This window comes from Heptranchias perlo, chromosome 7, assembly GCF_035084215.1.
Source record: "Heptranchias perlo isolate sHepPer1 chromosome 7, sHepPer1.hap1, whole genome shotgun sequence".
NCBI classification, from domain to species: Eukaryota; Metazoa; Chordata; class Chondrichthyes; order Hexanchiformes; family Hexanchidae; genus Heptranchias; species Heptranchias perlo.
In genome coordinates this window covers 20,056,189-20,200,367 of record NC_090331.1, presented here as the reverse complement: position 1 = coordinate 20,200,367, position 144,179 = coordinate 20,056,189, and the positions used below count along the sequence as shown (strand labels likewise).

At 43.3% G+C, this 144,179-nt stretch overlaps 2 protein-coding genes across 3 annotated transcripts in view; one reads left to right on the top strand and one right to left on the bottom strand.

The window, feature by feature from the left end:
• Positions 1-34,609, bottom strand: part of nmi (N-myc (and STAT) interactor) — a 38,148-nt gene extending 3,539 nt beyond the window's left edge. Inside the window, exons 1-9 of the mRNA XM_067987158.1 lie at positions 34,421-34,609; positions 33,489-33,549; positions 27,885-27,974; positions 15,823-15,981; positions 14,256-14,372; positions 11,251-11,425; positions 9,243-9,349; positions 8,805-8,991; positions 5,860-5,969 (exon numbers count right to left, since the gene is read on the bottom strand). Coding sequence (XP_067843259.1) covers positions 5,860-5,969; positions 8,805-8,991; positions 9,243-9,349; positions 11,251-11,425; positions 14,256-14,372; positions 15,823-15,981; positions 27,885-27,974; positions 33,489-33,545 — 1,002 coding nt within the window. The 5' untranslated portion in view covers positions 33,546-33,549; positions 34,421-34,609. The remainder of the gene's footprint in view (positions 1-5,859; positions 5,970-8,804; positions 8,992-9,242; positions 9,350-11,250; positions 11,426-14,255; positions 14,373-15,822; positions 15,982-27,884; positions 27,975-33,488; positions 33,550-34,420) is intronic.
• Positions 34,610-51,796: 17,187 nt separating this feature from the next.
• LOC137323553 (protein mono-ADP-ribosyltransferase PARP14-like) lies at positions 51,797-143,452 on the top strand. 2 transcript variants are annotated; one of them, XM_067987157.1, is made up of 25 exons: positions 51,797-52,110; positions 68,726-68,934; positions 71,551-71,605; positions 72,436-72,609; positions 81,277-81,525; positions 81,724-81,960; positions 87,028-88,556; positions 91,509-91,560; positions 93,787-93,891; positions 95,982-96,044; positions 98,645-98,821; positions 98,932-99,116; positions 100,826-100,874; positions 101,491-101,625; positions 103,840-103,902; positions 105,886-106,062; positions 106,793-106,959; positions 112,189-112,312; positions 116,644-116,706; positions 117,599-117,775; positions 121,616-121,795; positions 123,899-124,501; positions 132,228-132,373; positions 137,128-137,302; positions 141,376-143,452. In XM_067987157.1, the coding sequence occupies exons 1-25, from the start codon at positions 51,942-51,944 to the stop codon at positions 141,675-141,677; spliced, it is 5,565 nt and encodes a 1,854-aa protein (XP_067843258.1). In that variant the 5' UTR covers positions 51,797-51,941; the 3' UTR covers positions 141,678-143,452. The 2 variants fall into 2 exon arrangements, with proteins under 2 accessions (XP_067843258.1, XP_067843256.1); XM_067987155.1 differs by having other exon boundaries at positions 71,548-71,605.
• The last annotated feature ends 727 nt before the right edge of the window (positions 143,453-144,179 follow it).

Here is a 144,179-nt window from a genome sequence, read left to right as displayed (position 1 = left end):
TAGTTCAGATGGATAGGAATGTTATGCCATGAATGAAATATCACGTTATACCACTGTCTGAGGCTGAATCACACTGTTCGCAACCTTGGCGTTCTATTTGACTCTGCGCTGAACTTCCGACCCCACATCCTCTCCATCACCAACACCACCTACTTCCACCTCCGTAACATCGCCCGTCTCTGCCGCTGCCTCAGCTCATCTGCTGCTGAAAACCATGTCCATGCCTTTGTTACCTCTAGAGTTGACTATTCCAATGCTCTCCTGACCAACCTCTACCATGCACCCTCTGTAAACATGAGCTCATCCAAAACCCTGCTGCCCATATCCTAACTCGCACCAAGTCACGTTCACCCATCACCCCTGTGCTCGCTGACCTTCATTGGCTCCCGGTCCGGCAATGCCTCAATTTTAAAATTCTCATCTTTGTTTTCATATCCCTCCATGGCCTCGCCCCTCCCTATCTCTGTAACCTCCTCCAGCCCTACAATCCTCCGAGATCACTGCGTTCCTCCATTTCTGGCCTCTTGCGCATCCCCGATTTTCATCGCTCCATCATTGGCGGCTGTACCTTCAGCTGCCTAGGCCCCAAGCTCTGGAATCCCCTCCCTAAATCTCTCTGCCTTTCTCCCCCTTTAAGATGCTCCTTAAAACCTACCTCTGTGACCAGTCACCTGTCCTAATATTTCCTTATGTGGCTCAGTGTCAAATTTTGTTTGATAATGCTCCTGTGATGCACCTTGGAACGTTTTACTACATTAAAGGCGCTATATAAATGCATTGTTGTTGTTGTTGTTGTCTCGAGGCATGGATTAGTGACTATTGCAAGTTAATATTTATTTTAAAAGTTCACTTTCTTCAACCAAGTCTGGCATATCTGTCTATCGCTTTCACATTCCAAAAACCATCCAAACAAATTGATAGCATAGTTAATTGTTAAACTCAATCTCAAAAAACTCATACCTAAATTTAAACCTCTGTTTTATTTTAATTGATTTAAGGAATATAGTAAGATAAGACACTGTCCTTTTCACCTTTAGCTCAAATTTAGCAAAGACTGATAGGATAAAAATGTCTTTCTCTTGGTTGTGAGAGTCTTGAAGAGTTCTGAGTCTCAACTCTAATGTGTATAATTGGTTAACCCTACTGAGTTGTGATGAGACCAATGTGGAATACAAATGGAAAGTTTTTAAGAACAAGATAAAAAATGTAGAAGACAAATATGTACCCAAAGTCAAAAGAAGAGAATGTGGTAAGTAAAAGCTAAGGTGGCTGGTCATGTACAAAGACAAATAAGATGTAAACAAAAATGTTTCCACTATCTTAAGGCATCTGATACTCAACTAAAAGATTTAAGAAACATAGAAAGTAGGAGCAGGAGTAGGCCATTCGGCCCTTCGAGCCTGCTCCGCCATTCAATATGATCATAGCTGATCCTCTATCTCAATAACATATACCCGCTCTCTCCCCATACCCCTTGATGCCTTTTGTGTCTAGAAATCTATCTAGCTCCTTCTTAAATATATTTAGTGACTTGGCCTCCACAGCCTTCTGTGGTAGAGAATTCCACTGGTTCACCACCCTCTGAGTGAAGAAATTTCTCCTCATCTCAGTCCTAAATGTCCTACCTCGTATCCTGAGACTGTGACCCCTCGTTCTGGACCCCCCAGCCAGAGGAAACATCCTCCCTGTGTCCAGTCTGTCTAGCCCTGTCAGAATTTTATATGTTTCAATGAGATCCCCTCTCATTCTTCTAAACTCGAGTGAATACAGGCCGTGTTGACCCAATCTCTCCTCATACAACAGTCCTGCCATCCCAGGAATCAGTCTGGAGAACCTTCGCTGCACTCCCTCTATGGCAAGTATATCCTTTCTTAGGTAAGGAGACCAAAACTGCACACAATACTCTAGCTGTGGTCTCACCAAGGCCCTGTATAACTGCAGTAAGACATCCTTGCTCCTGTACTCAAATCCTCTTGCAATGAAGGCCAACATACCATTTGACTTCCTAACTGCTTGCTGCACCTGCATGTTTGCTTTCAGTGTCTGGTGTACAAGGACACCCAGGTCCCTTTATACATCAACATTTCCCAATCTATCACCATTTAAATAATACTCTGCCTTTCTGTTTTTCCTTCCGAAGTGGATAACTTCACATTTATCCACATTATACTGCATCTGCCATGTATTTGCCCACTCACTCAACTTATCTAAATCGCCTTGAAACCTGTTTGCATCCACCTCACAACTCACGATCCCACCTAGTTTTGTGCCGTCAGCTAACTTGGAAATATTACATTTGGTTCGCTCATCCAAATCATTGATATATATTGTGAATAGCTGGGGCCCAAGCACTGATCCCTGCAGTACCCCACTAGTCACTGCCTGCCACCCCAAAAAAGACCCATTTATTCCTACTCTCTGTTTCCTGTCTGTTAACTAATTTTCAATCCATGCCAGTATATTACCCCCAATCCCATGTGCTTTAATTTTGCACACTAACCTCTTATGTGGGACTTTATCAAAGGCCTTCTGAAAATCCAAATAAACCACATCTACTGGTTCTCCCTTATCTATTCTACCAGTTACATCCTCAAAAAACTCCAGTAGGTTTGTCAAACATGATTTCCCTTTCATAAATCCATGTTGACTTTGTCTAATCCGTTGATATTTTCTAAGTGTCCTGTTATCACATCCTTTATAATAGACTCTAGCATTTTCCCTACTACTGATGTTAGGCTAACCGGTCGGTAGTTCCCTGTTTTCTCTCTCCCTCCTTCTTTGAAATAATGGGGTTATATTTGCCACCCTCCGATCTGCAGGATCTGTTCCGTAATCTATAGAACTTTGGAAGATGACAACTAATGCATCCACTATTTCCATGGCTACCTCTTTTAGTACTCTGGGATGCAGATTATCAGGCCCTGGGGATTTATCGGCTTTCAGTCCCATTAATTTCTCCAGCACTATTTCTCTACTAATACTAATTTCCTTTAATTCCTCCTTCTCATTAGTCCCTTGGTTCCATAGCATTTCTGGGAAGTTATTTGTGTCCTCTTCCGTGAAGACAGAACCAAAGTATTTGTTTAATTGCTCTGCCATTTCCTTGTTCCCCATTATAAATTCTCCTGTTTCTGACTGTAAGGGACTTACATTTGTCTTCACTGATCTTTTTCCTTTTACATACTTTAGAAGCTTTTACAGTCCACTTTTATGTTCCTTGCAAGTTTACTCTCATACTCTATTTTTCCCCTCTTAATCAATCTCTTGTTCCTTTTTTGCTGAATTCTAAACTGATCCCAATCCTCAGGCTTGCTACTTTTTCTGGTAACTTTATATGATTCCTCTTTGGATCTAATACTATCCTTAATTTCTTTTGTACAAGAACAAAGAACAGCTAAAGAAAACAAAGGCTGCTATTAGATCAGCTAAAAGGTTAATGGAAAAGAGGACTGTAGACAATTGTGGAAGTAATGGGAAAAGCTTTTTCAGTTGTGTAAAGAGTCAGAGGACTGTCAAAGACTGTACTGGGCCATTGAAGGATGCTCAAGGACAGGTTATGAAGGACTCACTGGGTATGGCAGAAATATTAAATGAGTACTTTGCATCAGTCTTCACTCTTGAAGATGATGCTCAACTGTTACAATTTAATGATGTTAGTAATAAAATTAGTAATATTAACATAGATGAACATATTGATTCAGATAGAATTAGGAATCAAAAAATAGATGGAGCAGCCGGGCCCCGATGATATCCACCCAAGGATCCGCAAGGAGATGGGACACGTGCTGTGCAAGCCCCTTGCCCGTATTTTTAATAGCTCACTGCATTCTGGGACAGTTCCCGTAGAGTAGAAGGAGGCTAATGTAGTCCCCATCATTAAAAAAGGAGACAAGACGGACCCGGGTAACTATAGGTCCATTAGTTTGACATCAGTAATAGGAAAGATGCTTGAAGGAATCATTAAGGATGTAATATATAATTACATGGATAGAGGGGGATATACTGGGAATGTCATGTCTAACAAATATGATTATATTTTTTGAAGAAGTCACCAAGATCGTGGATGAGGGAAACCCAGTAGACATTTTCTACTTAGACTTCTAAAAAGCTTTCAACAAGGTACTGCACAAGAGGCTGCTCTACAAGATCAATGCCTCCAGTATTAGTAGTAATATATTGAGCTGGATTGAGAACTGGCTGGAAGGATATAGGCAGAAAATAGTTAGAGATGGATCTGGATCTGTTTGAAGACTGGTCACCAGTGGTGTCCCGCAGGGATCGGTATTGGGACCGTTGCTCTTTACTATTTTTATTAGTGATCTAGATGTAGGTGTTGGGGGCACGATCTGTAAATTTGCAGATGAGACCAAGATCTGTGCGAGTGTCAGGACTGTGCTCGACTGCTTCAGACGGATCTTGATGTGTTGGTGGACTGGGCTCGCGACTGGCAAACGATGTTTAATTTGGAGAAGTGCAGTGTTGTGCATGTGGGCAGGACAAATGCTCAACGTACATACACCCTTCAGGTTAAAGCATTAAAGCAGGTAGAGAAAAAGATCTGGCCGTTCTAGTGCATAGGTCTCTAAAGGTGCAATGCCATGAAGCGATAGCTAGAGCAAATAGTGTATTGGGTGCATTTATGGAACAATTGACTATAAGACAAAGCAAACTATTTTGTCCTTGTGCAAAACCTTGGTCAGGTCTCATTTGGAATATGTGTCCAGTTTTGGTCTCCTCACATGGTGGGTGATATTGAGGCTTTGGAAATAGGAGTGCCACTAGATTAATTCCCAGCTTAAAACATCTTAGTTATCAAGAAAGGCTGAAAGAACTAGGAGGTGGTTCTTTTCCAGAGAATAGTGGACCTCTGGAACGAGCTGCAGGCTCATGCAGTGGACGCCAATTTGCTGAATTCCTTCAAGCGAGAGCTGGACCTGTTTCTGGCAGGGGCGGAGATCACCTCATACAAAAGGCAGGTAATGTAACGCATAGAATTATCAGGGCCAGAGTGGTCTCCTGGACTAGTTTTGATCACCAAAAGGGTCTGAGAGGAAATTCCCAGATTTTGTTCTCCCAAATTGGCCAGAGTTTTTGTCTGGTTTTTCGCCTCTCCCATGAGATCACATGTCATGGGGTGGGGAGTGTATATATTGTGATACACAAGGTAGCACGAATGTGTGGGACAGGCTGGATGGACTAGAGAGTCTTTTCCTGTCTGTCATTGTTCGTAAATACATGAATGAAATAGAAGAAATTTGAATTGATGTGGCACAATTTTGAATATCAACCAATCAGCTGTAAGAATTAGCCCATGCCAAGTGCGACTCAGTAAATGTGACTCTTGTGACAGGAAGTCCATCTAGATGTACCATTATTATTATGAAAGTAGATATATTTTTACCTTCCCCTAAATTCATCTGCACTGACAATTTAGCCAGAATATGTGCTCAATTTCACCAACACACCTGACAGACCCATATTCAAGCATCCCAGCATCCTTTTTTGAGCTTTTTTTTGGTCATAAACCAAATTTGGCTTTAGATCTCAGATTTAGATTACCTGTATCTGGAGCATGGGCTTGGGAGGGGCAAATTTAAACCAAAATGCACATCTCCTATGCTTGACTATTTGCATTATTGGGTAACTATCAGTTTAGAAATAAAGAATATTTATTTCGGGAGAATGGACCTTTTGAGTCAAGGGACGCAGGTTAAGCAAAGTTTTAGTTTCAACCAAGTGTTCTGCCAAGGACTGCAGTTTAAGTAGAAGCCATTCAATTAAAATCACACCATCCATTACAATGAATGCAACCTTTGTGCAAGCTCTTCATTAAAATGACATTATATGCACCATGCTCACCTGAAACTTCTCCAATGAATAATCCATTACAGGCTCAACTGCCACCCAACAGGATGTATTCTCAGTTATGATTATGTGGTATTTCTTCTGTTCTGCAACACGCTGAGCAACTGAAAGGTAAATCCAGGTTATGAGGAATTCATCATCTTCAACATATAACGTAATAGCAGTGTGGCCAGAACCACACACCGGTTCTTGGCACACTGGCAGCTTAGAGATTTACTACTGCTCCTACACAATGAAATAGCCAATATTCACTTCCATCCCACTTCCAATAGGCAACAAATCAATATGGATGAAAGAAAATCCCCCCAAAATTTGAAAGTGGTAGTGAATGTATGAAATAAACTGCCTGAGGAGGCAGGAAAGGGTAAATTCAAGAGGAACTGGATAGAAATTTGGCAATGAAAGAGATTGAGGAATATGAGTTCGAATAGTGTGCAGTATTTCTCAAACTTTGGGCCAGCTAGGTCGACTGTAATGGTCACATCCAGTCATGCACATTCCTATGTTCCTAACTTAAACTTGCTTCACCACCAGTTCAACAATAAAGTCAAATCTGGCTCTGCTCCAAGTGCCCTTCAAATTATTGCGGAAAGAAAGAAAAATTGCAAATGTTGAAAATCTGATATAAAAACTGAAAATGCTGGAAACACACTGCAGTCTCATCACCAATTTGATAAAGATTGGTGTATTTCCAGCATTTTCTGTTTTTACCTATGAAAATATCTCACCCTGAATTTAACTTATTTGTTACTTCTCTATCACAGCGCTGCATGAATGTTGAGTGCTTTGTGTCTTATTTTACCATTATACTAAATCGCAGTTAGTCGCCAACCGCACTTATAGGCTGGATTTTATGAAGAAGGAAGGTAATTCTAACGAAAGGTAATCTATCTGAAATGTTGGGGGTGATTTTAACCCCCAGGAACGGGTGGGTTGGGGGCGGGTGGGAGTTGAAAATAGTTGTTTTTTGGGTCGCGACCACAAGCCGGCTTTATTTCCGGGTTTAACTTGGGCGTGTAAAAGGTCAGGCTTCCCACTGGGATTGCAAAGACCGAAAATTTTGCAGTTGCCACCCAAGAAAACAACTATTTTCAACTCCCACCTGCCCCCAACCCAACCGCTCTTGGGGTTTAAAATCATCCCCGTTAACTCTATTTCTCTCTCCACAGCTGCTGCCTGACCTGCTAAGCGTTTCTAGGATTTTCTGTTTTTATTTGAGATTTCCAGCATCCGCAGTATTTTGCTTTTGTTTTATGAAGAAGGGCCTGGTAAGAATTGAAAAAAGACTATATACTTTTCTAACTTTGTCTTTGAGGGGGAAAATAACAGAAGATAACAAATGAGGCCACATCTGGAAAACTGTTTAACTTTAGTCTCCCTGTTTTACAAACGGATATTAAGTTATTGGAGGAAGTGCAAAGTAATAGATTAATTCTAGAACTAAGGGGACAAAGTTAAAGTGTGATAAATACATAGAACAAACTTGTAGCAAGGGTGATGAAACGAAAAACTATGACAGGGTTCAAAAGGAACTTTGTAAGTTCTTGTCAGCAAATAGGGCTATTAGATTTAGAAATGCATCAAGGTAATTTTGTGATGGGTTGGTTAGATGGACCAAAAGTCTACTCCTACTGGAGACTGTTACTGTATTACTAATGCAGCATGAGCAAAGCTTGTGGTAGCAGGACACTATTTTCAATATCTTTCCCTTACTGCCACTGTTGTTATGCTGAGGGCAATTTTAACACTGTCCTGTGACTCCCTGTCCCCAGTCTCAAATGCTGCCAAAAATATTGTCAGGCTACCAAAGGACAGGAGAGGGGGAAGGACAGAATTCCTGTGATCTTCCTTCGGTGCTTAATAAATAAAATGAGAAATGCAGTTTAGTTATCACTTATCTGTTCAATTAACATTAGTGTTGGGAAGCCTGTGATCAGAAGCTTCAAGTGATTTCTGAGGAACAGCTCACAGTCAGCTGATTCAGTATGCCTTGCCGTTATATTTGACCCTGAGCTGAGCTTGCGACCCCATATCCTCTCCATCACCAAAACCACCTACTTCCACCTTCGTAACAATCACCCATCTCCACCCTTGCCTAAGCTTAGCTACTGCTGAAACTCTCATCCATGCCTTTGTTACTTCTAGACTCGACTATTTCAATGTTCTCCTGGCCGGCCTCCCACCTTGCACTCTCTTGACTTGAGTTTATCTACTCTGCTGTCTGTATCCTAACTCACACCAAGTTCACCCATCACCCGTGTGCTCACTGATCTACATTGGCTCCTTGTCTGGCAACACCTCGATTTTAAAATTCTCATCCTTATTTTCAAATCCCTCCATGGCCTCACCCCTCCCTATCTCTGTAACCTTCTCCAGCCGTACGACCATCTAAGATCTCTGTGCTCCTCCAATTCTGACCTCTTGCCCATCCCCCATTTTTTTTGCTCCACCATTGGCACCCGTGCTTTCAGCTTCCTAAGCTCTAAGCTCTGGAATTCCCTCCCTAAACCTCTCCACCACTGTACCTCTCTTTTCTGATTTAAGACGCTACTTAAAACCTACCTCTTTGACCAAGCTTTTGGTCACCTGTCCTGCTATCTCCTTGTGTGGCTTGGTGTCAAATTTTGTTTGATAAACGCTATGAAGCGCCTTGGGACGTTTTGCTACGTTAAAGACGCTATATAAATACACATTGTTGTTACTGTTTCTGCCCTGCCATTTAAATGGGGTGGATTCAAATCACTGGCAGCCTTTCAAATATTGGGAAACTTTCACAGCAAGTAATTCTACACTAGAAATGTGCACTACATCTCTCTTTGTCCCTCCCTATTTGTATTCCTAATAACTGTAAATTGTGCTGCTTTATAATGTAACAATTTGGGGCCCTCCCTCTTGTGTATGACTGCCAGCAATGGTGAAAGTGAAAATATTTCACTTACCTCCTTTCTCAACAAATGTGACATCGGCAGTTCCATTAATACTATCATAATTAATCTTCTCAACCTCCCCTCCGCCCAAACTAGGCTTTGAAAAGCTTATTTCCAACTTATCTCTCATCTGTTCTTCTGGAAGATCATCTGGAATTTGGGAAACCTTGACCATCTTCCTGGAGACGTCAATATGTATCTGAAAGAGTTAATAGAAATATTCCAAATTAAATTGTGAGATGGGGTTGGAGGGATAAAGTAGCTATCCTTATTCTTTGGGCACATGACAAATCAACGTGAGTGTGTCAGAATTAATTCATTTAGTTCATTATATCTTATGTACAGACTGCAAAGATGAAGTTAAAAAATGTTACACAAAAACCCTTACTGCCCCAGATCTTTCATTACAATACATTCAGCAATGTTCTGACATTGATTCCATGCATTTACCTCAAACAGTCTTGCTATATCCAGTTTGACAGGGTAAATCTTCACATCTAGTTTCCCAGGATCCAGGTTTACCTGATATTTGGATGTTTTTAGAATCTTATCAGCAACTTCAAGAAAAAGATAAAAAATAAAGGGAGTTAAATGAGAAGATGTCAGTTGAGCAGTCAAGAGGTGAGGACTGAGTAGAGAGGTAGACCAGCATTGGGAGGTGGAATCACAGGCTGAGATTTTCCTTCTCAGCGCTCCTGTCACACACTGGAAGCAAATGTCAAGAAATTCCACACCTGCAGCCTGCGATTTTCTTAACACTAAAATTAAAAACTGGAAATGATGTGCTAATCGACATGTACCAGGAGTTTCCGCTTCATTCGTCTCGAAGTGTGGAGGCTGTTACTCCCAGTGACGTGATGTACCAGCTTCCTGAAAGGCACAGATGGCACCCCCCACCGCCATGGGTAGGAGGGAGATGGCAGGAGGTAGTGGAATTTCCTGCCTGTGTGGGGTCGTAGGTGCCGAAGATGCACCTGCAGTGGCACGGGCACCTGCCAGCCGCAATGCTAATCAAGTGCCTTCTCCCTGACCCTACTGACTCTGACAAGGTCAGCGTTGGAAGGCAACCAACGGGCAGAATCTTGATGTAACTGCTGGGACCACGTCGCCCAAGCCATTTTGGAGCTTATGTATTTATATAAAAAACAGAGCTTGAAAACTGGTCAAGAAAAGGGGAAAGCTCAGAAAGCAAAGCCACATATAGAAAATAATTTCAAAAGAAATTAACCTTAAGGATACCAAAAAACCAGGGACCACTGATCTCAGCAACTGTACTGGGATCATGCCCACCAAGAACCTTTACCGCTGACCCTAGGGAACATATTGGGGCCAAGGGAAGGTTTCCTAATTTGGATACCATTAGTGGGTGCCCATGACATTAGAGGCACATCTAGAACATAAGAACATAAGAAATAGGAGCAGGAGTAGGCCAATCGGCCCCTCGAGCCTGCTCCGCCATTCAATAAGATCATGGCTGATCTGATCCTAACCTCAAATCTAAATTCATGTCCAATTTCCTGCTCGCTCCCCGTAACCCCTAATTCCCTTTACTTCTAGGAAACTGTCTATTTCTGTTTTCTAGTATGTCCTCCCACTAAAGAGGCCAAAAAGAATGGCAGGAGATCACTGGGTTGTGGGAGTGTTGCCCCTTCTCCCTCCCCCCCCCCCCCACCCCCGCCCCACAAAGAATGCTGTTGTGTATCCTCACGCTCCTTTATGGGGGAGGAAGCGTTTTAAATATATTTTTAAAACCTGCCACGATCCCACCCTGGACCCACCAGGTGGTCCCACAATTGACTGGTGAGTGGGGCTGTTAGTTTCCACCAACCATACGCTGGCTCCCTTTGAAGGTCCTAGGCATGGTAACTTGCAACATAGCCACTCCCCTTCAATGAGGGCCATGTTTGGGGCATGCAGAGACTCTGCCCCCAACTGGCTATCTCGTGTGCTTCCATGCAAAGTCGAAGCCTGGCACATCAAGGCCTAGTTTCTATCCGTTCCAGAGGACTTCCGTCAAAGTTACGACTGTAATATGCCAGATCGGCCGTGGATTTTAAGGGACAAGGTGTCAAATAATAATTTGGGAATCAACATAGAAAGATTTTCTTCAGTCCGAGTGGGGAAAGAGAGTTGCTGCATTTTAAACAGGAATCTGTATGTTTTTAATATTTTGTTTTGTTTTAAATCATCTTCAAAGAACAAGGAGCCAGAAATTATGCATATTGTGACTGTGCAGGCATAAAAATTATCAATAAGCAACAAGAAAAAGCAACATGGAAAGGCAAGCATATGTATGAAGATGCAGCAACCTCATTTTAAAATATATCTGCATTTCTCCTGAAAATAAAATGGTCATCATGCTCTTTTAGAATGCGGTTGCTATTTTGCTAGAAATAGGGACAGTACTGCTGTGGACTTCCAGAATTTTCTATTTTAATCTTAAAGATAGCTGTATTACCTTGTTCGTCTTCAAAGGTAATTAAGGCCTGTCCGTTCTGAAGGAGCAGTGTAACTTTAGGAAGGATGGTATAGCAGCACTTTATGTTCAGGAACTCTATGCCCTCTTCATCTGTTGGCACACTTTCTTCAGACTTGGTAAACTTAACATTCTTCTCAGGTAACACTGCCTTAATCTGTACACAACAAACACTAGCTTGAAAAGTTTAACAAAAACTAGTTTCTCCAGCACTTCCAAGTTCAAACTGTTTTGTATATATTAAAAGACAGTAATATTGAGATCCACAGCTTGAGATACGAGGGTAAAAATTGGAATTTGTTGCACCCGTTTTACAGGCTTTAAATGAGCGCAATGAATCACAATTTTGGGGACCAACATCCTGCACCCCAAGGACACCTGAAAGATATCCGACCCGAAATTGGTTCGGGCCATTTAGCTGGCAGCCACCCAAAACAGGCATCTGGCCCCTTGCATATGCTAATGAGGGACCTACGCCTGCTATAGGGCCCTCCAGGAAAACTGGGCTGCCCTGATTGGAGCCGGTGTCGGGTATACTCCACTCAGATTTTCCAGGTGTGGATGTGGTCCAGCAAGGGCTACCACAAAAAATGTAAGTACATTTGTTTATAAACTCACGTGGAGCAGGAGTGCTCCCTCAGCTCCACAGCACTCCTAACGGCCACTGACGGCCGATATTGGCACCTGTCCCCCCCCCTCCCCCACCCCCCGGCATTTAACTGTGTGTCACTGTCGGCGAGGCAAACGGCCCGAAATTTAGAGATGGACAAGCTGCCTGTGGAGGTGAAACAGGTGCCGGCAGCTCACCCAAATTATTGACATGAGGCCCGAGGCCCAATTTCGGGCTGGCCTCGGGCCTACGAGTTGGGGCCTGTGCAGCGCCGATTCTGGCCCGAAAACAGGCCCAGAAGGATTTTTACCCCATGGCCTACCAAACACAAGTTAAATCAAGAGACAATTTTCCCAGTACGCCCTGGCGATGGGGAACCTTACCCCTCGACAGAGCAAATCGGAAACTTATGGGCAGCGCAACCACGATTTTTCGATATGTGTTGCTGGCAGCCAAGGCTGTTCACCACCAGCATGTGTTGGAAAATCCCCTCCCCACCGAGGATGTCACTTTTTAAAAAGTGATTAGCAGCAATATCAAAGTTTGACTCCACAAGAACTTTGGGCAGAAGTAGTCACCACTACTCACTATTATCATACCATAACATCAAACATTTTATATTTTTTGAATATTTAATTCTCATGTAATACCAATGTAAGTCTAGAGGATCCCACACAAAGATACAAATGAAACATTTGCCATAAATTGTTGAGTATTATGTACCCTGTTTATAATTCTCACCCCTTTCTCCCACTTTGGGTTTGAACTTATAGGAAAAATGTTAATATTTCAGATACATTTTAGTATCAGTTTCTAACGTGCATAAAAATACATTCTAAATTCCTTAAGTTCAAGGCTGCACACAACAACTTTGTGATGGTTTGTTGGGCTTCCACACAAAAGGTGCCATAACTGATAAAAGTACCATATTCCAGGTTCCAAAATTTTTAGAGCTGGAGAGAGCGGAAAGCCCTATTTCCACATGGGATGGGGCAGGATTTGGGGCAATGGGATTATACCCTGTTTACAGTGGCCCTTTAGATTTCATTGGGGGGTGTGAGCAGATCTTCTGTCTGCCCCCCTCCCCCTGCCATGTCAAGTTGGGGGAGTTCCAGAAAATTCCACTCTTTACTCCACCTGTAGGCCTCAGCGTAAGTCACATCAGTTGACAGCTGAGACCTGACGTGATTCCCACTGGAGCCTGTAAAAAGTATCCAACCCTTTACTAGGGAAGGGTAATTGATCCCGGAGGATCAATTTCCTCCCCAATGCGGCCCACTAGATCCACCGGGGGCAGAAGAGGTGAAGAATAGGAGTTTCTTTTGGACCTCCCCAGGGCTCCTCTTTGTTGTTGGACTGGCATGGCACCGTTTCGACATTCCAGTTGGCGGTTTGGGATGGGCACTGCCGATGTGCCATTATAGGTGTGATGTGCACGCCCCAGCCATGCAAATGATGGCATTCTTGGGATTTGGGATGGGTTCTCCGGCTTCGGGATAGAACAGGTGGGGATTCTGCCCTGCCGAACTTGCGCTGATGGAGCAAACCCGCTAGAAGTTTGGAGCCATAGACAAGTTTGTTGCATAAATCTGCCTGAAGAATTGGTGACCCCCTTACTTCAGCTTTGATTCTGTAACCTTCCTTGTTTTGTCCAGAGACTTCTACAATTCTGGACTCTTTCTCGCATCCTTCCTATGATACTTTTAGAACCATAACTGGTTACTTGTTATGGTTAGTGAGCTACGAATTCACCTCTGAACTAATAAGATGTAAAGAGGTCCACTGCCCGGTTTGCCCAGCAAATTTATCCTTAGGTCCCAGTTTTGAATCCCTGTCTGTACTAAGTTAGCTGATCTTAGTCAGAGCATTGATAAGAGGCAATGCAGTTGACCTCAATATTCCAGGATTAGGTTTGGGGAACTCCTGGTCACTATCCAGTGATCACTGCTGGTAGAATGTATGTGTGTGGATGTCAGACGAGGACAGATTCAAGCTTGCCTGTTATATCGAATACTCCGCAACACTCATTATTAACAGTCACAAATGAATGATGGACGTTGGAGTGAGGGAACAGAGGAGGGAGAAGAAGATTGGGCAAAAATAAAGAAGTGACAGAGATTTCCTCATAATGAAAGGTCCTTCTTTCACGCCCGTTCATTAACATTTACAATGGTAGGAAAAGATTTCCAACAGGGATAAGTAGGCAGCTCCTAGAAACTAGAGTAACCATAATCCCATCATTCTCAGACCACAGAGGTTTTGGACAGTCAGATGGGTAACTACGAGGTGTATTTAGATCTACTGAAAAAAATAGGATTTATTCAACAGCAAGGATGCTATTTTCCTTTCCCCTAATGACACAAGTGGTAACAGTTACCTTAAACTTAGTCTGCAGTTGGTCACAGTGAAATCGTTTATTTTGGAGCTCATTTTCAAGTTCAAGCAATTGCCTTTTTAGTGTTGAACCTTTATTCTGCTCATCAATGAGCTTCTCCTATTAAAAAAAGAAAAAATATTTTGAAGAATTATTATATATGAATTGCAGGTAAATCTCTTTTCAAGTGGCTCAACAAAATAGTGATATATAGACTCAACGTTCCCAATAAAAAGTTCCCAGCATTGCTAACAATTGATCTCCTGTAAATATGAGTGAAAACCAGTGCGGTTCTTTGTCTTTACCACAGACGTGTATTGGACCAGCCAAAATGTATACCCAACAAGCTGCAGTAGTTAAGTTTGACAAGTTCAAATGAATTCTATGTTCATCACATTAAATTTCCAGGAAGGTTCAATAAAATTTGACGAAAATGTTGAAGAAAGGTTAATTATAGCATCCACTCGATATTTTTGTGTGGTGTAGTCGCTGGACCCTGAAAGAACCACAAAAGCAGAGGCTGGATCCTTTTCATTTTTCATCAGCTGGGTGCCCGACACACGTGGAAAGCCATGACCATGTTCAAGAGCCTCCAAAGCAATTTACTGAACCAGGCTGGCTGGTCACTCAGCAACAGCTTCCTGGAGTGATTATGGACCTGCCTGGCTTAGCTATTGGATTACAGTCTAACACAGAGGATTGACTTGATTCCTAACTTCCACTGCCATCTGTCACCTCATAGCTACCTTGATTCCAAACGGATACCATCTATCTCTCTCTCCCATCCCTGCCCCTACCAGCACTGTCCTTGATTTTCCTGCCCTGGCTCCAGCAGGGAAGGCGACCAACCGTCCCGTTCCCATCCCACCGCATGTAAATGATGGTGGTGTGGTGGGGCCAGAATCTACCCAATTTGCCTGCTTTTTGCTGCTACTGCTGCCAACCCCAGGGACTGGCAAGCGATGGAAAGCAGGAGAACCAGCAGAAGGCCAGCTGAACATCCTTTCGGAAGGTTAAGGCACAGTAATGGCCACCTTTACCCCGCTTCTGGCCCCAACCACTCACCCAATGAAAGGCTTTGGCCCACTCCAAGGCCTAAAAGAAAAATTATTAGCAAATCTTCAGGGTGCTTCTGCTCCCCTTAAACCTTGTACCTCCTCTTCTGATACCACAGCAGGTGATACTGCACTGATAAATTTTGCAGCCTGGCTGCTGTAGACTCCCTCTTGGTGGTGGAGATCCTGTTAGGACCCTGCTCTGCATAACCAATGACTCACAGCCCAGGAAAATGGTCTGGGGTCACGGTGGGGTCAGATAGAAGGTTGAAGTCCCACCCTGAACTTTCTCTGGCAGCTAGCCCGCCCCAGAAGAAAATTCAGGTCTTGATGTGTGCATACGCTCTTTTTATGCAGATATTAAACCTGTTTAAACAGGTTATCGCCTAAAAATAGCACACATAGGACTTTGGTATGAGTGGTTAAGCATTCATATGTGAAATTCGTCCATCAGGCTGTCTAGCCTTAAGGTTGTATCTGAAAAAATGAAGTTCCATTCAAAAATTACTTCTTACCTTGAAGGATTGTTCTGTCTTTTGAAATTTGATCTGGAGCCTTTCATGTTCAGTATTCAGCTTGGAAAGGTGATTAGCAATTTGCTTCTTGCTCTCATCCGCATCCAGTTTTTCACAAAGTAGATCTGACTTTTCCTTTTCTATCTTGTCTATTTTCCTCTATTCAAAAAGACAAGACATGATAGTAACTTCTGAAACACCTCCTAAATCTATGACAATTTTTTTTTAAAGTATATATGAAAACCCATTTTTCTGAACTTCCAAGACTAATTATCCACTGAATGGCTGAAACTACATTTTGTACTCAATTTTTTTTTGCTGACATTAACAGGAGAAAATTTCACCCCACTAATGTAGCCTGGGTGAAGTGAGTGCACGATTATCATCACCGGGACTACTGCTCAGAGGAACAATGACCACATTTTACAGATGAAGAGGGGTGTCCAGGAGGCACCAATGCAATGGGATGCATCTGTTGACCATAAAGAGAAAACAACCTGGCAAACAAGTAGGCCGGGTTCCACTGAGGACAAAGTGGTCAATGTTTGCAGAGGTAGATCTGCTTTTGTCTGAACAATTTCTTGCAATAACTTCTAGGAATTCTTCCTAATAACATTGGAGTTGAGTATGTGAAATATATCACCCTTTGCTCTACAGTATTTCCATCACTCTGCTGCAACTCCTATGGGTTTCATATGTATAGTATAATCACTTAACTTGCCCCTCCCTCAGTGTAATAATGCAAATGGCGTTATTGCCACCTATATCCCTACAGTTAGTTTTCCTCTTGAGCCCTTCCCCTGTGTTTTCTCTATCCATGCTATGGACTCAAAAGATATGATGGTCATGTGAAAGAGGGATATTTGTCAGTGCGTGGATGCTTGAAGGGAACTGGACCCCTAGTTCAGGTAGAGGTCTGGAAATCCTTTTCTGGTCAAGTAAGAAAGCACCTCACTTGGAAGTATGTGCAGCTGTTTCTGTCCTTTGGGTCATATTTCATCCCCAGTTGTTGGTTGGGGCGTATCATGTCTCCTCGATTCATTAGGTGGAAAGCTCAGTGAGCCTTGATCCTTCTACTTGCAGAAGTCTCCACTTTCAACCTCAAGCAGAGTATCAGCATTTCAGAGGGAGAAGGCGACTGAAGTCCCAGGCCAGAATTCTGATGTGTTTGTATAGGTTGTAGGATGTAAAGATACTCTTATAGAAAAGTCTGAGTGGAGTATTTTTGTATTGTACAAAGTCCCACCACCATTATTATTCATATATACAAAAAACTGTTTTTGACATTTTTTTAATAAAGTTACATTTTTACCATGTAGGACTACTAAATCAGGTCTTCGCCTTGTTAGGCTGCTCTTTGACGTTACTGGTAGAAAGAATCATATAGAGGGTCCACTGAGATCAATTAGACTGGGGATTAGGACTGGCTTGAGAACATATATGGAGTGATTTGACCTTGGAAAATCAGACAGCCCAGACAGTAACGTGTTTTCCAGGATTTGATAGCTCTGGATTAACTCTCAGGCTGGGTCCGAAATAGTGGCTTACATTGTTTTTAAACTAGCTGCTCAAGGATGCTGTTCTAGTGACATCAGGGAATGGCCCAACAGCAGAAGTACATGGAAGATAAAAATTTATTATAAAGGTTACACAGATGGAACACACCTCATGGTTCAGATGGCTAAGAAATCAGTCAAACACTGGTTTGACTGGTACTATATCCATATTTCCATTCCCACCACTGCAAATAATGCACAGTTAACTGTTTTAGTTTAGCGAGTATTAAAACCCAGCTGGGGAATTTAAATTCAATTAGTTAAATTAAATCTGGAATTACAATACTAGTATCAGTAATGGTGGCCATGAAACTACCGGATTGTCGTAAAAACCCATCTGGTACACTGTTGTCCTTTAGGGAAGAAAACCTGCCGTCCTCACCCGGTCGGGCCTATATGTGACTCCAGACCCACAGCAATGTGGTTGATTCTTAACTGCCCTCTGAAAAGGCCTAGCAAGCCACTCAGTTGTACAATCTCGCTAAAAAAAGTCATAATAAGAACAAAACCGGACAGACAACCCGGCATCGAAACACTAGGCACCGGACACGACAAAGGCAAACCAAGCCCAGTCGACCCTGCAAAGTCCTCCTCACTAACATCTGGGGACTTGTGCCAAAATTGGGAGAGCTGTCCCACAGATGAGTCAAGCAACAGCCTGACATAGCCATACTCACAGAATCATACCTTTCAGCCAACGTCCCAGACTCTTCCATCACCATCCCCGGGTATGTCCTGTCCCACCGGCAGGACAGACCGACCAGAGGTGGCGGTACAGTGATATACAGTCAGGAGGGAGTGGCCCTGGGTGTCCTCAACATTGACTCTGGACCCCATGAAATCTCATGGCATCAGGTCAAACATGGACAAGGAAACCTCCTGCTGATTACCACCTACTGCCCTCCTTCAGTTGATGAATCAGTCCTCCTCCATGTTGAGCACCACTTGGAGGAAGCACTAAAGGTAGCAATGGCACAGAATGTACTCTGGGTGGGGGACTTCAATGTCAGTCACCAAGAGTGGCTCAGTAGCACCACTACTGACCGAGCTGGCCGAGTCCTGAAGGACATAGCTGCCAGACTGGGCCTGCGGTGAGAATCCCTACGTGGTCAGTTTTCAGTAAAATATTAAAATGTCTACGTGGCAAAGAAGCAGAATGCAAAATGGTTAGAAAGGGTTAATTAGTTAGTAACTGAGATTGGTACAGGTGGCCTGGCCTCCTGCTGGGCCATATGTTTGCGTAGTCAGCAGGTTTGCATGGTCTTAGCAATGTAGAGTCTTTGATGTGATTCAAGGACTGGTCTGAATGTCTCCATGTTTATGGCAGATCAATATAGGTAACGAGCTTAGCCAAAGTTGAAAGACATTCCAGGTTGGGAGATAAGGAACAGGGAAGAACATTCCAAGTTGGAAGGTGAGGAAGTATCCCCTTTGATGTCTAACAGCAACATGATCAGCACATGGACGATCTATGATTGGCCGGAAATAATGTAACCCTGCATGGCAACCTATGCCCGGCTTATGATTGGTGTTGACCCTCGTTAAGTATGTTCCAACCCTATTGATTTGTATAAAAACGTGTGGATTTCTGTATGTTTTTGTTCTTGCTCTGCCAGCATAGAGGGACTCTATCAGGAGTCCAAATCAATGCTGCAGACTAAGAACCCTGCTATTAAAGTTGTGATGAACTTTAAAATGTACTCGACTTCAGTTTTTACTGAACCAGACTGAGGGGAAAGAATGCGGATCGTCATTTGGTGGCCCGTACGGGGATCTTAACGGTCGTTCACCGAGAGTTCGCGGAGTAAGAGGCGGATTGTCTCAGACACGGTGGAAGGAAATGGCGCCCCGATGTAAGTAGTCTTAATTTACTACGTCGGTTTCCCTCCAATCCGTCAGTCTGACGACGAATCGTCCAATCGCTAACACTCGTGTGGCGTCCTTACAAGATTCAGGTCAGTCTGGCGAATACACAGAAATAGCAGGAAGAGGTCAGTGGTCGAATATCACTGAGGGAATAACTTGTAAGCGGTAGGTCAGTGGTTAATAGCACTGAGGGTAGTCAGGGTTTAAGTTCCTGGTGATTGGATATAAACAGGAACTATTGATAAAACTTAGATGCCGCCAAAAAGGCTCAGGAATTAATTTGGAAAAATAACAGAGGTACCACAGCCAAAGAACTAATTGCTTTATGGAGACAGTACTGTAAAAAAAAATATGGATAGAATTAAGTGACTAGACAAATGTTTAAAAGACAGAGACCCGAAAAAGAAAGGTTTTGTTGTTTAAGTGTACTGTCCCTTTAAAAAGCCTGTCTTGATCAGTGTTTTTTTTGTCGGTGTTGTGGGCCACACCCCCTTCTTACTGTGTCTTACGTGTTTTCTTCCTTTGTGTAATGTATCTGTCTTGTCGTGTGTTTAATTCTGATACTGCCGAATTAAAATTGGAGTTATTGAGGTTAAGTGACCTATTAAATTCTGGTTCTTATAAAGTGTGGGCATGTTAAATTCCAGACATGGGATCTTCAAAAAATTGGCATTTTGAATGTTTATTTTGTGATTGGCTGTGGTTTAAAAAGAGGTTAAAAATTAACAGGATACATTAAAAAAACTATCTGGTATCATTGTGATAGGAAAAGTCGGAAAGCTGGAACAGCTCGGAGCGTTGATTATAATCACATCCACTAAAAGTATGTGAAAAAATAGTGTGCAAAAATATAGTATAAAGCAATCCACAAATGTGAGAAGTAAAAAAATCAGTCAAACCTGTGTGAAGAGAAATTTTGAAGGTGTAAACTTAATCTCAAAAGGGAGAAGGATCAAGTTACTCCTACCACAAGAGCAAGTTAATATTAACCCCTTCCATCCCAAGAAGCCAGACTGTCATGCCAAGAGCAGTTCAAACAGATAGAAATGACCCAGTCGGTTGAGAACTGTCTCAGGCTTGCCCAGAACACAGGTGAACATGAGGTAATAATTGGTATAGGTTATATTAGTAAAATTGTCCCAATCACTCGGAAATGCCAAAGGCTACAATTGACTGAGATATAAGTTTTCACGCTACAGTGAAAAATTGATAAGAAAGGAATGTAAAACAAATCATATGAAAAGGAAGCATAGGTTAGACAATTGGAAGTCCATTACTTGAGCTATGTACTGACACAGGGTACTAAACGCCTATCAGTTTTACCCTGCCACAGTATGATAAGGAAGTTTTGACAAGTTCTGGGGCTATTCAATTTTATTTGAAATTAATAGTAGAATACAAGATCTGACCAAAGAGGGGAGACCTTCCCTGACAAATTATATAACTCGCATTGAGACTGCTAAGAAAACTCAACAATTAGATCAACACCTCCTAACTCAAGTGTTAAAACAAAGAGCCACATGGAATGGAGGTGGACATCGTAAAAAGAGATAGGCAAATATGGAGACGTAAAGATCTGTGATAAGTGATATAGCAACTGCCTTTGCCTCAGTTGTTAACACCATTGATTTGACAACATTAGATCAAAAGGTCAGAGATTTAGGGTCTCTCATTAAAGATATATTAAAAGATAAATGAAAATACAGATAAGGAATTGTCTGAGGATCAAATGCTGACCATATATTTGCAAAGGATAGCTACAGTGCTAGAAACACATGCCCAAACCATTAATAAATTAATAAAAGAGGAATATAACGTATCTTAGCAGGCAGCTGCTAATGATATCTGCTTAATGTGGTTACATCTTGAAAACACAGAGATTAGGACTTGGAGTTAGAAATTCCAGTCTGCAGCCCTGCGTACATCTGTATGTGGGAGAGACAGTGTTTATTTCAGACAGGCTGCGTGCTTCAGAGAGAGAGCAAGAGTGGAACTAGGCAATTTCTCTCTCCTGTTTTGTTTTCTAAATTTGTTTCGGGTATAGGGATTATTCCTTTGGATAAATAAATAATAAATGAAGATTTGACAAATTAATCACTTGGGCTCTCAAGAAGAGCCGCAATGGATTTTCTGTGTTTCTTTTAAAACAGGTGACCCTGGTTTTTTTTTTGGGACCACGTGAGTGTTGATGGTGCAGGATTACCAAGAGTAGTGACAAAGTTACGGTACAACCTTTGCTGGAGAAATTTGGTGCAGGAAACGATCCAGTGGTGTTAAAGATTTAAGACTTTAGCTGCAGACATCAGCGGATACCAAATGTCACAGCGTGGTGATATCAACCTGATTCTCTTCTTTTGAAAACATTTTGATTTGTTTTGTTTTAACCTATTTGTTGTCTTCCGAGACAGAATGCTCGAGGTGGGGAGATATGGGAATTTCTCTAAAGTCATTGAATTGGGCATGATAAAAAAATCAATCTGGCATAAATATACAATCTAGTGGAAGTCAGGAAAGTGTAGTTGAGAATAGTAAATTGATAGCTTTCTCGTGGAGATATTTGTGTCCTTGCCTATAATGAATAATGAGAAAACTACACTCAATAGCCTGGCCACTACCCTGACATCGGGACCATGCAGGGGGAGATAAGCACTCTAGACACCCCTGATCTTTTTGATAAGATAACCTGAAAACCTAAGAATGGCTACAGTGGACATAAAAGATACAAATGTATGTTGCCATCATCTGAAACGGAGATCAGGATGAAGAACATGATTACAAAGGCCTATGGCCTGGTGAGCTATTGCAACCACTCTTTAAACAAACCAGTTGCTTTTACAGGACTGAATCCTACAGGACATATGATGTGTGCCATGGAAAATGTTCGGAAATACCATGAGAATGAAGAGACTGGCCAGCAGAAAGTTAATATCCAAGAACACTAAGCTCATTCCTATGAGATGCTGCTAGTATGCGGAGATACATGAAGAAGATACATTGAAGAATGAGTCTCAGACAGGCTCAGTTACTTGACAACAGCACAACAGGAAAATGGTTAATGTGGTCCAGGCGAGTGAGAAATCCTTTTAAACAAGGCACTGACACATGGTCCATAGAGAAACCAACTAATTAATGAAACAATCAGGAAACACTGGTATCAATCAAAAGGACTGAAATTAAAGTAAAGAGGGACACAGTAATTTGGATTTCCAAAATTCAGGGTTAGGTTCCCATCAGTTAACAATAAAATTGGGAGAAACAATATTTAGAAGATATCCGCACGATGGATACAAAATTACAAGATTATGAGGGGCCCAGATAAAGTAGACAGGAAGTACCTGTTTCCCCTAGCAGAGGGTTCAAGAACTAGAGGACGTAGATTTAAGCTGATTGGCTGGAACAAAATTAAAGGGATGTGTTACTAGACATGCTGTCACTGTGTGTCCACATAGTGTTGGACACAGCCTAGAAGCACAGTGTGGGTTTAATAATACCGGTACCAATCCAGATATTAACTGTACCATGGAGGCCCTAGAGGCGGATCTAAAACCCACTTAAGTGGCATATGCCGGAGAGGGCGAATATTGTGTTACAACTAATTTTAAAACGTTTAAATATGCCAATCTAACTTGTGATATTTTAAGTCCAGAATTCTACTCCATTTCTGAAGTCCTGGTTCGGATTGGACCCGAGGAACTGGTAGAGATACACCGGCATAACCTCACCACCTTACAAGTTTCTGAGAATGTCAGAAAGGACTTAAAAGCATATCAGGACACATTTGGGTATCTGACACCCCTGTTGCCTAAATACTTGAAAGCATTGCGAATGGAGATACGCCTCTCCCAGAAGGTTTATTATAACCTACAACAGGACAATAACAACATTAAGCATGACATTGACCAAATTAAAGTCACCACCTGGTGAAATGACCTCTGGAATTTGGGACTGAATATACAGATCCATCCTTGGATTAGATTAGTTTCATATTTATTAGTCGTAGTGCAGTTTGTTGTAATGTGCTTCTTGATTTTCATTGCATGTATGTTTTCATTGCATTTCATTTCCACATCGTTCACCTGAGGAAGGAGGTAGCCTCCGAAAGCTTGTGAATTTAAAATAAAATTGCTGGACTATAACTTGGTGTTGTAAAATTGTTTACAAGTAATAAATGTAAGCAGAGGATGAAGGGTTTGGCAAAGATAGTAAAACAGAGCCTGGGTGAGAATGTCCCCATTGTCTCTGTGGTTTCAACTAAGAACACATCTTAATGGTACCGGGAGTAGCACCCGCTGGGGTAAGGTGCATGTAAAAGGGAAGACAATTATAGTTTGATAGGATTATCAGATGCTCTGCCTCTCTTCCACCCGGACTGGTGGCCAACACGAAGGGAACCTGGTTAAGATGAGGTACAGCATCTAACGGGATATTGTAGGGAGAATTTGGATTAAGGGTTATAATGGGGAGGGCACCAATTCACAGGTGTAAAATGGTCTGAAAGGTACCATTCAGTCTAGTTAGGCTGGAAACAAAATATAAAGCACCATGGGATATTTGACTATGTTAGCCTTTTCAAACTAACATGAATAGGTTTAGCTGACCAAGGACATTCGCAACTTACTTGAGAGATGTTTAGAAGGAGTCTGTTCCTGAGAACAGATAAGAGTACAAAGGCGTATTGATGAAACATGTCTATGTTCTATTGGGACTTCTCTAGTTCAAGGGCTAGTCATATTCATTGTTATAATTCTTATAGTTTATTGCTTACTTAAATGTTGCTGCACTGCAGAACCTGCAGAACCAGTGAGCACCGTAATAATTGGTTATCATGAAATGATAAAAGGGGGGAATGAGAATCCCTACGTGGTCAGTTTTCAGTAAAATATTAAAATGTCTACGTGGCAAAGAAGCAGAATGCAAAATGGTTAGAAAGGGTTAATTAGTTAGTAACTGAGATTGATACAGGTGGCCTGGCCTCCTGCTGGGCCATATGTTTGCGTAGTCAGCAGGTTTGCATGGTCTTAGCAATGTAGAGTCTTTGATGTGATTCAAGGACTGGTCTGAATGTCTCCATGTTTATGGCAGATCAATATAGGTAACGAGCTTAGCCAAAGTTGAAAGACATTCCAGGTTGGGAGATAAGGAACAGAAGGAACAGGGAAGAACATTCCAAGTTGGAAGGTGAGGAAGTATCCCCTTTGATGTCTAACAGCAACATGATCAGCACATGGACGATCTATGATTGGCCGGAAATAATGTAACCCCGCATGGCAACCTATGCCCGGCTTATGATTGGTGTTGACCCTCGTTAAGTATGTTCCAACCCTATTGATTTGTATAAAAACGTGTGGATTTCTGTATGTTTCTTGTTCTTGCTCTGCCAGCATAGAGGGACTCTATCAGGAGTCCAAATCAATGCTGCAAACTAAGAACCCTGCTATTAAAGTTGTGATGAACTTTAAAATGTACTCGACTTCAGTTTTTACTGAACCAGACTGAGGGGAAAGAATGCGGATCGTCATTGGCAGGTGGTAAGTGAACCAACACGTGGCAAAAACTTACTTGACCTCGTCCTCACCAATATACCTGTTGCAAATGCATCTGTCCATGACAGTATTGGTAGGAGTAACCACCGCACAGTCCTCGTGGAGATGAAGTCCTGTCTTCGCACTGAGGACACCATCCAACGTGTTCTGTGGCACTATCACCGTTCTAAATGGGATAGATTCAGAACAGATCTGGCAGCTCAAAACTGGGCATCTATGAGGCACTGTGGGCCATCAGCAGCAGCAGAATTGTATTCCAGCACAATCTGTAACCTCATAGTCTGGCATATTCCTCACTCTACATTACCAACAAGCCAGGGGATCAACCCTAGTTCAATGAGGAGTGTAGAAGAGCATGCCAGGAGCAGCACCAGGTGTACCTAAAAATGAGGTGCCAACCTGGTGAAGCTACAACTCATGCATGCTAAACAGCTGAAGCAACATGCTATAGACAGAGCTAAGCGATTCCACAACCAACAGATCAGATCAAAGCTCTGCAGTCTTGCCACATCCAGCCGTGAATGGTGGTGGACAATTAAACAACTAACAGGAGGAGGAGGCTCTGTAAACTGCCCCATCCTCAATGATGGTGGAGTCCAGCATGTGAGTGCAAAAGACAAGGCTGAAGCGTTAGCAACCATCTTCAGCCAAAAGTGCCGAGTGGATGATCCATCTCGGCCTCCTCCAGATATCCCCACCATCACAGAAGCCAGTCGTCAGCCAATTCGATTCATTCCATATATCATCAAAAAACGGCTGAGTGCACCGGATACAGCAAAGGCTATGGGCCCCGACAACATCCCGACTGTAGTGCTGAGGACTTGTGCTCCAGAACTAGCTGCACCTCTAGCCAAGCTGTTCCAGTACAGCTACAACACTGGCACCTACCCGACAATGTGGAAAATTGCCCAGGTATGTCCTGTGCACAAAAAGCAGGACAAATCCAATCCGGCCAATTACCGACCCATCAATCCACTCTCAAACATCAGCAAAGTGATGGAAGGTGTCATCGACAGTGCTATCAAGCAGCACTTACTCACCAATAACCTACTCACTGATGCTCAGTTTGGGTTCCGCCAGGACCACTCGGCTCCAGACCTCATCACAGCCTTGGTCCAAACATGGACAAAAGTGCTGAATTCCAGAGGTGAGGTAAGAGTGACTGCCCTTGACATCAAGGCAGCATTTGACCGAGTGTGGCACCAAGGAGCCCTAGTAAAATCGAAGTCAATGGGTATCAGGGGGAAAACTCTCCAGTGGCTGGAGTCATACCTAACAGAAAGGAAGATGGTAGTGGTTGTTGGAGGCCAATCATCTCAGCCCCAGGACATTGCTGCAGGAGTTCCTCAGGGCAGTGTCCTTGGCCCAACCATCTTCAGCTGCTTCAATAATGACCTTCCCTCCATCATAAGTTCAGAAATGGGGATGTTCGCTGATGACTGCACAGTGTTCAATTCCATTCGCAACCCCTCAAATAATGAAGCAGTCCGTGCCCACATGCAGCAAGACCTGGACAACATCCAGGCTTGGACTGATAAGTGGCAAGTAACATTCACACCAGGCAAGTGCCAGGCAATGACCATCTCCAACAAGAGAGTCTAACCACCTCCCCTTGACATTCAACGGCATTACCATCGCCGAATCCCCCACCATCAACATCCTGGGGGTCACCACTGACCAGAAACTTAACTGGACCAGCCATATAATACTGTGGCTACAAGAGCAGGTCAGAGGCTGGGTATTCTGCAGTGAGTGACTCACCTTCCTGACTCCCCAAAGCCTTTCCACCATCTACAAGGCAAAAGTCAGGAGTGTGATGGAATACTCTCCACTTGCCTGGATGAGTGCAGCTCCAACAACACTCAAGAAGCTTGACACCATCCAGGACAAGCAGCCCGCTTGATTGGCACCCCATCCACCACACTAAACATTCACTCCCTTCACCACCGGCGCACTGTGGCTGCAGTGTGTACCATCTACAGGATGCACTGCAGCAACTCGCCAAGGCTTCTTCAACAGCACCTCCCAAACCCACAATCTCTACCACCTAGAAGGACAAGAGCAGCAAGCACATGGGAACAACACCACCTGCACATTCCCCTCCAAGTCACACACCATCCCGACTTGGAAATATATTGCCGTTCCTTCATTGTTGCTGGGTCAAAATCCTGGAGCTCTCTTCCTAACAGCACTGTGGGAGAACCTTCACCACACGGGCTGCAGTGGTTCAAGAAGGCGGCTCACCGCCACCTTCTCAAGGGCAATTAGGGATGGGCAATAAATGCTGGCCTCGCCAGCGACGCCCACATCCCGTGAACGAATAAATAGGGTGGTGGAAGCAGATTCAATAGTATCTTTCAAAAGGGAATTGGATATATACTTGAAAAAGAAAAATTTGCAGGGCTATATGGAAAGAGCAGGGGAGTGGGACTAATTGTATAGCTCTTTCAAAGAGCCGGCACTGGCTCGATGGGTTGAATGGCCTCCTTCTGTGCTGTATGATTCTATATTGTGAAATATTGGTAACTAATGTATTATTATGTTCATACATGAAACTTCTTTGTCAGATATTATTTATTTTAAAGAGGCTAATAATATCTTTGTAAAAATAGCAAAAAGAATTTCACATGAACACGTTAATATCTTTCTTCCAATATAACACAACACAATTTCACCACATATGGGTAACTTAAAGCAGTCCAACTACTTCGAATTGGAAATAGTATTTTTTGAAATTACTTTTGTACTATTTATAAGTACATTAAAATGTGCAGAATCAATTACACTCATAAGAGAAATTCACCTTTTTACTCCAAAAAATGACATGATAAAAAATCTCTGTTGCATTTATGCGTAATCAGTTATGACTACAAGATCACAACAAATGGATAAAATCAGTCAGTTTGTTGGCTCTTTTTGGGGAGAGCCCCAAACCTATGCTCATGACTCCAAAGCCCAATTTCCCCCTCCAGCCATTAATGCTGCACCACTGGCTCCCATAGAGTTGTTTTTGTGATTGCATGGAGCTCAATTTAGAACCACAACAAAACAAGGCAAGGTGGGCAAGTCATGGGAGCTGCTGACAGATATGCTGTACCTGCCATATCTCTAACTCTTCTTTTGCTTGTTGAAGTTCTTCTGAGAGATTCCCATAATTCTGACCATTATTTTGAATAACTTCAAAATCCTGAAAGACCAACCAGAGAAACATTAGTGAGAGATAGAGTTCAGATGAAGGGTTATAATCAAAACATTAATGTATCTTTCTCTTTCAGGTACTGAACAACCAATATTTTCTATTCATATTTTAAACATGAATAAGAACCAGTTATAGTTATAATTAGAAAAAAATTAAACTTGTTGGAACTTTAATGGTGATTATTATTGAACAGCTAGAGATGAATGTCCAAGTTTTTAAAGGTTTTTCTTTTGACAGTTATAAGATGTGTTATTTGTAAAGTGCTTTAATACTCAGAAAGTTTCTCATAAAGCAACATGGAATAGATCCTTGCTTATCGTAACCATCTAGCCACTTATACCAAATACGTATCAATTCCACAAAAAATAAGTACGGTTGAATTTCAGTTTAATTTGATGATCCACCAAAATGGATGGAAACCTATAATATGAGCTGGAATATCACAATGCCTCTTTTGTGCCAATTTTTTCCCTTCTTCCTCACCTGAAGCTACTTGCTGGAGTACAGTTCCACAGATACCAGCTAGCCTTCCAAAACCACATCCAAGTGGCCATTCTTCATGTTTGAACTTACATAGTGAGTATCAACAGGCTAATCATCAGAGAGTTTCAAATCGGAGCTTGACATCCACACAAGAACATTTTCCAGTAAGAAGTCGCAGGAAGTGACATTAATTTCTATAGCCCAAAAACTCCAAGGTCAATCGTAGCTCCCTGTCTACGAGCAACTAACTCAGTACAGACCCAAAATTGAACCTAGGACCTTCTGATCTATACGGCTTAGTACTACATCAGCTGGTCCCTTTATTCTCTAGATCATCAGAGAAAATCATATAGCACTGATGACCATGTGGACTTAAAGATAAAAAATTGTTACATGATTTTAAACATTTTTAGACTTGACTATTCACATTTTCAGAAATAGGGTCAGTATTTTGTAAGAAAGTTTCATACTTAAAAAGAAAAGGTTAATTCTGTGTATCTGACCCTATTTACAAACAATTTATGTTCAGAAAAAGAAAATGTAACACTAAGTTTCACTTCAATTTTTTTGATACTAAACATTCTCGACTCTGAATCAGAAGGTTGTGAGTTCAAGACCAACTACAGGGACCTCAGCATGTAATCTAGGCTAACACTTAAGTGCAGCACCGAGGGAGTGCTGTATTGTTGGCGGTTCCATCCTTTAGATGAGATTTTAAATCAAGATTCTGTCTATGTGTTCAAATGGACATTAAAGATCCCAGATCGCTATGTGAATCATAGCAAGTTATGGCACAGAAGGAAGCAATTTGGCCCGTCGTGTCCCTGCTGGCCGAAAAAGAGCTAACCAGCGTAACCCCACTTTCCAGCACTTGGTCTGTAGCCCTGTAGGTTACGGCACTTCAAGTGCACATCCAAGTACTTTTTAAATGAGTTGAGGGTTTCTGCCTCTACCACCCTTTCAGGCAGTGAGTTCCAGACCCCCACCACCCTCTGGGTGAAAAAATTTCTCCTCAGCTCCCCTCTAATCCTTCTACCAATTACTTTGAATCTATGCTCCCTGGTCACTGACCCCTCTGCTAAGGGAAATAGGTCCTCCCTATCCACTCTATCTAGTCCTGTCATAATTTTATACACCTCAATTAAATCTCCCCTCAGCCTCCTATGTTCCAAAGGAAACAACCCCAGCCTGTCTAATCTTTTCTCATAGCTAAAATTCTCCAGCCCAGGCAACATCCTCGTAAATCTCCTCTGTACCCTCTCTTGTGCAATCACATCTTTCCTGTAATGTGGTGGCCAAAACTTTATGCAGTACTCAAGCTGTGGCCTAACCAATGTTTTATACAGTTCTAGCATAATCTCCCTGCTCTTATGTTCTATGCCTTAGCTAATAAAGGAAAGTATCCCTAATAAAGTGAAGAAGAGTAATGACCTGGCCTGCACTGTTCCCTCAACCAACACCACCAAAAGCAGATTAACTGGTCATTCATCTCATTGCTGTTTGTGGGATTTAGCTGTGTGCAAAATGGCTGCCATGTTCACCTACACAACAACAGTGACTACATTTCAAAATAATTCATTGTGGGAAACAGTTTGGGACATTTATGAGATGCAAGTTCATGATTTTAAACTCAAAACCAGGTGATGATAAGCAAGATATAGAAACGTGTGGGTTATAGAAAAAGAAACCAAGTGTTATTTTGTAATAAATATTGCATATGGTTATTTATAAGCACAGCATTTGTATCCATGCAACTTTTTTTCCATGTTCTAATTTCTTTACATTACACTTAAAAAAGTTGACGTATACATAAGAAACATAGGAAACAGGAGCCATATTGTCCCTCGAGTTTACTCCACCATTCAACAAGATCATGGCTGATCTTCGACCCCAATTCCACTTTCCTGCCTGATCCCCATATCCCTTGATTCCCCTAGAGCCCAAAAAAAATCTATCGATCTCAGTCTTGAAAATACTCAATGACTGAGCATCCACAGAGAGAATTCAAAAGAATCATAACCCTCTGAGTAAAGAAATTTCTCCTCATCTCAGTCCTAATTGGCTGACCTTTTATTCTGAGACTATGCCCCCTTGTTCTAGACTCTCCAGCAAGGGAAAACAGCCTCTCAGAATCTACCCTGTTGAGCCCTGTAAGAATTTTTTATGTTTCAATGACATCACCTCTCATTCTTCTAAACTCCAGAGAGTATAGGCTCATTCTACTCAATCTCTCCTCATTGGACAACTCTCTCATCCCAGGAATGAATCTAGTGAACCTTCGTTGCACTGCCTCTAAGGCAAGTATATCCTTCCTTAGGTAAGGAGACCAAAACTGTACACAGTACTCCAGGTGTGGTCTTACCAAAGTCCTGTACAATTGCAGCAAGACTTCCTTACTCTTGTACTCCAACCCCCTTGCAATAAAGGCCAACATACCAAAACTAGGTGGGAATGTGAGTTGTGAGGAGGATGCAAAGAGGCTTCAAGGGGATATAGACAAGCTAAATGAGTGGGCAAGAACATGGCAGATGGAATATAATGTGGAAAAATGTGAAGTTATCCACTTTGGTAGGAAAAACAAAAATGCAGAGTATTTTTAAATAGTGAGAGATTGGGAAATGTTGATGTTCAAAGGGACCTGGGTGTGCTTGTACATGAGTCACTGAAAGCTAACATGCAGGTGCAGCAAGCAATTAGGAAGGCAAATGGTATGTTGGCCTTTATTACAAGAGGATTTAAGTACAGGAGTAAAGATGTCTTCCTGCAATTATATAGGGCCTTGGTGAGACCGCACCTGGATTTTTGTGTACAATTTTGGTCTCCTTACCTAAGAAAGGATATACTTGCCATAGAGGGAGTGCGACGAAGGTTCACCAGACTGATTCCTGGGATGGCGGGATTGTCGTATGAGGAGAGATTGAGTAGACTAGGCCTGTATTCTCTAGAGTTTAGAAGAATGAGAGGTGATCTAATTGAAACATACAAAATTCTTACAGGGCTCGACAGGGTAGATGCAAGAAGGATGTTACCCCTGGCTGGCGAGTCTAGAACTAGGAGACACAGTCTTGGAATAAGGGGTAGGCCATTTAGGACTGAGATGAAGTGAAATTTCTTCACTCAGAGGATGGTGAATCTTTGGAATTCTCTACCCCAGAGGACTGAGGAGGCTCAGTCATTGAGCACATTCAAAACAGAGCGATAGATTTCTACATAATAAAGGCATCAAAGAATATGGGGATGGTGCAGGAAAATGGCATTGAGGTAGAAGATCAGCCATGATCTTGTTGAATGGCGGAGCAGGCTCTAGGGTCTGGATGGCCTATTCCTGCTCCTATTTCTTATGTTCTTATTTGCCTTCCTAATTGCTTGCTGTATCTGCATGTTAACTTTCTGTGTTTCGTGTATAAGAACACCCAAATCCGTCTGAACACCAACACTTAATAGTTTCTCACCATTTAAAAAATATTCCATTTTTCTATTCTTCCTACTAAAGTGAATAACCTCACGTTTCCCCACATTATACTCCATCTGCCACCTTCTTGCCCACTCACTTAACCTGTCTATATGCCTTTGCAGACTCTTGTCTTCCTCACAGCTTACTTTCCCACCTAGCTTTGTATCGTCAGCAAACTTGGATACATTACACTTGGTCCCTTCATCTAAGTCATTAATATAGATTGTAAATAGCTGAGGACCAAGCACTGATCCTTGTGGCACCCCACTAGTTACAGACTGCCAACCTGAAAATGACCTGTTTATTCCTATTCTCTGTTTTCTGTCCGTTAACCAATCCTCTATTCATGCTAATATATTACCCCCAACCCTATGAGCCCTTATGTTGTGTAACAACCTCTTGTGCGGCACCTTATCAAATGCCCTTTGAAAATCCAAATATACTACATCCACTGTTTCCTCTTTATCTACCCTGCTAGTTACATCCTCAAAAAACTCTAATAGATTTGTCAAACGTGATTCCCTTCCCTAAAACCATGTTGACTCTGCCTAATTATATTATGATTTTCTAAGTGCCCCGTTACCACGTCCTTAATAATGGATTCCAGCATTTTCCTAACTACTGATGTTAGGCTAACTGGCCTGTAGTTCCGTGTTTTCTCTCTCCCTCCTTTCTTGAATAGCAGTGTTACATTTGTTACCTTCCAATCCACTGTGACCGTTTTAGAATCTAGGGAATTTTGGAAGATCATAACCAATGCATCCACTATCTCTGCAGCCACCTCTTTTAGAACCCTAGGATGTAGGCCATCAGGTCCAGGGAATTTGTCAGCTTTTAGTCCCGTTAATTTCTCCAGTACTCTTTCTTTACTAATATTAATTACTTTAAGTTCCTCACTCTCATTAGACCCTTGGTTCCCCACTATTTCTGGTATGTTTTTTACGGTGAAGACAGATACAAAATATTTGTTTAATGCCTCTGCCATTTCCTTATTCTCCATTATAATTTCTCCTGTCTCAGCCTTTAAGGGACCCATGTTTACTTCCGTTACTCTCTTCCTTTTTACATACTTGTAGAAGCTCTTACAATCTGTTTTTATATTTCTTGCTAGTTTACCCTCATATTCTATTTTCTCCCTCTTTATCAATTTTTTGGTCATCCTTTGCTGGTTTCTAAAACTCTCCCAAGAGTAGGCTTACTACTCTTCTTGGCAACATTATAAGCCTCTTCTTTTAATCTGATACTATCCTTAACTTCTTTAGTTAGCCATGGATGGATCATTTTTCCCGTTGAGTTTTTATTCCTCAATGGAATGTATATTCGTTGATAATTATGAAATATTTCTTTAAATGTTCACCATTGCTTAGCCACCATCATATCTTTTAATCTAATTTTCTAATCAACCTTGTCCAACTTGTTCCTCATACCTATGGAATTGGTTTTGTTTAAGTTTTCTAGTTTTGGACATATAGGTAATCTGGAATTATGCAAATCTTGCAGAGAGATGGGCTTTTGATTTCTTAAACATAGATTTAACACAGTACACTTTTGGATACCATACTTACAGATTGTGAGTTACCATGAGCTGCAGATAGAGGTTGGGCTTCATCAAGTTCATCCATATCTCTGTTCATCAAAGAAAGAGAACAAAATTAACTTACATAAATATTAATTGTGTTTGTTATATAGAGCAAGTGTGGTGTAATATTATGATTATGCTTCCAAGGGAAGATCTGTTACCAGTGTGGCTTAGGCAATGGCCTTTCAGCTCTGGGGCTTGGGTTCAAATCTGAAAGGATACATCTCTGTCCACGTGGAACGAGTTTGGACAACCCACTAACTGACAATCGCATTTGACCTCTGGTGGAAACTATGGTCAAGATGAGAATCAGGCCAGGACTAAGCTCAGCTGCCAAAGTTACCAATACTCTTGGTTAAGGCTCACACGAGGTACTAGTGGGCTGGCAGCACCACGGAATTATACCTCATCAACAGAAACTGTCCTCAAGAGAAAGGCGGAGAAAATTGGGGAGGAGAAATCCCCAAATCTCCTGCTTGAAAATACGTCAAATCACATTCATGACACGCAAATCAGAAGGGCGTGAAATATTTAAAAACTATTATAATGAAGATTAACCTGTTGACACAGCGAAACACCAGTTATCTGGAATCAGACTACAAGCAAACATCCTACAACCCAGAAATAGTGTTAAAATATCATTATTTTTGAAAATACATATAACACAAAAAATGAATATACAAAGAAACTCGCTGTACATTTAAAACCGAAACTAACTCTTCGGTTATTTTTTAAAGAGTTAAGACTTCAAATTATTTTAAAATATAAACACTAAAACCATTACAATCTGAAAGAATTCCTAATTTCTCCTCTGAATACTGAATCTTGATCTTTTTGAGTTGTAAATCGAGCCCGTGTTGTACCCAGCAGTATCTGAGACACTCTGGGAATCGGTGGAGCCCAGTTCAGTTCTCTTACCTCGCACGTCCCACGATTGCAGTATTAGAAAGAAACAAAGCTGCCTTCCGATCACCCCACTATATGGAGGAGAAGCAGCGAACGGCGATTTATTATTCGACCTTTTGGTTTCTTTGCCGATTCCGTGTGTTCGCGCAGGCTCTCTTCACTGTTCGCTCTCAATTTACTTTCAGTTTCCAGAATGCTGCTGTGCTGGAAATCACCTGACTTACTGCCAAGTGTTATTTGTTTAAAAGGCGGAAGAAATGTGTGCACAATTTTCATTAGGTTTCCTCTCTTCTTCTCGCCTCCAAAAATACGCCTAAACTGTTAGTGCCAATGACATAACTTGCAAATCCATTTAAACATGAGCCTAAAAATGACAACTGGTGTTAGATGGAATATTGCTGCCTTATTCAATGGTTATTGAGCACTGATATGGGGAGTGCTGTGCGGCATATTGTTCCTGCTTAGGTTTCACATATTACCAATTTGTTCTTTGTAGGAAGTGACTTGTGGGTGCTACAGCCAGTAAGACACGGCTAACTTTTGTCTTCCTACATTCAACAGTGACAACACTTCAAAATTATTTAATTTGGCTGTAAACAACAATGACTTGCATTTATGTAGCGCCATTAGTGTAATAAAACATCCCAAGGTGCTTCACAGGAGTGTTATGAAACAAAATTTGACACTGAGCCACATAAGGAGGTATTAGGGCAGGAGGTAGGTATTAAGGAGCGTCTTGAAGGAGAGAGGTAGAAAGCGAGGAGAGGTTTAGGGAGGGAATTCCAGAACTTAGGGCTTAGGCAGCTTGAAGGCACGGCCGCCGATAGTGGAGCGATGAAAATCGTGGATGCGCAAGAGGCCAGAATTGGAATAGCGCAGAGATCTCGGAGGGTTGTAGGGCTGGGGAGGTTGCAGAGATAGGGAGAGGTCCGGCCATAGAGGGATTTGAAAATAAGGTCGAGAATTTTAAAATCGAGATGTTGCCGGACCAGGAGCCAATGTAGGTCAGCGAGCACATCCTGAGGTCATGAAAGGCGCAATATAAATGCAAGTTTTTTCTTTAATATTTGTTGGCATAAAGGTAATTAATTCAAAAGTCCATTGTATTTCAATGCTTTCAATTTGCAAGTAAGTGTGTTACTAGCCCTCTATTAAACCTATATTGCAGGGAATACAGACCACAAAAAAACCTATTAATCGGTGAACTGCTACATAGTTGAGGCAGAAACTAGAGAACTCTGACTAAAATGGGCAAGGGATTCAACAACAACAACTTGCATTTATGTAACGCCTTTAACGTAGTAAAGCATCCCAAGGCGCTTCACAGGATCGTAATCAGACAAAAAATTGACATTCAGTCTCCCCTAGCACTGCATTTGGCTGAAGAAAATCAGCAAGAGTAGGAAAAGACATGTCCATGATGTTATGTGGCAGACAAGACATTTAGTCAGGCCCCACCTCATCGGCTGTACTGTCTCAGGCACAGCTATCTAGAAATTGCTGATGAGCTGTGCTTTCGGAGGCTGAATCTAAACAGAGAGGTTGTGATGGAGTTGCGCCATCTCCTCGAAAACCTTCAGTCATCCACACAGTACAGCCTGTGGTTGTCAGCCCTCATATTTTATGCATCAGACTCCTTCCAGGCAAGAAGGTGACATCTGCTGTGCCAGTCAGCCAGTTTGCTGTCCTGGGGTATAAGGAGGTTATAGATGCGTTCAATAGAGGCAATGGGCGCAATGTTACCAGGGCTGCGGGTTCGCGGCAGAGGGGGTATTGGACGCGTGGGTAACGCGCCCGGTGAAATCAGTCTGCCCCGCGCGCGATCGCAGCCTAATTGGATCCACTTACCTGGTCTTCCAGGTTCCCCGCTGCTGATCTGCACATCGGGCGGACTGCGCATGCGCAGTAAGGTCTGTCAGCTGCAGGCTCTATTTAAAGGGGCAGTCCTCCACTGACAGATGCTGCAACAAATAGGAAAAATTATAGCATGGAGCAGCCCAGGGGGAAGGCTGCTCCCAGTTTAATGATGCCTCACTCCAGGTATCATTAGATGGGGTGAGGAGGAGGGGGAGGACAGAGATCTTCCCCCCGGCGGGCGGGAGGAAGCGGCCTGCCTCTGCCACCAAGAAGGCCTGGCTCGAGGTGGCAGAGGAGGTCACCTGCACCATCAACATATCACGCACCTGCATACAGTGCAGGAGGCGCTGCAATGACCTCAGTAGGTCAGCCAAAGTGAGTACACTTACTCATTCCCCTACACTCCATCTGCCACATCACCGCCCCCACCCCACATCTCCTTCTGCACTGCCAACACTACTCTGTCACATCACCCCTCACACCCACTCAAACCTCATCCTCATCGTACCTGCACTTACTCACCTCGCCAGTACTCATCCCGCCACTACCACTCAACCCAATCCTCATACAATCTCATGGCTCTATCTCATACTCACCCTCTCGTGCATCTCTTTCACGGTCAGCCTCACTCAACCTGCCACTACCTGTGCTGCAGCCACAGGGCACGCATCACATATGTGCAGTAGGCAGCGTAAGGCAAATGTGTCATGAGCATGAAGGGAATGCTCAAGGGTGTTTGAGGGTTTGTCATGGTTTTTACTTATATTGAATTTCTGACCAACTCACATCACATTATATTGGCACCACTACTGCCACGTCTTTGCGAATCTTGTCTGGTTTGTGCAATAATGCCCTCTCCTGAGGATCACAATGAAGACCCACACCTGATGCCACCCATTGTGTCACTGCAGAGTGGGTGTAGGTATATTTGCAGAGCTCTTTTGTGCAGACGACTGAGAGACGTCGGCGATGTCCCCGGTGGCACCCTGGAAGGATGCGGAGGAGAAGTTGTTGAGGGCAGTGGTGACTTTGACAGCGACAGGTAAGAAGATGGTGCTCAGGCCAGCCGGGAGCAGCTCGGCATCAAGGAGGCTGCAGATGTCCACGACTACATGCCGAGTGACTCTGAGCCTCCGTGTGCACTGCTCCTCAGAGAGGTCCAGGAAGCTGAGCCTCAGTCTGTGGACCCTGTGGCGAGGGTAGTGCCCCCTGCGACGCATCTCTCTCTGCGGTTGCCCTCCCTCCTGCTGTGCAGGTGGATGTGTCACAGCACTGTGTTGTGGAGCTCCACGTGTCAGAGGTGGCCGGTGAGGCTGGTGATGCTGTTCGCCCTCCGAGGAGGTCATGACTGCAGCTACGGCGGCCCCCATCCGGAAGATGTACATCTGAGGGGGTCCGCAAGGTAGGTACATGTCTCTGGACCCCAGGGTAAGTGTGCAAGTTGGTGAATTTGATTGTTAGGAGGAGGGTGGTGGAGGCCAAACTTTGTCCCAAGTGACAGAGTGGCCTCCTGCAATGAGTGAGGGTCTCCCCCCCCACCTGTCAAATGGACCTTTGCAGCTGCCACAGGCTGACAGCTGCAACATGTCCATTTCAACTGGGAGTGTTTCCCCCAGTATGGGAAACAGTCCCAGTTGTTTCTAAAATCCCACCGCTCCTGACATATTCCCTTAATCAGGTTTGTTAATGACCTGAAATAACGAGGTAAATAGTCTCAAGTGGCACCCCACTGGCTTTAATTGCCACATGCGGGGGCTGCACGCACACGTCGGCGCATCTGTGGGGAACCCGGAAGCGGGCGGGTTGGAGCCGGGCTCCCGACCCACTCCGGGATTCCCCGATTTTCGGAGTCCCCCCCGCCAGGAACGCACCCGATAGCGGGCGCTAAAACGGAGGCCAATAACTTCATCACTTTAACCAATGCCCAGCAGCAACATAATTCTACAGATGAGCTGGTTCTCCTAGGGTCCACGGGGCCATTGATTGCACCCTTGTTATCAGTCGGGCCCTTGTGTATAATGATGTAGCCTATATGAATCATAATCAGTTTTATTCTATCAATGTGTGACTACTATCGGGATTAAGAGTTTTCATGATACCTTCATTTTAAGGCAAGCATCTGTGCCACCCTGATTTAAGGGGGGAGGAAAAGTGGAAAGATAGCTCTCAGGAGACCAAGACTGCTCTCTCTGCAGCCATGGCTCACAACATCCTTACGCCAGCCAGAGCCAGAAGCAGAGCGTAGGTGAATGCTACTTGACATCAAAACCAGCGCAGAGGGTGGAGCCCGAGGAATTACAAATAAGTATTTCGGATAAGTATTTCAAATAAGTATCTGAGGGGATAAAATAAATTAAGTTAGGGATACTAACGCTAAAAGGATCTGAAATTGTGTTAAATAAGAATCTGGTGTACATAAATATTAAATGAAGAATTAATAAATAGGAGTTAAAGGAGTTAAGATAAAACATATAAATAACATAAGAGACATATATAGAAATAATATAAGTAGACTCTAAATAGACAGGCGGGACAGCTAAAACCCATTGCCTGCAATTCCTGTGCCATGTGAGAACTACAGGACTCTTCAGGTGTCCTGGCTGACCATGTGTGCAGGAAGTGCCTCCGGTTGTTCGAGCTCAGAGTTTCTGAGCTTGAGGAGTGGCTGGAATCACTGCAGGGCATACAGGAGGCTTGGAATTTTCTGGATCGCGCGTTCCAGGAGGTGGTCACCTCACAGCCACAGAGAGCTCAGGACAGTAAGTGGGTGGCCATCCGGCAGGGTAGGAAGCGACAGGCAGTGCAGGAATCCTCCGGGAGTGTGTCGCTCAGGAACCGGTGAGGGTGGCAACACCTCAAAGGAGTGCCCTCATGGGGCAAAGGACTGCCCAGGGGGGCAGAGTGAAGCGTTGGAATGCAGTGGTTATAGAGGATTCAATAGTCAGGGGGATAGACAGGCGTTTCTGCAATCGCCGACATGAGTCCGCATGGTGTGTTGCCTCCCAAGTGCCAGGGTAAAGGACATCACTGAGAGGGTGAGGAACATTTTGAGGGGGGGGGGGGGAGGGGTAACAGCCAGAAGTTGTGGGCCACGTGGGAACCAATGACATAGGAAGGAAAAGGGTTGAGGCCCTGCAGTCAGAGGTTCAGGAGCTAGAGAGGAAGTTAAAAAGCAGGACCTCAAAGGTAGTAATCTCTGGATTACTAACAGTGCCACACGCCAACGAGTATAGCAATAGTAGGATATGACAGGTTAATGCGTGGCTGGAGAAGTGGTGCAAGAGGGAGGGCTTCAGATTCCTGGGGCGTTGGGACCAGTTCTGGGGCAGGAGGGACCTCTTCAAGATAACGGGTTGCACCTCAACAGAACTGCGACTGAGATTAATGCCCTTGCGGGAGGTTAACTAGTACTGTGGGGGAGGGTTTAAACTAATTTGGCTGGGGAATGGGCACCAGGATGAAACAAATGGAGGAAAAACAAAGTGGCTTTGGAATGCATGTTCGTAAATGTACATAACGTGGTAAATAAGGTTGGTGAGCTGCAGGCACAAGTCACCACATGGGACTGTGATATAGTGGCAATAACAGACCTGGCACAAGAAGGGGAGGATTGGAAACTTAATATGCCTGATTTCAAGGTATTCAGGAAAGATAGGGAAAGAAACAAATGGGGAGGGGGCAGTATTGATCAAAGAAACTATTATCGCACTCGAAAGGGATGATGTAGTTGAGGGGTCAAAGACAGAATCTATTTGGTTAGAATTAAGGAACAATAGAGGAGCTATTACTTACCGAGTGTATACTATAGGCCACCAAATATTGGGAAGGAGATAGAGGAGCAAATTTGCAGGCAAATTACAGAAAGATGCAAGAACTATACAGTAGTGATAACGGGGGACTTCAATTATCCTAATATAGACTGGGATAGTAACAGTGTAAAAGGCAAAGAGGGGGAGGAATTCCTGAAATGTATACAAGAGAACTTTCTTGATCAGCGTGTTTCCAGTCCAACAAGGAAGGAAGCAGTGCTGGATCTAGTTCCGGGGAAGGAAGTGGGGCAAGTGAAGCATGTTTCAGTGGGGGAGCATTTGGGGAACAGTGATCATCAGGCTTAGAATAGTTATGGAAAAAGACAATCAAACTTAAAAATACTTAACTGGAGGAGGATTAATTTCGGTGAGTTAAAAAGGGATCTGGCGCAGGTGGATCGGAATTAAAAATTTGTAGGCAAAACAGTAATTGAACAATGGGAGGCCTTCAAAGAGGAGATGGTTTGGGTTCAGAGTAGACACATTCCCATGAGGGGAAAGGCAGGGTATCCAAAGCTAGGGCTCCCTGGATAACTAAAGGTATATCCCTGGAGTTTCCGCTTTGGGTGCAATCGGCATTTGGGCACAGATTGCATCCAAAAATTGCACTGGCTCAAATTAAGCCGAGAAGCACCGATTTTCTGTTAAAATGCGCAAACATAAAATCTGCCATGTATCAGCACAATTTGGCAGCTTAACATAGCGTAATAGTCTATTTATTTTTTTCAATAAAAATATTCTTTGTTGTATTTAAGAGATGTATTTGAGAGTGGTAACCTGGTGCAGTTTTATTCATACTGCTGAAAATGGGTATATCACTAAAAGTAAGCATTTTTAATAAAAGTGTTGAGTCCTCTGCCTCTAAGTAACCTGAATTAAAATCACTGAAAATGGCTGGAAAAACTATACCGAAGCATTTACTGCTTTCATTGGTGTAAACTAGTCAGTTTCTTAATAAATTAATATTTTTAGTATTTAAAAACATGCCTACTAGTGCCTTTGCGTCTAAGAATGCTGGCTTAATTTTAAAAGTTTCCTCGAATGGCCGCAAGCTGGCGCAATCGGTGAAAGCTCCCCATTCTCGTTGTTTCGAGCAGGGGTGGGGGCCGGGGGGCTTCACCGCAATTTTTGTTAGCCAGTGCAAAAGATAGTGGAAATTCCAATTACGCTAGATGTAAATTGTGCCTGGTGTAAATCGAAATTCCAATATGTTTGGCGCTGAACCGGCTCAATTGCACTGAAAAAGCCAACGTGATCAAGCAGAAACTCTGGGCCATAGAGTTTAAAATGAAACAGAAGAAGGAGGCTTATGACAAATGTAAGATTCATAATACAGTGGAGAACCAAGCTGAATACAGAAAGTACAGAGGAGATCTAAAAAAGGAAATAAGAGGCGCAAAGAGAGAGTATGAGAATAGATTAGCGGCTAACATAAAAGGGAAACCAAAAATCTTTTATAAACATATAAATAGTAAAACGGTAGTCAAAGGAAGGGTGGGGCCAATTAGGGACCAAAAAGGAGATCTTCCTATGGAGGCAGAGGGTATGGCTGAGGTAGTAAATGAATACTTTGCATCTGTCTTCACTACAGAAGAGGAGGCTGCCATTGTAGCAGTAAAGGAGGAGGTAGTAGTGATATTGGATAGGATAAAAATAGATAAAGAGGAGGTACCTAAAAGGTTGGCAGTACTCAAAGTAGAAAAGTCACCCAGCCCGGATGGGATGCATCCTAGGTTACTGAGGGAAGTAAGGCTGGAAATTACGGAGGCTCTGGCCACAATCTTCCAATCCTACTTAGATATGGGAATGGTGCCAGAGGATTGGATGATGGCAAATTTTACACCCCTGTTCAAAAAAGGGAGAGGAATAACCCTGACAATTAAAGGCCAGACAGCCTAACATCCATGGTGGGGAAACATTTAGAGACAATAATCTGGGACAATAATCAGGGGAAAGAGCAGGGGTGTGAGACTAATTGGATAGCTCTTCCAAAGAGCCGGCACAGGCACGATGGGCTGAATGGTGTTCTTCTGTGCTGTATCATTCTACGATTCTATAACTAGAATGACTATGGAATATACTATTGGGATCTTAAAACATGTGATATTACTCAAGCTTAGTTTGTGCCTTGTAACAGCCACCCAGTAAGACAACATTAAAGAACATGAAGTTTGTGGTAGTGGTCAGGCAAAGCCACCAGATTCACTGTACCCTACTCCTTCTATGCTTCAGCCCTGTGATGTCAAGGGTAACCTCCTCAAATGGGGTCAGGGGCTCGAATTGCTTTGAGACACCACCTTTATTGGTCAGCTGACACCAATTAAACATAATTTTGTCCTGCAAGCAGCAAAATAGTATTGAAACTTTACCAGTGCATGGATGCCAGATGATATCGTGCCACTGCACAGCTTCAAGGCTACACAACCTGATGCAGATTGAACAGGCATCTCCTGTTAGGTTGACTTATAAGCATTCTTTGCATGAACCCCCTTTAAGAATTGTTCCGGTGCTAACAGATTGATATATGTAGTTCTCATTGTATCTTTCCCATACAGATGTGTCCACATTCAGGCTAAGCATTCATTGCCTGATTCTCTCCTAGAAGTTTGGCAGAGTTACTAACATTTACCTGTTGGTATTGTTAGAATCCTGTACGCTGGTATGGTGATTCCTTTCAATTAATCCGACCTGTCACCATATTGGTTACAGAATTGAGGTTTTTGTTGTTCACAGACTGCAATTGATCATTTTATATAACAATCATTGAGCAATAACTAACAGACTTAAACAAGAATGATATTACCCTTTTGGTGACTGGACAGCTGGCGCGGATGACCCATTCCTGGTTGTTCCTTGGAGAGTTACACAGGGTTAGGCCGAAGCCAGCATTTATATCCCATGGAAGTATCTAACTCTCAGAGAGTTACACAGAGTTAGGCCTGAAGCTAGCATGGATCCCCTGGATATGTGTAACTCCTCCTTCTCCAACTGTGGGGTTTCTGACTAAAAGCCACTCTTTATATACCCTATTTTTGCCTGAAGAATGTGCACTTCAGCATGTACTAATCTGCAGGTGGTGGTTTATATAATGATATCAGTTCCTCTATTTTCTTAACTGCGTAAAAGTGGTTAGGGTATTCATGGAATCAGTCCAAAGGTTACCCTTTTGCACTTAGCACATTTGCAGAAGCAGAGCAAAGGCTCTTCCAAAATAGCTGACTACAGCAGTTTTCCTAAGGGTCTGAAGTTTTGCAGCTTTCCAGTTATTTAAACAGAAACAAATCAAAGGTTCTCCAAAATAGCTGACTCTGGCAGTGACCTAAGGGTCTGCAGCTTCTCTATTGTTTTACGTTTCTGATTAAGTTAGAAGGTCAATATCTTTCTACTTTGTGGGGCTTTTAATCCCTTCACTAGCTTGGCCGGTCTCTCATGTATTCTCTTGGTTACTTCATATTTTCTTACAGTATGGTACAACAGGCAATGATCTAAAGTTTGTCAGGACATGTGCGATTGTGGCAGATGCTTGTTGTGTATTACAGGGCATTTACCTTACCTTAGCCGATTTCTTCAGATCTGACATTTTGTTTCGAATATTCTGACCTCCCAGGTTCAGAGACTGCACTGTCCCTGTAATTTCCTGTCGTGCTTACTGCATTGGGAGCTTCATGAGAGGGTGGCCATCTCTGTCATAAATGGCGTCTCTCCTTTACCCTCAGTTTCTGCAGACAGGGGCGGCATTGGACCGTGCAACCCGTGCAATTTCACGGGGCCTCGAGCAGATCCAGTGATAAGTTTGTCTAGTAAGATGTCAGGCCCCCAAACCGAACCTTTGCATAGTGCCCCCACAATGACAAATGCCACCCCTGCCTACAGAACAGCTACCATTGCCCGGTCATCAAACCTGCGATTTCTGTGTCCGACACATTGTATAGCACAGCAATATTGCACCAATATAACAACTGCCATGGATACCACTGCACTTAAATGGCTGTTTACTCCTATTAACAGGTGCTGGCCTTCAGGATTGATCTTGCCATTCCATTGGTCAGCCTGCTCTGTGGGTGTTACAGTTCACAATTTATCACACTCCATAAAATAGTAAAATTAGGGATTAGCCAACATGATTATAACATTCAAAAACATTAAACAGTATTCAGTTAGCTCTTAATTAGGGTACCAACAGTAATTTCTAGGGTTTGATGGTGTGTTTAATATTAAGACAACATAGATGTGCATCGTTAAACCAAAATGAATCTCTCATACTGTGACACTTAGCAGGTCTGACTCGCACACGAGTAATCAGAAAACATGAAGTGGAAGGAATGTAGGCAGCAGTGGTTAATATTGGTTTGAAGTTTATCCTATTCCAGTTCTTTATATTACTGACGCTTGTTGTCAGACCAGTCCCACTCGCAAATGCCAATAGCAGAGAAACCTGTTAAAAATTGTTGGGTACAATTACGGTTAAAAGAAATAGCAGCAATTGAGGAATGGGAAAGGAAGGAGCTTTGTTGGCAAACACCAAGAGTGGCAGAAGTGGTGAGCCAGGTAAATGGAAATTGTTAAAATAGTGGAAATAAAGTGTGTTTTATGAGCTTATTGTACATGGTATATCAATTAATTTTCAAATAACATTTGTATTTGTTTAGTTTCAAATCCAATCAATTAATATTGATTTGCTGAATATTTCTCTGGATAGTTTGGTCTATTCCCTTTCCCCGTGGTATTATTTGTTCCACGTGGATGCTCTCCACTGATCGACTGCAAATGATAAAACCCGAAGTGTTCATTGGAATATTTGAAATCTGACTTTATCAAAATATTCATTTATCACAAGCACCGATGTCAAAGCAATACATTAATTAATTAAACTTTGACAGTATCAGAAGATGCTCTTTCTCCTTGTAATACCCCAAACACAGCCACTTCCTTCCTAAATGACAGAAACTTATCTACTGCATGACCAATGATCCCACATCCCTTCACCCTACACCCACACGGCAATAACAGCATGTCAGTGGAAGCAGTAAATGCACACAAGGCACCCTCAGTGAACAACACAACCTCTCACCCACCATTGACATCAAAGTGTGGAAATAACAGGGTCCCTCCTCCCCCCACCCCAAACAAAAGCATGATAACCCAAGGACCCAGTGAAGCATCGATGTGAGTGATATCGGCCTGCTTCAGTCTGACTAGAACAGCACTGGATGTTAGCTGGTAAGAGGGAAAGGGTGGAATGTGGGGGAGGGGTGAAGGAAGAGAGAGAGCAGCCACTAACTTAATTGTTTGGGGCATTGGCATTAACCTTTGTTATGAGTTCTTGTAGGAATCCCACATTGCCTCTTCTACCTTTCTTGTTAGCATAAAGTTAGGAACTGAGCACCCACACTGTCACCTTGGCATCTGTCTGAAGCACCACACAGACAGAACCTTCTACCTTCTTTCTCTGTCTCCTTAATCATGAAGGGGTAATGGTCATCCATTCTTACCAATGCGCGGCCTGTGCTATGTGGGAACTCCAGGACACTTCCCGTGTCCTGGACAACCACAGGTGCAGGTAGTCAGACTGAAGCAGGCCGATATCACTCACATCGGTGCTTCACTGGGTCCTTGGGTTATCATGCTTTTGTTTGCGGTGGGGGGAGGAGGGACCCTGTTATTTCCACACTTTGATGTCAATGGTGGGTGAGAGGTTGTGTTGTTCAAAGGTCACTGAGGGTGCCTTGTGTGCATTTACTGCTTCCACTGACATGCTGTTATTGCCGTGTGGGTGTAGGGTGAAGGGATGTGGGATCACTGGTCATGCAGTAGGTAAGTTTCTGTCATTTAGGAAGGAAGTGGCTGTGTTTGGGGTATTACAAAGGGAAAGAGCATCTTCTGATACTGTCAAAGCTTAATTAATTAATGTATTGCTTTGATATCAGTGCTTGTGATAAATGAATATTTTGATAAAGTCAGATTTCAAATACTCCAATGAACATTTCGGGTTTTATCAGGTAGTGTCATCAGCTGGAGGAGCTCGAGCTCTGGATTTCGGAGCTTGAGCAGCAGCTGGCGTCACTACAGTGTATCCGCGAGGCTGACGGCTATGTGGGTAGCATGTTTCAAGAGGTGGTCACCCTGCAGCTTAAGAAAGTGCAGGCAGAGAGGGACTGGGTGACTGCCAAACAGACAAGGAGGACCAGGCAGGTAGTGCAGGAGTCCCCTGAGTACATCTCACTCTCTAACCAGTATTCAGTTCTGATGACTCAGCTGTACGGGGGAGGGGAGGGGGGAAGGAGAAAGGTCAGGAGAGCAATAGTGATAGGGGATTCCATAGTTAGGGGAGCAGACAGGCATTTCTGCGGCCGCAGACGTGATTCCAGGATGGTATGTTGCTTCCCTGGTGCCAGGGTCATGGATGTCACTAAGCGGCTGCAGAGCATTCTAGGGGAAAGGTGAACAGCCAGAGGTTGTGATCCATATCGGTACCAAACGACATAGGTAGAAAGAGGGATGAGGTCCTTCAGTCTTGGTTTAAGGTGTTAGGAAAGAGATTAACAAGCAGGACCTCAAGGGTGGCAATCTCTGGATTACTCCCAGTGCCACACATGAGTGAGTATAGAAATAGGAGGATAGAGCAGATGAATGTGTGGCTGGAGAGATTATGTAGGAGGGAGAGCTTTAGATTCCTGGGGCATTGGGACCAGTTCTGGGGGAGGTGGAACCTGTACAAGCCAGATGGGTTGCACCTCAACAGAGCTGGGACCCATATCCTTGCAGGGAGGTTTGCTGGTGCTGTTGGGGAGGGTTTAAACTAACTTGGCAGGAGCCTGAGAAAAGATTCAGAAGGGAGAGTAACAAAGCTGGAAGTGGAAGGCAGAAAAGTAGTAAGTGAAATTGGAAGGCAGCAGAAACAAAGGCCAGCAGCAAATAAGGTCACAATAGGAAAAAATGATAAAAAGGCAAAATTAAAGGCATTTTATCTGAATGCATGCAGCATTCACAACAAGGTAGATGAATTGACGGCACAAATGGAAGTAAATGGGTATGATCTAATTGCCATTACGGAGACGTGGCTGCAGGGTGACCAAGGCTGGGAACTGAATATTCAAGGATATTCGACATTTAGGAAGGACAGACAAAAAGGAAAGGAGGTGGGGTAGCGCTGTTAATAAAGGATGAGATCAGTACAATAGTGAGAAAGGATCTTGGCTCAGAAGATCAAGATGTAGAATCAGTTTGGGTGGAGCTAAGAAACAGTAAGGGGCAGAAAACATTGGTGGAAGTTGTTTAGAGGCCACCAAACAATAGTGCTAATGTAGGGCACAGGATAAAGCAGGAAATTAGAAGTGCATGTAACAAGGGTAATACAGTAATCATGGGGGACTTTAATCTACATATAGATTGGGCAAACCAAATTAGCACTAATACTGTGGAGTACGAATTCCTGGAATGTATACGAACGAGATGGTTTTCTAGATCAGTATGTTGAGGAATCAACTAGGGAACAGGCTATTTTAGATACAGTATTGTGCAATGAGAAAGGGTTAATTAATAATCGTGTTGTGAAGGAGCCCTTAGGGACGAGTCACCATAATATGATAGAATTCTTCATTAAGTTTGAAAGTGATGTCGTTCAACGTGAAACCAGGGTCTCAAATCTAAACATAGGAAACTACGAAGATATGAGGCGCAAGTTGGCTGTGGTTGATTGGGGAATTACATTAAAAGGTAGGACAGTAGACAGGCAATGGCTAGCATTTAAAGAATTCATACATAATTTGCAACAAATATATATTCCTTTAAGGCAAAAAAAACCAACAGGAAAAGTGGTCCAACCGCGGCTAACAAGAGAAATTAAAGATAGTATTAAGTCAAAGAAAGAGGCATATAAAGTTGCCAGAAAAAGCAGTAAGCCTGACGATTGGGAGCATTTTAGAATTCAGCAAAGGAGGACCAAGAAATTGATAAAGAAAGGGAAAGCAGAATATGAGAGTAAACTAGCGAGAAACATAAAAACGGACTATAAAAGCTTCTATAGGTATGTAAAAAGGAAAAGACTGATGTAGGCAAACGTGGGTCCCTTACAGTCAGAGATGGGAGAATTTATAATGGGGAATAAGGAAATAGCAGAGAAATTAAACAAATACTTTGTGTCTGTCTTCACGAAAGAAGACACAAAAAAACCGCCCGGAAATACTAGAGAACCAAGGATCTGGCGAGAATGAGGAACTGAAAGAAATTAGTATTAGTAAAAAAATAGTACTAGAGAAATTAATGGGACTGAAAGTCGATAAATCCCAAGGACCAGATGATCTATATCCCAGGGTTTTGAAAGAGGTGGCTATAGAGATAGTGGATGCATTAGTTGTCATCTTCCAAATTCTTTAGATTCTGGAATGGTTCCTGCAGATTGGAGGGTAGCAAATGTAACCCCAGTATTTAAGAAAGGAGGGAGAGAGAAAACAGGGAACGACAGACCTGTTCGCCTGACATCAGTAATAGGGAAAATGCTAGAATCTATTATAAAGGATGTGATAACAGGACACTTAGAAAATAATAATAGGATTTGGCAGAGTCAACATGGATTTATGAAAGGGAAATCATATTTGACAAATGTAATGGAGTTCTTTGAGGATGTAACTAGTAGAATAGAAAAGGGGGAACCAGTGGATGTGGTGGATTTGGATTTTAAGAAGGCTTTCGATAAGGTCCCATACAGGAGGTTGGTGAACAAAGTTAGAGCACATGGAATTGGGATAATATACTGGCATTGATTGAGAATTGGTTAACAGACAGAAAACGGAGAGTAGGAATAAACGGGTCTTTTTCAGGTTGGCAGACTGTGACTAGTGGGGTACTGCAGGGATCGGTGCTTGGGCCCCAGCTATTCACAATCTATATCAATGATTTGGATGAGGGGACCAAATGTAATATTTCCAAGTTTGCTGATGACGCAAAACTAGGTGGGAATGTGAGTTGTGAGGAGGATGCAAAGAGGCTTCAGGGGGATATAGACAGGCTAAATGAGTGGGCAAGAACATGGCAGATGGAATATAATGTGGAAAAATGTGAAGTTATCCACTTTGGTAGGAAAAACAGAAATGCAGAGTATTTTTTACATCGTGAGAGATTGGGAAATGTTGATGTTCAAAGGGGCCTGGGTGTCCTTGCACATGAGTCACTGAAAGCTAACATGCAGGTGCAGCAAGCAATTAGGAAAGCAAATGGTATGTTGGCCTTTATTTCAACAGGATTTTAGTACAGGAGTAAAGATGTCTTCCTGCAATTATATAGGGCCTTGGTGAGACCGCACCGACAGTATTGTTTACAATTTTGGCCTCCTTACCTAAGAAAAGATATACTTGCCATAGAGGGAGTACAACGAAGGTTCACCAGACTGATACCTGGGATGGCAGGAGAGATTGAGTAGACTAGGCCTGTATTCTCTATACATACAAAATTCTTACAGGGCTCGACAGAGTAGATGCAAGGAGGATGTTCCCCCAGCTAGGGAGTCTAAAACCAGGGGTCACAGTCTCAGAATAAGGAGTAGGCCAATTAGGACTGGGATGAGGAGAAATTTCTTCACTCAGAGGGTAGTCAATCTTTGGAATCCTCTACCCCAGAGGGCTGAGGAGGCTCAGTCTTTGAGTATATTCAAAACAGCGAGCGATAGATTTCTAGGTATTAAAGGCATCAAGGGATATGAGGATGGTGCAGGAAAATGGTGTTGAGGTAGAAGATCAGGCACGACCTTGTCGAATGGCGGAGTAGGCTCGAGGGGCTGGATGGCCTACTCCTGCTCCTATTTCTTATGTTCTTATGTTCTTCCTTTCCTGCACATCCACCACAGCAATGGAGGGACATAGGAGGTGGAAGATGTTGATTATGAGGAGGAGGAGGAGGAAGTGGGGAATTTTCATCTCATCGCATATGAAAATGATGATAAGCAAGAGGACGATGAGGACCAGCTTGCCCACCAATCGAAGATGCTTCATCCTGCCCCGTCTTCCTCTGCCCCAGCCCTCACCAACTTACCTCCTGTGGCACTTCCTCCCTCTCCCCCAGGCATCAGCTGATAGACTACCATCTGGGACCGGGGCTGGTGGCGGGGGGGGGGGGTTAGATAATGCTCGTGAGGATGTTTCACTGGGTGATTCGTGCAGCATGAAGGAACAGGATGAGCCCATGGAGATGTAGCTCTGCCCAGCGAAAGCTGAGTGGAAGACTCCCTAATGGTTTTGGAGTTTAAGGTAATTGGCAAAAGAATCAGAGGCGACATGAAGAAAAAACATTTTATGCAGCGAGTTGTTGTGATCTGGAATGCACTGCCTGAAAGGGTGGTAGAAGCAGATTCAATGACTTTCAAAAGTGAATGGGATAAATATTTGAAGGGGGGAAATTTGCAGGGCTATGGGGATTCCACATGTACGCTGATGACACCCAGTTCTACCTCACCACCACCTCTCTCGACCCCTCCTCTGTCTCTCATTTGTAAATGTAAGGAATCTTACAACACCAGGTTATAGTCCAACAGTTTTATTTGAAAATCACAAGCTTTTGGAGCTTACCTCCTTCGTCAGGTGAGTGAGTGAAGGGTTTTAGAACTATCTGCTCCATCACCAAGATCGCCTACTTCCACCTCTGTAACATTGCCCGTCTCTGCCCCGCCTCAGCTCATCTGCTGCTGAAACGTACATCCATGCTTTTGTTACCTCGAGACTTGACTATTCCAATGCTCTCTTGGCTGGCCTCCCATCTTCCACCCTCCATAAACTTGAGCTCATCCAAAATTCTGCTGCCCATATCCTAACTCGCATCTAGTCCGGTTCACCCATCACCCCTGTGCTCGCTGACCCACATTGGCTCCTGGTCCGGGAATGCCTCAATTTTAAAATTCTCATCCTTGTTTTCAAATCCCTCCATGGCCTCGCCACTCCCTATCTCTGTAACCTCCTCCAGCCCTACAACCCTCTGAGATCTCTGTGCTGCTCCAATTGTTGCCTCTTGCGCGTCCCTGATTTTAATCGCTCCACCATTGGTGGCCGTGCCTTCAGCTGCCTCGGCCCTAAGCTCTGGTATTCCCTCCCTAAACCTCTCCACCTCTCTACCTCTCTCTCCTCCTTTAAGACGCTCCTTAAAACCTACCTCTTTGACCAAACTTTTGGTCACCTGTCCTAACATCTCCTTAGGTGGCACGGTGTCAAATTTTGGGTGATAATCACTCCTGTGAAGCACCTTGGGCGGTTTTACTATGTTAAAGGCGCTATATAAATGCAAGTTGTTGTTGTTGAAAGAGCAGGAGAATGGGACTAATTGGAAAGCTCTTTCTTTCTGTGCAGTATCAATCTATGATTCTATGAGTCATGGTTCCCAGAACTCATGGGTACATGCCTGAAAAGAAGGATATTTGGAGGTACCTGGTTCCTATGAGGACAGTCTGTAAGGATGTGGGGAATTGGCTGATGTGAACGGCCATTTGATAAATAGTTTTCTTCATTAACAGACAAGGAGCAAAAATACACCCATTCCCGAATGGATGAACTGGAGACTGAGGAGATCGATATATGTCCTTAAACTGCTGGCCAGAATAGAAATAATAGGTTATTTAGAAACAGATCAATAACGCGAATATTTGGAATCTAACAGGGAGTTTCCAAATGTAGATTTTTTTTCTAACCTTTCACTTTCGATTCTTGCTAGATAGGGCACACGGAAGTTTATTTCCGAGCATCATTCAGTAGAGGATCTGGACATTAAAACTATTGGTTTCCCATTTTTAAAAAACACAGTTGGAAACAGCCAAGAAACAATTGACCTTGCTCTGGGGATCGCTAGGAGTCGAGGCCGAAACTTTGTTCAATGAGGAAAGTCAAGGGATGGCTGGATTCCCCGTGTTAGTCGAAGGGCTGCCTGTCGACCTGGACTCTGTCAAAAGTAAACTAGCCATTTATTTTCAAAGCAAAAGGAAATCTGGTGGAGGAGAGTGTGAGATTAAAGCGCACCAGGACCGGAGGAAATTCCTGGTGTATTTTAAAGATGAACAAGGTAAGAAATTTAGACAGGCATGAGGTTTGTACTGGAGTATAAAACATATACTGTTTTGCACTGATGAACTATTGACCACTTATAAACTTATGATTATGTCGAAGTCTTTTGTGTGTAATTTAATGGTGTACTTATACTGGCGCTACTGCTCTGAGAACAAACGATAAGGCAATTTCTGATATCTGGGGAGTGTCATTATTATTAACTGTCTTGGTTTTTTGAGGGCAAATGACCCGATCTCGCACCCAGTGAATCGGCCCCATCTCGAACTCGGGCTCCCTCTCCGCTGGGAGCACACGATCAATGAATTTACCTTTTGATGTTATATTGAGTGTTCTCAGCCATCCACTAAAACCAAGCATTACCACCGCTGGCATGTTTTACTTGAACCATTCATGTACATCGAAGAGTAAATTCATTGATCCCAGGCTCCCACTGGGAATTTGCACTTGAAAGCAGCGCAAGTCTGCATACTTTGAGTGAGTAATCATTCAGGATATTTGTGCTCATCCTGTTTTGGTGCCATTTGCATCTTTTATAGTTTTCACTATTCTCTGACTGCCCTATTATTGTAGCGCAGGAATGGGAGCAGGGAGTTACAAAGGGACATAGGCAGATTAGTGAGTATTTCCTCTGGTAGTGGAATCCAGAACAAGAGGGCATTTTGGGACTCAATTGTAAGGGGAATAGATAGGCGTTTCTGCGGCCGCAACCGAGACTCCAGGATGGTGTGTTGCCTCCCTGATGCAAGGGTCAAGGACGTCTCGGAGCGGCTACAGAACATTTTGGAGGGGGAGGGCGAACAGCCAGCTGTCGTGGTGCACATAGGCACCAACGATACAGGTAAAAAAGGGGATGAGGTCCTAAAAGCAGAATAAAGGGAGTTAGGAGGTAAATTAAAAAATAGGACCTCAAAGGTAGTAATCTCAGGATTGCTACCAGTGCTATGTACTAGTCAGAGTAGAAATAGGAGGATATTTCAAATGTATACGTGGCTAGAGGAGTGGTGCAAGGAGGAGGGATTCAAATTCCTGGGGCATTGGAACCGGTTCTGGGGGAGGTGGGACCAGTACAAACCGGACGGTCTGCACCTGGGCAGGGCCGGGACCGCTGTCCTAGGGGGAGTGTTTGCTAGTGCTGTTGGGGAGGGTTTAAACTAAAGTGGCAGGGGGTTGGGAACATGAGCAGGGAGACAGAGGAAAGGGTGTCAGGAAGGGACAGAAGGTATGGAGTAAAAGGTAAAGTGTTAAAAAAGGAAAAAGCAGGAACTAAGTGTCACAAAACATATTTGAAAGTTCTTTATCTGAATGCACGTAGCATGCATAACAAAATGGACGAGTTAATGGCACAAATAGCTACGTATGGGTATGATTTTGTGGCCATTACAGAAACAAGGCTGCAGGGTGACAACGACTGGGAACTAAATATGCCAGGGTATTTAACAATCAGGAAGGACAGTGAGGAAGGAAGGGGAGGTGGGGTGGCTACGTTAATAAAGGAAGGAATCACTGTAATACAGAGAAATGATATTGGGACAAAAGATCAGGATAATGAAACAGTTTGGGTAGAGATAAGGAATAATAAAGGGAAAAAAACACTAGTGGGCGTAGTATATAGGCCTCCTAATAGTTGCAACTCTGCTGGAAGAAGTATTAATCAGGAAATAGTCGGGGCATGTAAGAAGGGAACAGCTATAATTATGGGGGATTTTAACTATCATATTAACTGGACAAATCAAATTGGGCAGGGCAGCCTTGAGGAAGAGTTTATTGAGTGTATTAGGGATGGATTTCGTGAGCAGTATGTAACTGATCCGACAAGGAGGCAAGCAACCTTGGACCTGGTCCTGTGTAATGAGCCAGGATTAATTAATAATGTCCTAGTTAAGGATCCCCTTGGAATGAGTGACCATAACATGGTTAATTTCCATATCCAATTAGAGGGTGAGAAGGTTGGTTCTCAAACAAGCGTACTAAGCTTGAATAAAGGAGACTATGATGTTATGAGAGCGGAATTGATTAAAGTGGACTGGGAAAATAGATTACAGGGTAAGACGGTACATGAGCAGGGGTGTTCATTTAAGGAGTTATTTTACAACTTTCAAAAAATATATATTCCACTGAGGAAAAAAGGGTGTAAAAGAAATGACAGCCATCCGTGGCTAAGTAAAGAAATTAAGGATAGTATCCGACTAAAAATAAGGACATATAAGGTAGCCAAACTTAGTGGGAGGATAGAAGATTGGGAAGTCTTCAAAAGACAGCAAAAAGTAACTAAAGGATTGATTAAGAAAGGGAAGATAGATTATGAAAATAAATTAGCAAAAAATATAAAAACAGATAGCAAGAGTTTCTACAGTTATATAAAAAGAAAAAGGGTGGCTAAGGCAAACGTAGGTCCCTTAGAGGATGAGACCAGGAAATTAATGGTGGGAAACACGGAGATGGCAAAAATGCTGAACAAATATTTTGTTTCAGTCTTTACGGTAGAGGACACTAAGAATATCCCAACACTGGACAAACAGGGGGCTTGAGGGGGGGAGGAGCTAAATACGATTAAAATCACTAAGGAATTGGTACTCAGTAAATTAATGGGACTCAAGGCGGATAAATCCCCTGGACCTGATGGCTTACATCCTAGGGTCTTGAGGGAAGTGGCAGTGAGGATTGTGGATGCTTTGGTCATAATTTTCCAAAATTCTCTGGACTCGGCAAAGGTCCCGGCAGATTGGAAAACTGCTAATGTAACACCCTTATTTAAAAAGGGTAGTAGGCAGAAGGCTGGAAATTATAGACCAGTTAGCCTAACATCTATGGTGGGTAAAATTTTGGAGTCTATTATTAAGGAGACAGTAACGGAACATTTAGATAAACATAATTTAATAGGACAAAGTCAGCATGGCTTTATGAAGGGGAAGTCATGTCTGACAAATTTGCTTGAGTTCTTCGAGGACATAACGTACAGGGTGGATGAAGGGGAATCAGTGGACGTAGTGTATTTAGACTTCCAGAAGGCATTTGACAAGGTGCCACATAAAAGATTATTGCTCAAGATAAAGAATCACTGGATTGGGGGTAATATTCTGGCATGGGTGGAGGATTGGTTATCTAACAGGAAGCAGAGAGTTGGGATAAATGGTTCATTCTCGGACTGGCAACCAGTAGCCAGTGGCGTTCCGCAGGGGTCGGTGCTGGGTCCCCAACTCTTTACAATCTATATTAACGATTTGGAGGAGGGGATTGAGTGTAACATATCTAAGTTTGCAGATGATATAAAGATGGGAGGGAAAGTAGAGAGTGAGGAGGACATAAAAAACCTACAAGGCGATATAGACAGGCTGGGTGAGTGGGCGGAGATTTGGCAGATGCAATACAATATTGGAAAATGTGAGGTTATGCACTTTGGCAGGAAAAATCAGAGAGCAAGTTATTATCTTAATGGCGAGAAACTGGAAACCACTGCAGTACAAAGGGATCTGGGGGTCCTAGTGCAAGAAAATCAAAAAGTTAGTATGCAGGTGCAGCAGGTGATCAAGAAGGCCAACGGAATGTTGGCTTTTATTGCTAGGGGGATAGAATATAAAAACAGGGAGGTATTGCTGCAGTTATATAAAGGTATTGGTGAGACCGCACCTGGAATACTGCATACAGTTTTGGTGTCCATACTTAAGAAAAGACGTACTTGCTCTCGAGGCAGTACAAAGAAGGTTCACTCGGCTAATCCTGGGGATGAGGGGATGGACATATGAGGAGAGGTTGAGTAGATTGGGACTCTACTCATTGGAGTTCAGAAGAATGAGAGGCGATCTTATTGAAACATATAAGATTGTGAAGGGGCTTGATCGGGTGGATGCGGTAAGGATGTTCCCAAGGATGGGTGAAACTAGAACTAGGGGGCATAATCTTAGAATAAGGGGCTGCTCTTTCAAAACTGAGATGAGGAGAAACTTCTTCACTCAGAGGGTAGTAGGTCTGTGGAATTTGCTGCCCCAGGAAGCTGTGGAAGCTACATCATTAAATAAATTTAAAACAGAAATAGACAGTTTCCTAGAAGTAAAGGGAATTAGGGATTACGGGGAGCGGGCAGGAAATTGGACATGAAGCTGAGTTCGGATCGGTCAAGGCCCTGTGGGTGGCGGAGCGGGCCCAGGGGCTGAGTGGCCGGGTCCTGCTCCTATTTCTTATGTTCTCATAGTCTTAACATTAGAGTCAAGCCATTCAGGAGGGAAATCAGGAAGCACTTCTTCACACAAAGGATAGTAGAAATCTGGAACTCTCTCCCCCAAATCTCTGTGGGTGCCGAGTCAATTGAAGCTTTCCAGACTGAGATCGATAGATTTTTGTTAGGTAAGGGTATCAGGGAAAATGGAGCAAAGGTAGGCAAAGGGGGTTGAGGTACAGATCAGCTATGATCTAATTGAATGACGGAACAGGCTTGAGGACTTGAATGGCCTACTCCTGTTCCTATGTTATGATACTGAAATATATATTTTTACCATTATGTTTTGCCTCTGCTGCAGTGCTTGTTTCCAGGGGCATGACTTTTACCAGGTTGAGAGCAGTGGGGGGGTGGGGCAGGAGATTTTTGGGCATGAAAGTTGGCGGGTCGCAATGTGCAATCACGACCTAATCGAATGATTACAATTTTACTTCCGGGGTTTCCCGCGTGACAGCCAGCCACATTAACAGGCTGCCTCCCTGTTGGGAGGGAAAACTGCCCGGGAGTGGATACCAGGTGACTCTGACATCATGGTGGGGGGGGGGGGGGGGAGGGGGAGAGGAGGGAGGGGTCGGTCATCGGGGAGGCCGCAGTCATCCGGGGGTTGGAGAAATCACCAGGTGGGTCGGAGACATCACTGGGTGGCTCGGCCATCGGGTTGGGGGGGTCTCGTCCTTTGGGGGAGGTTTCAGCCATTGTAGGGGGGGTCTCGGCCTATGGGGGAGGTCTTGGCCATCGCGGGGCATCTCAGCCCTTGAGAGAGTCTCGGACATTGGGGGGGGGATCTCGGCCATTGGAGGGGAACAGCCGATCGTGGGGGTCTGATCGCGGCAAATAAGCTTGTTAGGCCTGGAGGAAGCACTCCTGCTGCTCCTGGCCCACAAACAGTGCAATAAAGGCACCTACCTCATGATCCGGTCCTTTTCGCCTCCTTTTACCTGGAGAGATTCACAAGCCCAGGGAAAGCTGTCCTGGAGGGGTTAAGTTTAAAGATGAGTAACAATAAATAATAAAAAACCTACCATAACTATTTCAACAAGGGTAATTGCCTCGTTAACGACTTGCCCGCCGGCACCAATTGGGAACGCAACATCTGCAATTCGGCTGCACACGCCATCCAAACACGCCGACGTTAATCCCGAAAGAGGGGGGTGTTGGAGCGGGTTGCAGTCGCAATTGCAAAAACTAGCATTTTTACCTCCCACCCAAATTCCACCCACCTGTTCTTGGGGGTTAAAATTCCGTCCCCACCCCCAGGTCTCTCTTTGCCACTCTCTGCTCACGCTTTTAACTAATTTCTGCATTTTCCTATATTGCTCCCAGTGGACTCCTTTCCTTTTCCCCGTGTGGGATTTGTAGAGATGACTGTTTCTCTTTATATCAGTTCTAACTGTGAAGTATCCCAAGATTCAGTTATATCTTGTGATAAATTGTGCTTCTTTCTTTCCATTGACTGTAAAAATGTGAAAGAAAGTGTATGTTTATTGGACTGATGTGATAAACAGTGACTAGCTACAGATGGTCCTTAAAACACTGTGAGGTAGATTTTTAGCTTGCCACTCGGGTGTAAAACTGGAGTTGCAAATCATCCGCCTGAACCACTTGATTTTTGTTTCCAATGAAATCAGTAATGGTCAGCGAATCCATAATGCCAATGTTACTGCCAAGCAGCAAATTGAAAATCTACCCTCGTATATAAAAACTATAGAAACTATTTAGGATATATTTGGCTTACCAGCACGAGGAACTGAAAGTATTTATATGAAAACGAAGTTTATCTTATTTCCTGGAACACATTTATGCTCGCTGAAATATCTCTCTGCAAGACTGCTAGTTGCAATTCAAGCTGCTCCATGTACCACATCCTGAGTTTAGTGAAACCTGTAATATATATAGGGTATAATTTCAAAGTTTGCAGATGACACAAAACTGGGAAATGTAGTAAACAATGTGGAGGATAGTAACAAACTTCAGGAGGATACAGACAGACTGGTGAAATGGGTAGACACATGGCAGATGAAATTTAATCGAGCTCCCTGGATGACTAAAGATATAGAGATTAAAAGGAAACAGAAAAAGGAGCCTTAAAACATCTGTAAGGTTCATAATACATTAGAGAACCAGGCTGAATATAGAAAGTACAGAAGAGATCTAAAAAAGGAAATAAAAAGGGCAAAGAGAGAGCATGAGAATCAATTAGTGGCTAACATGAAAGGGAAACCAAAAGTCTTTTATAAACATATATATAGTAAAAGGGTAGTCGATGGAAAGGTGGGACCGATTAGGGACAAAAAAGATTTTCTTTTGGAGGCATAGGGCATGGCTGAGGTACTAAATGAATACTTAGCATCTGTCTTCACTAGAGAAGAGGATGCTGCCATTGTAGTAATAAAGGAGGAGGTAGTAGCGATATTGGATAGGATAAAAATAGATAAAGAGGAGGTATTTAAACGATTGGCAATACTCAAAGTAGAAAAGTCTCCCAGTCCAGATGGGATGCATCCTAGGTTACTGAGAGAAGAAACATTGGAAATTGCAGAGGCTCTGGCCACAATCCTACAATCCTCCTTAGACATGGGGTTGGTGCCAGAGGAATGGAGGATTGCAAATGTTAGACCTCTGTTCAATAAAGGGGAGAGGGATAAACCTGGCAATTACAGGCCAGTCAGCCTAACATCGGTGGTGGGGAAACTTTTAGAGACAATAATACGGAACAAAATGAATTGGCATTTGGAAAAGTATGGGCTAATAAATGAAAGTCAGCACGGATTTGTTAAAGGAAAATTGTGTTTGACTAACTTGATTGAGTTCTTTGACGAAATAGCGGAGAGGGTTAATGAGGGTAGTGCAGTTGATGTTGTGTATATGGACTTTCAAAAGACATTTTATAAAGTACCACATAATAGATTTGTTAGCAAAATTAAAGCCCATGGAATTAAAGGGACAGTGGCAGCGTGGATACAAAATTGGCTAAGGGATAGAAAGTAGAGAGTAGTGATGAACAGTTGTTTTTAAGACTGGAGGGAAATATACAGTGGTGTTCCCCAGGAGTCAGTATTAGGACCACTGCTCTTTTTGATATATATTAATGACCTGGACTTGGGTATAGAGGATATAATTTCAAGATGGCACAAAACTCAGAAATGTAGTAAACAATGTGGAGGATAATAACAGACTTCAGGAGGGCATAGACAGACTGGTGAAATGAGCAGACACATGACAGATGAAATTTAATGAAGAGATGTTTGAAGTGATACATTTTAGTAGGAAGAATGAGGAGAGGCAATATAAACTAAATGGTACAATTTTAAAGGGGGTGCAGGAACAGAGAGATCTGGGGGTGCACATACACAAATCTTTGAAGGTGGCAGGACAAGTGAGAAAGCTATTAAAAAAGTATTTTTTTTTATTTGTTCATGGGATGTGGGCGTCGCTGGCAAGGCCAGCATTTATTGCCCAACCCTAATTGCCCTTGAGAAGGTGGTGGTGAGCCGCCGCCTTGAACCGCTGCAGTCCGTGTGGTGAATGTTCTTCCACAGTGCTGTTAGATAGGGAGTTCCAGAATTTTGACCCAGCGATGATGAAGGAATGGCGATATATTTCCAAGTCGGGATAGTGTGATTTAGAGAGGAATGTGCAGGTGGTGTTGTTTCCATGTGCCTGCTGCCCTTGTCCATCTCGGTGGTAGAGGTCGCGGGTTTGGGAGGTGCTGTCAAAGAAGCCTTGGCGAGTTGCTGCAGTGCATCCTGTGGATGGTACACACGGTGCCCCAGTGGTGAAGGGAGTGAATGTTTAGGGTGGCGGATGGGGTACCAATCAAGCGGGCTGCTTTGTCCTGGATGGTGTCGAGCTTCTTGAGTGTTGTTGGACTTGCACTCATCCAGGCAAGTGGAGACTATTCCATCACACTCCTGACTTGTGCCTTGTAGATGGTGGAAAGGCTTTGGGGAGTCAGGAGGGGAGTCAGGAGGTGAGTCACTCGCCACAGAATACCCAGCCTTTGGCCTGCTCTTGTAGCCACAGTATTTATGTGGCTGGCCTAGTTAAGTTTCTGGTCAATGGTGACCCCCAGGATGTTGATGGTGGGGGATTCGGTTATAGTAATGCCGTTGAATGTCAAGTGGAGGTGGTCAGACTCTCTCTTATTGGAGATGGTCATTGCCTGGCACTTGTCTGGTGTGAATGCTACTTGCCGCTTATGAGCCCAAGCTTGGATGTTGTCTAGGTCTTGCTGCATGCAGGCACGGACTGCTTCATTATCTGAGGGGTTGCAAATGGAACTGAACACTGTGCAATCATCAGCGAACATCCCCATTTCTGAACTTATGATGGAGGGAAGGTCATTGATGAAGCAGCTGAAGATGATTGGGTCTAGGACACTGCCCTGAGGAACTTCTGCAGCAATGTCCTGGAGCTGAGATGATTGGCCTTCAACAACCACTACCATCTTCCTTTGTGCCAGATATGACTCCAGGCACTGGAGAGTTTTCCCCCTGATTCCCATTGACTTCAATTTTACTAGGGCTCCTTGGTGCCACACTTGGTCAAATGCTGCCTTGATGACAAGGGCAGTCACTCTGACCTCACCTCTGGAATTCAGCTCTTTTATCCATGTTTGGACCAAGGCTGTAATGAGGTCTGGAGCTGAGTGGTCCTGGCGGAACCCAAACTGAGCATTGGTGAGCAGGTTATTGGTGAGTAAGTGCCACTTGATAGCACTGATGACGACACCTTCCATCACTTTGCTGATGATTGAGAGTAGACTGATGGGGTGGTAATTGGCCAGATTGGATTTGTCCTCCTTTTTGTGGACAGGACATACCTGGGCAATTTTCTACACTGTCGGGTAGATGCCAGTGTTGTAGCTGTACTGGAACAGTTTTGCTAGAGGCACGGCTAGTTCTGGAGCACAGATCTTCAGCACTACAGCCTGGATGTTGTCGGGGCCCATAGCCTTTGTTGTATCCAGTGCACTCAGCTGTTTTTTGATATCACGTGGAGTGAATTGAATTGGCTGAAGACTGGCTTCTGTGATGGTGGGGATATTAAAAAAGTATATGGGCTTTATTAATAGAGGCATAGAGTACGAAAGCAAGGAAGTTATGCTGAACCTTTATAAAACATTGGTTAGGCCTCAGTTGGAGTATTATGTTCAATTCTGGACACCACACTTTCAGAAGGATGTCAAGGGGACTGTCTATGGATGTTGTTTATATGGATTTCCAGAAGGCATTTGATAAAGTCCCTCAAAAGAGACTGTTAGCTAAAGTTGAAGCTCATGGAATTGAGGGCAAATTATTGACCTGGTTAGGAAATTGGCTGAACCGCGGGAGACAGAGAGTAGGGATAATGGGCAGGTACTCAAATTGGCAGGATGTAACTAGTGGTGTCCCACAGGGATCTGTGCTGGGGCTCAAATATTCACTGTATTTATTAATGACTTAGATGACGGGATAGAGGGCCACATATCCAAGTTTGCCAATGACACAAAGGTAGGCAGCATTGTAAGCAATGTAGATGGAAGGATGAAATTACAGAGGTATTAATAGATTAAGTGAATGGGCAAATGGATTTCAATGTAGGCAAGTGTGAGGTTATCCACTTTGGACCTAAAAAGTATAGATCAGAGTACTTTCTAAATGGAGAAAAGCTTGAAACAGTGGAGTTCCAATGAGACTTAGGGGTCCATGTACATAGATCATTAAAATGTCACAGACGGGTACAGAAAATAATCAAAAAGACTAATGGAATGCTGGCCTTTATATCTAGAGGACTAGAATACAAGGAGGTAGAAGTTATGCTACAACTATACAAAGCCCTGGTTAGACCACACCTGGAGTACTGTGCTCAGTTCTGGGCACCGCACCTTCGAAAGGAAATATTGGCCTTGGAGGGAGTGCAGCGTAGATTTAACAGAATGATACATGGATCCAACAGTTAAATTACGAGGAGAGATTACACAAACTAGGGTTCCCTGGAATTTAGAAGATTAAGGGGTGATTTGATCGAAGTTTTCAAGATATTATGGAGAATTGATAGGGTAGATAGAGAGAAACTATTTCTGCTAGTTGGGGCATCTAGGACTAGGGGACATAGCCTAAAAATTAGAGCTAGGCCTTTCAGGAGTGAAGTTAGGAAAAACTTCTACACGCAGAGGGTGGTAGAAGTTTGGAATTCTCTTCCGCAAATGGCAGTTGATGCTAGTTCAATTGTTAATTTTAAATCTGAGATTGATAGATTTTTGTTAACCAAAGGTATTAAGAGATATGGAGCAAAGGTGGGTATATGGAATTAGGTCACAGATCAGCCATGATCTCATTGAATGGCAGAACAGGCTCGAGGGGCTAAATGGCCTACTCCTGTTCCTATGTTCCTATGTTAGAGAGGTGAAGAAGAGATTTACGGGAATGATACCAGGGATGAGTGACTTCAGTTATGTGGAGAGACTAGGGAAGCTGGGGTTGTTCTCCTTAGAACAGGGAAGGGTAAGGGAGATTTAATAGAGGTGTTCAAAAATCAATGGTGTTGATAGAATAAATAAGGAGAATTTGTTTCCAGTGGCAGAAGGGTCAGTAACCAGAGGACAGGGATTTAAGGTGATCGGCAAAAGAGCCAGATGCGACATGAGGAAACATATTTTTATGCACGAGTTGAAATGATCTGAAATGCGTTGTCTGAAAGGGTGGTGGAAGCAGATTCAATAGTAACTTTCAAAAGGGAATTATATATGGGGAAAAAAAATTACAGGTGATTTACTGCCAAGACACTTTAATGGGCCAGAAATCGCTCGGAGCAGAGTGTCAACGGTCACCGCCGCTCCTGCGAATTAAATTAACAAAATTACTTGCTGCGGCTTTGTGGCATCGAATTGCTTGAATTTGAACTTTAAAAAAATTGTGCGCTATCAACCCAGCCTCTGAGCAGCGTGAGTTGCCATGGCTGGAAACGTCTGAGAGGAGAAGACACGCCCACAAAATCTGTCAGGAAAAGAAGTCCCGCCCGCAGATTCAGGCTGCATTGCTCAAACAGGCAAGCAGACTTCATTCATTTAAAGGTAGTATCCTGGATGTGATTGTAAATTTAAAAAATATTGTTTTTAATAAAAAGTTAAAGAAATAATTGAATTAATTAAAAGAGACAGAAGGGAAAAGTAAAATAAAAATTAATTTTTTAATTTAAAAACATTTTAATGATTAAAATTACTAAAACAAGGAGACTCCACATTTTTAAAAAGTTAAATTTTAGTTGTTTGGCAGTCATTAAGACTTACCTCATTGTTAAAACTTAGTTCAGGCCTGATATTTTTAAGAGTTTGGTGGTGCAATTAATTACTTTCCAGCTGGGCAGATAAGCAAGTTTGCACTTATTCAACGATTTCTCTGATTGCAGCGTGTGATGTCCCTTTAGTTTGAAGCTGTCATATCATTGATGAACCACTCGGAGCAAGTTCCAGATTTTCGCATTTCACTGCACATGTGAGAAAGCCGGAACTTGCTCCTTCAATTCACCACTAACAACGGAGAGCACTGTTGAGCTCCCCCATTATTTCGGGAGCGATTTCTGCCCCATCATGTTTACGTCCAAAGAAGAGCACAGAGTTGCAATTGGTGATCATCATTGAGTTACTGATCATATCTAATCCTGTAAAAGTAATAAGGCAGTGAGCAGTGTGACAATTCTGTAGTGCTGCCTTGAGGGTAAAATGCATCTGGCTCTTTCGGGAACAGACCCTGGCTGAAAGTTTACAGTGTCACTGATGCCTTCAAACCTATTTTTACTTTTAAAAGTTTCACTGGTACAAAGGTTAGGACCAGGGAGTGAAGTGTTTACAATTTGGCAAAATTCCCTGAGCAAATACCGAGGGTTTCATCATGCTTTTATTACTTCATAGAATCATAGAATGACACAGCACAGGAGGAGGCCATTTGGCCCAATATGTCTGTACTGCTTACACAAATAACATTTCAAGTACTGTGTTCCAAAGGTATTTGATCATAACTTTTTTTACTTTACAATCCCATTCATGACCAGATGCGTCTCTTTTTAAATGAATTGTTGTAAACGTAGACACAAGGGGGGTGATTTTACCACCCGCTATCGGGTGCGTTCTCGGTGGGGGGGCCCCCGAAAATCGGGGAATCCCGGAGCGGGACCGGATCCCGTCTCGATCCCGCCCACTTCCGGGTTCCCCGCTGACGCGCCGGCGTGCGCGCACAGCCTCCGCTGGTGGGAGTCCCGCAGGCAATTAAAGCCAGCGGGATGCCACTTGACAGTATTTATTTAGGTATTTCAGGTCATTAACTGACCTGATTAAGGGATTATGTGGGATTTTAGAACAAAGTGGGACTGTTTCCCACACTGGGGGAAACATTCCCAGGTCAAATGGACGTGTTGCAGCTGTCAGCCTGTGGCAGCTGCAAAGGTCCATTTGACAGGTGGCAGGGGGGAAGACCCTCACGCATTGCAGGAGGCCACTCTGTCACTTGAGATAAAGTTTGGCCTCCACCACCCTCCTCCTGACAGTCAAAGTCACCAACCTGCACACTTACCCCGGAGACATGTACCTACCTTGCGGACCCCCTCAGATGTACATCTTGCGGATGGGGGCCGCCGTAGCTGCAGTCATGACCTCCTCAGAGGGCGAACAGCATCACCAGCCTCACCAGCCTCGCCATTCACGCTGTCCGCTTCTGACACGTGGAGCTCCACGACAGAGTGCTGTGACACATCCACCTGCACAGCAGGAGGGAGGGCTACCGCAGAGAGAGATGCGTCGCAGAGGGCACTACCCTCGCCACAGGGTCCACAGACCGAGGCTCAGCCTCCTGGACCTCTCTGAGCAGCAGTGCACACGGAGGCTCAGAGTCACTCGACATGTAGTCGTGGACATCTGCAGCCTCTTTCATGCTGAGCTGCTCCTGGCTGGCCCGAGCACCATCTTCTTACCTGTCGCTGTCAAAGCCACCACTGCCCTCAACAACTTCTCCTCTGCATCCTTCCAGGGTGCAACCGGAGACATCACCGATGTCTCTCAGTCGTCTGCGCAAAAGAGCCCTGCAAATACACCTACACCCACTCTGCAGTGACACAATGGGTGGCATCAGTTGTGGGTCCTCATAGTGATCCTCAGGAGCGGGCATTATTGCGCAAACCAGACAGGATTCGCGAAGACATGGCAGTAGTGGTGCCAATATAACGTGTAATGTGAGTTGTTCAGAAATTTAAAATAAGTAACACCCATGACAAACCCTCAAACACCCTTGTGCATCCCCTTCATGCTCACGACACGTTTGCCTTACGCTGCCTACTGCACATATGTGATGCATGCCCTGTGGCTGCAGCACAGGTGGTGGCAGGTTGAGTGAGGCTCGCCGTGAAAGAGATGCACGAGAGGGTGAGTATGAGATAGAGCCATGAGATTGTATGAGGATTGGGTTGAGTGGTAGTGGCGGGATGAGTACTGGCGAGGTGAGTAGGTGCAGGTCAGATGAGGATGAGGTTTGAGTGGGTATGATGGGTGATGTGACAGAGTTGTGTTGGCAGTGCTGAAGGAGATGTGGGGTGGGGGCAGTGATGTGGCAGATGGAGTGTAGGGGAAAGACTACGTGTACTCACTTTGGCTGACCTACTGAGGTCATTGGAGCGCCTCCTGCACTGTGTGCAGGTGGGCGATATGTTGGTTGCGCTGGTGACCTCCTCTGCCACCTCGAGCCAGGCCTTCCTGGTGGCAGAGGCAGGCCGCTTCCTCCCGCACGCCGGGGGGAAGATCTCTGTCCTCCCCCTCCTCCTCACCCCATGTATTGATACCTGGAGTGAGGCATCATTAAACTGGGAGCAGCCTTCCCCCTGGGCTGCTCCATGCTGTAATTTTTGCTATTTGTTGCAGCATCTGTCAGTGGAGGACTGCCCCTTTAAATAGAGCGCCTCCAGCTGACAGATCATACTGCGCATGCGCAGCCCGCCCGATGCGCAGATCAGCAGTGGGGAACCCGGAGGAGCAGGTAAGTGGATCCAATTAGTGGTTTGTCTGCTACGATCGCGCGGGAAGCCGACTAATTTCACCGGGCGCGTTACCCACGCGCCCGATAGCCCCCCCCCGCCGAGAACCCGCAGCCCTGCTAACATTGGGCCCAAGTTGTTGTTGTTGTCTATTCCACAATCCATTTCTGTTTAGGGAAAAACAGTTTCTTCTAATCTCTTTCCTCCTTGAGGCTTCCTGATTTTGTAATTAGGATAAATTTTTCTGATTGTTCATTCCTGGTGCCTTACCTGCGGGGAGCCCATATTGGCAAATCGGGGGCATGCAGCACATTTTGCGTGAGACTCCATGAGAGAGTGCACAATTGGAAAATATTGTATCCTCCAGCTTGTGCTGACTGTCCTCCTTATATCTATATTATCCACTGTTTCTCAGCAGTTTAAAGATCCGTATGGCATGCTCTCTCAATCTGATTTAAATTCTTGCATCAACTGATTATTTTGGTAATTGAATATTAATTTTGGTTTATGTTGAAGTTCTTTATGTTGAAATAAATACAAGAGATTCAGTTTAAGTTTTCTCTCTTATGTTATTGTTATATTAGTATCTTGTGGCCATGTAAGTATGGCAAGGACGTTTGCAAGGCTGTTGCTCTATCTCAGAGCAGCTCATTTGCCTCCACCAAAACCCAGCCCATATGATGGTCTGGCATTGGCAAAGCATATGTTTGCCCCAGCGTGTTATCTGTAAGTAATACATAGCCCATATATCGGTGCACATCATGATGTGTGGGAGCCTTTATTACACCAACCTAATAGTGCAACTCCTTCAGGCAAGTGGATGTGGCAGGAGGCAGATGCTTATTTCTTTTAGTATTTGTTTGTGGGATGTGGGCAGAACTGGCACACAAGTAGGGATAGCAAGCTCCCTTCCCTGAAGGACATTAGTGAACCAGTTGGGTTTTTACAATAATCCATGGTAATTGTCCTGGTGCTAGCCCACAAATTACCAGATGTGTTGAACTCATGGTGGGATTATGAACTCCTGACCTCTGGGTTGCTAGTCCGGTACCATAACTATTAGGCTACCATACCCTTAATCTGATTTTTTGATTGGTTAAACTAGTTACACAGAATGTGGTTAAACTGTGGTTCCTCTGAAACTTGAATCATCACTACCTGCACAAATATGTACTTGACATATGGAACAGCACATATGTGACATGTTGTAGTATGAACTTGACACATGACATAGAACATACAGACATGTGCATGTGTAATGCTGCTTTATTTTGGAGGAAGCTGTAGACAATGTGTATAACAGCATATCTGAGGCAACATTGTTAAAAGTACAGGGCTCATGCTGAGAAGTTAGAGATTAAAAAGGCTTTGGAGTGACCTTTTTCTTTAATCTTCCTTTAAATATATTTGTTCTCAGGATGTGGATGATGCTTTCAAAGCCACATTTTATTGCCCGTCCCTAGTTGCCCTGAGAAAGTAGTGATGGGCTTTCTTCTCGAATCGCTGCAGTCCTTCTGTTGTTGGTGCTCCCACAATTTTGTTCGGTAGGGGATTTGAGGATTTTGACACAAGTCAGGATGGTGGGTGACTTGGAAGGAAACTTGGAGGTGATGGTGTTCCCATGATATCACTGCTCTTGTAATGATTGAAGGGCTGGGAGGTGCTGTTGAAACAGGTTTGGTGAGTTGCTGCAGTGCAGCCTGTACATAGTACATAGACGTTGGTGCTGGAGGGAGTAGATACTAAGTCCAGTATCTACTCCCGTCCAGCACCAACGTATATGTACTATGTACCAACTCCCGTCCATCTACTCCAGCTCCGTCCTGGATGATGTTGAGCTACTTGAGCGTTGTTGCTGCTGCATCCATCCAGGGGAGTGGTGAGCATTCTATCATACTCCTAACTTGAGCCTTTAGATGGTGGAGAGGCTTTGATGGGTCAGCAGGTGAACCACTCATTGCAGAGTACCCTGCCTCTGTCCTGCTCTTCTAGACATGACATGGCTGATTCAGTTAAATTTCTGACTGTTGGTGACATCAAGGAAGTTGACGGTCGAGGAGTGGATGATGATGTTGCCATTGAGGTTTAGGGATAAAGGGTTGGGCATTTTCTTGCTTGAGATGGCCATTACCTGACACCTTTGCAACAAGGATGTTATCTCCACTTGTTACCCCAAGACTGGATAATGTCCAGGTCCTAATGTAGCTTGGCTGAAAATAGTGTAATCTTGGAAGAAAATTATGAAAACAGATTTTAATGATTAAATGCTGTGAAAAGCTAATAAACCACATCTTGGCAACTGTCACTGGAAGCAGTGAGCCGACTGTTAAAAGATGAATAGAGGTTATTCTCACCAAATTCTGAACAAAAATGATTCATGTTTATTCTGTGTTATTAGTGCAGAAAAATGTTGTGAAGAAGGAGTTCCACATGGTGCAGCTGTCAGACCCGGAGCCAATCCAGCTGCAGGTTACGCTGTATAAGGAGGACGGTGGTACAGAAAGCTCTGTGAGCCCCATTGGAGTGACAGCAGGTACCAACAGAGAGCCAGCAATAGTGCAAAGTCAATTACTGACCCGTTCACAAAAACACAATAAACATGAACAGGTAAGTCATTTCTTATGTAAATGTGCATTTCCGTTATTTATCCTTCGTTTTAGTCTTTCTGCCGTGCCGTTTTCCATTAATTGGGTTTTACAAAGAAGAATACCTTTAACTAATTTAAAGGCAAATGCTTCTCATTTTGTTAATACATATTTAAATGATGTAAACATGGAATTATATGTAAAATTAATCTCAAAAGGTTTTAACTGTCATGCTGCCCAGGATTCAATGACATAGAATTTAGACACAAATTATAAGCACAAAGATAAGCCCTGTCACAGCCGAGGACAGATATTTTGCCATCATGCCCTGACTGCCATTTGATCACATTGTTTTAAGATGGTTAGCATATTTGTTACTCAGACTGGCTTTTCTTAAAATGAATGGTAACTTCCTAATGAATAAAGGCTGTGACTGGTATAGTACTAAGCTATACAGACCATAGAGTTCCAGACACAATTCATGGTCTGTCCTGACTGCAAATCTCAGCTGAGGCAGTAGTTAGGTTGCTACAATTGGCCCCTCTACTTCTATAGTTAGGAGGGAGAAATCACTTATGATTTTCAAAATTATGAGAGTTTTGATAGAGTAGATAGGGAGAAACTGTTTCTACTGGCAGTAGCCTAACATCAGTAGTGGGGAAAATGCTCGAGTCGATTATAAAGGATGTGATAACAGAACACTTGGAAGGCATTAACGGGATTGGACAAAGTCAGCATGGGTTTATGAAAGGGAAATCATGCTTAACAAATCTACTGGAGTTTTTTGAGGAGGTAACTGGTAGGATAGGGGAGAACCAGTGGATGTGGTGTATTTGGATTTTCAGAAGGCTTTTGATAAGGTCCCACACAAGAGGTTAGTGTGCAAAATTAAAGCACATTGGATTGGGGGGAATATACTGGCATGGATTGAGAACTGGTTGACAGACAGGAAACAGAGAGTAGGAATAAACGGGTCTTTTTCCGGGTGGCAGGCAGTGACTAGTGGGGTACCGCAGGGATCAGTGCTTGGGCCCCAGCTATTCACAATATGTATCAGTGATTTGGATGAGGGAACGGAATGTAACATTTCCAAATTTGCAGATGACACAAAGCTGGGCTGGAATGTGAGCTGTGAGGAGGATGCAAAGAGGCTCCAATGTGATTTAGACAAGTTGGGTGAGTGGGCAAGAACATGGCAGATGCAGTATAACGTGGATAAATGTGAGGTTATCCACTTTGGTTGTAAAAACAGAAAGACAGATTATTATCTGAATGGTGATAGATTAGGAAAAGGGGAAGTTTAATGAGACCTGGGTGTCCTTGTACACCAGTCGCTGAAAGCGAGCACTCAGGTGCAGCAAGCAGTTCGGAAGGCGAATGGTATGTTGGCATTCATTTCAAGAGGATTTGAGTACAGGAACAGGGATGTCTTACTGCAGTTGTACAGGGCCTTGGTGAGACCACATCTGGAGTATTGTGTGCAGTTTTGGTCTCCTTATCTGACGAAAGATGCAGGGAGGATGTTCCTGATGGCTGGGGAGTCCAGAACCAGGGGTCACAGTCTCAGGATATGGGGTCTGCCATTTAGAACCGAGATGAGGAGAAGTTTCTTCACTCAGAGGGTGGTGAACCTGTAGAATTCTCTGCCACAGAAGGCAGTGGAGGCCAAGTCACTAGATGTATTCAAGAAGGAGATAGATATATTTCTTAATGCTAAAGAGATCAAGGGATATGGAGAAAAAACGGGAACAGGGTACTGAGTTAGACGATCAGCCATGATCATTTTGAATGGCGGAGCAGGCCCGAAGGGCTGAATGGCCTACTCTTGCTCCTATTTTGTTTCTATGTTTCTATGAGGGTCGGCAACCAGCGGACGCATATTTAAGATAATTGGCAAAAAATCCAGGGAGGGAAGGAGGAGAATTTTTTTTACGCAGCGTGTTGTTACGATCTGGAATGCACTTCCTGAAAGGGTGGTGGAAGCACATTCAATAGTGACTTGCAAGAGGAAATTGGATAAATACTTGAAAAGGAAAAATATGCAGGGTTACAGGGGAAGAGCAAGGTAGTGGGACTTAATTGGATATTTCTTTCAAAGACCCGGCACAGGCACAATGGGCCGAATGGCCTCCTTTTGTGCTGCATCATTCTATGATTCTATAACTAGAATGATTATGGATCATACCATTGGGATCTTAAAACATGTCATGTTACTCTATCTTAATTTGTGCCTGTATGATTCTATGATTCCATATGATTCTCTGATTTTGATCCCTGATCCCTATTCTGTGAGACCTATTGGAAAGCATGAATATGTGGCTTTTGAGTGAGAATAGGAGTGGGCTTAGCTGCAATGGCTAATAGCTGATGGCACTGCTATCTATGCTCATACATGAAGAATATTCACTTGAATCAGATGCCAAAGGTATAATGGAGTCTATAGTAGAACCATATCTCAGAATGAGCCAACACATTCAGGGGAGAAAATTAGGGGAAAAATAGAATGTGAATTGACAAATCTTTGTTTTATTTGTATTCTTTGTTTTAATATAATTTACATCTAATGCACCGTTACTTTGTCTATAACAATTTGGTAGCCTATTGTGTACAATACTCTTTTTCTGCTTTTCCAAAGCAGAGTCCGGCAAAGGAATTTGAAAATAAAGGATCCCCAGTTCCAGTGGAAGAGTCAGGTACAGACTTTTGTTTCTGCAGATCAATGTACATCTTGCCATGACCGTGGCACAATCATTATTTGAGGAAAAAGGGTCATTCTGTATACATTTTTAACATAAGAACATAAGAAATAGGAGCAGGAGTAGGCCATGCGGCCCCTCGAGCTTGCTCTGCCATTCATTAAGATCATTGCTGATCTTCGACCACTTTCCCGCCCTATCCTCATATCCCTTTGTTTCCTTAGTGTCCAAATAGCCATCGATCTCAGTCTTGAATATACTCAACGGCTGAGCATCCACAGCCCTCTGGGGTAGAGAATTCCAAAGATTCACAACCCTCTGAGTGAAGAAAATTTTCCTCAACTCAGTCCTTAATGGCCAACCCTTATCTTGAGACTATGACCCCTAGTTCTAGACTCTCCAGCCAGGGGAAACAGCTTCTCAGCATCTACCCTGTCAAGCCCTCTAAGAATTTTATACATTTCAATGAGATCACCTCTCATTCTTCTAAACTCTAGAGAATATAGGCCCATTCTACACAATCTCTCCTCAAAGGACAACACTCCCATCCCAGGCATCAATCTATTGAACTTTCGTTGCACCCCCTCTAAGGCAAGTATATCCTTCCTTAGGTAAGGAGATCAAAACTGTACACAGTACTCCGGGTGTGGCCTCAACAGAGCTCTATATAATTGTAGCAAGACCTCCTTACTCTTATACTCCAACCACCTTGCAATAAAAGCTAACATACCGTTTGCCTTCCTAGTTGGTTGCTGTACCTGCATGTTAAGTTTTTGTGATGTGGAAATCTCTGTAAATTATGAAAGCTCTCGATTTTTCTCTTTCAGCTTTGGAATCACTCGAGAGTGAGGGAAGCAGCTCCAACCCTGTGCTGCTGGTTAGCAGTGACAGTCCAGTTGATACAGATGTAGTTGCAATGTATTTTGAAAGTATTGCACCAGATGTGGAAATCTCTGTAAATTATGAAAGGTCTTGGTTTATGACCTGCACTAGCAGTGATGGTAAATGTTTATATCATTAATCGTAACATCTGAGAGAGAGGCAGACAGACAGTCAGACAGAACATGTGGCAGGAATGAAAACAATACGAGCCTAGAAATGACTGCATGTGATATTTGTCCATGAATGTCCACTTCATATGACATTACTTTGTTGAGCATTCGTGTGCTAATGTTGTGCACAGGAATTCCTAGGCTCGAGTTTGTATGACACAAATGAGGCAAGCCTCAAGATATCTCAATAAAAATATTGAGAGAAGTAGTTGCTCTCTGCTTTATATAGCACATACTCTAGCAGGAGACTGATACACATTATCGGTGCTGGAGTCTCCTGATTTGCAATCCAAGGACAAGTTCTGACTTAAGGGAGGAGGAGAGAGAGAGAGAGAATTGAGGGAATGCCATCCATATAACCCACCTGCATCAACAGACTTTCAACCAATCAGAGGCTACATTTCTTCAGAAGAGTAGAATAATATCACTTCCCATGTTTTGTAACAACCCACTGAACTGTAAACCATGTTTTTCACCTCTGCTTGAAGTATTGGGTCTGTCTTAGGCATTCGGGTACAGCAGTGCTGGTCACTCCCGTAAGTGGTCTGAGTGTCTTACGTTGAGGAATGTGTCTGTATTCTGTCCTGCCCAAAATCATAACCTAGGGGTGAAACCGTAGGAGCCCCTTGTGATCTCAATTCAATATCAGAGGGTGGGGGGAGGGAGGTTTTCGATTTCCCCCTGTAACAGGTGCAAAGTTAGCCGCGCCGCCCGTCCGAAGCTGGTGTCAGGAGCCCTGAGCCGTTTCTGGGTTTGTGCCTCATTTGAATGGATATTTGCTTTGGTCACCTGAGATGAGACGATGATATGCTTAACATCCCTGGTCATCCGGGCTGACGGACCTGGGATTAGACAACACATCCTTAATGTATCCGTTTGAAATAGACTGTGAGTTGCGACATCTCCCAATCTGGCTCATCTGCCTTTAATACACATTATTCAATGTCTACAGCCATCTTCCACCCTCCATAAATTGAGCTCATCCAAAACTCTGCTGTCCATATCCCAACCTGCATCAAGTCCCGTTCATTCATCACACCTGTGCTTGTTGACCTACATTGGCTCCCGGTCTGGCACGCCTCAATTTCAAAATTCTCATCCTTGTTTTTAAATCCCTCCATGGCCTCACCCCTCCCTATCTCTGTAACCTCCTCCAGCCCTACAACCCTCAGAGATCTCTGTGCTCCTTCAATTCTTGCTACTTATGCAGCCCCGACCTTAAGCGGCCGGACCTTCAGTGGCCTAGTCCCTAAGCTCTGGAATTCCCACCCTAAACCTCTCTGCATCTCTACTTCTCTCTCCTCCTTCAAGACGCTCCTTAAAACCTACCTCTTTGACCAAGCTTTTGGTCACCTGTCCTGTTATCTCCTTATGTTGCTCTGCCAAATTTTGTTTGATAATGCTCCTGTGAAGCGCCTTGGGACTACTACGTTTTACTACATTAAAGGTGCAATATAAAGCCATTTCTTTTTAAATCTCTGCAAATTCACTATATTTTACAACACAACTTTTAAACATAACTCTGTCTCAAAATTCTTTTTGTGAGCTGCATATTGATCAAAAATCCCAAAACTTGACAATCTCGTCCCCAAGCCGTTGGCATAGACATAATGTTATTATTTGCACAACCTGAAAAATGGGACTTTAAAACTTGTTGCTTTTGTACTAATCAAGGTGAGGGGTATAGGTGATGTATCATTTCCCCCCTTTTGATACTTGGTATCACAGCAAACATTCTCAGGTCAGTTTTAACAACTGGCTAGAAAGAAAGCAATGTTTCCTTTGTATGTAAGGCTCCAATCTCAGATCAGCGCACCCTACCAATGCAAATTCTTTCACTTTCCATACCCATGTTCAAGAGCTTGATGAGTTAGATCGATAGTTTATGAGGGAACTTTCTTTAGTTCATTATTTGCAGCAAGTATCTTAATCCTATGTATAAAGAAGGCAATTATGATTTCACCTCAAATAGTGAACACATTAAACCTTTTAACTTAGTGACTTAATTTCCTTTGGTAGCATACCGATTGAGGAGTTTGTGTGAGAACACAAGAACATAAGAAATAGGAGCAGGAGTAGGCCATACCGCTCCTCGAGCCTGCTCTACCATTCAATAAGATCATGGCTGATCTTCGACCTCAACTCCTCTTTCCCATTCGATCTCCATATCCCTTGATTCCCCTAGAGTCCAAAAATCTATCGATCTCAGTCTTGAATATTCTCAATGACTCTCTGGGGTAGAGAATTCCAAAGATTCATAACCCTATGAGTGAAGATATTCCTCCTCATTTCAGTCCTAAATGTCCGACCCCTTATCCTGAGACTATGTGCCCTAGTTCTAGACCCTCCAGCCAGGGGAAACAGCCTCTCAGCATCTACCCTGTTAAGCCCTCTTAGAATCTTATATGTTTCAATGAGATCACCTTGCATTCTTCTAAATGCCAGAGAGTATAGGCTCATTCTACTCAATCTCTCCTCATAGGACAACCCTCTCATCCCAGGAATCAATCTAATGAACCTTCGTTGCACCTCCTCTAAGACAAGTATGTCCTTCCTTAGGTAAGGAGACCAAAACTGTACACAGTCTCCAGGTGTGGTCTCACCAAAGCCCTGTACAATTGCCGCAAAATTTCCTTACTCTTGTACTCCAACCCTCTTGCAATAAAGGCCATCATACCATTTGCCTTCCTAATTGTTTGGTGCACCTGCGTGTTAACTTTTTGTGTTTCGTGTACAAAGACACCCAAATCCCTCTGAACACCGACATCGAATAGTTTCTCACCATTGAAAAAAAAACTTTTTCTATTTTTCCTACTGAAGTGAATAACCTCACATTTCCCCACATTATACTCCATTTGCCACCTACTTGCCCACTCACTTAACCTGCCTATATCCCTTTGTAGACTCTTTGTGTCCTCCTCACAGCTTACTTTCCCACGTAGCTTTGTATTGTCAGCAAACTTGGATACAATACACTCGGCCCCTTTGTCTAAGTCATTAATATAGATTGTAAATAGTTGAGGCCCAAGCACTGATCCCTGCGGCACCCCACTAGTTACAACCTGCCAACCTGAAAATGACCCGTTTATTCCTACTCTCTGTTTTCTGTCCATTAACCAATCCTCAGTCCACACTAATATATCACCCCTAATCCCATAAGCCCTAATCTTGTGTAACAACCTCTTGTGTGGTACCTTATCGAATGCCTTTTGAAAATCCAAATATACAACATCCATTGGTTCCTTCTTATCTACCCTGCTCGTTACACCCTCAAAAAACTCTAATAGATTTCCCTTTCATAAAACCGTGTTGAGTCTGCCTAATCATATTTTGATTTTCTAAGTGCCTGGTTACTACACCTTAATAATAGATTCTCACATTTTCCCTACTACTGAGGTCAGGCTAACTGGCCTGTAGTTCCCTGTTTTCTCTCTCCCTTCCTTCTTGAATAGCGGAGTTACATTTTCCGCCTTCCAATCCACTGGGACTGTTCTAGAATCTAGGGAATTCTGGAAGATCAAAACCAATGCATCCATTATCTCAGCAGCTACCTCTTTCAAAACCTTAGAATGTAGGCCATCAAGTCCAGTGGATTTGTCGGATTTTAGTCTCATTAATTTCTCCAGTACTTTTTCTTTACTAATGGTAATTACTTTAAGTTCCTCACTCTCATTGGACCCTTGGTTCCCCACTATTTCCAATATTTTTTTGTGTCTTCTACTGTGAAGACAAATACAAAATATTTGCTTAATGTTACTGCCATTTCCTTATTCCCCATTATAATTTCTCCTGTCTTTGCCTCTAAGGGACCTACGTTTACTTTCACTAATCTCTTCCTTTTATATATTTGTAGAAGCTTTTACAATCTTTTTCTATTTCTCGCTAGTTTACTCTCATATTCAATTTTCTCCCTCTTTATCAGTTTCTTGGTTATCATTTGCTGATTTTTAAAACCCTCCCAATCCTCAGGCTTACTGCTCTTTTTGGCAACATTCTAGGCCTCTTCTTTTAATCAAATACTATCCTTAACTTCTCTAGTTAGCCATGGTTGGATCACCTTTCCTGTGGAGTTTTTATTCCTCAAAGGAATGTACATTCGTAGGGAATTATGAATTATTTCTTTAAATGTTCGCCATTACTTATCTATCATCATATCTTTTAATCTAATTTCCCAATCTATCTTAGACAATTTGCCCCTCATATCTACATAATTGGCTTTGTTTAAATTTAAGACCATAGTTTCGGACTTAACGACATCACTCTCAAACTCAATATGAAATTCTATCATATTATGATCACTCTGCCCCAGAAGATCCTTTATTATAAGATTACTAATTGATCCTGTCTCATTACAGAATATTAGATGTAAAATAGCCTGTTCCTTAGTTGGTTCCTCAACATATTGTTCGAGAAAACTGTCTCGGGTGCATTCCATGAACTCCTCCTCCAAACTACTTTTGCCAATTTGGTTTGCCCAGTCCATACGAAGATTAAAGTCCCCCATAATTATTGCATTATTATTACATGCTCCTCTAATTTCCTGATTTATACTCTGTCCAAACGATAACATCAGTTAGGGGGCCAGTAAACTACTCCACCAGTGGAAGGGGAATTATCAGGGGAAAGCAGCAAGAGCCAAGTTCGTGGCACCATGGGTGACTCTGCAGCACAGGAGGGGAGGAAGAAGAGTGGCAGGGCTATGGTGATAGGGAATTCAATTGTAAGGGGAACAGATAGGCATTTCTGCGGCCGCAAACGTGACTCCAGGATGGTATGTTGCCTCCCTGGTGCTAGGGTCAAGGATGTCACGGAGCGGCTGCAGGACATTCTGGAGGGGGAGTGTGAACAGCCAGTAGTCGTGGTCCATATCAGTACCAACGACATAGGTAAAAAAAGGGATGAGGTCCTGCAAGGTGAATTTAAGGAGTTAGGAGATAAATTAAAAAGCAGGACCTCAAATGTAGTGATCTCAGGATTACTACCAGTGCCATGTGCTAGTGAGTATAAGAACAGGAGAATAGACAGGATGAATGCGTGGCTGCAGGGATGGTGTAGGAGGGAGGGATTTAGATTCCTGGGACATTGGGACCGGTTCTGGGGAAGGTGGGACCTGTACAAGCGGGACTGGTTACACCCGAGCAGGACCGGGACCAATGTCCTTGTGGGGGTGTTTGCTAGTGCTGTTGGGGAAGGTTTATACGAGAGTGGCAGGGGGATGGGAACCTGAGCAGGGAGTCAGAAGGGAGTAAAGTCGATACCAGCAAGCGAGGGGAAGACCCAGGGAAAATTTACAATACAAATAGTACAAACAGTTGTTCAAGAACAAGTGAAAGGGAAAAGCGTAGAGCAGCAGAAAGAAAGTGTACTTTAGACACTACAGATGAAGTGAAAACTAGAAAGTGTAAGGCGATTCACCCAGCATCAAAGCTGAAGGTCAGGCTAGGGTGTGTGGCCCAACTAAGAGTTCTATATACAAATGCACAGAATATAAGGAATAAATTAAATGAACTGCAGGCACAAATTCAAATTGGAGGGTATGACATGATAGCTATTACTGAGACATGGCTGCAGGACGGTCAGGATTGGGAACTAAATATACCGGGTTATAAGGTCTACAGGAGAGATAGGGAAAATGGAAGAGGGGGAGGAGTAGCCTTAGTGATTAGAGATGAAATCACTTCAATGATAAAGGAGGATATAACGAGAGGTAAGCAGCCAACAGAGACCTTATGGGTTGAATTGAGAAATAGGAAAGGATCCAAGACTGTAGTGGGAGTTGTATATAGGACCCCTGGCAGCAGTTCTGAAGTGCTAGATTGTATAAAATGCAGGGATTAGACAAGCGTGTAAGAAAGGCATAGTGGTCTTAATGGGGAACTTTAACCTCACATGGATTGGGAAAAGCAGACTAGCAACTGTCAGAAAGGTAGTGAATTTCTTGAGTGTATCCGGGATAGTTTTTGACAGCAGTATGTCCGAGAGGCAACAAGGGGGCAAGCCATACTAGATTTAGTAATGAGTAATGAACCAGATTTAATTAACATCTTATCTGTGCGAGAACATCTATCCAATAGCAATCATAACATGATCAAGTTCAATGTAGTGTTTGAAAGGGAAAAAAGTGAATCAGCTGCTAAGATTCTCGACTTGGGTAAGGCCGACTTCAATGGGATGAGACAGAGACTGTCCACAGTAAACTGGGCAAATCTGTTAATGGGTAAAACGACTGATGATCAGTGGGAAATGTTTAAAGAAACATTTAACGAGATACAGAACTGGTTTATATCCCTGAGGGGCAAGAACTCTACTTGCCAAAAAAAACAGCCATGGACAACTAAAGAGGTAAGGGACAGTGTAAGACGTAAGGAAAGGGCATACAAAAAGGCAAAAAATGGCACAGATCCTGGCGAATGGGAAAGATACAAAGATCAACAAAGGGTCATAAAACAGATAGAGCTACAAAAAGAGAGTATGAAAAGAAACTCGCAAGGGATATCAAAAACAATACGAAGAACATTAGCAAAAAGAGGGTGGTCAGGAGCAGTATTGGCCCCTTAAAAACTGAAAGTGGGGATATTGTCATTGACAATGGGGAAATGGCGGACATGTTGAACGATTACTTTGCGTCAGCATTTACAGCAGAAAAAGAGGATAGCATGCCGGAAATCCCAAGAAAACTAATATTGAATCGGGGACAGGGACTCAATAAAATTAACATAGGTAAAGCAACAGTAATGAAGAAAATAATAGGACTAAAGAGTGACAAATCCCCAGGACAAGATGGTTTCCATCCTAGGGATTTAAAGGAAGTAGGTGAGCACATTGCAGATGCCCTAACTATAATCTTTCAAAGTTCTCTAGATTTAGGAACTGTCCCTCTAGACTGGAAAATTGCACATGTCACTCCGCTTTTTAAGAAAGGAGAGAGAGGGAAACCAGGGAATTATAGACCAGTTAGCCTAACATCTGTTGTAGGGAAAATGCTGGAGTCTATAATTAAGAATAGGGTGACTGAACACCTCGAGAATTTTCAGTTAATCAGAGAGAGCCAGCATGGATTTGTGAAAGGTAGGTCGTGCCTGACAAAACTGATTGAATTTTTTGAAGAGGTGACTAAAGTAATGGACAGGGGAATGTCAATGGATGTTATTTATATGGACTTCCAGAAGGAATTTAATAAGGTCCCTGTTAGCTAAGATAGAAGCCCATGGAATCGAGGAAAAAGTACAGACTTGGTTAGGAAGTTGGCTGAGCGAAAGGCGACAGAGAGTAGTGATAATGGGTAGGTACTCACATTGGCAGGATGTGACCAGCGGAGTCCCGCAGGGACCTGTCTTGGGGCCTCAATTATTCACAATATTTTTAACGACTTAGATGAAGGCACAGAAAGTCTCATATCTAAGTTTGCCGATGACAAAAAAATTGGTGGCATTGTAAGCAGTGTAGATGAAAACATAAAATTACAAAGCGATATTGATAGATTAGGTGAATGGGCAAAACTGTGGCAAATGTAATTCAATGGAGACAAATGTGAGGTCATCCACTTTGGATCAAAAAAGGATAGAACAGGGTACTTCCTAAATAATAAAAAGTTAAAAATAGTGGATGTCCAAAGGGACCTAGGGGTACAGGTACATAGATCATTGAAGTGTCATGAACAGGTGCAGAAAATAATCAATAAGGCTAATGGAATGCTGGCCTTTATATCTGGAGGACTGGAGTACAAGGGGGCAGAAGTTATGCTGCAGCTATACAAAACCCTGGTTAGACCGCACCTGGAGTACTGTGAGCAGTTCTGGGCACCGCACCTTCGGAAGGACATATTGGCCTTGGAGGGAGTGCAGCATAGGTTTACTAGAATGATACCCGGACTTCAAGGGTTAAGTTACGAGGAGAGATTACACAAATTGGGGTTGTATTCTCTGGAGTTTCGAAGGTTTAGGGGTGATCTGATCAAAGTTTATAGGATATTAAGGGGAACAGATAGGGTGGATAGAGAGAAACTATTTCCACTGGTTGGGGAATCTAGGAGTAGGGGGCACAGTCTAAAAATTAGAGCCAGACCTTTCAGGAGTGAGATTAGAAAACATTTCTACACACAAAGGGTGGTAGAAGTTTGGAACTCTCTTCCGCAAACAGCAATTGATACTAGCTCAATTGCTAAATTTAAATCTGAGATAGACAGCTTTTTGGCAACCAAAGGTATTTAGGAATATGGGCCAAAGGCAGGTATATGGAGTTAGATCACAGATCAGCCATGATCTTGTCAAATGGCGGAGCAGGCACGAGGGGCTGAATGGCCTACTCCTGTTCCTATGTTCCAATGTTGTCATTTCTTAGCTGCACCCATACTGATTCTACATCCTGATTTCCTTAGCTAAGATCCTTTCTCACTACTCTAAAATACCTTTGTGTGCTTTTTTCTCACAATAGTTAACCAATTCTTTGTTGCTTATTATATCAGGTTATCGAGTGAGTTATTTTCTCAAAGCGGTTGGACTTTGCACAATTTCTAATGAGGGCTATAGTTGTGATGGGTAATATAAGGGATGTAAGGTTCATATGTATGTACATTTGACTGACTGATTATCTTGCCATTCTGATTTATGTTTACAGGCCTGGAAAAAATTCTTTCGAAAAAGCAGCACGAGCTGGCAGGCAAAACTCTGAAAGTGCAATTATATGATAAAAGTAAAGAAGATGAAAAGTACGAGTCCCGTAAATTTGCTCTGAAGGGTTTTGATGGTAACTCGAGGTTAGACCATATTTCACTGTACATCGACAGCCTCAGCAATAACACAGGGCATCATATTGAACCTTTGCAAGATGGTGAAACAGTGGTTGTCACATTTGAAACTGATATAGGTTGGTATTCTTGCACTTTATTCTTTTCTAATTTTTTTTTGCTAATAGCAATTCATTTATTTGCATGTTTGGAAGTGAAGCCACGGTGATTGATGTGTGGAACTGAATTAAGTGGTTTCATTGAAGCCTGTATTGAAGCTTGTGCTTGATGTGGCTGTATGCAGTAATACAGAATTTTCCCTTATGTTACTTTTTTAGATTCCCAATCTTTTCTGCAGAGTTGTTGGCAGAAGCCATTTGAAAACAAACATATCACTGTCCACCGTCTGGACAAGACAGATACTGTACAGATAGAAGGAATTGATCCTAGTCTGACCAATGAAATCCTGAACTTGTACTTTTCAAATACCAAACGCAGTGGTGGTGGGGAAATCACCGAAATCGAAGTCAAAAGATCTGAAAGAACGGCTATTCTTCGTTTTCAAGATCATGAGGGTACAGTATTCAATTTTTTTACAAAATAATTGTTGTATTGCAAGAATTCAAATGTTAAAATTAATTTTATCGCCTGCGAACTATCTTTTCCAGCACATTGTTTCTAAGTTTAAGTCAAGTAATATCTATCTATGGCGCTGATTTTAACCTAAACCACCCATGGGGTAGTGAGCAGTTAAAATCAGGAAAATCGACTTGCGACCCCTTTCCCACCGGAAACCTGCCGACCACCATTTTAACTCTGGCGTTGATTCATAAGTCCAGCCCAGTGGCAAACCCGCTTGTGAAGCCTAGTGCAATTGGCTTCACAAACTGACAGACATGACTGGAAGCTGGATTTAATGGGACACTCACCTGCAGGCACTCAGGTCTTTAGGATCTGTTCACTATTGTGAGTAGTACATTTCCAAGGCAAGTCTGAACTTGCAGTTTGCTTTTTCCTGATATTTTTCCCTTTACTTACCCTGATTAAACACTCATTGTGTATCACGGGTGATGATTTTGCTTCTTTCCTTTGGATGCATGAACAGTTGGAGGAAGAGGAGCAGCAACAACAGCAGCCTCAACAGCCAGGGCAAGCAGTAAGTGGGCCTGTTAGAAGACAGCATGTGAGGGGAACTGCTCATAGAAAGGTTTACTCGGTCCACAGGGTCTATAGGCTAAAGAGAGACATGAAAGACTTGCATCTATTACGCTGCCCGATTGCGCTGGTTAATGGGAGATTCTACATTTGTGGTTATGCAAATGATTTTTATCAGAATTTGAACCTAACATGCACAATTTGGAGCACATTTTGAGCCCAAATTCCCGATTGCGCCCAAAGCGGAAACTCGACTCCGGTGATTTTAACTGCACACACAACATTGTAGTGAATTCTTGTGTCACCCAAGTGATGCACTTATAATGCTTAAAAGAATATTTAGTAACTCTGCTGCTGCTATGAGGTGCTCCCCCAGTGGCTTCAGAGAGCTGGTGAGATGCTGCTGTTCCTCATGTGGGGACCTTTGAGATCCTCGTGGCTGACGGCTTCTGGGAGCTCGAGCCTCCGAGGGCCTGTCTGCAGACTGCAGTGTTTGGCTGCTGCCATGGCAGTCTGTCCCAGCTGGCTTTCTGGCACCATGGTTGGTATTGGTTGAGGGGGTGGCGAGGGAGCAGATGTGCTGACATCCTGAGAGAGGACATCATGTGCTGCTCCAGCTGCAGCACTGCCCTGCCTATGGGGCCGGGGCTCATCACTTCCACTGATCTGCGGGAGCGTAGACTGCATAAGATGAGTGATGCTTTGACAGCCTCCATCCATTTGTTCCACCAATTTCTCCAAGGCTGTGTCTCCAAGGCGGACATCTGTGTATCCAAGGCTGAGCACAGTTTTGAGCCCAGATCCTGCAAAGCAGCTGTTTGGAGGTACCCGCACAGGCTCCAAAACCCAGAGGACATAGGCCAAAAGCATCTAAGCAGCCCAGGCATGAATCTGAGTAACCTGCCACTACCTCTGCTGCACAGGGGATGCACCTCGCAGAAGTAGTAAGAAGAGAAAGGCTAAGGTTTTGTAATCACAAAGGATATGCACAAGGGTGTCTGACAGGATGTTGTGTTTTTCATTTAAATTTGTTTTTTGTTAAGTGCATAATAAATGTTATAATTCTCACCACCACTGCCATATCTTGCCCATTCTTGAGTCCCTTTGGCGTTAGCGCCCTTCCCTGTGCTTCATCATGAAAGGTGAACCTTGACGCCACCCATTGGGTGCGTTTACAATGGGTGTATGTGTGGTTGTAGGAATGTTTTGTGCGGGTGGTGGGGGGGGAGCGGTGGGTGGCTGGTGTTGGTGGTGCTCGTTCCAGGCGGTCTGAGAACTTGACTATCTTCACTTTGCAGATCTCCTGATGAGAATCTATCCAATATGAGTGACTCCCTGACATCTTGGGCAGCCAGGTGAGCCGCTGCTCTGCCGATGGATTGCCCATCGTTGTCATTGTTCACCTCCTCCTCCTCCTCCTCCTCCTCCTTTTCAGTGTTGATGGCAGATGCGGATGCTTCATGTGCACATGGGACCTCATCCACCGGTAACCCTCTCTGTTGAGTGATGTTGTGCAGGACACAACAGATGACGATTATTCTATATGCTCTTGCTGGTGCGTACTGAAGGGCTCCCCCAGATTGATCCAGGCATCTTCAGCAGTCCAATGGCTTGCTCTATGAAAGACCTGGTGGTGCTGTGACTGTCATTGTACAGGTGCTGTGCCTCGCTGGTGGGGTTTCTGAGAGGTGTCAAGAGCCATGTCTGCAGGAGGTATCCCTTGTCTCCAGGGAGCCAGCCCTTAGTCTGTTTTGTGTGTGGAAGAGAGCCGGGATGTTGGATTCTCGCAGAATGAAGGAATCATGGCAGCTGCCAGGGATTTTTCCTGCAGAAACCTGTTCCAATGGTCGCAAACCAGATGCATATTGATGGACTGATACCCCTTTTGGTTAATGTACAGTCCTGGCTCATGTGGAGGTGCTCGGATTGCTATGTGTGTGCAATCAATTGCGCCCTGTACCCATGGGAAGCCAGCCAGAGAGTGAAAACCCACTGCCCTCTCAGTCTGGCTGATGGCGTCGATGGGGAAGTTGACGTAGTGAGATGCCCTGCAAAACAATCCATCTGTGAGCTGGCGTGCAGATGACCTAGAGACCCCGGCGATGCCACTGGTAGAGCTCTGGAAGGATCCGGAGGCAAAGAAATTGAGGGCAATGGTGACTTTAACTGCCACGGGCAATGCATTGCCACCAGGCCCAGCCGGGAGCAGCTCTGTATGAAGGAGCTTGCAGATATCTATGACCACCTGGCGACTCACTCCGGGCCTTTGTAGGCAATGCTCCTCAGAGAGGTCCAGGAAGCTCAGCCTCTGCCTGTAGACCCTCTCACGAGGGTAGTGCCTTCTGCGACGACGGGCCCTCCATTGTTCCCCTCTCTGCAGGTCCTTGTGGCGCACCTCTGTCCTGTGGAGCTGCAACTCCCAGAACTGCACGCTTGCCTGCCGTGGATGCTGATGTGCCTCCTCCTCAGATATACTGCTGAATATATCCATTGCGCCTCTCCATCCTGATAGTGTCAGTTTGAGGGGGTCCAAAATGTAGGTAAATATGTGTAAACAGAAGAATTCTGAGTATGAACAAAGAAATCTCAGTTTAAACACAAAGAACTCCCAGCCAAAGGCTTGCCTGAGAGAACTGAGTGCTCTGCTGAAATAGGTTTGGCCTCCACCACCCTCCACCTGACGGTCAAAGTCACCAACCTGCACACTTACCCCGGGGTCCAGAGACATGTACCTACCTTGTGGACCCCCTCAGATGTACATCTTGCGGATGGGGGCCGCCATAGCTGCAGTCATGATCTCCTCGGAGGGCGAACAGCATCACCAGCCTCACCAGCCTCGCCATCCACGCCGTCCACCTCTGACACGTGGAGCTCCACAACAGAGTGCTGTGACACATCTGCCTGCACAGCAGGAGGGAGGGCTACCGCAGAGAGAGATGCATCGCAGAGGGCACTACCCTCGCCACAGGGTCCACAGACCGAGGCTCAGCCTCCTGGACCTCTCTGAGCAGCAGTGCACACGGAGGCGCAGAGTCACTCGACATGTAGCCGTGGACATCTGCAGCCTCTTTCATGCCGAGCTGCTCCTGGCTGACCCGAGCACCATCTTCTTACCTGTCGCTGTCAAAGTCACCACTGCCCTCAACAACTTCTCCTCCACAGCCTTCCAGGGTGCAACCGGGGACATCGCCGATGTCTCTTAGTCGTCTGTGCAGAAGAGCCCTGCAAATACACCTACACCCACTCTGCAGTGACACAATGTGTGGCATCAGTTGTGGATCCTCATAGTGATACCCAGGAGCGGGCATTATTGCACAAACCGGACAGGATTCGTGAAGACATGGCAGTAGTGGTGCCAATATAATGTGTGATGTGAGTTGTTCTGAAATTCAATAGAAGTAACAACCATGACAAACCCTCAAACACCCTTGTGCATCCCCTTCATGCTCACGACACGTTTGCCTTACGCTGCCTACTGCACATATGTGATGCATGACCTGTGGCTGCAGCACAGGTGGTGGCAGGTTGAGTGAGGCTGGCCGTGAGAGAGATGCACAAAAGGGTGAGTATGGGATAGAGCCATGAGATTGTATGAGGATTGGGTTGCGTGGTAGTGGCGGGGTGAGTACTGGCGAGGTGAGTAGGTGCAGGTAAGTTGAGGATGGGGTTTGAGTGGGTATGAGAGGTGATGTGACAGAGTTGTGTTGGCAGTGCCGAACGAGATGTGGGGTGGGGGCAGTGATGTGGCAGACGGAGTGTAGGGGAAAGACTACGTGTACTCACTGTGGCTGATCTACTGAGGTCATTGGACCGCCTCCTGCACTGTGTGCAGGTGGGCGATATGTTGGTGGCGCAGGTGACCCCCTCTGCCACCTCGAGCCAGGCCTTCCTGGTAGCAGAGGCAGGCCGCTTCCTCCCGCCCGCCGGGTGGAAGATCTCTGTCCTCCCCCTCCTCCTCACCCCATGTATTGATACCTGGGGTGAGGCATCATTAAACTGGGAGCAGCCTTCCCCCTGGGCTGCTCCATGCAGTCATCTTTGCTATTTGTTGCAGCATCTGTCAGTGGAGGACTGCCCCTTTAAATAGAGCTCCTCCAGCTGACAGAGCTTACTGCGCATGCGCAGCCCACCCGACGCGCAGACCAGCAGCGGGGAACCCGGAGGAGCAGGTAAGTGGCTCCAATTAGTGCGTTGCCTGCTACGATCGCGCGGGAAACCCACTAATTTCACCAGGCGCGTTAACCACGCGCCCGCTTGCCCACCCGCCGAGAACCTGCACCCCTGCTAAAATCGGGCCCTAAACCTCTAGGTAAGAAGGACCTGGTATGAAATGACTGACTTTCTCTTCAAAAAAAATTGTATTGCACTTGTAACAAAGTGTAACACTCTGGAGTATGACATACGTGTGCACAAGACTGGATAGATAATAGATATATCTATTTCTACTTACTAACATCGTTTGGTTTCTTCCAATTGTATTTTTGCAGTGGTAAGAAGAGTCACTGAAAGGGAGCATGCCCTAAAGGGTCTTCAGCTGACTGTTAGTCCCTATTACCATTGTCTGCAACTATCTTTGTCTGGGGATAATGGTCCGAAAACCAAACAGCCCGAACGGTGTGACATTTGCATCAATCCCTCACTTCTAAGCTACATCCGGAAGACTCGTTTCTATAAGCAAGAGTTAGAACAAATTGCAACTGCTGTTTATTGTAGCATTACCTTTACAGACTCTCCAAATTCAAACCAAATGATTCTGACGCCTTCTTTTGATGCAAATACATTGCTTTGCTACAAAATTGCTAAGGACTGGAAGAAGCACACAGAAGAGGCAATTTGGAAATTCATCAGGAAGTTTGACTGCAGAGAATTTGAAACAGATAAAGACTTGTGGGAAAAAGTAAAGAACAAAAGCAGAGGACTAAAGGCACCTGGCTTTGATGTCCTTTACTGTTCTACAGAAAACAAGATTGTTGTTGTTGGGGAACAAAGTAAAGTTTCAGACACTTCCAGAAAGCTAGAAGTAATTTTGGAAATGGCAAGAAGAGAATTAGAACATGAAAGGAATACTGTCGAAGAACAGATTCTATTGGAAAGTCTCGAGGAGTTGGAGTTTCTGCAAAGTCATGTCAAAGGCACAGTTTCCTCTGTGGAAATATCCACCAACATAGCTCCCCCAGTCTTAAAACTGAAAGGATTGAAGGAGGAAGTTGGCCAAACTGACAAAGTCATCAAACAGTTTCAGTCCCAGTTGGAAAGGAAGCCTCTCAATCAGTCTTCACATATAGAAGATTTTATAAGATCACAAGACCTCATGCAATTTGTACAAACTCACTTTGTTCAAAATGACATCAAGGCCACACTGGTGCTTGGACAATCTGTTGAACTCTTGGCTGTCAAGGCAGATGTAAAGAAAGTAGAAGATAAAATAAAGCAGCTGTTCCAGGAAGTGAAGATTGACTTCACTCCACAGCAAATCAACGTCACTGACGCTGACAAGTGGAGAAGGTTCCTTGATGATTTAAAAGCTGAAATCAAGTCAAGCAGTGAGGGCTGCAGAATCATAGAGGAGAAAAATCCAGCTACCATAATAATTGTAGGATTTTCAGACATTGTTGCAGATACTGCAAAAATGCTAAATAATTATCTTGACAATAAGCGGCTTATCACACAGTTCATTGCTGCCACGGTGATGCAAGTGGACTATATGGAAAGTTGTTTGATTCTCACAGAACTGCCTGAAATCAAAAACAAAGGTATCACCATATCATACATCAGAACATCTTCTCCAGGTTTAAAGGTATTTGGAGTAGCAGAACATATAAATGAGGCAGTTTCTGCTATTATAGAACAGTTATCACTGGTTCAGTCAGAAACCTTCACTTACCACAAACCAGGAGAAGCCACAGCCCTCTCCAAGCACAAGGATACTCTACAAGCCAAGGCTAAAGGACATGGGTGCATGTTGTTAATTAAAACTAAGGAAGAAAGCCAGTGTTCATCAAGCATCCCAAAACCTGTAAGTGTACATAAACTATCAAATGCCTTCAACTTATCAATCTGGCAAACCAATATACTAGACTAGAAGTCAGATGAACTTTTGTGCCCAGTAAATAATTGTCTAGACTTAGACACTAAGTTTGCAAAGGAGATTCTAGCTACTGGAGGCTGTGATATTCAGAACGAGATTGATGAAGTTAAAAAGCAAATGGGGACCCAAGCACCAGGGCACGTGATACGCATCTTTGCAGGAAAATTACCCTTTAAAGTCATTGGCCAAGAAATTTGACCACGCAGCACCAGTTTTTCTGACGGCCTCCCGGGCATCCAATATGGTGGGCAGGAAGCGCACACTCATTAAGAGCTGGTAGTGTGCCGCCTGCCATATTGGTATCGGCAAAAAAGTCGGCATCCAGGGCCCACTCGTGAAACAGGCATTAGGCCCTTTGTATATTCAAATAAGATGCCCAACATCTGTTTGAAGCCCCCTCTGTAGTATTCAGTTGCCAAAACGCAGCCTACGTCAGGTCGGCTGCATTCAGGAAAACCAGGTCTGTATGTGGCCTAACAGGTCCCTTAAAGGGACCGCTGCAGGCTTCAGCCAACAAAGTAAGTGTTCAAAATATATTCGCCTGACTGTGGAGTCGGGAGGAGCTCCTCTCAGTTCCATATTCAAACCACATGGGCCACAGCCGGCCTATGCACAACCCCCATCGCAACCTCGATGGCCCCCCAATCTCTGCTGCTACCCCAACCCCCAACCCCCAATCCCGGCCTCTGTGCTCCCTGATCCCAGCCTCTTCCCTCCTCAATCACCGCTAACCAATACCCACTCTCCGCAGTCAACCCCATACCTCCCGTCCCGGCCACCTTTAATTTCCCTCCCGGACTCTGCTACTATCCCTCCTGATCGACCATCCTCCCGACCCAACTGCCCCATTTCTGATCACGCCCCATGCCCCGTCCCACCCCCTCCCCCCTTCCTAGCCCCCTTTAACAACTTACCTGAGGGTTTGCTTCTGGCATCGCAGTGGCCTGATCTACAAGTCAGGCTGGCAGATCATCAGAGAGGCTGGCTGTGGAATGGGAGAGTGTGGATTGCCTTTTAGTGCATGGGTGAGTGGTAATACTAATTACATAGAATTACATATGTTTTGGACTTATCTAGATCCCTCTCAAACTCAATATGAAATTCTATCATATTATGATCACTCTGACCTAGAGGATCCTTAACTATAAGATTACTAATTAACCCTGTCTCATTACACAATAGTAGATCTAAAATAACCTGTTCTCCAGTTGGTTCCTCGACATATTGTTCTAGAAAACTGTCTCGAATGCATTCCATGAACTTGTCCTCCAGACTACTTTTGTCAATTTGGTTTGCTCAGTCCTTGTGAAGATTAAAGCCCCCCATGATTACTGCATTACCTTTGTTACATGCTCCTCTAATTTCCTGATTTATACTCTGTCCAACACTATAACTACTATTAGGGGCCCTATAAATTCCTCCACCAGTGTTTTCTGAACATTGTTATTTGTTAACTCCATCCATATTGATTCTACATCCTGATTTTCTAAGCTAAGATCCTTTCTCACTACTGCCTTCACCTTATCCTTTATTATCAGGGCTACCCCTCCTCCTTTTCCACTTTGTCTATCTTTTCTAAAAGTCAAATACCCTGGAATATTTAGTTCCCAACCTTGGTCACCCTGCAACCACGTCTCAGTAATGGCGACTAGATCAAGCCCATTTATCTCTATTTGTGCCATTAATTCATCTACCTTGTTACAAATGCTTTGTCCATTCAGAGATAGTGCCTTTAATTTTAACTTTTTTCTATTTTCCCTGATGTGACCTTAGTCACTAAAGCCCTATTACCTTTGTTAAACACTTTGTCTCTTCCTGACACACTCTACTTGTTTTTACCCAAATTGCTACTCTGCTCTACAGCCTTGACTTTTCTCTTTAGACTTATAAATTTATCCTTACCTGAACCCTCCCCCCTCTTATTAGTTTAAAGCCCTTTCTACCACCCAGTTATTCGATTCACCGGGATCCAGCCTGGTTTAAGTGCAGCCTGTCCCAACGGAACAGCTCCCTCTTTCCCCAGTACTGGTATCATCCTAGTAAATCTTTTTTGCACCTGCTCCAGTGCCTCTATATCCTTTATATAATATGAAGACTAGAACTGTGCACAGTGCTCCAAGTGTGGTCTAACCAAAGTTCTAAACAAGTTTACCATGACTTCCCTGCTTTTCAATTCTATCCCTCTAGAAATGAACCTCACTGCTTTGTTTGTTTTTGTTTATGGCCTTATTAACCTGTGTCGCTCCTTTTAGTGATTTATGTATCTGTACCCCCAGATCCCTCTGCTCTTCTAACCCATTTTCGAAGGAGTATGTGGCCTCCTTTTTCTTCCTACCAAAATGTACCACCTCGCATTTATCTATATTGAAATTCATTTGCCAATTACATGCCCATTCTGCAAATTTTGTCTTCCGCAAATTTTGAAATTGTACTTTCGAGTCCAAATCATTTACGTAAATGGTGAACAACAGTGGTCCCTGCACCGATCCTTGTGGAACACCACTTCCCACCTTTTGCCAGTCTGAGTAACTACCTTTAACCCCTACTCTGTGTTTTCTGTTTTGTAGCCAATTTGCTATCCATTCTACTACCTGTCCCCTGACTCCACATATTCTGACCTTAGTCATGAATCTACTCTCCGGTATCCATGAACCAATAAAATCTCTACAAGAATAATATGCTTTCTATTGGGCAATCAGATCAATAGAAGCTGATATGGACTGAAAGAGCCAGTCAGAAGGCCAAACAGTGGATGGGACTCAATATATTTTCTATAATCGATACATATTCAGAACTTGTTGAACAAATTGAAGAAAAACACATTGTTGGTAAAATATTCACACCTGTCTGTTCTTTAACCATTTTTCTTTTGCTACTCAGGTTATTGAACAACACAAACAAGTTCTCATGCCACCAGTACTTTTGACTCAAGGTAAGATATACTATATATGTAAACATACATATTTAATATGTACACATGGCCTTACAGCAATGCTTTACAACTGTGTGATTAAAGGATTTGAGTGGCCCTGTTGGATCTATTTTCTAAACTATCGTGCATGCCAGTGCCTCCTCCCACTCAGCTTGTCAACCGAAAGTTGCTCACTTTCTCCAGCTACTCACTGGCCTAGATTTTCGGTTCAAGTTATGCCTGCTCTGCCATTCTCTGTGGCCCCACCCCTTCAGGCGGCCTCACCAACGGAGCCTGCCAAAAAAGTGCAAATAAGTTGAAGGCTGGAAAATTAGCTGTACTTAGGGGTGTATCTTTGTGGCAGGCAGATTTCTAGGCTTCTGTCTTTTTCTTGGACTTGTACATGCTTCGATCTGTTCTTTTGGTCTCCCCTTCTCTCATTCTCCACTGTTTATCTTTCTTAACATTCCTTCCTCCACAGCAGCTATTTCCTTTTATAGATGTCCCTGACGTGAACATAGGCCTCAATCACAGACTCAGCGTGCAGCAACCCGGGCCCCCGATAGTCCTTGGTACCAGTGAGATCAGCTTGCCAACCATTACACCTTCATGGCATTGGACACCAAACAGTCGGAAAAATAACAAAAATTTTTATCATTTTACAATTTTGAAACAAGGTGCCAGAATTGGCAAATTAAACAAAATACACATGGGGCAGAGGTGGTTTCTATAAAACATGGTGCTGCTGACATAACTCAACCTTTGTCATAGCTTGACTGAATTTATTTTGTAAATTACTGTTATCTGACTCATGCCCCCAATGTAATAATGGTACAAAGATCCATTTATACAATATGTGCAAAGGTCCAGCTGGTGTCTAATGGTATGAGCTTTGTTTCAAGATTCTTCAGTATGGAACTTGGCAGATGGAGACCAAGGGGTGTATTTCATGGACAACCGGCCATAGACCTGGTGGAGGCCTGGTCCATTTTGAGGGCCGGGCCTCATTAACATCGAGGTGGTGAGCTGTGGTCAGAGATCAAGAGTCCCAGGACATCCCATTGGCTTTGGGCTGACACAATATCAGGAGGCCTGACCGGCCCGTGAGCTGGAAGGAAGCAGGATTATGGGGGCGGGCCCAATGTTTGGAAGGGGAAGCTACAATGGCAGCGGTCCAGGCTGGAGTTGTGGACCAGGAGGAGCACTCCAGCTCCTCCCAGCCCCACAAAAAGAGGAACTGATCCTCTTTGGCTGAGCAGCCAGCTGATACTGGCTGGAATGTGCACAGCACAAGCTCTACCTTGTTCAGTCTAAAAATGGCAGTTGGGATCATACGTATGCCATTTTAAATGAGCATACCGCCTGTTTCGGGTCCACTTCAGCCGCCCAGCGGAAACATTGCCGTGGCCACAGTGATGGCGGGCATGGGACGGTAGGTCCTTGCCGTTATTTTCATGGCACTACCACCCCGTTTCCGCTGGACAGGAGGCCTGAAAATTCACGCTAAGTTTCATATCACAGCTTCCTTAATATTATACGTAATCGAATTCCTGTTAGAAGAAATTTCGACATTTTCTAAAATATTCTCTTTTGTTCTTTTATATACAACCCCTCCATGGCCAAGAAGCACTGCATAGCCATGGGAGTGTGCAAGTGACCTCTGTCCATGTACTTTGTAACTCTTTGAGGTGAATGTAACTGAGCCGTAGTGACTCACTATTGAGGGAAGGGATTTAACTCGGTTGCGATGTAGAATTTTCTTCTCTCTGAGGAAGTCCGTGATTCAAACCGTGTTGTCTGACTTTCTGGTGCAGCATCTTCAAATGGAACTCCTTCAAGGGAAACCTTATTTGCTAAACAATCAGTTATCTTAATAAGGTTCCATTGTAGTTTGAACGGGATGGTGTCCAATCCCATTCAGAAAGGAAGGTGGAGGAAGAGGCATAGAAATTATAACAACTGCTTGGAAGAACCAAAGCTGTTAATAATATATAAGGTAGCAGTGGAATCCAAGTCTACGGCATTTGCTACAGTTGAACTCCTCACACAGATGCTTCTACATGAGGGCTGCACCTTTGAAACATTTTAAACATAAAAAAATTGTGAAGATCATGAAAAAGATGTAATTCATTGTCATCTAAGATTCTATCTCATGCTTAACGTTTCTCAAAATCTCAAAAATGCTCAAAGCAAAGTAACTATGCTTTGATCTCTCTGCAGTGCTGAAATTATCACTTGTTCCAACAGTACAATTAGGTGGGGTAACAGTCGAACTGAAAAAAGGTGATATCACCCAAGAAAGTACAGATGCCATAGTAAGTTCTACCAACACCACTTTGGACTTAACATCTGGTAAGTTTAAGAAATAATCAATCGAAATATTCATAAAATACTAATAGCAAACTAAACGGTAAACTTTCCACTATATGGGGCAATTTTAACCTTGGCGGAAACCAGACGGGCAGTTAAAATTGCACGTGGGACTTTCCCGCCAAGGTCCTGCTCATTTCCTGCAGGTTCGGATTTTAACCTGTTCTTCTGAATAAGCGGGAAGCTCACTAGCCAGAAACTGGCGGAGTCATTCTTTGAATATGCAGATCAGGCTCCAATGACATCATCAGAGCCCGACTACTATTTTAACCAGAGACCTGAGTGGGGAAGCCGTTGTGGCTTTCCTGATAGGTCAACCTAGCAGGATGAGGATTCAGAGCCAGAAGAGCCCGAAAAATGTATGTTGTATTACTTTTTTTTAACTTTCCTTGTGGGGCTAGAAGGAGCAGGAGTGCTCCTCTGGGTTCCACAAGGAAAGTTTAGGTCTTCCCTGCCCCAGGCTTACCCACCCTCTCCCCTTATCACAAGTCCCAATGGGGACGTAAATCGAGCGTGGTGTATAATGGGTGGCTAATTTGACGCGAACATTTTACACCATCACCCAAAGTTAAAATTTCACCCCTCCCCCCCTGGAATTTTTAGCCCTGTATCTTTGATTATATGTCATCATTGTTAATTGTTGTTGTCCTAAGTACTTGGCAGAATCTACTGACAATCACAACTTCAATTTGAAGCCAACCTAAGCCCAAGTTCAAAATGCTCTATCATCCTTATGAATTGCTCATTTAATTACAGTGTTGATTCAACAAAAAATATTGTGGCAGGAGTTGTTATAATCCATATTTATAACTTGTTATAGCATAAAATATGGATTATAAATCACACTTGTGTAGGTGTATCTCCCATATTGTAAGGCACTATTTTGATTTTTAAAAAATCACAAATGCTAAAAGTTGCACATATAAGCCACTGTCGAGTATTATGAGTGTTCAAAAGGCTAAGTAAGTAAATGCACAGCTTTTGAGGCACTGAGCTACACAGAGACACAAGGTGGCCCCGATATTAGGGAGAAGGTGGGATGGCAACAGGGGTGGAGGGAGGGGGGGCGATTGGGGGTGTGGCAAACCCGCATGAACCAATCTTACCGTTTCCGACGCGATTGCCCGTTGATTGATAGTGGTTAACGTCCTCTCTGGGTTTCGAGCCCGGTAGCTAGCCTGATTGACAGGCTGGCTGCCGCCAGGAGCTGCAACACGAGGCGGGGAGGGGTGGCGAGAAAGAGAGAGAGCGAGACGTCATCTGGCGCTGGAACGGAAGACCAGGGGGAGGAGAATGGAAGATCTGGCGCTCGGACTGGAAGACTGGGGTGGGGTGGAGAGGGGAAGATCGGGGGGAAAGAGGGGAAGATCGGGGGGACATCGGGGGAAGATCGGGGGGACATCGGGGGAAGATCGGGGGGCATCAGGGGACGATCCGGGGACATTGGGAGGGTGAAGAGGGGGACATCGGAGTGGGAGACATTGGACATTTGAGCAGGTTTCAAAGGTAGGTGCATTTAGTGTTTTCACTTCCTTGCATGTTTTTTAATTTAATTTACTTAGTTTCTTTCTCCCTGATCTGGCCTTCATGCTTGGTTTCACCAGGCGTGAATCAGAAGTGGTGAGCAAGCTGCACAGGTAAGTTAAAAATCTTTCTAACTACTTAAACTATCACAGGTAAAGTGCCTTAAGTACCTCAATCCGGCGCTTGGCTCTTTAACTGTCATCCCGCCGGCTTTAATTGCCGGCAGGACTTCCGTTTTTGGGACGCCCGCGCGCACACAGGTGGGTCCCTGGGAAACTCGGAAGTCGACGGGTTGGAGCCGGCTCCCGAACCCTAATGGGATTTCTGCGATTTTCGGAGCCCCCCCACCCCCAACGCACCTGCAATTGCTTCCAAGGTTTCAGGTCCAAACCCCTGGATGGTGTTAGGGTCCTGTATCCCAGCATCAGCCGGAGGACAAAGGTAGAAATTAGGCAAAAAGGATCAAAGTGTGACTTATGAAGTTAATGCGCCATGTAACAAAGATCTTGTTTTTTCTCAACATCTGTTTATTTTGTTTTTACCTGTAGGTGTGTCTGGTGCGATACTAAAAGCTGCAGGTAGTTCTGTGCAGGATGAATGCAAGGCGCTAGGTACTGGTATTTCTCAATCAGGGTTGTGCTTTTCATAGTATCATAGTAGGTACAGAACAGGAGGAGGCCATTCAGCCCATTGTGCCTCTGCTGGCGCTGAAAGAACTATCCAATTAGTCCCATTCCCCTGCTCTTTCCCCATAGCCCTGTATATTTTTTCCCCATCAAGTATTTATCTAATTCCCTTTTGGAAGTTACTATTGAATCTGCTTCCACCACCCTTTCAGGCAGTGCATTCCAGATCATTTCAATTTGTGCATAAGAAAATGTTTCCTCATGTCGCCTCTGGCTCTTTTGCCGATCACCTTAAATCTGTGTCCTCTGGTTATCGACCTTTCTGCCACTGGAAACAGTTTCTCCTTATTTACTCTATCAAAACCATTCATGATTTTGAACACCTCTATCAAATCTTCCCTTAACCTTCTCTGTTCTAAGGTGAACAATCCCAGCTTCTCCAGTCACTCCACATAACTGAAGTCCTTCATCCCCGGTACCACTCCAGTAAATATCTTCCCCACCCGATCTAAGGCCTTGACATCCTTCCTAAAGTGTGGTGCCCAGAATTGAACACAACACTCCAGCTGAGACCTAACCAGTGTTTTATGTAGGTTTAGCATAACTTCCTTGTTTTTGTACTCTATGCCTCTATTATTAAAGCCCAGGATCCCATAGACTTTTTAACAGCCTTCTCACTTGTGTTGCCACCTTCAAAAATTTATGTACATATACCCCCTTTAAAATTGGACCATTTAGTTTATAGTGCCTCTCCTCATTCTTCCTATCAAAATGTATCACTTTCCACTTTGCTGCGTTAAATTTCATCTGCCATGTGTCTGCCCATTTCATTAGTCTGTCTATGTTCTCCTGAAATGTATTACTATCCTCCACATTGTTTACCAGATTTCCGAGTTTTGTGTCATCTGCCAACTTTGAAATTATACCCTCTATACCCAAGTCCAGGTCATTAATATATATCAAAAAGAGCAATGGTCCTAATACTGACCCCTGGGAAACACCACTGTATACTTCCCTCCTGTCTGAAAAATAGCCGTTCACCACTACTCTCTGCTTTCTGTCCCCTAGCCAATTTTGTATCCACGCTGCCACTATCCCTTTAATCCCATGGGCTTTAATTTTGCTAACAAGTCTATTATATGGTACTTATCAAAAGTCCATATACACATCAACCGCACTACCCTCATTAACTCTCTCCATCACTTCATCAAAGAACTCAAATCAAGTTAATCAAACACGATTTTCCTTTAACAAATCCATGCTGACTATCATTTATTAGCCCATACTTTTGCAAGTGCCAATTTATTTTGTCCCGGATTATTGTCTATAAAAGTTTCCACATCATCGATGTTCGGCTGACTGGCCTGTAATTATCGAATATATCCCTCTCCCCTTTTTAGAACAGGAGTGTAACATTTGCAATCCTTCAGTCCCCTGGCACCGTCCCCATATCTAAGGAGGATTGGAAGTTTGTAGAATACCTGGTTTAAAAATGTAACTACAACAACTGCTAACATTTGTATAGGACCCCTCAAATCGAGAATGTTTCAAGGCACTTAACAATCAGGAGAAAGGGGACACTGAGCAGAGACAAGAGAAATTAAGGGAGGTGATAGAAGATATAGTTGAGGAGATAAGTTTATAAGAAACTTTTGAAGGAAATGAGAGAAGTGTTGATGCTATTAAAATATCTGTTGGATTTAAATTACATAAAAATGCCAATCCTGCACGCTATGTCTGCACGCTGCCCTAACATTCTGGCCACAGTTTGGGGTTATGTCTGGGTGAGGGGGCATTGGGTGGGGGGGGGGGGGATGGGTCGTCATCGGCTATTCTGCGAATCCCCTCAGACTGGCCCAGTGGTAAATATGTCTGCTGAGATAGGGTAGGCTCTGTTCTGGGCTGAACGTGGGTCCAAAGTTAATAAAATCAATGACAATCTATCCCACTGGAAGGGCATCACAGGAGAGTAGCTATTTGAAAATGTGGCACTTTTGCATTTTTGTCCCAGTTGCCATCTGCCTCAACCCCACAGTGGCAGGGGGCTACTCCAAGATTACATCCCACCATAATCCTGCCCCTGTTGTGCCGCTACAGACACAGGTGCCTACTCCAATTATTTAAATGACCCCTTCATCTGGCTTTGGGGCAGGACTATGGCGGGATGAAAATAGTGGGCAGAACTTCCACTGGGATTTCTGGGCTAATATCTTGGCCATCACTCTGTTGTGCAGTGCGATTAATGGATTGCTGCAGATCATATGCTGCCTGTCTAAAAATGAAGTACCTGTGTACTTAAAAATGATTAGCCTGTGGCAGCTGTCCTGTCAGAGTCAAAATTATTTCTGTTTCAGGCAAACCTTATGCCAATGGCTTACTATCCAATGCCCAGCACGTATTCCCAACTTCCCCTGCATGTTACATCTCTCAGCTGGGAGAATATCTGCTGCGGCTTCTATTATGGGAGAGGATTCAAAGTTGTTTATTTGCTACTTTGGACTGTAAACAAATAATAAGTGTATTCTTGGTAATGCTGCAGAAGGGGCTTAATGAAGGTGAATTTCTTCCACCCGTTTCTTACCTAGGTCCCCAGCCGGGTGCTGGTGTCGCAGTTACTGGAGGTGGTCAGCTTCAGTGTAAATATATAATCCACATGGTTGGTCCGAGAACAGCAGCTGGCATCACAGCATCAGTAATAAAAGTCCTTGAGGAATGCGAAATGCGGAATATCACTACTGCTGCATTCCCAGCCATAGGAACAGGTAACCTCTTCCCCCATTTGAGCGGTTTGGCCAATTTATTCTACAATTTGTTGTTTACTTTGATTTGTTTCCTTCTGAGGTTTGCTAACGAGTTTTTGGATTTTATTCAGATCAAGGTGAAATCAGTTGCCAAACTGCCATCAACGCAATCTTCGATGGATTGGAGAATTATTTCTGGAACATGCCATCGTCCAACATGAAAGCCATTTCCATTGTTGCACTTCAATCATATGTTTATGATTGTTTTGCTTATGTTTTTGATACGAAGAAGCAGAACTCCGGTGTGGGCGCAATGGTAATCTTTGCATCCTGGAGGGATTTCATTTTCACTATCCGTCTGTTTTTAGTACAACACATTAAAACGTAGGAACTAAAAACCTAACATTTCAGTTATGCAAAGCTGTTATTTTGAGGCATTTCAGCAAATTGTTTATTCGAGAATGACTGAATTTAAGCCAGAAATTCTTTCTAAATCTACAAAGAAGAGCCACTTTTCCTCTACTCCTACAATTGGGCGCTAGTCAGGCCTAAAGTGAGCTCAGCTTGGCGTGACCTGAACCCACCTAGATTTCTGGATTCAGGTCATTAACCTTCAGTGCAGCCCCAACCCCTGACAGGGCCCTGCACCTGCAAACTGTGGTGGAAATCCAACCACTGCTGCAAAACCTCTAATGGCCACCAATTGGAAACCAGCAGGCAGAGGGCCTTCTAGCCTGAGAATTTGTATCCACTACCTTAAAGGAAGGGTATTTACCTTTTTTGAGGCTCATTCTTCTTGTTACCTGACTCTCTGGGTGCTGGGTACATGGCCTATGGCCTACTTCTTTAGAACACCCGTCTGGAGTTGAGAGAGGAAAATTAGGATAAATGTCCCACTCAGCTCACTAGCATGGCTGGCCTTTACTTGTACCTGCTGCAGACACGAGCAATCCTCCTCCCTCAGGGGAAACGCCAGGAATTCTCTGGACAAGTTAAGAAATTGGAGACCTGGAATCATGAGTTTCCACCCCTTTTTCCACTTCTTTTCCCAGGCACACGAGTGGAAAAGCACCCCTTCGAAGTTTAGCTGTGTGTGAAGCAGATTCCAATGCCAAACTTGCAGTGTAAATTCAAAGTTAAGGCCCACCCTAACCCTGGAATAATGTAGAGTGACACTTTCATCTGCAGGGAGTCCTCACTTTGCTACCGTGTCAGTTTAGGCCTTTCTTTTCTTCAAATTTTAACATTTTAGGGCACAGCAAAGATGACTGTGAATCCACAGCATGGTTGCACATCACCAGGTAATGGTCAATTCCATTCTTCCCTGCAAAATGATCCTATTTATTCTTTCAACAAACCTGCATTTAGGTTACATTTACACCATAACTGTTACGCCAACGCAGAGCACAGCTGCTTCCCATGAGTGCAGTGTACCCTGAAATGTTCTTCATTTCAGTTAGTGTCAAGAAATAAATACCACAGCCTGAAACCTCAATTGAATAGAAGGCAAATCTGGCACTTTCAACACACCATGTTTTCTGAATTATCACCATCATGAAGTGATAGGCATTTTGAAAATGTAACCAGTAACATGCGAAGTTTGTTAATTTGTCATGTATCGACTCACCAGGAGTATAAATTTTATTTAAGGTACCGTGTGTTGTGATGACTAGGAAAAGAGAGAGACTCAAAGTAGAGAATAAGACAATTTTTGTACATCAGAATGCATAAAATCTGTTTTATTTTGAATTGCTTTTGATTTAATTTTGAATGGAAATAATTCAAAGAGCTTGATAAAATGAACAAAATTTTGCACAGTAAAGCACTGGGAGTACAAACCTGTTGCAACCACTTTTTCAACTCGAGAAATTGTGTGTTCATCCCAAACAATTTTCAGTCTCTCTGAAACAGTTACATTTTGGAATTCTTGACATCTCAAAAGATAATTAATTTCATTATTGCAATATATTGATGCTGAATTATATTAAATAACCTCTTTCTTTTCTTCAAATTTTAACATTTTAGGGCACAGCACAGATGACTGTGAATCCACAGCATGGTGGCACATCACCAGGTAATGGTCAATTCCATTCTTCCCTGCAAAATGATCCTATTTATTCTTTCAACAAACCTGCACCTAACCCGAGTTAATTCCGTAAATAGGTAAATTGTAACATTTATATTTTACTTTCTCAGAAATGGTGTTTGTTTCAATATGTATATGGGGGGGGGGGTGCCTCACAGAAAACCTCTGATGTATATTTTTACATATTTCTTACTGATTGTCCTGTCTCACCAATGGCCATGCCCTAATCATTAGGACAGTAAAACTGCACACCAGTTTTTAAATGAATTTTAAACAGAGCTACTGTAAATTGTATTGACTTTAGCAAGTAGCTAAAGTACACAACAGTTCTGAATCTAAATTTCACATCTAAACTGTAGCAAAATTCTGATAGTCTGTAAATCCCAAATATGTGACCAATATCTAGTTACTTTCTTAAAATAGTCATGAAGATGCAGAAGGAAATTTCAATAGTTTGCCCTTCTCTAGGTGCATGGCTCCCCATTTTGAAAGTCATACAAACATTTGATGGACTGACGGTGATAGTATCCTTTGCACAGTTCCCAAAATGAACTGACTATATTTTTGATGCTCAGCGAGAACAAATCTCTTTGTTATTCTCCAGTTCAAAAGAGAGCACTGTTGCCTACACAGCTGAAAATCGATAATGTCATTGTTGAGGTGAAGCAGGGAGACATAACTCAGGAAAACGTGAAAGCAATAGTGAATTCCACAAATACATTTCTGAATCTCAATTCCGGTAAGATAACTTTTTGTTTGTATTTAACCCGTTAGATCCTAGAATTTCAGTTTGTAAAATATTTGAACATTATGAATAAAACAGTCAATCCTGTAATCTGATTGATCAGTTAAGGAATATCAAAATATACGAGTATGAAACTCAAAACTTCCATTAAGACTCTGGGATCTGAAGGGGTTTCAAAAAAAAAAGGAAAGGTAATGGCAACTGGGATTTCAGCTTTGAAAATTGGCTGTAGGTGTGGTTTCAATTTGAATCTATGGAAGTTGTATTTTTTTGCCCCTGACACTTGAAATACAATTACCCATTGTCTACCCCACTTGATGTTGATCACAGTGAGCCAAAGTTTACATTGTTACAAGGTGGGTTGTGGGAGTTGTGGAACGATGCATATCTCCAGTGAAAACATTTGGAAAAAAGTTTGAGAGATCACCTCATAGACAGCAAAGTGCTTTTTGATTGGTTACTGGAAAATGAATAGATAGCATTTTCCTTACCCACTGCCATATGTCAGCTTGTCAGTGTTTTACAAGAAAAATAGGCTTTTTCTACTTGGATTTGAGGTTGTCAGTATCAAATAGTCAGACCATTTGGAAGGTAGGCTCAGAATCTATCAGAAGCAAACAGGTTGGAGGGTGAACTGGAACCAATCAGATATTACTCTCTCCCATTGTTTGTTGTGCAAAAGCATGAGGCAGAAAACATTTAAATGAGCTGTTAGCTTCCATTCTGAGTCAGCTCATTTAGGCCAGGAATTTCCTCAGTGCTGCTCCCACTCTGTCACCATAACTTCACCAGATATGTGGCAGAAACCCCATTACAATGGTGGGACAGGAGCAGCTCCAAAGAAATTCCCAGCCTTAGTTTGTCCCCAAGGAAATTATACATGATAAAAATGTGCAAAATAGTAGCTTCTAAAAACTTATTATTTTCTTTCAAAGGAATTTTCTGGGGCATGCCTGGCTGTTGTCTTATGTGAAGGCTTATTTTCTTCAATAATGGTTGCGACTGCTTTTTGGAGATAAGGTGGATGTTCCCTGGTATGAATGTATTAACTGGATTAATTTGTCGATTATTGTCACTGCACTTGTGGAATTGCCATGGTTTGGAAATTAAATGGATCAGGGTTGCAGTGATAGTGCATTTTGATTAAAACAAATCTACTTAGATTCATACTCAGAATTATAGCCAATGTTTTGAGTGGAGTTTTCAGAAAGGTTCTTTCTGGCTATTTCTTCCAACTACTGGTGCCCTTCTTTAAGGAAGGACATATTTGCATTGGAGGCAGTTCAGAGAAGGTTCACTAGGTTGATTCCGGGTATGGAAGGATTGTCTTATGAGGAAAGATTGAACAGATTGGGCCCATACTCATTGCAGCTTAGAAGAATGAGAGGAGATCTTATTGAAACATACAAGATTCTAAGGGGACTCAATAGGGTAGATGCTGAGAGGATGTTACCCCTCATGGGGGAATCTAAAACTGGGGGGTATAGTCTCAGAATAAGGGGTCACCCGTTTAAGACGGAAATGAGGAGGAATTTCTTCTCCCAGAGGGTCATGAATCTTTGGAATTCTTTACCCCAAAAAGCTGTGGAGGCTGAGTCATTGAATACATTCAAGGCTGAGTTAGACAAATTTTTGATCAGCAAGGGAGTCAAAGGATATGGGGAAAGGGCGGGAAAGTGGAGTTGAGGTAAAAATCAGATCAGCCATGATCTCATTAAATGGCGGAGCAGGCTCGAGGGGCCAAATGGCCTACTCCTGCTCCTATCTCTTATGGTCTTATGGTCTACTCTGTGTTTTTAAAATTGATGGTAAACTCCCTTCATTGTTTTCTTCTACGCCATTCTTCACCCTGATCTCAGGGTATTCATCAACTGTGGCTGAGGTGATGCCATTATAAGCTGGATAATAGGAGGTACATGCCTCTCCTGGAGATGACTCTCTTGATTTTCCCTCCCTCATTTTGGGAAGTTCCTGGCCTCTGCTCAGATTGAGACTCGAAACTCAGGGGAGTTTCCCGATCAAACCATTATACCTTCAGTATATTATTTTCTTCTCTTTGTAGTAACAGCACTTTATATAAGCGTAAAAATGAAAGCGCTGCATGTTCTGGGCATTGACTATGGACGGGCAGAAAGCTCGCCCAAAGTTATTTGTCATGATTAAAATGAATTAGATATCCACAAACTTTGTTGTGCCATTGTTTTTCAGGCGTCTCTGGGGCAATATTTGCAGCAGCTGGCAGTACTGTCAGGGATGAATGCCAGACATTGGGTAAGTTACAGATATATATTGACATGAATAATATTAAAAATGCACTCCAGAGTACTAGAGCTTTGAGTACTCGTGAGACATACAATTTATATCATCAATCTCTAATGATCAAAATTTTTGCCTTTGTGAACAGAATTGAAGGTTGATTGAGCAAGATTTATTTTTCTCTAGTAGTGGTCATGGTGACCTGTTGGCATGGTTAGAGTGGTCAACCTAGGCACAATTAGTCATGGTCTTTGTCAGTACATAAATTTCAAATTTTAACATTGTTGTACATTTGTTCTTTGTGACTATTGAAGTGAACTACCTAACAATTAAGGCAGCATCTATGAAGAGAGAAATAAAGGGTTAACGTTTTAGGTCAATGTTCTTCTGTCAGAATGCTGTGACAAAAGATCATCGACGTGAACCTTCTGACGACAGGTCCTTGACCTGAAACGTTAACACTGTTTCTCTCTCCACAGAACGCTGCCTGACCTGCTGAGTGTTTCCAGCATTTTCTGTTGTTATTTCAGATTTCCCAGCATTTGCAGTATTTTGCTTTTTGCTATTTAGCAATTAATTTCAGTTAAACCAAATCTAGAATGGCTGTTTGAAACACTGAAATGCAGGATTTGACCAGGAATGACCATTGTCCCCATTGTGGTCCAAATGCCTGGTCACAAGTTCAAAAAATATCATGATATACTCTTATATCCTATCACAATTCAGACTTTCTCATGTCCAACAAAAATAATCAGCTCCCATAGTCAAGCTTGTATTTCCTATGAACTGAAGCAACACCTAATGCACAAGTTAATCTGGGATAGCATGCCCTGGGAGAACAATAAACACATTTCTTGTCTCTGATTTACATGTGGGAATTGCACCATGTGCCCAGGTCATTTAAAAGATGATTAATGTCAGTCCTGCCAGGCACTTTCATAGCAGACTAACCTGCCAATCATTCACAGACGATTTAAATTCCGGACTTTATTCAATTTTCATCAGTACTCAGGGATGAGTTAAATTCAGAGCTGTGCATCCATGTTCCCTAAATAGGTATCAAATACCTTGCGCTGGCTGTGCAGTTATCCGCTGCTCCCTTTGCTGTGTTATATTCCGCCGATAATGCTCCTGCGCTCACGCCGCCTCGCTCGCTCGCACCCCCTCCAGCCGAGATTCATTTACAGTGGCAAGTTTAACAGTGAATTGTTGAGGTTAGTCCAAATAGAGGAGCAGTTTTGAGCCACATAATGAAAGAGTTAATGAGACAAACTGGTCAGATGTGCGCCTTTGAAAAGCATTTTTTGCAGATCTTTCAGGCAAACGTATGTGGGAAGGAGTAATTTCTTGATCCTGCCCAGTTACTGTCTTTCTGGGAATTACACAGACATTCTGAGCTATGAAATCACTTGTTGACTTTGCATATAGACCAGAATTGTAACTAATTGGTACTCCATAAATGTTGACATGATAATAATGCCTATGCTTCAAAAGTAATTGATTGGCTGTGAAGCACTATGGGACATCCTGAGCTTTGAAGGCACTATATAAATGCAAGTCTTGCTTGTTTCTAATACCCATAAAACCTTTTGAAATACAGCCTTGCCTTTGAGAAGCCAATCTACCAAACAGAAGTACTTATTTGAACAATAGACAATAACCTCTATAACACATACACAAAGGCATGCCGATGTCCACTTACGGTGTTTGACAAGTGCTGTCTATACGTGGCTATCCTGATTAGATTAGATTGTAGCCTAACCGCCTAATGATACATGTTAATTGTATCTAGTATTTGGAGATGCTTGCTGAGTTGCTTTCCCAAATGCAAATATTTGTTCAAAATGAGCTGCGTTTTTATGCATTAAAAAGAGAGCAAAAAGAATAATAATTATGTTCTTAGCCGGCAGTTGTACAAGCTACTTAAAAGCATTGCTGTTATTAAGTAGAGAAAATAAATGTACTTTTTATTTAACTTTGTGCCTATGATTTCTTTAGGTTCTCAGCCTAACGGTGGTGTTGTAGTTACCAGAAGTGGAAATCTTACCTGCGATTACATCATACATATGGTCGGTCAAACAGATCCAGTTATGATTACAGCCTCCATAGAAAAAGTATTGCAAGAATGTGAAAAAAAACAGATTTCTACAGTATCTTTCCCTGCTTTAGGAACAGGTAACTGCGGTCAAGACCATTAGTACTTTTTTTCCTGCCAATTTCCTCTCCTCCACATCATTCCTCTCCTGAAGGTATTGATTCTTGCTGGTGTACAGTTGCCTTTCAGCACCTCTCACAAATGTCCTTTATTCATGTGTGACTCTTGACAGTGAGCATCATCTGGTTATTCAACTTTAGTGATGTCACAGCCGGACATAATTCTTTCCTTATCCAACCCATACGCACTTACAGCAGCTGTTGTCCTCAATAACAATCAGGTGTAATAACTCTGGCAAATTTTTCACCATCCCAACCCAAGGGTGCTGAGGCCAACTTTAGCATCTCCACTGCTGCCTTGGCTGAGATCAACTAACTCAGCACAGACAGGAGATCAAATTGGAGACCTATGTATGGTCTGTAACCAATGAAAATGTTTAATTACATGTGCTAATGTTGCTTCCTTGCTATCTTCAGCTTCCATGTTAGAACTTTTTTTTAACAGACTTTCTTAATGGATAAAATGCATAATGTTAACACTGCTCGAATCATGAGCTGTGTGCCTGGTATTTCCTACTCCATGTTCAATAATAAATAGGCAAAAGAGGTTCCAAATTAGCATCTCATTGAATGTGATACCTATGATAGAACCCACTAATTTGACCAAGGACATGTCTAACAATGATTTTCATGCTCTTCAGTTTTCAGTCCATTTTAATTTAATTTTGCTAAGACCTTGTCCTTTCTACAGGTATAGGAGGAGTCAAGCCACAGGACGCTATGGAAAGCATGTTGACTGGATTCGAAAATCATTTGTCACAAAACAAACCATCAGCCATTAGACTCATTTACATTGTTGTCTTCGAGCCTAAAATGTATGATGTCTTTCTTAATGTCTTGCAACAAAAATCACAACAGGTACGAATAAATTTAAAATTAGCTGCGGTATTTTGCAATCTTATAAGGAAAGTATTCGTAGCCAGTGCATTCCGCATCAATGTAGGATCCTGAAAATAAATCTCTTTATCTTCATATATCTACCCTTCAGAAATCCAGTTTCAGAGTTAAAAGGGCCAATTTTGACTTAGTTCACCGGACGGTAGCAGCCCTAAAATCCGAGTGCAGCACTCACCGTCCCATTCCTGCTCTTATCCCGCAGTGTCCCTCAGATAAGTCCTTAAAAGGGACCGGGAGAGGGGGCGGGAGGGGTGCAGTCGGGGAGGGTGGTATCCGGTAAAGGGAGTGGGGGCGACCGGGAGGGAGGGTAGTGGAGATCGGAAGGAGGACAGCGGTGATTGTGATTGGGAAAGGTAGGCAGCAGTAGGCGGCGATCGAGAAGGGTAGAGGCCAGGATCGGGATGGTAGGCAGCGGTGAAGGGGTGGGGGAGAGTGTCAAGATCGCAATGGGGATATGTGAGCGGTGGCTGGCAGCGACCTGCATGGTTTTAACGTTAGGTCAGGAGGAGCCCTCCTTCTCTTGGCAGCTCCCTATTCAGGTAAGTATATTTTAAACACTTACCTTGTTGGTTGCGGCCTGCAGCGGTCCCTTTAATGACCGCATGTTAGGCCACATGTAGACCTGGTTTTCCTGAATGCAGCCAGCCTGGCATTGGCTGTGTTCAAGGCAACCCAAAATTGCAGAGGGGGCTTGAAACAGGCGGCCCCTTATTTGAATATGCAAAGTGTCCAACACCTGTTTCAGGCATGGCCCCTGGACACCCATTTTTTTGCTTATACCAATATGGCGGGAGACACACTTCCAGCTTGTAATGAGTGTGCACTACCTGCCCGCCATATTGAAGGCTTAGGAATTTGATTGGCGCCTGAAAAACAGGCGCTGTGCAGTCAAGTTTTTAGACCAATATGTTTTAATGCAAATTGTTAGAATACAAATATAATGAATACAAATAGATAGGGTCTGACTACAGGGCATATTAGTGTATTGATGCATACACCACAACGTAATAAGGCAGTCTAAGATACCTTGTATAGTAAAAAGGGCTTCTCTGTGGATGTATCATGAAAAGGCAGATTACTTCCCCAGAGAAAAGGAGTGATAATCGGAGATACAGTCACCCCATGTGATTTTTGTCAGTCACTTAGTGGCTGAAAAGTAACATAAATGGATAAGGATGAGGACTTTGAAAGGCTAGAATAATGAGGACTGTACGCTTTAGAACTAAGATTGAGAGGGGATTTGAAAATGATGAAAGGAATGGACAGATTTGGGGAGGATTTTTAACCCCCAAGGACAGGTGGATGGGAAGGTAAAAATGTCAAAATTCTCAAAATTCTCCAACACGCCCACTTCCGGGTTTAACGGGGGGGTGTTTGGGTGAGTGCGAGTAACCTACTTGCCGGAGGCATGTCGCTCGTTATATGGTAAGAAGGCTCATTTGAAGAGATTTAACCAGGGATTTAAAATTAACGCCTCCAGCATGGGATTATCGGAGCTCGGGAATCTCGTCACTGAAACGGAGGCGGGAATGAGTGGCATTTCATGGGGGTGTTTAAACTTCTGATTCCCCAATATGAATAGAGGCTCAGTGCTTACAGCTGCTTTCTCAGTTCCTTCTGGCAAATGTTTTGCTGAGAGTTCTTGTGGTGACACAAGTGTTGCAGAAATTCGGAGGCTTTCAAACGGACAACATCAGGTTTGGCGGGGGAGTGGGGGAGGCGCCATGGTGCTTTCAATTGGATTTCGGACGAGGAAGACAATCACCATCCACAGCAGCAAGATCGTGCTGTGGTGGAAGCTACAGGTGCACAAGAGAGAGGTGCACGAGAGAGGAGAACAGAGTGGAGAGCAACAGAGGGGCCGAGGTCGTAAGAGGCACTACCCACGTGAGAAGGTCCGCAGACGGAGGCTCAGTTTCCTTGACCTCTCTGAAGAGCAGTGCCTACACAGGCTCAGATTGACGCAGCAGGTGGTCGCAGACATCTGCAGCCTCCTAGAAGAAAAGCTTCTCCCTGCTGGACCTGGTGGCCACACATTTCCAGTCACAGTTAAAGTCACCACTGCTCTCAATTTTTTTGCCTTTGGCTCATGCAGGTGTGCGCCAGATTCTCTGGGAGTTGCCATGATGCTTTTATGCTGCGGCAGTCCTACATCCCCAAAATCTGGAATTAAAATACTAGCATCAGTAACGGTGGCCATGAAACTAATGGATTGTCGTAAAAACCCATCTGGTTCACTAATGTCTCTTAGGGAAGGAAACCTGCCGTCCTTACCCGGTCTGGCCTGTATGTGACTCCAGACCCACAGCAATGTGGTTGATTCTTAATTGCCCTCTGAAATGGCCTAGCAAACCACTCAGTTGTAAAATCTCGCTAAAAAAGTTATTATAAGAATAAAACCGGACGGACCACTAGGCACCAGACACGACAAAGGCAAACCAAGCCCAGTCGAACCCTGCAAAGTCATCCTCACGAACATCTGGGGACTTGTGCCAAAATTGGGAGAGCTGTCCCACAGACTAGTCAAGCAACTGCCTGATGTAGCCATATTCACAGAATCATACCTTTCAGCCAACGTCCCAGACTCTTCCATCACCATCCCTGGGTATGTCCTGTCCCACCGGCAGGACAGACCCACCAGAGGTGGCGGTACAGTGATATACAGGCAGGAGGGAGTGGCCCTGGAAATTCTCAACATTGACTCTGGACCCCATGAAATCTCATGGCATCAGGTCAAACATGGGCAAGGAAGCCTCCTGCTGATTACCACCTACCGCCCTCCTGGAACTCCCTTCCAAACAGCACTGTGGGAGAACCTTCACCACACGGACTGTAGCGGTTCAAGAAGGTGGCTTACCACCACCTTCTCAAGGGCAATTCGGGATGAGCAATAAATGCTGGCCTCACCAGTGACGTTCACATCCCATGAACGAATTAAAAAAAAATTACACAGCAGTGAGGATTGGAGGTGGAGGACGACCTAAGCGCTCATCAATCATCTTCTGATGATGAGACCATTGAAGAAGAAGAGGAGGAAGAGAAGCAACATGGAGACGGGGCACCCATCGCCAGAGCAGCCACGTACATTGCTGCTCGAAGGTTCAGTTAGTTGACGGTAAAAATTTAAAATGAAATCCTCTGCTTCTCATAGTTCAGTGATTTATGAAATAAAATCAACGTGTGTCAGAGTTATTTTAATTCTGTCACCAGACATCTGCGGGTTCCTAGTCTCTCCATCTCCGATTATCAGGGATGCAGAGGTGCCACTTATCTCCATGGCCTCTTCCTTTGCATCTGTCAGCTGCACGATTTGTGGCAGGCCACCTCCAGTCTTCTCCCTCTCCCTTGCATTTTGCGCTCTTTTCTCCTACAAAGGGGTAAAGAACAGACCTATGAGTGACTGTAAGTCACGCATTCATTCACCCGATGGATACAGTGCATCCGGTGAGGGCGACTATGAGACAGATGCATCACATTGCATAAGGATTGGGGTGAGAGGCAATGGTGGATTGATAAATGTGGAGGTGAGGAAGTGCATAAAAAGTGAACCACGGGTGCTTTTGAAACTTAAGTGGGTGTGAGGAATGATGTGATGGAGTACGATTGGCAAGACAGAGTGGGGGGGGTGGTTGTTGTACACCACAGGATGTATGTGAATCAGCAACTGTACTCCCTTTTCCTGACCTGGTCATTAAACCGCTTCCTGCACTGTATCCAAGCACCGGATACAATGCTGTTGCTACTCACCTCCTCAGCCACCTCCAACCACACCTTCTTGGTGATATCAACAGGTTTCTTCCTCCCATTGCTGGAGTAAATTATCTCCCTCCTGCTCCTGACTACACCCATCAGTAAGTCAAGGGAAGCATCATTAAATCTGGGTGCTGGCCTTGCTCGTCCTGAATCTAGCTTCAATAACTCTCACCTTCTTCTTCCAAAATCTCCTAACTCCTCCGAATTCCATTCTTGCATTGGCCCTTTAAATAGTGGAGTTTCAATCGTGTGATGAGGGCTTGCATCACGCCCGCTGACGCAACTTGGAAACGCGAAACCCGGAAGTAAAATTATAATTGGGCAGTCAGGTTGAAATCGGAGATTCCAGCCTGCTAAATTTTCTTCCGCGCGCAATTCCACCCCCCTCCCCCAGCCCCTGCTTGGAATCACCTCTGCGTTAATATCCAGGCCATTATTTCCAGCAGAGCTAAATTAAAGACAAGAGGCTATGATATCAAGATAAGCAGTAAATACAGGAGGAGATCAGAAGAAATATTTTCATGCCAAGATATACCAGACTGTGGAAAGCTTTACCACAAGTGGTGACCAATGTTAAATCAATTACAACATTTAAGAAGATACGGATTAATTATTTAAAGAAGAATTTAAAAATATGGGGAGAGAGCAAGAAAATGAGCTTGTGTAAAATCAGCCCTCTTTAGCCCCATGCTAAGACTCTATAGGGGTCGATTTTAACTCCCCCCTACCTGGCAGAAACCAGGCAGAGGGGCATTTAAAATGAAGCACGGGAACTTACCCATTCCTTTCCTGCCCCTATCTGGGAAGAATACTTGCCGCAATCCAGTGGGGTCATTCAGGCCCGATCTGCTATTTTAACCTGAGGCCTGAGCGGGGGAGCAGTGGTGGCGTCTCCACCAGGCCAAAGCTTCCTGGAACAGGAGCCAGGGCCCGAAGAGGCCCAGCAAGATACGTTGTTTACATTTTTTGGCAGTTTCATCGTAGGGCAGGAGGATCAGAAGTGTTCCTCCGGGTCGTGTGACGAAACCTTCCCTGTCCCGAGTTTCCCTTCCCTCTCCCTGACCGGGTTTCCCTTCTCGGAGCAGTTACCTTGTGTCGAGGACCATTCCCCTGCGTCCTCAGCGGCAGCATCACGCCACCTGATTTTAACAGCTATATTGGTCGGGAAGTCGGCAAGTGCCATGTTAATGAGGCCTAGCCGTTAAAATCAGCCGAACCTCCCTGCTATCGCTCCTGGGTGGGCCGGTGGGCCGGTGGGCCAGCAGGTCGCTTTGTCACTCGAGAGTTAAGATCGAGTCCTGTGTTTCTATAGTGGAAGCCCGAGAACAGATTGAATGCTTGCTCTCTTGGTCAGAATGAAGCACAAATGTAAAGAAAAAAAATAACATGGACACAAAATATTCTAATAATTTTAAAATTCACCATTTTTCCCTTCAGAAAATGAACACTATAGAAATAAACATTGGCAAAGTAAAAGTGCAGGCTGTTCACGGTGACATCACAGCAGAACGGACTGATGCGATTGTAAACAGCACTAATATCAACCTTAACCTAAACACTGGTGAGTGACAAGTTTTGATTTGTTCACGCATCTGTTTTTCAGATTTTCATTTCTTTAAAATCAATTCCTGTAGATTTCCTTGTGATCTATGTGCCATCACTTTCTAAAGTGCAACCTGCAACTACTTGATCTGGTTCAGCCTCACTTATCTTTTCTTCAATTGTTCTTGGGATGACCGCAACAATGGTAAGGTTGGATTTATGATTAGTTGTCCTCGCAAAGTGGTGGTGAGCCTTCTTGAACCATTGCAATCTTTGTGGTGATGGTGCTCCCATGATAGTGTAAGGTAGGGAATTCAAGCACTTTGACTCAGATGATGATGAAACATTGGTATATGTCCAAGTCAGGATGGTGCTTGACTTGTAGGGGAACTTGGAGGTAATGATGTTCCCATGACATTGATATTCTTGGCCTTCTTGGTGGTACATGAAAGTTTCTTGCTGCATAGAAGGTATTATGTAGATGCAGATTGTTGTTGTAGTTGAGGCGAATAGCATAGATGCATTTAAGGGGAAGCTAGATAAGTATATGAAGGAGAAAGGAATAGAAGGATATATTGATAAGGTGAAATGAAGTAAGGTGGGGGTAGGCTCGTGTGGGGCATAAACACCGGCGTAAACTTGTTGGGCCGAATGGCCCGTTACTGTGCTGTAAATTCTGTGTAATTCTATGCTGCTGGGGAGAGAGGTGCTGTCAAAGTTAGCTTGGCAAGTTGCTGCAGTGCATCCTGTAGATAGTATGTAGTGCAGCCACAGTGCACCGGTGATGGAGGGGGTGAATATTGCATGTATGCTGATTCAAGAAAAACTTAGATTTATGCACCATCATTCATGCCCTCAGGACACAGAAAAGCAATTCAGAGCCAATGGTTTAGTTTTGAAGTGTATTCACTGCTTATATGTAGGCAAAAGGAGCAGCTAGTTTGTGTAAAGCAGGGTCCCCCAAACAGCAAGATGTAACCTGCAACTACATTGTCTGCCATCGGTTCAGCTTCACTTAATTACTGCACGCATGTTGGTTAAGGAAAGGACTTGCTTTTATATAATGCCCTTCAGATATCGTAAGGCACTTAACAGCCAATGAATTATTTTTGCGGTGTAGTCACCGCTGTTTTGTATGCAAACACGGCAGTCAATTTGCACACAGCAAAGTCCCACATACAATAAATGATAAAAAGACCCTTTAATCTGTTCTTGATGGTGTTTATTGAGCGAAGACTGTTGGCCAGGACACCAGGAGAGCACCCTGTTCTTATTTGAATAGTACCATAGGATACTTTATGTGAACCTGGACAAGTAGGTTCCTGCATTACAACAGTGACTACAATTCAAAAGCACTTCATTGGCTGTAAAATGTTTTGAGACATCCTGAGGTTGTGAAAGGCAGTATATAAATGCAAGTTCTTTCTTTCTTTAGATGGGAGCTCAGTTAGCACATCTAACAATACAGCACTCACTCAGTATGACACTGAATTGTCAGCCCAGATTGTGTATTTAAATTCTGGAGTGAGCCTTAAATTCTGAGTCAGGCGAGATTGCTACCAACTGAGCCAACCTGATAAATGATTACATGAAATGTCTGATAGTGTTTGTTTTTTAGAGGCCTATTGCAGTTGAGCTGTTAATGCAATATGCTCTTTTATGGTTTACCACCATGAAAAAAAGCTTAAAAAATGTGTTTTGAAAAAGTGGTGCCACTTCAATTGTGTTAAACTATGAAGAGAATTGATTTCAAAGATGATATAGTTATAGACAGGAGTGCTCATCACTGTTATCTTTCCTATCTTGTCCTTAACCCCATCTATCACCATCTTTCCTGAAGATATTGTTGTTCCCAGATATATAGTTTAAAGATCTTGGTGCAATGGAGTAGAGTTTAGGTGAATAGGAAGGCTACCTTGTGAAGAAACATCTTGGCCCAATACCCATTTGGAGTTTTTGGATGTCCTGTTCTGATGCCTCTACTGGCTTGTAAAATCACTCAGTTTATACTAAGGGTGGTGCTGTGAGTCTGTATATCTGGGGCGGGGCGGGGGGGGGGGGGGGGGGGAAGGCCATTCGTGATCACTCCCATCATTTCTTCCCCTAGCCCATAATTCACTTACCCTCCCACGCAGCAGTTTTCAGTTACCTTCCCTGGGTACTACAAAAAAAATAGCAAATGAAAAAACAGTACAAGCTATTTGGGTGATCAAGGACAGTGAGATCCTTTTCTTTAGAATCCAGTGGAGCCTGTTTGCCAGTTTGTGCCTAGAACTTCAAAGCAGCTTTGATCTCAAGTCAACATCTGAGATGGGGTTATATCAGTCCAGAGAGGCAGAGCTCACACTATTTAGTTTTCAAATTAGATACTGGATTTGGAGGATTTAACATGAAAATATAACATCTGTTTGATGTCTAACAAGAAGAAAGGCAAGTTTCAGACTTCAGTATCATGAAAGTATAAAACTGTGACATAGTACAACTAGCCCAGAATCATTCATTGTCAGACTAGAGTTGCTCCTGTACAAACTAATCATTTACGTCAAGGTTTTATAATGTAGTCAAAGAGTTTGCAGAAGTTATTCTAACTAGGATGCCGAAGTGCCTAGCCTGCCACGGTGCTGCAGTCTGGTGATGGGAAATAAGATTGGCACCCCATCCACTACCCTAAACATTCACTCCCTTCACCTCAGGCGCACAGTGGCTGCAGTGTGTACCATTCACAGGATGCACTGCAGCAACTCGCCAAGGCTTCTTCAACAGCACCTCCCAAACCCGTGACCTCTATCACCTAGAAGGACAAGAGCAGCAGGTACATGGGAGCAACACCACCTGCACGTTCCCCTCCAAGTCACACACCATCCCGACTTGGAAATATATCGCCGTTCCTTCATCGCTGGGTCAAAATCCTGGAACTCCCTTACTAACAGCATTGTGGGAGAACCTTCACCACACGGACTGCAGTGGTTCAAGAAGGCGGCTCACCACCACCTTCTCAAGGGCAATTAGGGATGGGCAATAAATGCCGGCCTCACCAGCGACGCCCACATCCCATGAATGAATTTTTAAAAAGCAGACAAAGATCAACAGCTTGGTTGATAAATCATGCAGAAATTGTTCTTCTGTACAAACTATCTAGTTATTTACATCATCTGTACGTCAAAAGCAAAGGCTTTTCTTCAAAAAAGTCACTGAGAATGTTACGAATAAAGCAGATAGATCAGATCCTTTCTGTTCTGTTTTATCTTAAATACGCCTTGTAATGCAAGACTACGTACACCGTTAACACATCCTAAAATATCCATTAATTAGATGCTGTAATTTGGAAACTTTACATCAGAGGGACAATTTTGCATCTTTTAGTTTTCATGCCTTGCATGTGCATGTGAATAATATTAATTATGGGACAACCATTCATGTGGGGTTTATTTTCTTGACAGTGGACAGGTGCAAAAGTAAAACTCACATGAAAATAACCGGTTCTTTTCTCTTTTATAATTTTCTCCCCTCCCCGAGTGAATGCGTTGACTCCTTGCTGGAGTCCAGGTCCAGGGGCACCTCCAGTATCTTCCCAAGTTATTATTATTATTTGTATGTGAGCCTTGACAGCAAGTGATGGCAAGCTTCACAATTACCATGAAAGCTTCACAACTAAGCCCAATCTTGTCCTCATCTGATGTCCACACATGTACACTTTCAGTTGGTGTCACAGGATAGTGATTGGGAAAGGGGACGCTGACCAATTTTCCTCCTTCCCTAACCCAAGCTAAAAGCAGTGGCCTAGAAGCAGGCCATCTGCCCTGGCCTCTTGCCCAGAGGCGACATCTGACCAGAGAAAGGGGTTCCTTCCAGGAGAGAAAATGGAGAACAAATGAGGATGCGTGTCCTTATTGGAGATTGCTATATCATCAGAAAATAAGGTCATATCACCACAGCATGAATCATATGGCAAAACGCTATGGCAGGCTGAGTTACATTGTCAAGCACTGAAATAGGGCTGCATATAGTGACACCACTATTCCCGGCCAGAATGGAAATGATTGGGTCATTCCCCCGTAAATTACGCCTGGAGACGGCGCTGCTGCAATGACTGGGATTGATTTTACGTAGATAATTTGTATGTAACTATGTTGCTTTGCTTTTTGCTGAGTAAATAAACTTTGTTTGCTATAAAATACACTTGCTTGCTGTAAGTCCTGCTGTAAGTCTCACCCACCTCCAACTCATTGGCTGGCACAATTGTGTCAATAGACACTCGCTGAAAGCGACAAATCTTAAATACAAAAGTTGAGATCTTTCAAAAATTGTAATTGTCTTTCAGCGCTAATAACTAACTTCTTTATCTTTCAGGGGTTTCTGATGCTATTCTAAAAGCAGCCGGCCAATCATTAGTGGATGAATGTAAGCAACTCGGTGAGTAATTGCATGGCATCAATCTCTTCATGTGGGTAAATTTAATGTAGACAAGTGCAAATTACTGCATATAGGAAGGAAAAATGTACTCCGTGAACGGTGGTGAAGTAACTAAGGAAGAAGCTGAAAGAGATCTAGGAGTCATAGGAGAGTCTATGTTAAACATTTCCAAGCAATGCAGAGCAGCAATCAACAAAGCCAACAGAATACAAGCCAGAGGAAATCATGATCAAACTATACAGTGCTCTGGTCAGATGGCACCATGAATACTACAGTCCAGTTCTGGTTGTTAAAGCACAAGAGAGACATTCAAGAATTGGAGGCAGTGCACAGAGGAGCCACAAGGCTATTCTCAAGTGTCAAAAGTCAGAGTTATGAGGGAAAAAAAGGGAGAAACTTGTTTTTTCAGCTTGAAAAGGAAGTGTCTGAGAGGTGACCATATAGATGCATATAAGGGACTGGAAATGGTCATTCTGAAATACTACTTAAAATTAAATTGCAAGAATAGGACAAGGAGAGGCAGATTCAAAGTATTAAAAGGTAAATTTAGGAAATTCTCCTTCACACAAAGAGTAATGAATATATGGAATAGACTTCCATATAGAGCAGTGAAGGCAAAAACACTCAAATCATTTAAGAAGCAATTGGATGCTGGAATGGGGAGACTCTGGGGTAATTCTGGATGGATGAATTTAGATGGACCGAATGGCATTCCTCATCCATAACTAGCTTGTGACCTTGTGAGGTTCTGGATGATGTCCTTTTCAGTATAACATCTATCAACTTTTGAATTTACAGAGTGATAATAAGTATGTACTAACAACGAGTTATTGAATTGATGACAATTGAAGTAATTTTGAGCTAAGTTAGACTTCTCTTTTCTTCACCATAGGAGTCCAAAACAGTGATAGTGTTGCAACCACAAAGGCAGGAAATCTTCGAGTAAAATACATTCTACATTTGGTTGAGTGGACTAGAATGCAAAATACAAAAGCATCTTTTGGCAAGATTCTGAAGGAATGTCAAAAGCTAAAAATAAGTTCTGTGTCTTTCCCAGCAATGGGAACAGGTATGTTTTAGTACAAAATGTATGTGGTATATCGAGTGCCTTTATACTAAGATATGTTATATAGAAAATATATAATAGAGTATAAGGTGGTCCAGTAACTCCAGTGTGACACTATTGTACTCCCAAGTACAAAACACAAGTTTGAAACACAATCTTTGCTCCTTTTTACACTCAGGCCTCCTGCTGATTGTTTACTATTCTCAGCTGCACAATCCAGGAAATCATTTGGAAGATATCCCTTCCCCACACTGTTAAAGAACAGAACCAAGTGATGACATTGACAGTTCCCAGGGAAATGTCCCTGAGGGATAGTCCCAGCCTCTTTGACTATTCAATTAAAAAAACACAACAAAAAAAATCTGGAAATAAAAAAAGAGCTGATACCAGTAAAAGTGACCACGAAGCTGTCAAATCGTGGAAAACCCAACCAGTTCATTAGTGCTCTTTAGGGAAGGAAACCTGCCGTTCTTAGCGGTCTGGCCTATATGTCACTCCAGCTCCCACACCAACGTGGTTGACTCTTAACTGCCCTCTGAAGTGGCCTAGCAAGCCACTCAGTTGTATCAATCCGCTAAAAAGGAATAAAAGAATAAAATCAGATGGACCACTCGGTTGTGACCTAGGCATCGAATCAGGACATCACAAAGACACACCCAGCCCAGTCAACCCTGCAAAGGCCTCCTCGCTAACATCTGGGGACTGGTGCCAAAGTTGGGAGAGCTGTCTCAAAGACTAGTCAAGCAATAGCCTGATTTAGTCATACTTACAGAATCCTATCAATCAACCCCAATATCCCAGATTCCCCCATCACCATCCCTGGGTATGTCCTGTCTCACTGGCAGGACAGACCCACCAGAGGTGAGGGCACAGTGGTATACAGTCAGGGGGAGTGGCCCTGGCAGTCCTCAACGTTAACTCTGGATCCCATGAAGTCTCATAGCTTCAGGTCAAACATGGGCAAGAAAACCTCCTGGTGATTACCACTTACCGCATTCCCTCAGCTGATCAATCATCACTCCTCCACTTAAAGGATTCACTGAGGGTATCAAAGGCGAAGGTGGGGAATTTCAATGCCCATCGCCAAGAGTGGCTCAGTAGTACAACCACTATCCAAGCTGGCCAAATCCTGAAGAACAGAGCTGCCAGACTGGGCCGCTGGGTAAAAATCCTGGAACTCCCTACATAACAACATTGTGGGAGCACTTTCACCACACGGACTGTAGTGACTCAAGAAGAACCACCACCTTCTCAAGGGCAACTAGGGATGGACAATAAATGCTGGCCTTGCTAGCAATGCCCACAAACCCGAGAATTAATTTTCAAAAAAGCACTGTGTAGGTTGTTCACTTTATCTCATCATGCTACAAGAAAAGCCATATATGCATACAGAGAAGTACAAGACTGATTCCAATTGTAAATGAAATGAGCTATGAGAAAACATTAGAGAAATTAAAGCTTCAAATCTAGATTTTCTGCTCAGGCAAAAACCCAAGTGGAATAACAGCGTAGCCCCATTAGTGCCTGCCCAAAATCAAGTATGCTGACCCCACAGAAGTATTATGGGTCAGCCTGACTTTAATAATTGCAGCCAGGAAAAGGTTGCCTTCTTCAGGCTGCTGGTTGCTTTTCCTTGGGCAGGTAATCGTACCTCGCCCTGTATCCTCAGATGTGGGTCCTGGTGGGCAGGCGGCATGGATCTCCAGTGCAGACTCTTCAGATTGGCCTCGCTCTGTTCCTCTTCCTGTATTCACTGTCTACAGAACATGGTTAACTGTGAAGAGTTAATGTGACTTTTGGAGAACAGACAGGTTGGTAGATTCCGCAAATGAAGAGGGCGCAGAAGAGATTCGCTGAGATGTATCAGGGATGAGAAACTTCAGTTATCTACAGACACTTCACAAATTCATGCTCTTTTCATTAGAGCAGAGAAGATTATTAGGTCTGATAGACCTGTTCAAAATTATGAAGAGTTTTGATAAGGTAAATAGGAGAAAAACTCTTTCCACTGGTCAATAAGTTGGTAACCAGAGAGCATAAATTTAAGATCACCACCAAAAGAATGAAGGGAGAGATTAAGAGATTTTTAAAAAAAACTTAGTGGCTTGCGAGAACATAAGAACATAAGAACATAAGAAATTGGAGCAGGAGTAGGCCAATCGGCCCCTCGAGCCTGCTCCGCCATTCAATAAGATCATGGCTGATCTGATCCCAACCACAAATCTAAAGAACACAAGAAGTCGGAGCAGGACCCGGCCACATAGCCCCTGGGCCCTCTCCGCCACCCACAGGGCATTGACCGATCCGAACTCAGCTTCATGTCCAATTTCCTGCCCGCTCCCCATAACCCCTAATTCCCTTTACTTCTAGGAAACTGTCTATTTCTGTTTTAAATTTATCTAATGATGTAGCTTCCACAGCTTCCTGGGGCAGCAAATTCCACAGACCTACCACCCTCTGAGTGAAGAAGTTTCTCCTCATCTCAGTTTTGAAAGAGCAGCCCCTTATTCTAAGATTATGCCCCCTAGTTCTAGTTTCACCCATCTTTGGGAACATCCTTACTGCATCCACCCGATCAAGACCCTTCACAATCTTATATGTTTCAATAAGATCGCCTCTCATTCTTCTGAACTCCAATGAGTAGAGTCCCAATCTACTCAACCTCTCCTCATATGTCCGCCCCCTCATCCCCGGGATTAACCGAGTGAACCTTCTTTGTACTGCCTCGAGAGCAAGTATGTCTTTTCTTAAGTATGGAGACCAAAACTGTATGCAGTATTCCAGGTACGGTCTCACCAATACCTTATATAACTGCAGCAATACCTCCTTGTTTTTATATTCTATCCCCTAGGACATGGGATAACCTATCAAAGGAAGAAGAATCTATAGTAGCTTTTAAAGGAAAGTGGAATATATAAAAAGGAAAAAAAAACCAAGGACAAAGGACAAGAGAATAGAGTTAAGTGGATAGCTCTTTCAGAGAGCTGACACAGTCATGATGAGCTGATTAACCTCCTTCTATGCTGTAAAATTGTATCTTCCTATTCCTTTTCATTCATGAAGCTAAGTTAAAGGGTAATCCATAATGGGAAACTCATTTGTGCTCTCTCTGAAGGTGGGAGGCAGCCCCAGGGAGAAGGTAAAAGGGCCAGTCACAAAGTAGTTGACAGTAGCAAAGAAAAAAATCCAAATTGGTGGAGAAATTAGGATTCTGTAAAGCTTTAAAATCCCTGTTTTTAAAGTTTTTTTAAGTTGACTTCCATCTTTTCCCCAAGCAGCTCGCAGCCCTGGATGCCATTGTTACTGGCAAGATCACCATTGGCTAGTCACCTGGCTGGCTTGTTACTTTAAGATCACAAGGTCCAATTGCTAAAAGTAAACAGTCCGAGTTTAGTAGTTTAGTGAGGGAAATTTACAGATTAGAATTTGTTTGTCAGCTTTAGGCTGCAGCTCAGCAGCACCCAGCATTTTAAAATTTGCAGCTGTAAGAAAGTGTGAAGTCTGGATTGTTACAGGATAAGGTTCTATTGTGGTTCCACCCTCCATGACCAAACAGCATGCTGTCACTCACTGTTTAGGCTTACATATGAAGAATGGTCACTTGAGCGAAGTACTGTAAGTTAACTGCAGTCTGTGGAACTGTACCCCATCAAAGAGTCAATGCCTTCAGAAGAGGGGAGAAAATTACAGTAAAAATTGAAAATTAAAATACAGTAGAAATAATTGGTGGCAAAACAATGTAATCAAGGATTTTAATAGTTTGATTACCTTACAGCCTTTGTTTTATTGAACTTTCTCATTGCACTGTATTTAACCATACAAATCTGCTACCTTTTTGTTTAGGGAAAGGAAAATTGAATCCCAGTGATGTTGCCAATGCACTGCTGGATGCAATAAATGATTATGTGGGAGGCTTCAATCAACCTTCACTGTCTCTGATAAGGATTATTTTGTTCAAACCACTAATGATGGAACAGTTTCGCCAGTTTATGGAGCAGCGTTTCAAAATTACGCAGTCTGCTGGTGAGGAACTATTTTAGTTAAAGTCAGCCCGATAATCCTGCAGGTGTTTTCCATAATGTTCAAAACCATTTCAGCAATTACCCCAATTTTGCACTGTTAGCGACAAGCTGTCGGAAGTCAGTTTTATCCACTGCTGCCGCACAATGTGCCATAACCTCAGAAGGGCCCCCCATGGGGCCAGTATAACATTCTCATTTGCGATACTAACCAGTCTTGTCACCTCATGGAACAAGACAACTAATTTAGTGCTAGATTGTGGTTAGTTTTGTGCTGTGGGTTGAATCCACTAAGAGTTGGGTTGAGACTGCCCAAACGCATTCCAAGCAAGACTCTTACCGGCAGCAGAGAGAAAGGAATGTTACCTCATCATTCTGGGCTGGGTTCAAAACCATGTCGAAGCCAAAAAATAGTGCTCTAGCCCATTTTTATTGTACTTTCCCCTTTTGAAATATAATTCATGATGTTAGCAATTTGTAGCTATTCACGTTGGGAAAAATCTACTAATATTTTGATACTGTCAGTCAAATTAATGACTGGTATATTCAGAAGGGGACGCTGTTTAGGGTTTATTATTGTCAGTGGTGAAGCTTTCTGCAGGCATATTAACATTTCTGTGTTTGCTATATTGTGGAGCTTGTTATATCTGTGTTTCCAGCTGAGTTAGAGAGAGATTGGGGTAGCTATTTGGGAGTAAACTTGATTAAATTTAAAAGCACCACAATTCAGCTTACTTACTTTGGCAAACTCAGACTCCAAAGACCACAAACAAATATTAATGTTAGAAAAAGGTCATAGAAGGTAGATTATGTTACATTAGAAAGAAAAAAGTATAGTTAAAATTAAAGCAAAAAGCAGGAAAGAGAGAATGGGGAGAAAGTGTGAGTGAGCACAATTAAAGGGGTAGAATATCCAATTTGGGTGCAATCAGGAAATTGGGCAGGGTAATAGAACATAATTGTTTCTTTTTTTCTTCGTTCCATTAAGAAGTATTCCTGGATATATTTAAGAGTGGTAACATGGTGCAGTTTTATTAATACAGCTAAAAAAGGGTTTATCACCAGAAATAAGCATTTTTAATAAGGGAGTAACCTGATTTAAAATCACTGCAAATGACTTTTAAAAAAAACTCTACTGAACCATTTAATAGTTTCATTGGTGTACACTAGTCAGTTTCTTCATAAATTAAATATTTTTTGATATGATAAAACTTTTAAAACATTCCAACCAGTGCCTGTGCGCCTAGGAAAATGAGCATAATTTGAAGAACCTTCCCGAACCTGTGCAATGGGCGGAATTGCATAATTTCACCCTGGGGACGTGGCCAGTTTTGTGGGCGGGACCTGATTCAGGCGAATTGAATCTTGAACCAGCTTAAAAGATTGCAGAAGAGACGAGCGCAGGTGGTTTTGGGTGTAACTCATTTACGTTTAAAATTCCCCAATTTTTTGCACAGGTTCGGCTGATTCGGCCCGGATTGCACTGATATTACCAGCAGAACCTCAATGCTAAAGTATATAAAATTCTTTATTTTCAACTAAAATTCAATTGCATTTGTTTATTTTTAAGATTTAATCTTAGTATTACAATAATAAAGTGACTTCCGCCATTTAAGTAGTTGCGATATCAAGATATTAAAAAAAGTCTTAAGCGGTTTATATTTAATAAATACTTGTTGATCTCCTGTGCGTTGCACACACGGGGTAAAGTTCCACGGTGGTTCTCACACTCATCCGCCATAACTTCAGCGAAAGAGCTGTGGAAATCCCAGAAAGATCACGTGAACAGCATTCACGCCACCTTTCCAGGGTTTCTGCAGCTCTTCCACCAAAATTACGGTGGACGAGTGGGAGAAGCACTGTGGGAATTCACCCCCACCAGGAGTCAAGATCAAGTATAATCTTCAGGAGAAGTGACGTTAGAGGGCATGGGATACTTGGACCAAGGCGTCCCCATTTTAAAGTCATACATTCTGTCATTGTGAGATTTCCATTATAAAATTTATTGGCCACAATGGAAAGTGTTGACAGAAAGTTTGCACATTCGTAAGATTTTTAATATGTTATATACATATATTTAATATGAATGTTATTTTATTTTTTTCAGCAAACCCAACTTTGCCAGTCAAACCTGTTTATCCAATCAAACCTGTTTATCCAATCACTCTAAGAGCAGCAAAGTGTCTGATTGGCACAGTAGAGGTATATGGCATAACAAAGAAAAGCATTGCTATGGCTCAGAAGGATGTTGAAGATCTAATTAAAGAAAACTGTACAAGCAAAACAATATCCAATGAATGTGCAGCCTGTTTGTCAGACGTGCAAAGGCAACGGATCACAGATCTCTGTGAAAAACAACAATTGAAAGTTGAAATCCAGCGAATGAAAATAACAATAGATGGAAACACTGATGATGTTCTTGAATCCGTTTTAGAACTGACTTCTATGCTTCAGTCTGCCAAAGAAAGAGAGGATAGAAAGCAGGAAGAGGTTCAGATGAAGAAATTTATCCAGTGGGAGACTGTGAATAATGAAACAGTTCAACCTTATGATCAGTCTTTAAACTGCGACCTTGAGAGAGCTTACCAGGATAAAAAAACCTTGGTTTACATGAAAAAAGGGCAAATGCACACTGTTAACTTTGACAAAATGCAAGAAACAGATTCTAAAGGAAATGTAATGGATATTAAGAGAAGGCTTCTTGAAGGAGGTATGTCAAAACAAAAGGTTATCTTTATGAAAGAATTATGCTGGGAACCTGATGCACACATCATGCTGAGGGTTCTTAAATTTCTTTTAAATTCTTTGTTAATTTTCATTTAAATTGTATTTTGAATAGCAGCATGTTCCCCTTTTTTAGCATCTCTGAAGATAGAAGCCTAGAAACGCTGGTTTAGCTGCTGCACCATTGGAAGGGTGGTGGGGTGGGACTTCCTGCCACTAGTCTGCCCCAGAAAAGACCCATCCAAATTCTGGGGACAGGGTCAGTTGCATAAAAGAGAAGGGGCTAGCCCCATGTGTCCACCCTGAACACTATCAAATGATCCTGGATAGAAAGTAATGACAGGTGAACATTGGGTGAGGATAGGATCAGGTATTGCTATAATGCTGCTCATGATTGAAAAACCTGTCCACACTCACTGTAAGTTGACTTACACATAAAGAATAATCACTAGGATAAGGTGTTGGAGAACTGCCTGACCCTGTGGAACTTGCGGATTCAACGCCTTAGGGAGAGAAGGAACAAAATAAGAGGACTATTTGGATAGAAAATACGTCATTATGCTTTTTACAATCCAGATGCTAGGATTAATTGCAGTGATAAGATGCCCCTCACTGTGAAATTACAGTGTAAATAAGGAAAATCCAAAATATATTGGTTAAGTGGCTTCTTGATATTAGGTCAAATCATAAAGGAAACCTTATTTTATCAATTTATTTCTAGTCATTATATTGTTTATTCCTATCTCAGGACATAGGCCTGTATGGCTAAGGATGCGTCTGGGCATTGGCCTGTAGATCTGAGGATACCTCAGGACCTAGGCCTGTATGGCTGAGGATACGTCAGGGCATAGTCAAGCTGAGGAGTCCCCTTCTCCATTCATCAACAGTTCAGCCACATGTTGAGAACATGTTCTTCACGGACACTGATTTAATAGTGCATTTCATTCACATACATTTCAAACCAATCTGCATTGTTTCAGAATTTAGAGACCAAATGCATGTATATTCAGGTCATTGAGAAGAAAAGAATACTGTTCCTCTCAGCTTGATAACAGTAAGAATCTTAGTTTTACAAATCTTCATCCATCTTAAGAGTAGTAGATTCTCATCAAAGGTAATGAATGCTGTTTTAATTAACTGCTCTTAAAAAAAAAACTAAGTCGTATCCATATTCAAAGAACATGAAGAAACCAAACCTGGGCAACTACAGATGTATTGGTCTTACATAACTGATTATTTGGAGCAACGTTGAGGATTTCCGGTACGGTAATACCGAATAAATAGCAGCCAAAATGCTGTATAGAAATGTAAAGGACCAGAAAATACCTTTGCAGGATATCTGGCTGGTCTGGAAGTTAAAAAAAAACAGTGTACTCTTCTCTTTTATACCCTGCAAACACTTCCTTTGTCAAATTTTCTAACACTATGCACCTCTATTGACTCCATTGCCAGTCTGCTCCACATAATTCACTAGCCTCTGTATACAGTTAAATTTAAATTCTGAGCTTGAGTCCAGGGGGTATATTTTAATGGGGAGCCAGGAGGAGGGTGGGAATTCCTGACTGGAAACCAGGGTTTTTTTTTCTGTAAGTTTCCTGCCTGACAGGCCAGCCAGATTGACTGGTTCGCTGTCAAGCGGACAGGAGAGCAGCCAGGGAGAGGAAGCCAGCAGATAATTTTTAGATGGTGGGGGACAGGGGGTGGTCGGTCATGGTGGGGTGGGTCGGTGTCGGAGGGTAATCGGGGTGGGGGGGGGATCGGTCACGGGAGGGGGTGGGTCAGTCATCGCGGGGTCGGGGTCATCAGGAGGGGGGTCCGTCGTCGGGGGGGGGGTCAATCATCGGGGGCTCGGAGTACTTCAGAGGGGTCAGTCATCAGGGGGTCGGTCATCAGGGTGGGACAGTCATCGGCGGGGTCGGGGGTCATCGGGTGGGATCGGTCATCGGGTGGGGTCAGTCATCGGTGCATCGGTTATCTGAGTCATCGGGGTCGGGGACATCGGGGTCACGGTTTGTCGTCGGGGGGTCGGGGTCATGGGTCATCGGCGGGGATCGGGGTCATCGGTGGGGGGTCGAGGGTCATTGGGGTGGTCGGTTATCGGAGTCATCGGGGTTGGCGATCATTTGTGGGCAGTCATCAGGGGCTCAGTCATGGGGGGGTCGGAGATCGTGGTGGGGGATGGAGATCGTGAGGGGGGTCCAGTATGGGGAGGGGTTTGGCCATCGCATGTGTGAGATCACGGCAGGTAGGCTTGTTGGGCCTGGAAGAAACACTCCTGCTCCTCCTGGCCCATAAGCAGTGCAATAAAGGCACTTACCTGCTGAGCCGGGCCTTCTTGCCTCCTCTTACGTGGTGTGAAGCGGAAGGCCCAAGAATCCCGGCCCCCAGGAGTTAAAAATAAAAAACCTATTAAAATGGAGGCCCGCAGCCTCCTTAAAAAATTTCACGAAGCGACCCGCCTCCTTCAGAGGTTCAGTAAAAATATTCCCACAAAGAAAAAGGGTGGGACTGCCAAATCTAGAGCCCCTTGGATGTCTAGGAGCATACAGAGTAAGACATGGCAAAAAAAGGAAGCTTATGTCAGACACCGAGAGTTCAATACTGCAGAAAGCCTAGAGGAGTATAGAAAGTGCAGGGGTGAAATTAAAAAGGAAATTAGGAAAGCAAAGAGAGGGCATGAAAAAGTACTGGCAAGTAAAATTAAGGAAAACCCAAAAATGTTTTATAAATACATAAAGAGCAAGAGGATAACTAAGGAAAGAGTAGGGCCTATTAGTGACTAAAAAGGTAACCTATGTGTGGAGGCGGAAGATGTGGGTATGATTCTTAATGAATACTTTGCATCTGTCTTCACAAAGGAGGAGGACAATGCAGGTATTTGTAGTTAAGGAAGAGGAAGAGTGTGAAATATTGGATGGGATAAACATAGTGAGAGAGGAAGTATTAAGGGGATTAGCACCTTTGAAAGTAGATAAATCACCAGGGCCGGATGAAATGTATCCCAGGCTGTTAAGAGAAGCAAGGGAGGAAATAGCGGAGGCTCTGACCATCATTTTCCAATCCTCCCTGGCTACAGGCATGGTGCCAGAGGATTGGAGGACTGCTAAAGTTGTACCGTTATTTAAAAAGGGAGAAAGAGATAGACCAAGTAATTGTAGGCCAGTCAGTCTAACCTCGGTGGTAGGCAAATTATTGGAATCAATTCTGAGGGACAGCAAAAATCGTCATTTAGAAAGTCACGGGTTAATCAAGGACAGTCAGCATAGATTTGTTAAGGGAAGGTCGTGCCTGACTAACATGATTGAATTTTTTGAGGAGGTAACAAGGGTCGATGAGGGTAAGGCATTTGATGTAGTGTACATGGATTTTAGCAAGGCTTTTGATAAGGTCCCACATGGCAGACTAGTCAAAAAAGTAAAAGCCCATGCGATCCAAGGGAAAGTGGCTAGTTGGGTCCAAAATTGGCTCAGTGGCAGGAAACAAAGGGTAATGGTTGACGGGTGTTTTTGCGAATAGAAGGCTGTTTCCAGTGGGGTCCCGCAAGGCTCAGTACTAGGTCCCTTGCTTTTTTGTGGTATATATTAATGATTTGGACTTGAATGTGGGGGACTTGAACAAGAAGTTTGCAGATGATACAAAAATTGGCCGTGTGGTTGATAGTGAGGAGGAAAGCTGTATACTGCAGGAAGGTATCAATGGACTGGTCAGGTGGGCAGAAAAGTGGCAAATGGAATTCAATCCAGAGAAATGTGAGGTAATGCATTTGGGGAGGGCAAATAAGGCAAGGGAGTACACAATAAATGGGAGGATACTGAGAGGTGTAGAGGAACAAAGAAACCTTAGATTGCATGTCCACAGATCCCTGATGGAGCAGGACAGGTAGATAAGGTGGTTAAAAAGGCATACAAGATACTTTCCTTTATCAGCCGAAGCATAGAATATAAGAGCAGGGAGGTTATGCTAGAAATGTATAAAACATTGGTTAGGCCACAGCTTGAGTACTGCGTACAATTCTGGTCACCACACTACAGGAAAGATGTGATTGCACTAGAGAGGGTACAGAGGAGATTTACGAGGATGTTGCCAAGGCTGGAGAATTGTAGCTATGAGAAAAGATTGGATAGGCTGGGGTTGTTTTCTTTGGAACAAAGGAGGCTGAGGGGAGATTTAATTGAGGTATATAAAATTATGACGGGACTAGATTGAATGGATAGGGAGGATCTATTTCCCTTAGCAGAGGGATCAGTGACCAGGGGGCATAGATTTAAAGTAATTGATAGAACGTTTTGAGGGGAGCTGAGGAGAATTTTTTTCACCCAGAGGGTGCTGGGGGCCTGGAACTCACTGCTTGAGAAGGAGGTAGAGACAGAAACCCTCAATTCATTTAAAAAGTACTTGGATGTGCACTTGAAGCGCCGTAACCTACAAGGCTGGAAAGTGGGATTAAGCTTTCGACCGGCACGGACACGATGGGCTGAATGGCATCCTTCTACGCCGTAACTTTCTATGATTCTATGATTCCTGAGTACGGGTTGGTCACCCGCCCCTCGACCGGCCTCCGTTAAAACTGGAAGTGAGCGGGGAGGCGGGTTGGGGTCGGGTTTTACTTTTTTAACGATTTTTTCCTTCCCTCCCACCCTGAACCCACATGTTCGAGGGGTTAAAATTTACCCCCATGCCTCTGGTTACAGAATGAGGTTCTGTCGGACAATTTATGAGGTAACTTATGAGGTTATTTATAGCTATTTGAGTTGTGAAAGCTTTGATAAGTTCTCCCTTCAGCTCTTCTTCTGCAATGTGAATACTCCCAGTTTCCTTAGTCTCTCTTTGTAGCTCCAGTACCCTGTCTCCGATATTAGTTGCCTTCTTCTGTACCCTTTCCAAAGCCAGAATGTTCCCACTTAGTTTGATGACTAGAATTGTACATGCTACTGTAGATGGGACCAATTTAAATGATGTAAATAAGCCAATTATTTCACCCTGGCACTTATGTTCTTTCTCTCCGGAAGATCCTGTCTAACCAACTTCTCTGATCTTTTAAGAGATTGTGAAGCACCTTATCGTGTTGTATACCTAAATATCTGGAAAGCATTGGACAAAGTTCCTCACACATAAGCTTTTTGCAGTAGAAATTCAAGGCAAAACCTAGATATGGATAACAAATTAATTGAAGAAAGAGAAAGAGAGTGATGTCGGGTAAGGAAGAAATATCCAAGGATCTGAACTCAAGTACTCAGTGGGGAAATTGGTCAAATTCCTGGATGGCACTAAAGTAGGAAGGAGGGAGAATGGAGAAGAGGTTGAGTCTGATGAGGCTCCCAAGAACCTACAAGAGGAAGTTGATAAAATCTATCAATGGGCATTAATAGTGTCAGAAGAATTCAGTGCAACAATTCTGCACATCAGAAGAAAAAATGGGCGACATAAATGTTACCCAATTTTAACGATAAAATGAGAAATATCTTTAAAAAATGACCACTAGAAAAGAAATTTAAATATGTGTCTTGTAAACTCAAAAAGAACTGTCAATCAAATACATATACAAACAAGCCCAACAAAATGTTTGTATTTGAATTGAGTGACTTAGCCTCACCTTTGGATTCCTGAGGAGATGTAATCTCTACATTCTTGAGCTTTGTATATCAAAACAAGCTGGAATATTCTCTGTGAGTGAATCTGTTTTTTAACTCCATACATACCGTGACAAGGAGTACTCTATGAATGGTATTAAGTTAATGGTGAAGTTGAAAGAAAGCTAGACTTGACATTTAAAATGTCCAGTCACTGAAGAGTAGCAAGCCCAACAAAAGAAATAGAAAGTATTTATCGCAAAATCAGTAGAATATACCTTGAAACATTTCATAGTTAAACTGTACTGTACTCTGGTCAGGCAACATCTTGAATGTTTTGTCCAGTTCTGGTCAGTGAAACACAACGGAAATGTTCAACCTTTGAAGGAAGTATAGAGAAAAGTCATTAGACTGATTCACAGTGTCAGAGGATTGAATTATTCGGAAAGGCTTGTCAGTCTTCAAAGGAGGCGACCAAGAGAGGTCCCTGTAGAGGTATATAAGATACTAAATGTTAACGAAAAGGTAAATCCAAAACAAAAGCAAAATACCGCGGATGCTGGAAATCTGAAATAAAAACAGAAAATGCTGGAATTCCAGGGTTTTCTGTTTTTAAACCCAGAACAAGATAATTTAAGGTATCCTATGAAAGTAGGAAAAACGGGCATAGGCTCAAAATGGTGAAAGGCAAATTTAGAACCAATATCAGGAAGTTCTGCTTTGTACAAAGAGTAATAGGAACATAGGCCATTCAGCCCATTGAGCCTGCTCCACCTTCTTGTTGTCCAAGGCAGCTCTACCTTCTAAAATTTCAATTCCCTGTTTCTTTTTCTATATCCCTTAACACCCTTACTTCCACCTAAGTTTCTGTCTCCTATTTAAATACCTCAGGTATGCCATAGCATACAAGGCTACGGACCAAATGCTGGAATATGGGATTAGAGTAGACAGGGCTTGATGGCCGGCGCGGACACGATGGGCCGAAGGGCCTCTATCCGTGCTGTATGACTCTATGACTCTCTATGACTCTAGGTGATTTTGCACCTATGGTTTTCTGGTACAGTGTGATTAACACGTAGCATGGGATTCCTGGTTGGGTAATGGATGAAAAAAGATTGTTGTCATTTAAGAGAAAGTTGGATGTCACAATGATAGATTGTTCAAATGGATGAGCTAAGATTTTCTTCATTCATATTTACTGTGTGATCAGCATGGACATGGTTAAGAACGAAACTGAAAGCATGAGGTTATTTACAGATGGTGAAATATTTGAGAGCACAGTGATACTGTCCGATTATGACATTAAAATATCATCAGTGGAATGCAAGTGGTCAGGGTTGAATAATGTAGACTGGAATGTCAGATTGATATCTAAAAGTTTTTGCTCAATTATCTTCAGGAGCCAGAAGGAAATGTCAAGTTTTTTCTTCTTGAAAGTTTGCATAATGCCCCAAATGTATATGTCTCCGTGAGCAGAGTGAGGGTTTTTTAAAAAATGTGTTCATGGGATGTGGGCGTCGCTGGCAAGACCAGCATTTATTGCCCATTCCTAATTGCCCTTGAGAAGGTGGTGGTGAGCCGCCTTCATGAACTGCTGCAGTCTGTGTGGTGACAGTTCTCCCACAGTGCTGTTAGGTAGGGAATTCTAGGATTTTGACCCAGCAATGATGAAGGAACGGTGATATATTTCCAAGTTGGGATGGTGTGTGACTTGGAGGGGAACGTGTAGGTGGTGCTGTTCCCATGCGCCTGCTGCCCTTGTCCTTCTAGGTGGTAGAGGTCAGGGGTTTGGGAGTTGCTGTCATAGAAGCCTTGGCTAGTTGCTGCAGTACATCCTGTGGATGGTACACACTGCAGCCACGGTGCACCATTCACGACTGGATGTGGCAGGACTGCAGAGCTTTGATCTGATCCGTTGGTTGTGGAATCGCTTAGCTCTGTCTATAACATAATGCTTCCGTAGAGTGAGGGTTGAATTGCCCTTACCGTATAGTCTTACTTTAATATTTGTTCATGAGAGTGAGGTAGGTATCTGAATTGAACTGATTGGCAGACAGATCATTTACAAATGAAACCAAAACTTATGTTAACTTTAGTCCGAATGTGCTTTCTTACTACATTTGCATCTATTTTATGTTCCAGCTATCTTTGACGTCCCAACAACTTGGACTAACATGAAAAATCATGAAGTTGTGATGATTGCTCTGCAGACAGGTACACCAGAATACAGTAAAGTAGCAGAGACGTTCAGGAAATCTTGTCAGAAAATAATTGTTGACATAATTAAGGTAAGCATAAGGGTAAGGTAGCATAGTGGTTAAGTTACTGGACGAGTAATCCAGAGGCCTGGACTAATAATCCGGTGACGTGAGTTTGAATCCCACCACGGCAGCTGGGGAATTTAAGTTCAGTTAATTAAATAAAATCTGGAATAAAAAGCTAGTTTCAGTAATGGTAACCATGAAACTATCGGATTGTCATAAAAACCCATCTGGTTCACTAATATCCTTTAGGGAAGGAAACCTGCTGTCCTTAACCAGTCTGACCTATATGTGACTCTACAGCAAAGTGGTTGATTTTCAAACGGCCTAGCAAGCCACTCAGTTGTACAATCCGCTACAAAAAGTCCTAATAAGAATAAAACCGAACGGACTAGGCAAAGACAAAGCCAAACCAAGCTCAGTCGACCCTGCAAAGTCCTCCTCACTAACATTTGGGGACGTGTGCCAAAATTGGGAGAGCTGTCATATTCACAGAATCATACCTTTCAGCCAATGTCCCAAACTCCTCCATCACCATCTCACCAGAAATGACGGCACAGTGGTATACAGTCAGGAGGGAGTGGCCCTGGGAGTCCTCAACATTAACTCTGGATTCCATGAAGTCTCATGGCATCAGGTCAAACATGGGCTAAGGAAACCTCCTGCTGATTACCAGCTATCGCCCTCCCTCGGCTAATGAATCAGTACTCCTCCGTGTTGAGCACCACTTGGAGGAAGCACTGAGGGTAGCAAAGGCACAGACTGTACTCTGGGTGGGGGACTTCAATGTCCATCACAAGAGTGGCTCGGTAGCACCACTACTGACTGAGCTGGCTGAGTCCTGAAGGACATAGCTGCCAGACTGGGCTGGTGGCAGGTGGTAAGAGAACCAACACGAGGGAAAAACTGACTTGACTTCGTCCTCACCAATCTACCTGTCGCAGATGCATCTGTCCATGACAGTATTGGTAGGTGTGACCACCGCACAGTCCTTGTGGAGACGAAATCCCGTCTTCACACTGAGGACACTGTCTATTGTGTTGTGTGGCACTACCACCGTGTTAAATGGGATAGATTTAGAACAGATCAATCAGCTCAAAACTGGGCATTCATGAGATGCTGTGGGCCATCAGCAGCAGCAGAATTGTATTCCACCAAAATCTGTGACCTCATGGCCCAGTATATCCCTCATTCTACCATTACCAACATGCCAGGGGATCAACTCTGGTTCAATGAGTGTAGAAGAGCATGCCAGGAACAACATCAAGCGTACCTACAAATGAGGTGCCAACCTGGTGAAGCTACAACACAGGACTAAAAACATGCTAAACAGTGGAAGCAGTATGCTATGGACAGAGTTAAGTGATCCCACAACCAACGGATCAGATTAAAGCTCTGCAGTCCTGCCAGTCGTGAATGGTGGTTGACAATTAAACAACTAACGGCAGGAGGAGGCTCCGTGAACATCCCCGTCCTACAATGATGGCAGGGCCCAGCACGTTTGGGCAAAAGACAAGGCTCAAGTGTTTGTAACCATCTTCAGCCAGAAATGCCGAGTGGATGATCCATCTTGGCCTCCTCCCGAGATCCCCACCATCACAGAAGCCAGTCTTCAGCCAATTCGATTCACTCCATGTGATATCAAGAAACGCTGAGTGCACTGGATACAGCAAGGGCTATGGGCCCCGACAACATCCCGGCTGTAGTGCTGAAGACTTGTGCTCCAGAATTAGCCGCACCTCTAGCCAAGCTGTTCCAGTACAGCTACAACACTGGCATCTTCCCGACAAAATGGAAAATTGCCCAGGTATGTCCTGTCCACAAAATGTAGGACAAATCCAATCCGGCCAATTACCGCCCCATCAGTCTACTCTCAATCATCAGCAAAGTGATGGAAGATGTCGTCGACAGTGCTATCAAGCGACACTTACTCACCAATAACCTGCTCACTGGTGCTCAGTTTGGGTTCCGCCAGGACCACTTGGCTCCAGACCTCATTACAGCCTTGGTCCAAACATGGACAAAAAAGCTGAATTCCAGAGGTGAGGTGAGAGTGACTGCCCTTGACATCAAGGCAGCATTTGACCGAGTGTGGCACCAAGGAGCCCTTGTAAAATTGAAGTCAATGGGAATCAGGGGGAAAACTCTCCAGTGGCTAGAGTCATACTTAGCACAAAGGAAGATGGTCGTGGTTGTTGGAGGCCAATCATCTCAACCCCAGGACATCCCTGCAGGAGTTCCTCAGGGCAGTGTCCTAGGCCCAACCATCTTCAACTGCTTCATCAATGACCTTCCCCTCATCATAAGGTCAGATGTGGAGATGTGCGCTGATGATTGCACAGTTTTCAGTGTCATTCCCAATCCCTCAGATAATGAAGCCGTCCGTGCCCACATGCAGCAAAACCTGGACAACATCCAGGATTGGGCTGATAAGTGGCAAGTAACATTCACGCCAGACTAGTGCCAGGCAATGACCATCTCCAACAAGAGAGAGCCTAACCACCTCCCCCTAACATTCAACGGTAATACCATCGCCAAATCCCCCACCATCAACATCGTGGGGGTCACCATTGACCAGAAACTTAACTGGACCAGCCACATAAATACTGTGGCTACAAGAGCAGATCAGAATCTGGATTTTCTATGGCGAGTGACTCACCTCCTGGCTCCCCAAAGCCTTTCCACCATCTATAAGGCACAAGTCAGGAGTGTGATGGAATACTCTCCATTTACCTGGATGAATGCAGCTCCACAACACTCAAGAAGCTCGACACCATCCAGGACAAAGCAGCCCGTTTGATTGGCACCCCATCCACCACCTTAAACATTCACTTCCTCCACCACCGCGCTCTATGACTGCAGTGCGTACAATATACAAGATGCACTGCAGCAACTCGCCAAGGCTCCTTCGACAATACCTCCAATACCTACGAACACTACTGCCTAGACGGACAAGGGCAGCAGGCGTATGGGAACACCACCACCTGCATGTTCCCCTCCAAGTCACACACGATCCTGACTTGGAAATATATCGCTGTTCCTTCAACGTCGCAGGGTAAAATCCTGGAACTCCCTACCTAACAGCACTGCGGGAGTAAACGCTGGCCTTGCCAGCGATGCCCACATCCCATGAATGAACAAAAAAAAAGCAGGTTCAGTAAAATTTGATTTCATATGTTATTACTTTTCACTCAACTTTATCTTGTAAATCAAACTATTAAGACCCCGATCAAAGATTAGGTATTCGATTCTGGAGACTTAATGTAAAAATTGATAGTTAAGATTTATGGAATAGATCGCATGATGTAATTTCACCTGGATTCTGGTGTGACATTCATTCACTTATCAATCTATCTATAATATATTAAAAATCTTATCTCTGCATGCACTTCCTGGTTAAAAACCCTTACTTCCTGTGGTGATTTTTTTTTTCCTATTATAAATTCCTGTCATAGAAACATAGAAAATAGGAGCAGGAGTAGGCCATACGGCCCTTCGAGCCTGCTCCGCCATTCAATATGATCATGGTTGATCCTCTATCTCAATACCATATTATTGCTCTCTCCCCATACCCCTTGATGCCTTGTGTCTGGAAATCTATCCAGTTCCTTCGTAAATATATTTAGTGACTTGGCCTCCATAGCCTTCTGTGGTAGAGAATTCCACAGGTTCACCACCCTCTGAGTGAAGAAATTTCTCCTAATTTCAGTCCTAAATGTCCTACCTCGTATCCTGAGACTGTGACCCCTCATTCTGGACCCCCCAGCCAGGGAAACCTGCATCCAGTCTGTCTAGCCCTGTCAGAATTTTATACGTTTCAATGAGATCCCCTCTCATTCTTCTAAACTCTCGTGAATACTCTAACCTCTAGTGAATGCATCTAAACTCTAATGAATACACAGTGTCTCCACAATTGTAATGAAAACTGCTTATGTAAACCCTCCTGCCAGTTGTGACATTATAGCATATCAAGTTTTACATCTCCCAGCTCCTTGGACTGTACTATAGAGAAACTCCTATTCTCCAATCAACTCTACTTGTCTGCTTCCCAAATTGCTGTAAATGTTACTATTTAACTATAAATTATCATGCAAAATCAAAGTACACAAAATAAGGACAGAATATGCGACTTTAAAATACAGACTGAATTACATCCTTGTGCCCTGGTCCAGTTATACCCTGGCCTCTAACCCTGCTTCACCTGAAGAGTACATTTGGTCTTGACTCTGCCAAGAATGATCGACTAGTATCTTCTTAAAAACCCTTGGCTAGATTTTCCTTCTTTTTACCATTGCTTTTGAGTGCTATTTGGCCACTAAAACCAATAAAATGGGATGGTACGGCCTACAGCTGCACATACAACTCCAAAAAAGTTGTACCCGGATTCTCCTCCTGAAAACCTGCCAGTCTGCAGTACCACCAACCCAGGGCCTTCCCTTTCTCATGTATGTTTTCCCATGCCATTTCATCCAAAATCTGCCTCAAACCTGACCTCTGAGAACACTTCTCCCCCTGTATTGGAAAATGGCTCCGCTGTAGCAACTGGATGAAATCCCAGCGGAATTGGATTCTACCTCATTATCCGCCCCTGTTCTGATCAATCTATTCAGGTCCCTTTCAGAATTTCAGGCCAAGAATGTTTGTTTTCTTAAGGTCCTGTGAGATTCAGTAATACTTCATACGGAATATATTTTACTAAAATAACTGGATCATGTTAGTTGCAACTGTTAATCTATTTATTTTTACTTTAAAATCTAATGCTGTGTAAATGTCTCATCTAGATCGAAAGGATCCAGAATCGCAAGCTTTGGCAAAGTTATTCTGTTAGGAAAGAAGCAGTGGAAAGAAAGAATCCTGGGCTAAATGCAGAGCAGATTCTTTATCATGGGACCACGAAGGAAATTTCCCAAAAAGTGAACAAAACTGGCTTCAACAGAAGCTTTTGCGGGAGAAATGGTAAGGACCTAAGAAAATACAAGAATAAAAGGAACAAAATACTGCTGGAATATTCAGGCTGAAAGTAGTCTGACAGATTAAGAATAAAGAGAAGCAGTGAACAATGTTTGAGGGGGTAGTTTCATTTTCAAATGAAGGAACGTAGCAGCTGCCTGCTTCGGGTTCTTGTTACGAATTCCGATGAATGGGAAAAATAGCATCAAAGAGCACACAGGGTTAACTATAAGTGGCTAATGACATATGGCACAGGAATCTGGTGCACAGGCAGGCATGTCAGCAATGTAGAAATCTAGAGCGTAGGATGATGGCAGGGATTGGAAACTATAGATATGAAGAGAGACTTGAGATACTGGAACCACTTCCACTGTAGCAGAGAAGGCTGAGGAAATTTAATAGAGATTTTTTAAAATTATGAAAGTTTTGATGGTGTGGTTGAGGAACTCTGGTTGAGGAGTCAGCCAGGAAGAACTTTTTTACATAGGGAGTTGTTGGAGCATGGTATGCTTTCCAACAGGGAGCGATTTAGGCAAAGACCATTGCATCTTTTATGGTAAAATTGGGTAAATCTTTGAAGCAGAGGGAGATACAGGGCTATGGGGAAAGAGTGGGGCAGTGGGATTAGTTTTGGATTGCTTTGGCAGAGAGGTGGCACAGTCATGATGGGCTGAACGTCCTTCTTCTGTTCTGTAAACCTTTATGGTTCTATGTAAGAAGTCACAAATGTTAAAAGAAAGACTTGCGTTTATATTGCACTTGATCATTTCCTCTACGTACCCAAAGTGCTTTACAATCAATAATTACACTTGAAGTGCAGTCACTGTTGTTACATAGGCAAATATGGCAATCAATTTATTCACCACAAGGTCTCACAAACTGGAAATTAAATGAGTGACTAGTTAATCTGTTTTTACTGGTGTTGATTTAGGAGGCATGTTGGCCGGGAAAACAGGAGAACTCACTGTGCTTCTTCAAATAGGGCCATGAGATCTTTTACATCCACCTAGACCACCAGATCAAGCAGACAAGGCCTTGATTAAATATCTCATCTGAAAGACAGCACCTTAACCAGTGCAGCACTCCCTGTGTACTGCACTGAAATGTTAGTATTGATTATGTGCTCAAGACCTGGAATGGAACTTGAACCCACAACTTTCTGACTGAGAAGTGAGAATATTACCAACCAGCCAAGCTGCCATTTGGGTGAACCTTATATTTGAACCATAGAAGTTTACAAACATATAAAAATGATGAACAGGTAAAGACCAGCTTGTCCATCAAGCCTGCCCCCCAGCAACCATGTAATCTCCTGGGAGAGTCAAAAAAACAAAATAACCGAGGGCCAATAAGATCTTAAGAAATAGGAGCAGTAGGCCATATGGCCCCTCGAGCCTGCTCCGTCATTCAATCAGATCATGTTTGATCTTCTACCTCAACTCCACTTTCCCGCCCGATCCCCATATCCCTTGATTCCCCTAGTTCCCAATAAGGGAATTAAAATCTGGACAATTCCTCTCCGGCCTCCTCAGACGATCGAAATCAGTCCAGGAGATCACAAAGACCATTCGTACGTTAACTGTCAAACCACTTACTTTTTTAAGATGCGATCTCTGCCCCATCTAAGAACCAGTCTAGCTTCATTTTGAAGGCACGCAGAGAGTCAGCACACACCACACAAGTCGGCAATGCATTCCAGAGGCTCACTACTCTCTGGGAAAAGAAGAACTGCCTAACGTCTATTCCTATTCTTGCATAGTTTAAATGCACATCCCCTGGTCCTTCACAATCTGTCAAACTCAAATGATCTCCCAATAAGCACATAATCCTACCCTCACATTAATTCACATACCTCTATTAGATCGCCTCAAAGTCTATGCTGTTCTAGGGTAAGTGGACCCAACTCCTGAAGGCTACCTGAGTAACTAAGGTTCTTTAAGCTAGGAATCATACCTGTAGATCACCAAAGCGACTATATCACTCACCCTGTAAGCAGATCATAACTGGCTGCAGTACTCCAGATGTGGTCTAACCAAAGACCTGTATAATGACAGAATGGTGTCCTTTGATTGTACTGAATGGTTCTACTAATACAATGCCATGCCCTGTTTGCTTTGGCTTACTGCACAAGAGGAGACCGTTCAGCCAATCATACTTGTGCCAACTCTTTGCTAGAGCAATCCAAAACTAATCCCACTGCCCTCCTCTTTCCCCACGACCCTGCACCTTTTCCAGTTTCAAATGTTTATCATCTCTTCCCTTAAAAGATGCAGTAGACGCCTGCCTGAACTATTCTGTGGCAAAGCATTCCATGTTCTAACAACTCTCTGCATAAACAAATGTCTCCTAGCCTCTCTACGCACTATCTTGGTGACAATTTTAAATTTGTGCCACCCTTGTCACAGACTCCCCAACCGGAGGAAATAATCTTTCCCAATTCAGTGTATCAAAACCCTTTATAATTTTAAAATCTTTCAATAAATCTCCTCTTAGTTTCCTCTGTGCTGGTACAAACAGTCCCGCTATCTCACCTCTCCTCAGAACTATATTTTCACATCCCTGGTGCCATCCTGGTGAACCTATGCTGTACGTTCTCTCTGGCTTTATTGCCCTTTCAATAACTGAGTGCCCAAAACTGCACACAGTACTCGAACAGTGGCTGGAACAATGCCTTGTACAAATTTATAATTCTTTATTCTGGTACTTTATCCTCCTACTTATGAATCCCAAAATGTTATTGGCCTTTTTTATGGCTGTATCTACCTGCACTCATATTCACACATGCCTAAAACAAACAGGGCTAAAAGTGACAAGCTACATCTGTCACATGGCCTGCAGAGAAGCCAATTGTATTTTCTGTTCCTTCCCTTTGATCCTTTTTTCTCTGTCCTTTTATTGTCTCCCCAATTCTCTTTCTCCTACGCTCTCTTAATTCGCCTGACTGGCATTTACAAGTGTTTTCTTTTGTTTCATTACACTGGAAAGTGAATATTACCCGGCATTTCTAATCGTAGTGAAAAGCGTCTGATTAAAGTTACAGGGCCTCGAGTTTTAAGATAGGACTTTCACTATCTCTGGACTCCTGGCATAGCCCTAAGACCTGCCTCCATAGTAATCTCATGCTGTCCAGCTGACTGAATGTGGGAGAGTTGTTAAACCTGTGTTCACACTAAAAAAAAGATGTTTAGAAGAGGAAGGACAACTGTAGATGGATCACAGTCCTCTTTCATTAAGCAACCTACTTAATGGTAGGGCAGAGGAACCCCATTTAAGCCCGCAAACAGGGTTTCTGCCGCATTTCTGGCAAAGTTACGGGACCACAGCGGCAAAAAGGCTAAGGAAATTCAGAGCCATTGTGTTTTCATCTGTGGTGTGAAGTGATAGAGCACTGGCCAAACACTACCTTTTTAGTGTAACATTTTCATAGAATGAGCAATTGTACTTTGTGTCCAAATGAATTGTTTATTTATATTATGTTAACATTTCTGTTACTACAGTGTACTCATTGTGTGCTTTCCCTTTGCAACTTCAACCTCTTTTATGCTGACCCTATTTCATACAACGCAGGAGGCCATTCGGCCCATCATGCCTCTTTGACAAAAATATCCAATTAGTCCCACACCCTTACTCTTTCCCAGAGCCCTGCAACGGTTTTTCCTTTTCAAGTATATTTCCAATTCCCTTTTGAAAGTTACTATTGAAGTAACTATTGATGGAAAGTAACATCATCCCTCTCCCCGTGTTTACACTGCTAAATCCAGTTTCATTATCCCAGAGGCAGACTCATATACTCATGAAATACTGGGTACTAGAGCTGCTAAGGGGATAAGGGAGTCCAATTTAACACTAGGAGCTGGCCCATGAGGGTTAATGTCCTGGAATACAAATTAAAACAGGACCAGCATAAAAATGGCTTAAATTGTACTATAATTTCCAGATCATTTGGAAGTTCTGTTTTCCGCTTTATCGCATTCCCTGTGAGTTTTGAAATGTTTTCAGTAGTGGAGCATTACAGCAGATTATCAATTAGAGCAATGACTTCAACCATTATCTAATAGTATACTTTTCATACTTCTTAGCCACTGTCTATGGAAAAGGAACTTACTTTGCCTTGAATGCCTCGTATTCATGTGACAAGAAATATTCCAACCTTGACTCTGATGGATGCAAATACATCTATCAGGCACGAGTGATTACTGGGAAGAAATGCAAAGGAGTACAAGATATGCTGGAACCAACACCTGTAAATCCACAGAAGGATTCAGCTGATCTTTGCGACTGTGCAGTGGACAAAATATCTAACCCTTCTATTTTTGTTATTTTTTGCGATGATGGGGCATATCCGGAATACTTAATAACCTTTAAATCATGGACACTGTGAGTCAGAAGCAACCTGTGTAGTTGCCATTATGTCACTGCATCTTATTAGAATTTCATTCATATTTGTGGTAAATCCAGCATACTACAAGTTGCAGACTGTGCTGTAATGAACTTTTCAGGCTGCTCTTATGAGACAGGTTGCCACTGAGCACTGCTTCCAACCTGAGGTGAAACCAGCACAGCTGTAGAAGACATAAAAGTATGTCTAGTTTCTTAAGCATAAGTTATTATTTTCCAAGATGTTGAATGTAAACTAGAACAGCGAAAATGTGTTCCCTGTAAACCATTGCAGAAAACTGAAGCCGCAGTTTTAACTCGGGGCGAGAATTGGGGGCGTGGGGGCCAAAGCAGGTGGCGATCCGACCGGTCCCCCGAAGCTCGAGATTATAAGTCCTGGGCCTTATTAGCATTCTCTGGCACTGACACCCACCTGATGCCGGCGGGATTGATGTCACTGCCGGTAGGTGGGAGTCGCAAATCGCGAGGTGGTGGGGGGGGGGGGGGCGGAAGGGGGTGTTGGGTCATCTCCACGGACCCACAGAAATGGTACCCGGCAAGGTAAGTGTGGTAGGGGAATGGGTGGGGGGGAGAATCGGCAAAGTCCGCAAGTCGGGGAGAGGGAAACGTCCGACCAGGGGAGACCCAAAGTATCCCTGGATGGTCAGAAAGAGCACTTCTACTCTTTCTGGCCCATAAAGAACCTTTAAAAAAATAAAAACAAATTAAACTTACCTAGCCTCCAGTCACATGGAATCTACCTGCCTCCATCTTTCGCTGATGTGTTTGAAACTGTGTGGGCATTAGTCGGGCCCGCAGTTAAAATGGCATGCGCATCCCAATGACATCATTAGGCTCCAGCTCCTCTTGGGGTGGGGGAGGGAGCAAGACCACCTTGTGTCTAAATTCAGGCAAGTTAAGATGGGGCAGAATGCGGCGCAAACCCCCCCCCCCCCCACCCCGCTCCATTTTATTCCCCTGCCCACATCGTTCCAGTTGGGCGTGGTGAGTTAAAATCAGGCCTTAAGGATAACTAATGGATTGACTGTAGTATTGTTCTTCAGTCAACTGGCCTTTCCGCAGTACAGGCCATACCATGTTTATTCTTGCTTAATAAGGTTACCAAATAGTTATTTGCACCAAAATTGTTGCCACAGCAATAGAAAAAAATTTAGGGAAATTATGGATAAAAACTATGCCCTATCGTTCTACACAAGTTACTTCTCTGTCATAGTAAGCAGTCTGTGAGAAACCCTATTATATGCATATATACTGTCGGATTAGGATTTGGTTTAATCTCATATGATTAAAGTTTTTGCTTTCTTTTCATGTATTAAAAGCTTGTAGACTAGAAATAATAAAATAGTCAAGTTTCTCATTACGAGAATTTTTCAGGGTATGGATGCCATTGAGTGAGACAAAGCTTTGTCAGCAAGAGGTCTTTTGTTAGCAAGGAATGCTGAATAAGGGGTCAGTGGTCTGCCAGATAAGAGGGTAGCCTCTATCACAAACAAACAAGACAATGATCAACAGATCAATTGGAAAACTGAAAAAGTACTCCTTTTAAGAGATGGCTTCGCGTGACTAGAGTCCTATAAAGATCTTAAGCTTTCCTTCACAATTCGTAGAGAGAGACAAGGACGAAAGAATCGACAAAGGTGATATTCTCTCTCCAGAGTGAAAGCGGGTAATATTGTTTATTTCTCTCCATGACTGTTGCTTATGACATTTAGTGTGTCAAGATTTGGTCGAACTCAATAAAGATTATTTGCAACCAAATTGATGTCAAGTCCAAGAACCTTACAAAACCACGGGCATCAAAATGCCCAACATATTCTCACTCGGTGCTGCAATAAATATATTAATGAACATGTAAATTTGGCAAAACAATTTAAGTTACACTGTAAATGTATTAATGAACATGTAAATTTGGCAAAACAATTTAAGCTACACTGTTAGCATTTAAAATTTGAATGTTCCGTGTTCCTCGGGATGAGGAATGTTTTATGGAATGTTTTTTGTTCCATTTTGGGTACTCCCACATAAAGTGGAGCAGGAGTTAGATACAGAGTCAAGCTGCTTTTGCTTTGCTCCAATAATGTGCCTTCACTGATCCCTCAGGAAAAACTGCAAATGATGGAAATCGGAAATAAAAATAGAAAATGCTAAAAATACACAGCAAGTCAGTCAGCATCCGTAAAGAGAAAAGACAGGTTATGATATTTCAGATGCATACCCTTCAGGGTACACATGTGAAATAGCATAACCTGTCTTTTCTCTTTATGGATGCTGATGGACTTGCTGTGTATTACTTCATTTCACATAGGAGTCAGTATGGTCAGTGGAGTAAGGAGTCAATCATTTTGGGCTGGATTCAAACAAAGAGATGATACAGGAATTGACCAACCCACTCCCCAACCATTACAATTTTGATAAAGGATCCTATGTCCATCTGAACTCGAGCCCATCTGTCTCTATTTTAAAAAAAAAATCCTATAGCTGTAAC

Bases quoted from the DNA above. Each gene is read 5' to 3' on its own strand.
- LOC137323553 (XM_067987155.1), top strand. From the start codon at position 51,942: ATGGCTGGATTCCCCGTGTTAGTCGAAGGGCTGCCTGTCGACCTGGAC. The intron at 124,502-132,227 runs GTATGTCAAAAC...TTTATGTTCCAG, and splicing joins GAGAAGGCTTCTTGAAGGAG to CTATCTTTGACGTCCCAACA. The intron at 132,374-137,127 runs GTAAGCATAAGG...TGTCTCATCTAG, and splicing joins TAATTGTTGACATAATTAAG to ATCGAAAGGATCCAGAATCG.